The sequence below is a fragment of the Rattus norvegicus genome, chromosome 4, assembly GCF_021556685.1.
Source record: "Rattus norvegicus strain SHRSP/BbbUtx chromosome 4, alternate assembly SHRSP_T2T, whole genome shotgun sequence".
NCBI lineage: Eukaryota > Metazoa > Chordata > Mammalia > Rodentia > Muridae > Rattus > Rattus norvegicus.
In genome coordinates this window covers 165307980-165452158 of record NC_141537.1, presented here as the reverse complement: position 1 = coordinate 165452158, position 144179 = coordinate 165307980, and the positions used below count along the sequence as shown (strand labels likewise).

At 37.4% G+C, this 144179-nt stretch overlaps 2 protein-coding genes and 1 pseudogene across 4 annotated transcripts; all 3 read left to right on the top strand.

The window, feature by feature from the left end:
- The first annotated feature begins 32698 nt into the window (after window positions 1-32698).
- Window positions 32699-51508, top strand: Klra5-ps3 (killer cell lectin-like receptor, subfamily A, member 5, pseudogene 3; annotated as a pseudogene).
- Window positions 51509-80051: 28543 nt separating this feature from the next.
- Window positions 80052-101098, top strand: Klra4 (killer cell lectin-like receptor, subfamily A, member 4). Of its 2 annotated transcripts, XM_087659592.1 has the most exons (8): window positions 80052-80224; window positions 81930-82093; window positions 83693-83782; window positions 85385-85606; window positions 87221-87363; window positions 92396-92499; window positions 100094-100249; window positions 100885-101098. In XM_087659592.1, exons 1-7 carry the CDS (start codon window positions 80139-80141, stop codon window positions 100245-100247), a joined length of 963 nt encoding a protein of 320 aa, XP_087515718.1. In that variant the 5' UTR covers window positions 80052-80138; the 3' UTR covers window positions 100248-100249; window positions 100885-101098. The 2 variants fall into 2 exon arrangements, 1 of the variants encoding a protein (XP_087515718.1); XR_015686204.1 differs by lacking the exons at window positions 92396-92499; window positions 100094-100249; window positions 100885-101098 and adding an exon at window positions 89267-89436 and having other exon boundaries at window positions 80057-80224; window positions 87221-88426.
- Window positions 101099-118260: 17162 nt separating this feature from the next.
- Klrh1 (killer cell lectin-like receptor subfamily H, member 1) lies at window positions 118261-132010 on the top strand. Of its 2 annotated transcripts, NM_139187.2 has the most exon segments (7): window positions 118261-118321; window positions 120518-120614; window positions 120912-120995; window positions 125810-125917; window positions 126497-126648; window positions 130394-130500; window positions 131803-132010. In NM_139187.2, coding segments are annotated over 7 exon segments (696 nt in total). In that variant the 5' UTR covers window positions 118261-118318; the 3' UTR covers window positions 131948-132010.
- Window positions 132011-144179: the final 12169 nt, after the last annotated feature.

The following is a 144179-nucleotide window of genomic DNA, read 5'->3' as shown; positions in this document are numbered from 1 at the left end:
CATTTCACTTATGACTAAAGATGTTGAATATTTCCTTAGGTGTTTCTCAGTCATTCGGCATTCCTCAGCTGTGAATTCTTTGTTTAGCTCTGAACTCCATTTTTTAATAGAGTTATTTGTCTCCTTGCGGTCTAACTTCTTGAGTTCTTTGTATATTTTGGATATAAACCCTCTATCTGTTGTAGGATTGGTAAAGATCTTTTCCCAATCTGTTGGTTGTCATTTTGTCCTAACCACAGTGTCCTTTGCCTTACAGAAGCTTTGCATTTTTATGATCCCATTTGTCAATTCTTGATCTTAGAGCATAAGCCATTGGTGTTTTGTTCAGGAAATTTTCTCAAGTGCCCATGTGTTCGAGAGGCTTCCCCACTTTTTCTTCTATTAGTTTGACTGTATCTGGTTTGATGCAGAGGTCCTTGATCAACTTGGACTTAAGCTTTGTACAGGGTAATAAGCATGGATCGATCTGCATTCTTCTACATGTTGACCTCCAGTTGAACCAGCACCATTTGCTGAAAATGCTATCTTTTTTCCATTGGATGGTTTTGGCTCCTTTGTCAAAAATCAAGTGACCATAGGTATGTGGATTCATTCTGGGTCTTCAATTCTATTCCACTGGTCTATCGGTCTATCTCTGTACTAATACCATGCACTTTTTATCACTATTGCTCTGTAATATTGCTTGAGTTCAGGAATAGTGATTCCCCCAGAAGTCCTTTTATTGTTGAAGATAGTTTTAGCTATCCTGGGTTTTTTGTTATTCCAGATGAATTTGCAAATTATTCTCTCTAACTCTTTGAAAAATTGGGTTGCTATTGGTATTTTGATGGGGATTGCATTGAATCTGTAGATCTCTTTTGTTTAAATGGCCATTTTTACTATATTAATCCTGCCGATCCATGAGCATGGGAGATGTTTCCATCTTCTGAGGTCTTCTTCAATTTCTTTCTTCAGAGTCTTGAAGTTCTTATTGTACAGATCTTTTACTTGCTTTATTAAAGTCACAGTGAGGTATTTTATATTATTTGGGACTATTATGAAGGGTGTTGTTCCCCTAATTTCTTTCTTGACTTGTTTCTCTTTTGTGTACAGTAAGGCTACTGATTTATATGAGTTAATTTTATACCCAGCCTCTTTGCTGAAGTTGTTTATCAGCTTTAGTAGTTCTCTGGTGGAACTTTTGGGATCACTAAAATATACTATCATATCATCTGCAAATAGTGATATTTTGACTTCTTCTTTTCCAATCTGTATCCACTTGATCTCCTTTTGTTGTCTGATTGCTCTGGCTAGAACTTCAAGAACTATATTGAATAAGTAGGGAGAGAGTGGGCAACCTTTTCTAGTCCCTGATTTTAGTGGGATTGCTTCCAGTTTCTCTCCATTTAGTTTAATGGTAGTGACTGGTTTGCTATATGTGGCTTTTACTATGTTTAGGTATGGGCCATGAATTCCTATTCTTTCCAGGACTTTTATCATGAAGGGGTGTTGAATTTTGTCAAATGCTTTCTCAGCATCTAATGAAATGATCATGTGGTTTTGTTCTTTCAGTTTGTTTATTTAATGGATCACGTTAATGGTTTTCCATATATTAAACCATCTCTGGATGCCTGGGATGAAACCTACTTGATCATGGTGGCTGATTGTTTTGATGTGCTCTTGGATTCGGTTTCTCAGAATTTTATTGAATATTTTTCCATCGATATTCCTAGGGGAAGCTGGTCTGAAATTCTCTTTCTTTGTTGTGTCTTTGTGTGGTTTATGTATAAGTGTAATTGTGGCTTCATAGAAGGAATTCGGTAGTGCTCCACCTGTTTATATTTTGTGGAATAGTTTGTATAGAATTGTTATGAGGTCTTCTATGAGGGTCTGATAGAATTCTGCACTAAACCTGTCTGTACCTGGGCTCTTTTTGGTTGGGAGACCTTTAATTACTGCTTCTATTTTGTTAGGAGTTATGGAGTTGTTTAAATGGTTTATCTGTTACTGATTAATTTTTGGTACCTGGTATCTGTCTAGGAAATTGTCCATTTCCTGCAGGTTTTCAAGTTTTGTTGAATATAGGCTTTTGTAGTAGGATCTGATGACTTTTTGAATTTCCTCTGATTCCATAGTTATGTCTCCCTTTTCATTTCATATTTTGATAATTTTTTACATACTTTCTGTGTCCTCTCATTAGTCTGACTTAGGGTTTATCTATCTTGTTCATTTTCTAGAAGAACCAACTTTTGGTTCTGTTGATTCTTTCTATACTCCTTTGTGTTTCTACTTGATTGATTTCAGCTCTGAGTTTGAATATTTCCTGCCTTCTAGTCCTCCTCGTTGTATTTGCTTCTTTTTGTTCTAGAACTTTTAGGTGTGCTGTCAAGCTGCTGACATATGCTCTCTGCTGTTTATTTTTGCAGGCACTCAGAGCTATGAGTTTTCATCTTAGCACAGTTTTTATTGTGTTTCATAAGTTTGAGTGTGTTGTACATTCATTTTCATTAAATTCTAAGAAGTCTTTATTTTCTTTCTTTATTTCTTCCTTGACCAGGTTATCATTGAGTAGAGCATTGTTCAACTTCCATATATATGTGGACGTTCTTCTCTTATTGTTATTGGAGACCAGCTTTAGTCCATGGTGGTCTGATAGGATGGATGGGATTATTTCTATATTTCTGTATCTGTTGAGGCCTGTTTTATGACAAATTATATGGTCAGTTTTGGAGAAAGTACCATGAGGTGCGGAGAAGAATGTATATCCTTTTGATTTAGGATAGAAAATTTTATAAATATCTGTTAAGTCCATTTGGTTCATGACTTCTCTTAGTCTGTCTATGTCTCTGTTTAATTTCTGTTTCCATGACTTGTCCAATGATGAGAGCGGGGTGTTGAAATCTCCTACTATTATTGTGTGAGGCACAATGTGTGTTTTGACCTTTAGTAAGGTTTCTTTTATGTGTGTAGGTGCCCTTGTATTTGGAGCATAGATATTTAGGATTGAGAGTTCATCTTGGTGTATTTTTCCTTTGATGAATATGAAATGTTCTTTCTTATATTTTTTGATGACTTTTAGTTTAAAATTGATTTTATTCGATATTAGAATGGCTACTCCAGTTTTCTTCTTCTGACCACTTGCGTGGGAAGTTGCTTTCCAGACTTTCACTATGAGGTACTGTCTGTGTTTGTCTCTGAGGTGTGTTTTATGTAGGCAACAGAATGCAGGGTCCTCATTGCCTATCCAGTTTCTTTATCTATGTCTATTTTGGGGGGAGTTGAGGCCATTGATGTTTAGAGATATTAAGGAATAGTGATTATTGCTTCCTGTTTATTCATATTTGGATGTGAGGTTATGTTTGTGTGCTTTTCTTCTCTTTGTTTTGTTGCCAAGATGATTAGTTTCTTGCTTTTTCTAGGGTGTAGCTTGCCTCCTTATGTTGGGCTTTACAATTTATTATCCTTTGTAGCACTGGATTTGTAGAAAGATATTGTGTAAATTTGGTTTTTTCATGGAATATCTTCGTTTCTCCATCTATGTTATTTGACAGTTTTGCAGTATATAGTAACCTGGGCTGGCATTTGTGTTCTCTTAGGGTCTGTAAGACATCTGTCCAGGATCTTCTGGCTTTCATAGTCTCTGTTGAGAAGTCTGGTGTGATTCTGATAGGTCTGCCTTTATACGTTACTTGACATTTTTCCCTTACTGTTTTAATGTTCTTTCTTTATTTTGTGCATTTGGTGTTTTGACTATTATGTGATGGGAGGAGTTTCTTTTCTTGTCCAATCTATTTGGAGTGCTGTAGGCTTCTTGTATGTTTATGGGCGTCTCTTTCTTTAGGTTAGGGATGTTTTCTTCTATGATTTTGTTGAAGATATTTACTGGTCCTTTGAGCTGGGAGTCTTCACTCTCTTCTATACCTATTATCCTTAGGTTTGATCTTCTCATTAAATCCTGGATTTCCTGTATGTTTTGGACCAGTAGCTTTTTCCGTTTTACATTATCTTTGACAGTTTTTTCGATGATTTCTTGGAATCTTCTGCTCCTGAGATTCTCTCTTCTATCTCTTTTATTCTGTTGGTAATGCTTGTATCTACGGCTCCTTGTCTCTTCCTTTAGTTTTCTATATCCAGGGTTGTTTCCATGTATTGCTTCTATTTCCATTTTTAATTCCTTCAACTGTTTGATTGTGTTTTCCTGGAATTCTTTGACAGATTTTTGTGATTCCTCTCTGTAGGCTTCTACTTATCTATTTATGTTTTCCTGCCTTTCACTAAGGGAGTTCTTCATGTCTTTCTTGAAGTCCTCCAGCATCATGATCAAATATGATTTTAAATCTAGATCTTGCTTTTCTGGTGTGTTTGGATATTCAGTGTCTGCTTTGGTGGGAGAAATGGGCTCCGATGATTCCATGTAGTCTTGGTTTCTGTTGCTTGGGTTCCTGTGCTTGCCTCTTGCCATCAGATTGTCTCTGGTGTTACTTTGTTCTGCTATTTCTGACAGTGGCTAGATCATCCTATAGGCCTGTATGTCAGGGTGCTGTAGACCTGTTTTCCTGTTTTCTTTCAGCCAGTTATGGGAACAGAGTGTTGTGCTTTAGGGCGTGTAGTCTTCCTGTCTACTGGTCTTCCTTCAGCTGTTCCTGTGGGCCTGTGTCCTGAGTCATCCAGGCAGATCGCTTGGAGCAGAAAAGTTAGTCTTTCGTGTGGTCGCGTGGCTGAAGTTGCTCATGGGGGGCTGCTTTTGAGCTCTCTGTGAGGGTGGCAACAAGGAGTGCCTGCGCTGCCTTTTCTGGGAGCCCCTGTGCACCACGGTCCCAGATGGCATTAAGTGTTTTCCTCTGGAGTCAGAAATGTGGGCAGAGTGTAGTCTCTTCTGGCTTCCCAGGCATGTTTGCCCTCTGAAGGTTTATCTCTCCCTCCCACAGGATTTGGGTGCAGAGAACTGTTGTCCAGGTCCCTTCAGGTCCAGGCGGTGTCTGGAGCATGGGGGACCCTCCAGTTTGTGAGAATTTTATTTAATATTTTTACATAGATATTTAAAAGTGAAACTACTCTAAAGTTCTTTTTGTTTGTTGGGTCTTTGTTTCATTTGATTATCAGTATCAATGTAGCTTCATAGAATGAATTAGAAGTGTTCTTTTTGTTTATACTTTGTGGAATAACTTGAGGAGTTTTGATATTACCTCTTCTTTGAATGTCTAGTAGAATTCTCCATTATCACCTTCTTTCCCTGAGCTTTCTTTTTTATTTTTTTTTGTTTTTATTTTTTATTTTTATTTTTTGATTGGGAGTGTTTTAAAGTCTGATTCTATTTTCTGGCTAGTTTGGGGACTGTTGAGATAGTTTAAGTGATCTTGATTTAACTTTGGTGTATGATATCTGTGGAAGTCAGTGTTAAGAAAAATGTGTATAACATACCCAAGGAAAAGAGTGGTTCAGAAGGTATCTAACTGCTAGTAATGAACACAGGTCAAAACTTTGTGTTCTGAATACAAAGAGTTCATACATTCTTTCTGCTTCATCTGCTGTTTTTCTCTGAGTTCTGTGGGTGGTAGGAGGGGAGGGAATTAGTCAAAATATCCCTATAGACTCAAACATATTTTCTCTTCCCCTCAAGATTTTGACAGTTCTGTAGCTTCATACTGTACACTTACTACTGCAAAGAAAATCTTCCCTGGCCAATGTTGACAGCATAAATATGAATATCAACACAAATTTGGCAGCCTGTTCATTTGGCCTTGTAACTATAGAAGGTTCCTTTTAGGGCTTATGACTTCACTAAATCTGCATGTTTGATTGAGATTACAATACCAAACATAATTTTATCTTTTGCTTTTTAAAAAGATTTATTTATTTATGAGTGCATTGTCACTTTCTTCAGACCTACCAGAAGAGGGCCTCGAATCTTGTTACAGATGGTTTGCACCCACTATTTGGAATCTGGGAATTGAACTGAGGACCACCGGAAGGGCAGTTACTGCTCTTATCCTCTGAGCCATCTCACCAGCACAACTAACACATTTTCCCCTGTTATAAAACCTCAACTCTAAAAAGAGGGCAGCTAGGTAGTATTTAGGGTTCTGTGCCCTCTAGTAGAAATGATATCTTTTCTCTCCCAGTAGGCTGCAAGGCACCTTGGAATCTTTTTTAAGCCAAACTAGGAAAAATATTTCTGATTGGTTTGAGACTGATTTCTCTATGTGGTAATGTTAAAGTCTGTAGTATTTCTAGCAAGAGGTTCTTACTATGTAGTTATGGTGGGAAAGTCAGGGTAATGGCAATATACCTTTGCTGTTGTGTAAACCTCTGTGATCTTTCTGACCAGTAATTCCTCTGGTGATAACCCACCTTACACACTGTTTTTATATAATTGCTCATGTTTTTGTGGTTCTATCTCTTTTTCAATGTTATATTTTAATTTTTCAGCTAATATACCTTTTGAAGAATATATTTTGATCAGATTTCCCCACCCCTAACACCTCCCAGAATCTCCACATCTTCCTATCCACTTAACATCCTCATTTTTCTCTATCTCTCCCGAGAAAGAGAAAATCCAATAAACAACAGCTATAAATAAAATCATAGAGAAATATACTTAAAATTCTCAAATTTACACAAAACCCTAATCCACTAAAGTATCACGGTGTCTGTATTGTCTTTCTAACCTATTAACTTAGTAAGAAGTGAGTGTATATACAAAATTTTATGCATCCTTTCATTTTTTTAAATCACTCTTCATCCTTCAAGCACTCTGGTCCCCCATAGTAAAGTTGGATGCACAATAGTTTCTAGTCCTCCTAATTCCCTCCTCTATTTTTTATCCCATTATATATTTTGCCTCCTGCTTAATGATGTATTTAAATACATTAAAGATTGAAATTTCTTCTCTATATTTATGTATTTCTCTGAAAATAAAATTGGTAGTAACATATATTTTAAATCACCTTTTATATCACTTAAAATCACTTTAATATTCATTGCATTTTGTTCTTTTCAGATAAAGATTTATTTACCCAGGCCTGTGTTGTGGTCCTGATCTTGTGTCTCCTTCTCAAAGGTGCGGGAACACAGGAAGATTTGACTCTGTCCTGTTCTCTTTGTCCATGAAGATATCAACCATTCTATTTTATATGCTTTAGATCATCATCCTAGTGTGTAAAGATTTATGCTTCATGAATAATGATTCTGCTGCCTTTAGCTCCTGATGTCACTTTCTTAGGGGTAATCACTGAGTTCCCTTAAGAGGTAGCAGACAGTATCTGAGGCATGGTAAAGTAGTAGCTTTCTCGGGAATCTTTCAGTGCCTGGGAACATGGGAAGTCTCAGTCCATTCTGTTTCAATGTGGCCCTGCCAGTGAGGATAGCTAGGGTACAAATCTGCAGAAAAACATCTTCCTCTCTGACCTCCTTCCACACTCTCAACCAAGTTGTTGAAGAACTGGCCAGGGAACAGATATGCTTACAAGATATATTCACATGTTTAAATCATAAAAATTAGAATTATTGTTACCAATTGTGTTCTTTAAAAGAAGGGTAATTTCACATAGGATTGCTTTGTCCCCCTTGCCTCTGTCTTCTAAGGAATAAGCTGGCTGCTGTTTCCACCATGACAGTCCAATGAGTTAATGAATTTGCTTATAACCTGCAGCATCAAACAGAGGCAGAGATGGGACTACCATTTCTATTAATGTGCTAGCAGGGGAGAGAATGCCTGCATTCAGATTAAGAGATCTTTGTGGGCCATGACTATACAAAAGAAGTGTTCCCTGATGTTGGTGTGCTTCTTATGACAAGACATGAGGCTCCAGTAGGGATTCTAGTGGTCAGGAAGTTTTTGCTGTCACTACAAGTATTTTCTAAGGTGAGAAAATATAGAAACTGTCCCCCTGCTCACAATGTCAGGTTGTAACAAAACATTGGAGCAACTTTGAGTCTAAACCCTCCTTGTGTAGAGATATAGGTGAGGATCATTTGGGAGGTTAGAGCTCATGATGCAGACTATGCATGTCAAGTGTATATTCAGTATCTTCTGATCCTCTTCCTCTTTGTCTATGTTCAACATAATCCTTTATTGGTTGTACCCATATTAACACCTCATGTCTGGCTAATGTGTATACTCAGTCCTATTGTACCTTACATGTTCTGGATATAATCCAGAGACCGCTTATTTCATTTCTTTTCCTTTAGTGTTACTATAATGAATTCAAATACTCTATTACTATCTGGCTTCAATCCAGGGCTCAGATGTGATATCTTTGGTAGAAGGTTTATCCCTGTCATATCTCAGCCAATGGAGTTTGGTGGATTTCATTTCCTCTTTCATCTTTTTTACCCAATTTCTTACGATGCCTGCTTACTTGCAACTTTTCCTCAAAACATGAGACCTTATTTTGTTTGCTGCATATATTCATTTTTTCTTGTTTTTCAAATGAATTCAATCCAGAAACCATCATGGTTAATCGCCTTTGTGATAATGAAGATAAATTTTACTTGATGAAAAATGACAGACAGTGTTGAGTAAATAGGGAGTTGTGAATTGTGATCTATAGATCATTCCTTATATTTTTTACATTCATATATCTTTGTGTGTTTGCACATGTGTTTTTATGTCACTGCACACGTGTAGTTAGTGGACAGCTGATGGATTCAGTTCTCTCCTGTTATGGTGTAGTATAAGAGTTCCAAATTCAGGTTGTCAGTTTTGTTGACAGTGTCTTCTATCCAGTGAACAATGTTTTTGGGCCACAACATTTAATTTTGAATTGAGAGACATTGAAAAGAACTTACTGATAAACTTAAGACTAATTGTATACTCTGTACTGTTTAGTACATTAATTTGTTTTTAAAATCATGGCCCACACCAATATAAGCTGCAAATTTAAATTACTACTCATTATATGTTTTGGTTTAGAGTGATTTTGCGGCAATAAAATCATCAGAGACTAGTGGAGGTTGTGCTGCTCTCAACTTTATAGGTTTACATTGTGCTGATGGCAGTAGAACACTGTTGTTGTAAAAATAAAAAAGTTACAGTGTCTTGTACCCGCTAGGTCCGCACCTTGGTGCCCCAAGATATCTGCTAGATATCTTGGCAGAAACATATCTCAGCTGCACACTTTCCTATACTCAAACCCTCAATTAAAAGAACACACAACACAATAATCTTTGGCCCAATTGGTAAGATATAATTGCCCACTTAAACATACAAAGCCTGGTACCATCCATCCCTTAGGAACATTGATAACAACCTGTAAATACACATAGCAGAATCTTAATGTCACCTACCATGGCTTCTCCCCTCTCTCTGTCTGTCTCTTCCTTTCTCCTCCTCTTCCTTCAAGCTTCTCTCCCGCCCATCCTTCCTTCTCATTCAATGATAGGCCTCCTTCTATCTTGTGCCTGCCTCACCTGTGACATCTTCCTACAGAACCTCGTCCTATGTCTGCGTCAAAAGAATGGACTGATTTCCTGAATCAGTGTATAATGCAAAGTAAAAATCTAAATTAACTTTTTTGTTGGATTCTTGTGGTGACTGTGACTGCCTAACTACATGACTTAATCAGCTGTACAGAGTAATGAGTTAGAAAGTGAAAAATGTTCTGAAATCTGATTTAACAGAGCAGAAGATATCTTCCTACCTCCTAAACATTGCAGGTTGTGACAGGAGAATGGACACCCATTGTTCCAAGCACCAAGAAATCACTGTTTCTTTCTTCAGTGAAACACAGCACCTGGATAATAGCAAACATACTTTATCATCCTGAGATGGGACACTAGGATATGCCATTTTGATATACTATTGCTTTGACATCACTAGTTAAAACTAGAATGCTGTAACGGGGCTCTGTTTATTCATTTGTTGGTTGCTTAGGGTTCATTTTTTCTCTCATGTAGAAGAATTTGTTTTTAAAACTAATTTAAATTTATTTAAAATATAGTTTTGTATTTGGTGACTAGGTGCTAGGCCAATTCAAGAAATTCATACAAACATCTATATGTCATACATATTATCCCCTCTCATTTGTTGATAATTTGAAACTACATAGATAAAGTGATATTTTCTGAGACCAGCTTGTTGACATTGCTTAGCCTTTAAATCTTACAGGTACATGAGTTTCCATGCAGCCTAATTTACACAGTAAGTTTGAAGTCGCTAGAGACTACAACATGAGACTCTGTCTCATAAAGCACAAGAATAATAGTAATGTCAAGAGAAATAATAAACTGTCCACAAATATTTTCTTCAATATCTGTAAATTAGCTTCTGTCTCATGATTTCTACTGGGTTTGAGTTCCTGTCCTGACTTCCTTCATTGAGTCTGTTAAATGGAAGTGTTTGTAAAACAATCCCTTTAAGTTTCAGGTGGCTTCACAAATCCCTACACCTTTCACTCTTGCCATTATTATCATTATTGGTTTTTACTAACTCAATCTTTTTTCATAGATCATTTGGGGTTTTCTTTATTACAAAGTACTTTTTTATTACACAACTATTTCATAATACTTGTGTCATTCACATGTGAATACATGATGTGTCTATCAGTTTTGACAATCACGAATAAAATTCTCGTGCCAATTTGTGTGTCAATCCTGTGTGAACATATATTTAATACTTCTTTAGTCAACATCTATAACTCTCATATCACAGTCCCTGTATAAAATGCAGTTTTATTTCACAATGACGTTCTAGCAAGTTCTGAATATTTTATATCACCTTATATTCTCTATAGTATGGGTCAATTCCCTTTGATTCTCATTTTTGCCAATATTTGATATTATTGATGTTTTAATCTTTTCAGATTATAACTAATCAAGGAATTTTCATTTCTCTAAGAACTAATATTATAGACCATTTTTCAAGTACTTATTCATCACTCCCATAGGAAGACCCAGCAATCTGAACTCTTCTGACTCCCAAGATCTCTGAGACAATGAGTCACCAACCAGGCAGTATACAAGAACTGATATATGGCCCCTGACACAGAGACAGCATAAGACTGCCTGATCTTGCCTGAATGAGAGAAGATGCACAAAATCCTCAAGAGATTTGTTGCCTAGGGAGAGGGGAAGTTTTGTCGAGTAGGGGTAGACAGGTGGAGCCTTCTGCTTGGAGACTAGGGGTTGAGAGGTATGGAATGAGAAACATCCATAGGGCATACCAGGAGGAGTATAAAGACTGGACTCTAAAAGCAAGTTTAAGGAATAATAATAATAATAATAATAATAACAACAACAACAATAATAATAATAAACCCAAATGACTCCTGTTTCAAAGAGACAAGAATACACGATCATAGTAGCTTTTATGTATCCATTCACACATCTGTCTTCATTTGCTTACTGCTCCAATTAGATCTATCCCAGCATTCATGCAGAGCATAGATGGAAAACTATTATCAATTGAGTCTGCTGTGGTTACTGACAAGGACTCAAAAGAAAACAATGATGATGTGCATTTATCAATAGACAATAGGTTCCAAGTAGTGGCTAATAACCCATTAAACTTTTCCATGCACAAGACTAAGTGTTGACAGAATTAAACTTGTGCAGTCTCAGTACTGACAGGTGAAGAGAGATACCATTTGATGGTTGGTAATGACTATTCAGAAGCAACAAGACATCAAAACATTTACCACAGCCAGACATTGGTCAAAAACATCCCACAGGTCCCAAACCAACATGGAATATTGCTTTGGCTTTTTGTTCTCACCAGATCAATGTTATAAGAGCCTATTACTGAACACCTTGGTGACTGCACATGGAGAAATCAATTTGGAACACACCTAGAAGCTTTCTTCTGCTGACTAATGTACAGAGAGACAGAAGGTAGCATATAGTGTAATGAGGGAGAAATCTCACAACATTCTTTGGCAAGTATGAACAATGAGGTCTAGAATGGCAGCCTCCCAGTCAAGATGGCTTTTGGGAAAGGTGTGTGTGTGTGTGTGTGTGTGTGTGTGTGTGTGTGTGTGTGTGTGATTTAATAAACTTAATGCAATTTAGGTATTTCTATCTGTTATTTTGGCTAAAATTTTCCTTTAGTTATCTGTGATTTTTCTTAAATTGGTAGTTTGCTATTTTTTAAATGCATTTTAGTTTCTTATGGGTATTTTAATTAAAATCATACACTTTGTGAAAGAAAGAAAAACAGTGTTTATTTGCTTACTATGTAGACCTTACATTTTGTTTTTTCTTTTTGCTTTTGTGAGATCAGGAGTCCCTAGTCCAACCTAGTTTCAAAACTCACACTGCAGATGAGGAGGGGTTTGACTTGATGATACCCCTTCAATGACTTTCTGAATTCCAAGATTACAGGTATGCATGCAAGTTCCAACTAGAGGTCAGATGTGTAGCATTTAGTTCTGGTTCGGACTTGACCATTGCCATTACTTGAACCAGAGGACCTATGCTCACACACAGACGATTCTCATAACATGTTTCACACTAACTTTCCTTGAGGAGAGAGAGAGAGAGGAAGAATTTCCAAGAACACTTATAAGAATGATGAGCCTTGAAGAAATCTTTTGTAGACTGTACTCCAATAATACGTAACATCAGGGTTTAGATACAACTCTTGAGCAATAGTTACCTATGTGTTGCCAGTGGTACAGCTTTTCTGGACTGCTCATTCAGCTTAAATGTACTTATTTATAACCATTTGTTTGTTGTGGTTTTGGAGACAAGGACTCACTACTTAGAAATGGTTTGCTTATTATTTGCTATGCAGAGAATTGTGAATGCATGGGTCATTTGGATCCAGAAGCTTATGGTTGAGTTTTGGAAGCCAGACACTACTGCAAAGCAATGACTGACTTAACTGCCTTTGGGGTTTACTTACAAATAATTTTCCTAGCTCATGCATTTTCATTACTCAATTAATAATGTGTGCACCATACTTTTTATGAAATAACAGCCACAATCAAGAACTCTGAATTTCTAAAATCTGAAGAGTAATTTTCAACTTCACGTGGACAAATCAAAAAAAACCCCATAGGGTACAGGATATCTAAAATTATCCTGTACAATAAATGAACATCTGGAGGTATCACCTGCCTGCCTTCAAGCTGTACGGTAGAGCAATAAAAATGAAAACTGCATAGTATTGGTATAGAAACAGATAGACTGATCAATGGAATGGAATCAAAGACAAAGGAGTAATCCCATAAACATACATATACTTGATTTTTTTGACAAAGAAGCAAAACCATACAATGAAAATGGGAGAGAATCTTCAACAGATTCTGCTGGGTTAACTGGATGTCCGCATGTAGAAGAAGGCAAATATATCCATGTTTATCACACTGAAAAAAACTCAAACTTAAGTGGATCATCATAAAACCAGACAAACAAATTTTAAAAGAAGAAAAAGTTGAGAATAGCCTTGAATTCACTGGTATAATAGAAAACATGCTGAAGAGAACACCCATAGCTCAGGCCCTAAGATCATCAACTAATAAATGGAACCTCATGAAACAGAGTTGTCAGGCAAAGGACACTGTCAATATCACAAATCAATGGCTTACATGTAGGGTAAAAACTTGACCAACCCAACATCTGTCAGAGGGCTAATGTCTAAAATATATAAACAAATAGAGAAGTTAGACATACATAATCCAAATAACCCAGTAAAATTGGAGTACAGAGATAAACAAAGAATTCTAAACAAGAATCTCAAATGACTGAAAAACATTTAAAGAAATGAACAACGGGTTTAGTCATCTGGAAAATGACTTTTTACACACATCAGAATGTGTAAGATCAAAAAGTACAGTGTGACCACATGCTGTCAAAGATATAGAGCATGAGGAACATTGTTCCATTGCTGGTGGGAATGCAGATCTGTAAAACCAGACTTCTAATCAATTGAGTAATTTCTCAAGAAACTGGGAAAAGTTCTATTATAAGATCAAGCTATACCACTTACAGGCCTATACTTAAAAGATGTTCCACCACATCACATACACATCTGCTCAACTATGTTCATAACAGCTTTATTCATGATAGCCAAAAATGTGAAACAACCTAGATACTCCACAGCTTAAGAATGGATGAAGAGGGCCCTAGACACCACAAGAACCTGAAGGGACTGACCAGATAAACAGTTCTCTGCAGCCAAATCCCGTGGGAGGGAGAGATAAACCTTCAGAGAGGCAGACACGCCTGGGAAGCCAGAAGAGACTACATTCTGCCCACATTTCTGACTCCAGAGGAAAACACCAAAAGCCATCTGGGACCCTGGTGCACGTGGGCTCCCGAAAAGGGCGGCGCAGGTCTTCCTGGTTGCTGCCCTCGCTGAGAGCTCATAAGCAACACCCCATGACCAAAGTTGAGCCTCGGGACCGCAGGTAAGACCAATGTTTCTGTGCTAAGCAACCTACCCGGTGAACTCAGGACACAGGCACACAAGAACAGCTGAAGACCAGTACATAGGAAAAACTAAACGTATGAAAACAGAACACTCTGTTCCCATAACTGGCTGAAAGAAAACAGGAAAAGAGGTCTGCAGCACTCCTGACACACAGGCTTATAGGACAGTCTAGCCACAGTCAGAAATAGCAGAACAAAGTAACACCAGAGATAATCTGATGACAAGAGGCAAGCAACAGAAACCAAGACTACATGGCCTCATCGGGGCCGAATTCTCCCACAAAAGCAAACACTAAATATCCAAACACACCAGAAAAGCAAGATCTAGATTCAAAATCATATTTGATCATGATGCTGGAGGACTTCAAGAAAGACATGAAGAACTCCCTTAGAGAATGCAGGAAAACATAAATAAACAAGTAGAAGCCTGTAGAGAGGAATCACAAAAATCCCTCAAAGAATTCCAGGAAAACACAATCAAACAGTTGCAGGATTTAAAAATGGAAATAGAAGCAATAAAGAAAGAAAACAGGGAAAAAAGCCTGGATATAGAAAACCAAAGGAAGAGACAAGGAGCCGTAGATGCAAGCATCACCAACAGAATACAAGAGATAGAAGAGAGAATCTCAGGAGAAGAAAATTCCAAGAAATCATTAACACAACTATCAAAGATAATGGAAAGCAGAAAAAGCTACTGGTCCAAAACATACAGGAAATCCAGGACACAATGAGAAGATCAAACCTAAGGATAATAGGTATAGAAGAGAGTGAAGACTCCCAGCTCAAAGGACCAAGAAATATCTTCAACAAAATCATAGAAGAAAAGTTTCCTAACCTAAAGAAAGAGATGCCCATAAGCATACAAGAAGCCTACAGTACGCCAAATAGATTGGACAAGAAAAGAAACTCCTCCCATCACATAATAGTCAAAACACCAAATTCACAAAATAAAGAAAGAATATTAAAAGCAGTAAGGGAAAAAGGTCAAGTAACATATAAAGGCAGACCTATTAGAATCACACCAGACTTTTCACCAGACACTGTGAAAGCCAGAAGATCCTGGACAGATGTCATACAGACCCTAAGAGAACACAAATGCCAGCCCAGGTTACTGTATCCTGCAAAACTGTCAATTAACATAGATAGAGAGACGAAGATATTCCATGAAAAAACCAAATTTACACAATATCTTTCTACAAATCCAGCGCTACAAAGGATAATAAATGGTAAAGCCCAACATATGGAGGCAAGCTACACCCTAGAAAAAGCAAGAAACTAATCGTCTTGGCAACAAAACAAAGAGAAGAAAAGCACACAAACATAACCTAACATCCAAATGTGAATATAACAAGAAGCAATAATCACTATTCCTTAATATCTCTCAACATCAATGGTCTCAACTCCACAATAAAAAGACATAGATTAACAAACTGGATAGGCAATGAGGACCCTGCATTCTGCTGCCTACAGGAAACACACCTCAGAGACAAAGACAGACACTACCTCAGAGTGAAAGGCTGGAAAACAACTTTCCAAGCAAATGGTCGGAAGAAGCAAGCTGGAGTAGCCATAGTAATATCGAATAAAATAAATTTTCAACTAAAAGTCATCAAAAAAGAAAAGGAAGGACACTTCATATTCATCAAAGGAAAAATCCACCAAGATGAACTCTCAATCCTAAATATCTATGCCCCAAATACAAGGGCACCTAGATAGGTAAAAGAAACCTTACTAAAGCTCAAAATGCACCTTGTAACTCACACAATAATAGTAGGAGATTTCAACACCCCATACTCATCATTGGACAGGTCATGGAAACAGAAATTAAACAGAGACGTAGACAGACTAAGAGAAGGCATGAATCAAATGGACTTAACAGATATTTATAGAACATTCTATCCTAAAGCAAAAGGATATATTCTACTCAGCTCCTCATGGTACTTTCTCCAAAATTGACCATATAATTGGTCAAAAAATGGGCCTCAACAGGTATAGAAAGATAGAAATAATCCCATGCATCCTATCAGACCACCATGGCCTAAAGCTGGTCTTCAATGAAATAAGGGAAGAATGCCCACATATACGTGGAAGTTGAAAAATGCTCTACTCAACGATAACCTGGTCAAGGAAGAAATAAAGAAAGAAATTAAAGACTTCTTACTGCAGAATTCTTTCAGACCTTCATAGAAGACCTCATACCAATACTATCCAAACTATTCCAAAAATTGAAACAGATAGAGCACTACCGAATTCCTTCTACGAAGCCACAATTACTCTTATACCTAAACCACACAAAGACCCAACAAAGAAAGAGAACTTCAGACCAATTTCCCTTATGAATATCGATGCAAAAATACTCAATAAAATTCTGGCAAACCGAATCCAAGAGTACATCAAAACAATCATCCACCATGATCAAGTAGGCTTCATCCCAGTCATGAAAGGATGATTTAATACATGGAAAATCATCAACGTGATCCATTATATTAACAAACTGAAAAAACAAAACCACATGATCATTAAATTAGATGCTGAGAAAGCATTTGACAAAATTCAACACATTCATGATAAAAGTCCTGGAAAGAATAGGAATTCAAGGCACATACTTAAACATAGAAAAAGCCGTATACAGGAAACCAGTTGCTAACATTAAACTAAATGGAGAGAAACTTGAAGCACTCCCACTAAAATCAGGGACTAGACAAGGCTGCCCACTCTCTCCCTACTGATTCAATATAGTTCTTGAAGTTCTAGCCAGTGCAATCAGACAACAAAAGGAGATCAAGCGGATACAGATTGGAAAAGAAGAGGTCAAAATATCACTATTTACAGATGATATGATAGTATATTTAAGTGATCCCAAAAGTTCCACCAGAGAACTACTAAAGCTGATAAACAACTTCAGCAAAGTGGCTGGGTATAAAATTAACTCAAATATATCTGTAGCCTTCCTCTACACAAAAGAGAAACAAGTTGAGAAAGAAATTAGGGAAATGACACCCTTCATAATAGACCCAAATAATATAAAGTACCTTGGTGTGACTTTAAAAAACAAGTAAAAGATCTGTACAATAAGAACTTCAAGACTCTGAAGAAAGAAATTGAAGAAGACTTCAGAAGATGGAAACACCTTTCATGCTCATGGATTGGCAGAATTAATAGAGTAACTAAAGCTATCCTCAACAATGAAAGGACTTCAGGGGGAATCACTATCCCTGAACTCAACCAGTATTACAGAGCAATAGTGATAAAAACTGCATGGTATTGGTACAGAGACAGACAGATAGACCAATGGAATAGAATTGAAGACCCAGAAATGAACCCACACACATATGGTCACTTGATTTTTGACAAAGGAGCCAAAACCATCCAATGGAAAAAAGATAGCATTTTCAGCAAATGGTGCTGGTTCAACTGGAGGTCAACATGTAGAAGAATGCAGATCGATCCATGCTTATCACCCTGTACAAAGCTTAAGTCCAAGTGGATCAAGGACCTCCACATCAAAGCAGACACACTCAAACTAATAGAAGAAAAACTAGGGAAGCATCTGGAACACATGGGCACTGGAAAAAATTTCCTGAACAAAACACCAATGGCTTACGCTCTAAGATCAAGAATTGACAAATGGGATCTCATAAAACTGCAAAGCTTCTGTAAGGCAAAGGACACTGTGGTTAGGACAAAACGGCAACCAACAGATTAGGAAAAGATCTTTACCAATCCTACAACAGATAGAGGCCTTATATCCAAAATATACAAAGAACTCAAGAAGTTAGACGGAAGGGAAACAAATAACCCTATTATAAAATGGGGCTCATAGCTAAGCAAAGAATTCACAGCTGAGGAATGCCGAATGGCGGAGAAACACCTAAAGAAATGTTCAACATCTTTAGTCATAAGGGAAATGCAAATCAAAACAACCCTGAGATTTCACCTCACACCAGTGAGAATGGCTAAGATCAAAAACTCAGGGGACAACAGATGCTGGCGAGGATGTGGAGAAAGAGGAACACTCCTCCATTGTTGGTGGGATTGCAGACTGGTACAACCATTCTGGAAATCAGTCTGGAGGATCCTCAGAAAATTGGACATTGAACTGCCTGAGGATCCAGCTATACCTCTCTTGGGCATATACCCAAAAGATGACCCAACATATAAAAAAGACACGTGCTCCACTATGTTCATTGCAGCCTTATTTATAATAGCCAGAAGCTGGAAAGAACCCAGATGCCCTTCAACAGAGGAATGGATACAGCAAATGTGGTACATCTACACAATGGAATATTACTCAGCTAACAAAAACAACGACTTTATGAAATTCGTAGGCAAATGGCTGGAACTGGAAAATATCATCCTGAGTGAGCTAACCCAAACACAGAAAGACATACATGGTATGCACTCACTGATAAGTGGCTATTAGCCCAAATGCTTGAATTACCCTAAATGCCTAGAACAAATGAAACTCAAGACAGATGATCAAAATGTGAATGGTTCACTCCTTCTTTAAAAGGGGAACAAGAATACCCTTGGCAGGGAAGAGAGAGGCAAAGATTAAAACAGAGACTGAAGGAAAACCCATTCAGAGCCTGCCCCACATGAGGCCCATACATGTACAGCCACCCAATTAGACAAGATTGATGAAGCAAAGAAGTGCAGACCGACAGGAGCCGGATGTAGATCGCTCCTGAGAGACACAGCCAGAATACAGCAAATACAGAGGCGAATACCAGCAGCAAACCACTGAACTGAGAATAGGACCCCCGTTGAAGGAATCAGAGAAAGAACTGGAAGAGCTTGAAGGGGCTCGAGACCCCATATGTACAACAATGCCAAGCAACCAGAGCTTCCAGGGACTAAGCCACTACCTAAAGACTATACATGGACTGACCCTGGACTCTGACCTCATAGGTAGCAATGAATATCCTAGTAAGAGCACCAGTGGAAGGGGAAGCCCTGGGTCCTGCTAAGACTGAACCCCCAGTGAACTAGACTGTTGGGGGGAGGGGGACAATGGGGGGAGGGTGGGGAGGGGAACACCGATAAGAAAGGGGAGGGGGGAGGGGGATGTTTGCCCGGAAACTGGGAAAGGGAATAACACTCGAAATGTATATAAGAAATACTCAAGTTAATAATAAAAAAAAAAAGGCCACTTGACCAAAAGAGATCTATAGATTCAATGCACTCCCCATCAAAATACCAATCAAATTCTTCAAAGAGTTAGACAGAACAATTTGCAAATTCATCTGGAATAACAAAAAACCCAGGATAGCGAAAACTATTCTCAATAATAAAAGGACTTCAGGGGGAATCACTATCCCTGAACTCAAGCAGTATTACCGAGCAATAGGGTTAAAAACTGCACGGTATTGGTACAGATTCAGAAATATAGACCAATGGAATAGAATTGAAGACACAGAAATGAACCCACACACCTATGGTCACTTGATTTTTGACAAAGGAGCCAAAACCATCCAAGGGAAAAAAATAGCATTTTCAGCAAATGGTGCTGGTTCAACTGGAGGTCAACATGTAGAAGAATGCAGATCAATCCATGCTTATCACCCTCTACAAAGCTTAAGTCCAAGTGGATCAAGCACCTCCACATACAACCAGATACAATCAAACTAATAGAAGAAAAAGTGGGGAAGCCTCTCGAACTCATGGGCACTGGAAAAAATTTCCTGAACAAAACGCCAATGGCTTATGCTCTACGATCAAGAATTGACAAATAGGATCTCACAAAACTGTAAAGCTTCTGTAAGGCAAAGACATTGTGGTTAGGACAAAATGGCAACCAACGGATTGGGAAAAGATCTTTACCGATCCTACAACAGGTCGAAGGCTTATATGCAAAATATACAAAGAACTCAAGAAGTTAGACGGAAGGGAAACAAATAACCCTATTACAAAATGGGGTTCAGATCTAAACAAAGAATTCACAGCTGAGGAATGCCAAATGGCTGAGAAACACCTAAAGAAATGTTCAACATCTTTAGTCATAAGGGAAATACAAATCAAAACAACCCTGAGATTTCACCTCACACCAGTGACAATGGCTAAGATCAAAAACTCAGGTGACAGCAAATGCTGGTGAGGATGCGGAGAAAGAGGAACACTCCTCCATTGTTGGTGGTATTACAGACTGGTACAACCATTCTGGAAATCAGTCTGGAGGTTGCTCAGAAAGTTGGACATTGAATTACCTGAGGACCCAGCTATACCTCTCTTGGGCATATACCCAAAAGATGCCCCAGCATATAACAAAGACACGTGCTTCACTATGTTCATAGCAGTCTTATTTATAATAGCCAGAAACTGGAAAGAACCGAGATGCCCTTCAACATAGGAATGGATACAGAAAATGTGGTACATCTACACAATGGAATATTACACACCTATCAAAAACAAAAACTTTATGAAATTCATAGGCAAATGGATGGAACTGGAAAATATCATCCTGAGTGAGGTAACCCAATCACAGAAAAACACATATGGTATGCACTCATTGATAAGTGGGTTTTAGTCCAAATGCTTGAATTACCCTAGATGCACACAACACACGAAACTCAAGACGGATGATCAAAATGTGAATGCTTCACTCCTTCTTTAAAAGTGGAACAAGAATACCCTTGGCAGGGAATAGAGAGGCAAAGATTGAAACAAAGACAGAAGGAACACCTATTCAGAGCCTGCCCCACATGTGGCCCATACATATACAGCCACCCAATTAGACAAGAAGAATGAAGCAAAGAAGTGGAGGCTGACAGGAGCCGGATGTAGATCTCTCCTGAGAGACACAGCCAGAATACAGTAAATACAGAGGCGTATGCCAGCAGCAAACCACTGAACTGAGAACAGGACCCCCATTGAAGGAATCAGAGAAAGGACTGGAAGAGCTTGAAGTGGCTCGAGACCCCATATGAACAACAATGCCAAGCAACCAGAGCTTCCAGGGACTAAGCCACTACCCAAACACTATACACGGACTGACCCTGGACTCTGACCTCATAGGTAGCAATGAATAGACTAGTAAGAGCACCAGTTGAAGGGAAAGCCCTTGGTCCTGCCAAGACTGAACCCCCAGTGAATGTGATTGTTGTGGGTAGGGCGGTAATGGGGGGAGAATGGGGAGGGAAACACCCATAAAGAAGGGGAGTGGGAGGGGATAGGGGCATGTTGGCCTGGAAACCAAGAAAGGGAATAACATTCGAAATGTAAATACAAAATACTCAGGTTAATAAATAAAATAAAATAAAATAAAATAAATGACAGTCTTAAAAATTAATGAAGAAAATGTGGTGCATCTACACAATGGAATGCTATTCAGCTATCAAAAAACAAAGACATCATGAACTTTGCAGTATATTATTGAAACTAGAAATTAACATCCCTAGTGAGGTAACTCAGATCCAGTAAACCACAAATGGTATGTATGTACTCAGTTATAAGTGTACATTAGCCATAAAGTACAGGAAATACATTCTATATTCCACAGATTCAGAAAAACTAAATCACAAGGAGAATAAAATATTCATTAGAAGTGGATAAATGGAGAAAACTAGATGTGAGAGTGAGTGAGGAGGCTAATGGGGATGGGGCTCTGGTGTGGTGAAGGATTATAGAAAGGTACTGAGAAAGAAGAAGGAACTCAGTTGGGAGCATCTCTGGGAATGGCCTGAGACCTGGTATAGGGGAATCATTTGGGTCTTTATGGAGATGATCCTAGTTTAGACACCTATCACCTGGAGATATAAAGACAGAAGTGGCAACATCTAGTACATAGTTGGCATCCAGTGGAGGGAAATGGACATTAGCCTACACACAACATCTTTAACTGAACATTTGCCCAGACTATGAGATTCACTTGAATAAATATGGCAAGAGATTGTAGGAATGGCCAACTGGACCAACTTGATATCCATTCCTTGGGAAAGAGCCAAAATCTGACATGATTAATGATATTCTCTGATGTTTTAGACTAGGGCCTAGCATAACTGCCTCCTGAAAATCTTCATCCATCAGTTGATGGAAACAGGTCTAGTGTCTCCACAGTCAAATATTAGGAAAGGCTCAGGAAGTATTGTGAAAGAGTCGGCGATAGGATAGAGGGAGCCTGAGGCTCAAGTATGCCACAAGAACACCTACATAGTCAACTAAACTGTATGCATGGAGTCTCATAGATACTGAACTACCAACCAAAAATAATGTAAGGGCTGGAACTATGACCACAACACACTTTTAGAGATATATGGCCTAGTGTTCATTTGGATCCACTAAGAATTGGAGTAGAAACTGTTGCTATTCTGTGGCTAATATTTGACTCACCTTCCCCAGTAAGGAATGCCTTGTCTAGCCCTAGAGGCAGAGGATGCACATGCTATAATTGGAGGTGCCACAGGCAGATTCTTAACCATGAAGCATTTCCCCTTCTTTGTGGAAAAGTGTGTTAATAGAGAAGGGGTATGTTAGTGCGGGAGTGTGAGGAGTGGAGAGAGGGGTGAATAAATAAATTATTTAAAAAAGAAAGTCATCAAAATTGGAGATGGAGGGAGTTATCCTGGGAAAAAAAGGAATGTGGAGAGAGAGAGGGAAACATGTTGTGGTATTGGGTGGTAGAAAGGTCTGAAACATGGAAGGCAAGGAGACATAATGGAAACAGGCAACCTCAAGAGGTAGGAGGTTGGGGGGGATCCTACAGAACATACCAGAGACCTGGGAGGTGAGAGACTCTCAAGACTCAAAGGTGGGAACTTTTATGAAATGCCCTACAATGGGGAGAGGGAACTCGTAGAGCTCACCTCCAGCAGAAAGAAGGGCATCAAGTGAGGGAAGGGGTTGCAATCCCTCAGTCAAACTTGGTCCCATAATTCTTCCTGTTTGAAAGAAATGTGGGTATGGAAATGGAGAGAAGTCTGAGGAAAAGGATGTCCAGCGACAATCCCAAAGTTGGATCCAACTCAAGGGGAGGCCCCAAGACCTGTCAATATTACTGAGACTATGGAGTACTCACAAAATAGACCTATCATGAATGCCCTCTGAAAGACCCATCAAGCCCCTGAAAGAGTCAGATGCAGATATTTGCACCCAAATAATTAGCAGAAGATTCTGACCCTGTGGTTGAATTAGGGAAAAGGTAGGAGAAGCTGAGAAGGAGGGTGACCATATAGGAGGACCAGCAGTCTCAATAAACCTGGGTCTCGAAGATCTCTCAGACACTGGTCCACCAACCAGGCAGCATAAACCAGCTTATATGAGGCACCCAACACATATTCAGCTGAGGATGGCCAGGTCTCGTTTCAGACACAGAAGATGCACCTAACCTTCAAGAGACTGGAACACACAGGGAGTTTCAAGTTGTGCTGGGGTACAGGGCTGGGGGTTATAGAAATCATTTTGGAGACAGGAGGGTGAGGAGGAGGTATGGAATGGGAACATTCAGAGGGTGGACTGTGAAAAGAATAAAATCTGGGGTGTAGAAAAACAATTAAATAAAAATTTTAAATTCAAAAACCATAAAATGGAAGAGAAAAGAAAGAGAAGAAAGAAAAAGAGCTAAACTTGAGCCATGAAGCAAGCCTGAAAGAGTTTCTCCGTAATTTCTGCTATGAGCCTTCAGATATATGCTTGTTCTATATTCCTTTAACATCTAGTAGTAACATGTGAAATGAATTAAACCATTCCCTTCAAAGTGCATTTGGTTCAGTATTCAGGATGACACAGAGACTGGGGATAAGAGAAATGTATCCAAGAATCAATGGGTATGACCTTAGCTAGGACTCACTACATTGGGGATAACTAAATAAGACTATGAGTGCCATAGCGTACTGACTGATTTTGTGTGTCACCTTGACACAAGCTGGAATTATTACAAAGGAAGGAGCTTCAGTTGAGGGAATACGTCCATGAGATCCATCTGTAAGGTATTGTCTCAAGTAGTGATCAAGGGGGGAGGGCCCAGCCCACTGTGGGTGGTGCCATCCCTGGGCTTGTTGTCTTCCGTTCTATAAGAAAGCAAGCGGAGCAAGCCAGGGGAAGCAAGCCAGTAAGTAACATCCCTCCATGGCCTCTGAATCAGCTCCTGCTTCCTGACCAGCTTGAGTTCCAGTCCTGACTTCCTTTGGTGATGAACAGCGATGTGGAAGTGTAAGCTGAATAAACCCTTTCCTCCCCAGCTTGCTTCTTGGTCATGATGTTTGTGCAGGAGAAGTGAATGCTGACAGGAGTGTGATAGCTCTATCCTGAGAAGTTCTGCCAGAGCATGACAAATACAAATGCGAATGCTTGCAGCTTTTGAACTGAGAATAGGGTCCCTATTGGAGGAGTTAGAGAAAGGATTGAAGGAGCTGAAGGGTATTGCAACTCCATAAAAACAACAATACCAACCAACCAGAGCTCCCAGGACTAAATCACCATGCAACGAGTACCATGGACAGACCCATGGCTCCTGCTACATGTGTAACATAGGATGGCTTTGATCGGCACCAATGGGAAGAGAAGGCCTTGGTTCAGACAATGCTGGACCCTCGCTCCCAGAGTGGGGCAACATCAGGGCAAGGAGGTAGGAAGAGAGTATTTGAGTGAGGGAACACCCTCATAGAAGAAGGAGGGGGTAGGAATAGGGGATCTCCTGAGTTTCATGGGAAACCATGAAAGGTTTTGAAATGTTTATAAAAATTAGCCAATAAAAAAATAAACCCTAAGACACATAGTAACCCTAAACTAGCATATTTAAATACTTATTAGTTCTGCACATGCTACACAGTTAACAACAGCTGAATACCAATGGAGAGTGGAACACCCACTTATTTGCTTGGTACATCTGGCTGCTGTCTTGACTGCAGGAGCTGAAAATCCAGTGGCTTTTTTCAGTCCACAAACCTGAGTCCCTCAGTAGTCCCAGTGTGTCATGAAATCCTTTAGAATTTTGGAGAGAACAGCTATTTCTTAGTCCAAGATCAAGAATCATCTTCCTCATTTACTCTCAGTGCTTGAGCCCATCTAGGACTACGTGGGTAGACAGAGAAAGTAGAATGTTAAAATACTTGTCTGGAAATGCTGGCTCTAACATCAGCTGATTCTAATGTGTGGTGACTTGAAATGAAACAGACCATAAAAAAAGTCCTTAGACCGAAAGAAAAGCAATGAGATATTAAATGTAGATTCTGGGAGTCAAAAGTGGTTTCTATGGAAGACTAACCATTATCACTATTGCTACTCCATATTGTTGTTAGGATAATGAATGATAGTTGAGGTTATTTGGAATTTTCCTGTTACACTCCTATATAATTACTTAAAAGGAAAGAGAGTTGTTTCTTACAATGGGCTAAGCAATAAGCTGAACCACAAATAGTTTTGCCTGTTTTAATAGTGACATCCCTAGGCTTTTTGGATAATAATTCTCATCAAAATAAGAAAAGTAACTACACAATCAAAAGGAAATGAATTATACAAAAGGCGAATATGGTAGATCACTATGTAAATGCAGATCAAACAAGTTAGAAGGAGTTTCAGAGCTGTGTCACATAAATAGTAATTCTGGGCCATCCTGAACTGTATGAGACCACACGCAATGAAAAAGGAACAAACTTAAAAGAATGAATGGTTTAAAAAGGATGAATTGAGCCTGCAGACTCCACAGAGGATGCAGAAGAACTAGATTAGAGTGTCTACTGTGATGTATGACACAATGAAAAAACAGGGACTGAAGAGCAAATTTCTTATGGATTGTTACCTAACTCTCTTCTCTAAGAGTGAATTGTATACCTCGGGTTTGACGAGCCCAGAAAAATATAATAAACCCTGTATGAGTCCTTTTATCATGCTTAGTACAATTAAGAATCATTTTCCTCATATACTCTTAGTGCTTGAGCCCATCTAGGACTATATGGGTAGGCACAGAATGCAAAGTGTTAATATAACCGTCATTTTAGTGCACAGGTTGTATCCAAAACCCATGAAGAAGAGAGCTGGACTCTTAGAAATGCAGAGAATCCTGAGAGCTCAGGGGAGAACACCACATCTACCCAAATTTCTGATTCAAGAGTAACCCTGCCTACTGACTTCTTTGCCCTATAAGCACAGGGATCTAGGAGCAGTCAGAGGCAGAACCCTTCTGTTTCCTGCCTTCACTGATTTCTGAAAGCCAGTGGCCAGGACCACCTGTACAACTGAGAGAGCAGAGGTAAGAAAACTTCTTCTGCTAAAAGTGGCACACGTGGTGGCTTCAGGTCACACAAAACCAGGAGCAGCTCTCTGTTTTCAGATCTGGCTGGGAAAAACAGGTCTCCAGGAGTGTTGACACACAGGCTTGCAGGAGGGTCAAGCCACTGTCAGAGATAGCAAGACAAGCTTAACACCAGAGACAACCTGATGAAAAGAGGCAAGCACAGGAGCTCAAGCAACAGATACCAAGACTACTTGGCATCATCAGAGCCCAGTTTTCCCACCAAAGCAAATACGGAATAGGCAAACATTCTGGAAAAAGCAAGATTAGGATCTAAAAATTACATCTCATGATGATTATAGGGGACTTTAAGAAGGACATAAATAACCCCCTTAAAGAAATATAGGAAAATACAGGTAAATAAGCAGAAGCCCTTAAAGAGACAACACAAAAATCTCTTAAATAATTGCTGGAAAACACAACCAAACAGGTGAAGGAATTCAACAAAACCATTTAGGATTTAAAAATGTAAACAGAAGCTATAAGAAAATCATGGAGAGAGACAGCCCTAGAGAGAGAAAACATAGAAAAAAGGCCAAAAGTCATAGATGCAAGCATCTCTACCAGAAAAAAAAAAAGAGATAGAAGAGAGAATCTCAGGGGCTGAAGATACCTCAGAAAACATCCAAACAACCATCAAAGATAATGTAAAATTCCTGAAGGTTTTAACACAAAACATCCAGGAAATCTAGGATGCAATGAGAAGAACAAACCTGAGGATAATAGGTATAGAAGAGAGCGAAGACTCCCAACTGAAATATCTTCAACAAAATTATAAAAGAAAATTTCCCTAACCTAAAGAAAGAGATGCCCATAAACACATAAGAAGCCGACAGAACTCCAAATAGATAGGACAAGAAAAGAAATTAATTCCATCACATAATAGTCAAAATACCAAATGCACAAAATAAAGGAAGAATATTAAAAGCATTAAGGGAAAAAGTCAAGTAACATATAAAGGCAGACCTATCAGAATTACAGCAGACATCTTACCAGAGACTATGAAATCCAGAACATCGTGGGCAGATATCATACAGACACTAAGAGAACAGAAATGCCAGCATGGGTTACTATATCCAACAAAAATCTCAATTAACATAGAGGGAGAAACCAGGATACTCCATGAAAAAAAAATTACACAATATCTTTCTACAGATCCTGCCCTACAAAGGATAAGAGATGGAAAACTCCAACATAAGGAGGAAAAACACACACAAGAAAACACAATAACATAATTTCCTTACAACGAAACCAAAAGAAGAGAGATATACAAACATAATTCCACCTCTAACAATAAAAATAACAGGAAACAATAATCACCATTACTTAATATTGCTTAACATCAATGGACTCAATTTCCCAATGAAAAGACATAGACCAACAGACTGGATACATAAAGAGGACACAGGATTTTGCTGCATTAAAGAAACACAACTCAGAGACAAAGGCAGACACTACCTCAGAGTAAAAGACTGGAAAACAAATTCCCAAGCAAATGGCCTGAAAACACAAGCCAGAGTAGCCATTCTAATATCGAAGAAAATCAACTTTCAACCAAAAGTTATCAAAAATGATAAGGAAGAACACTTCATATTTATCAAAGGAAAATTCCACCAAGATGCACTCTCAGTCCTATATATCTGTGCTCCAAATGCAAGGACACCTACTTTTATAAAAATGATCTTCTCATTAGATGCTGAGAAAGCATTTGACAAAATTCAACACCCCTTCATGTCTTAGAAAGATCGGGAATCCAAGGACCATACTTAAACATAGTAAAAGCAATATACAGCAAACAAGTAAAGAACAATAAATTAAATGGAGAAAAATTTGAAGCAATTCCTCTAAAATCAGGAACTAGACAAGGCTACCCACTCTCTCCCTACTTATTCAATAGGACCTGAAGTCCTAGCCAGAACTATCACACAAGAAAAGGAGGTCAAAAGTATATAAATTGGAAAGGAGGAAGTAAAATACCACTATTTGCAAATAATATGATAGTAAACGTAAGTGACCCCAAAAGTTCCACCAGACAACTCCTAAGCCTTATAAACAATGTCAGCAAAATGGCTGAGAATACAATTATCTCAGAGAAATCAGTAGCCTTCCTCTACACAAAAGGATAAACAGGCTGAGAAAGAAATTAGGGAAATGACATCCTTCACAATAGTCACAAGTAACATAAAATATTTCAGCGTGACTCTAACCAAGCAAGTGAAACATCTGAAGGACAAGAACCTCAAGTATCAGAAACAAATTGAAGATCTCAAAAGATAGAAAGACCTCCCATGTTCATGGATTAGCAGTATTAATTTAGTAAAAATGGTCATTTTGCCAAAAGCATACTACAGATACAATGCAATCCCCCATCAAATTTCTAACTCAATTCTTCATAGAGGTACAAAAAGAAATATGAAAATTCTTTCAGGATAAGCAAAACCCAGAATAGTACACACTACTTTCAACAACAAAAAACTTCTGGGGGAATGACCATCCATGAACTCAAGCAGTATTACAGATCAATAGTGATAAAACCTGTATGGTATTGGTACTGAGACAGGCAGATATATCCGGGGAATAGAATTGAAGTTGCACAAATAAACCCACACACCTATAGTCACTTGATCTTTGACAAAGGAGCTAAAACCATCCAACGGAAACAAAGATACCATTTTCAACAAATGGTGCTGGTTCAACTGGAGGTCAGCAAGTAGAAGAATGCAAATTGAATCATTCTTATCACTCTATATACAAAGGTCCAAGTGGATCAAGGACCTCCACATAAAACCAGATCCTTTCAAACTAACAGAAGAAATTGTAGGGAAGAGTTGGAAGATATGGACACAGGGGAAATTTTCCTGAATAGAACACCAATGGCTTATGCTCTAAGACCAAAAATCAACAAATGGGACCTCATAAAACTGCATAGATTGTATAAGGTAAAGGATACAGTCTTTAGGACAAAATAGCAACCAACAGATTTGCAAAAGATCTTTTCTAATCCTACATCTGAGAAAGGGTAATATCAAATATATACAAAGAACTCAAGAAATTAGACTCCAGATAGCCAAATAATCCTATTAAAATGGAGTACAGAGCAAAACAAAGAATTCTCAGTTGAAGGATATCGAATAGCTGAGAAGTACCAAAAGAAATGTTCAACATCCTTTGTCCTCAGGAAAATATATATCAAACCAACCCTGAGATTCCACCTCATGCCAGTCAGAATGGCTAAGATCAAAAACTCAGGTGACAACAGGTTCTGGTGAGAATGTAGAGAAAGAGGAACACTCCTCCATTGGTGGTGGGATTGCAAACTGGTACAACCACTCTGGAAATCAGTCTGGAGTTTCCTCAGAAAATTGGATATTGTACTACCTGCAGACCCAGCTATAACTCTCCTGGGCTTATACCCAAATGTTGCTCCAACATACAATATACAAGGTTGTTCATAGCAGTCTTATTTTTAACTGCCAGAGAACCAAGATGCCTGAAAAAGTGGAATGGATGCAGAAAATGTTGTACATCTATACAATAGAGTTCCACACAGCTATAAAAAACAATGACTTCATGAAATTCATAGGCAAATGAGTTGAACTAGAAAATATCATCCTGAGTGAGGTAACCAAATCACAAAAAACCACACATGGTATGTACTCACTGGTAAGTAGATATTAGCCCAAAATCTTTAGTTATCCAAGATACAATCCACAGACCACATGAATTTCAGAATGGAGGAAGACTAAAGTGTGGATGCTTCAGTCCTTTGTAAAAGGGGAACAAAAGTATTCATAGGAGTGGATATGGAGACAAAGTTTCGAGCAGCATCTAAGGGAATTTCAACTCAGAACCTACACACAGACACACACACACACACACACACACAAAAAAAAAAAAACTAGATAATAACAATGAATCCAAGAAATACATGCTTACAGGAGCCTGATATAGCTGTTTCCTGAGAAGTGCAGCCAGAGCATTTCAAATACAGAGGCAAATTCTAGCAGCAAACCATTGAACTGAGAACGGAGTTTCCATTGGAGGAATTAGAGGAAGGATTGAAGGATCTGAAGGAGGTTAAGGGGCTCACAACCCCACAAGAACAGATATACCAACCAGATATCCCAGGGACTAAACCTCTACTCAGAGACTACACATGGACAAATTCATGGCTCCAGCTTCATATACAGCAGAGGATGGCCTTATTGGACACCAATGGTAAGAGAAGCCCTTGGTTCTACCAAGACTGGAAGCCCCCAGTGCAAGAGGAATATCAGGTGGGGGACAGGAAGAGGGTGTTTTGGGAGGGGAACACCCTTATGGAAGAATGGGAGGGGAATGGGATAGGCAGCTTATTGCCACGAAACCGGAAAGGGAATAACATTTAAATATATGTAAAATATTTTCAATAATTTTTTTAAATGCACAGGGTAGACACAATCACAGGATAGCTCAAAATAGAGCTGTTTGGGGTTTTCTTAAGACCTGTGAAGTTTTCCACATTTCATGGTGGTAACAGATACACCTTGAAATATAGTACTATGTAGGACACTGGACAGGATAAGCCAGTTCTCCCAGTGAAGGAAGTGATCAGCCTATCCTTTCCTCAGGCTGGTTCATACTTCAGGTATCACTCACCTATCCTGGGACAGGAAGAGCATCTTGCAGCTGTAAATTGGTGACACTAAGGTCTGAGGGTCTGAATAAAAGTTTGAATGTAGGATTGTGATTGTGTCTGTTTCAACATAAAGAAGTAGGCAGTTGTGGTTTCACAACTGAAGGCTTTTAAACAAAGCATTCATGAAGGAAACACACACACACAAAACTCTATGTGTGTGTGTATTGTTGTTATTTGTTTTTACAAAAAAGTTTAGAAGACAAAACTACAGGAAACAAGATGATGCCAAAAATTACTTGTTGAGAGGAGCCTGATATGGATGTTTCATGAGAGGGCTTGTCTGTAATGATACAGATGAGAATGCTTGCAGCTAATCATCAAATTGAGCATTGGGAGCCCAGTGGAGAGGCTAGAGAAAGGACTGAAGGAGTTGAAGGGGTTTGTAACCTCATAGGAAAAACAACAATGTCAACCACCTCAGATCATCCAGGGAATAAACCACCAACCAAGAATACCCAGGGCTTTAGCTGCATATGTAGCAGCGAATGGCATTTTCTGGCATCAATAGGAGGAGAAGTCCTTGGTATTGTGAAGGCACATTTCCCCAGAGTAGTGAAATGCCAGTGTATTGAGGTAAGTTCGTGGAAAGGTAGAACAGCATCCACATAGAAGGGGAAGGGTTGGGGGAACCTGGAAAGGGGATAACATTTGAAATGAAAATACATAAAATAGCCTATAAGAATTAAAATTTAAAATGATGTGATAAACCATAAGGAGATTTTTTTGTTTTCTTATTTAGTCAAGTCAATAAAAATTCTGAAAACTTTAAAACTAACAAGCCAGGGTCTCCTAAAAGACTGTTTTCTAGAGAAACAGAATCCTACAAAAATGAAGCTAATGCATTAGAAATAATATTTTCAATCTCAAGGAAAGTGTTTTAATTGTTATAAATATCTCCAACATCTAATGTAACAGGCACCAACAGTTGTCCATCAGAAGATCAATTCTCCAAATGGAAATAAAGTTGCACATGAAGGAAGCGGGGATGAGAGGATTAGGGGGTGTGGGAATAATTACACCCTATTGTCAGTTCCTGAAAATGTCAAAGAATCATTTATTAATGAAAAGACAGAATTATCACCTTTTTTTTCTTCTCTAATTTTTTTTAGTTGTTCTATTCATACTCTCATAGCTCTGTCCCAAGAGGAGATTGTTCTCTTCTTCGACGTAGTAGTAATCAGAAACATAAGTTTCAGATTCCAAATACCTTAAAAACAGAAAAATATTTAGTATTATATAGAGCAAAATCAAGCTTACATGGAAAAAGAAATAGTTTAACTATAGCCCTTTCATGGATGGGGATTTATATAGCTCAAGTCCAGAAAAGCTGTGTTTCTCTACCAGTTCTCAAAAACATCCATCCATCTTCACTCCTCTTTATCTTCAGTTATCTTTCTTGGTGGACCCTATGCTCTAGTTTGTTATCTTGTACTTGCATTGTACCCATGACACCAATGCCTTCTCAAGAATGCACTTTTGTTCCTATAGATGTGAGTGAGGACACATACCTGTCATACAATTAATAATAGTCTGAGATCAGACTATTCACATTACAAGGATAAAGCTGAAATAAGTTAAGAATTTTGGAAAACGTCACACATGTAGGATTTCTTCCGTGGGTGTATTTTAGGTAGAAATCTACAATTTTGAGGGCTCTTTTCAGTCTGTTTGTATAATTTCAGTCTGCCGTGCATAATTTCGCCATGTTTCGCTGCTATACAATATTGTATTAGTATTGAGATGTGCTTTTTAATGGTGTTGAATGTCTTGCTTTGTTTTGTTGATTTAAGGGAGTTCAGTCCCCTGGCAGGTCACTGTGGTAGCTCTTGTAATCCTCTGTTCCCTTTCAGCTGGTAGCTGTTGCAATGTTCCTGACAAACAGTGAGTAATTGAGAGACATCTTATTTGAACTTCTACCTAAAACATAGCTTTGGAAAGGGATGATACAGTTATATACTATGTCCATTTTGTATCCTATAATCAAGAGATAAATAAGAATCTATGGACTTTAATAACTTTTCCTTACCCTCTGCAGTGTTCTGTCCTTATTCATGCTAATCTGTTAGCTCTGGGGCTCTTACGAGTTGACCTGCTCTTTCTCTCTCATGGTCATGCTCCTTTTGAGGACTTGGTGGTAGTTTACATTCTGAGCTCAGGGGACTGTTAATATTACATAAATGTATTGTAAGATACAGTTTTGCAAAGAACTTATGGCATTCTTTTCCTTTTTCTTTAATACATATTGAGGTCATGGTTAAGTAAAAAGACTTCATCAGTACAGAGATATTAAGTTTAAAATTTATTGCATTCCTTCACATTTACAGAAAAAATAACTTCCAGGCTGTGCTAAAACATAAGTTTGTATGTTGATATTATGGATTCCATATGCACTTATAACAGTTGTCCAATTTCCTAAAGTTTTTTTTTTAGTTCAAATTTTCATGTTGGGTTAATAATTAGTACAATATTTTACTTAGATATTTATTTATGACTAATTTAGTTTTCCAGTATGCTCACGAAAAACATGGACTGCATGAAACTCTAAGCGACAAGTATAACTGCACAACCATGCAAAATGACATCGATTTAAAGGAAGAAATGCTAAGAAATAAGTCTATAAATTGTAGTCAAGGCAATGATCTTCTACAATCTCTAAACAGAGAACAGAAAAGATGGTACAGTGATACTAAGACTGTTATACCTTCCTCTCAGCACACAGGTATGTAGCAGGGGAGGACCATGAATACAGAAGTGCATTATCATCTATTATTTCTTTCATGGAAGCTTTCAGGTCTAACCTTCAGCTTAAGATGCTGGTGATGCCTTTGTTAATCATTTGAGGGTTCCTTATTTCATGTAGGGACTGGCAACTCAGAAATCCCTGATTGAGTTAGCAGAATCTTATAGTTTCTAGAAGTCAGTGTATCTTTGACACTTCTACTGCCAGCTGGGCATGGAATTACCAGTCATCAACATAATCATGAGAACAGATTATCAACATCAAAATCTCCCTTGTAAGTTTCTCATTTCACTCAAGATAAGAGAATTTAACAACAACATGGCACAATGCTAAGTTCACAGTACTGTGTGGACCAGTGTGGACACAATACATTACAGCAGATCTAGAATTCCATCAGCAGTTTAAATTCCTCTGAATAGAAAGTTTTTATTTCCTGCCCTCTATCTCCTGGTATTCAGCCTCTGTTTCATAGAACTGGACTGATTTAGAAACCTAATCTGAATAGAATCATAAAGCATGGTCCTAGACCTGGTGTGTTTCTCTTTATTCACCATCTTCAAGTTCATCCATGTTTGTCACATAGATCAGCATCTGTCTCTTGGGTTTCATGTGAGACTATCATTGTGTAGTCCAGGTTGACTTGGAACTCAAAGTGTATCCAAGGTTGGCCTGGAAGTCTTTACTTAGTCGAGGATGACCCCAAACTGATAGTTATCTTCCTGTCTCTCTCTTTGGAGTACTCAGGTTATAGGCATAAGTTATCATGCTCAGCCAATGAATTTTCCTTTAAAGGATAAATAGTATTCTTTTCTCTACTGATTGACACATGATTGACATAGGAAATGTTTCTATGTCTCTAGTGTCATCAATGTGCAAGGGTATCTGGGAATTATAGAATCTCATTTTATGAGACCTGCGAGATTTTACCCCACCCCCTTTCTTTATCTCTTTCAACTCAACCTCAATCAAAACTGTTCTGATAACACAATACCAAAATAATAAATAATAACAATATAACCTTACTTTCACAGGCAAAAATGTTGAAATATACTGGTTCTGCTATGGTTTAAAATTTTATTATTTTATCCTGGACAAAAAAAGCATGGAATGGACATAAACAGACCTGCCAGGATTCCAACTTATCCCTTCTGAAGATCAATGATGAGCACGAACTGGTACTCTAGACACTGGCCCCTTCATTCTGTTCGATTTTGTCTCTACTCCTGAATAATGAGACACTAAATCCATATTTTTTCACGTGTATGTGATTTTCCTGTAATATGGACACAACTGTGGGACAAGGGTTTATTAGGGGGAGACTCATTACTACAGATACCCTTGTGTCTTTTAGTTTACTCCCTTTCTCAGGAGCCTACAAGAGAGTCCCTCAGAAAGCATGCCTTTTCCTGATTAAGTTTAAACCTTTGGTACAGCTCATCCTCTGACTGAGAGTTATTTTTCTCCATAGAGTTCTAAATTAACTCCCTCTGTCTAATGTTTGCTCTTTGGAACTGGAAGGGAGACGTCCAGAGATGAGAAAGCAGATGCCAAAAGGGAAAGTAACTGACCCCTGTTCCTGTCTGTAATATGAGATGATATGAAAAATGTGTAATTAAGTGGTTGACCAGTTAATTCCATTGTGATTTTCACTGAAACTGTCCCTACCTTTATTGCAGACTATTCTTATGTTTTGTAATTCCAATATCTGACATTTCCTGCTTTAATTATTACTAATGACATCTCATTGAAGACTGTATCTTTATGGAGAAATGATTGCAGATTCACCTTGAAAACATTGTTATTTATGACACAATATGATATTTATATAACAATTTTATACATGTTCAAATAACAACATAAAAGAATGTTTAATTACAAATAATAAAGTTAGTATTCATTTGATATATTAAATAGCACCAGTTTTTTAAATTTTTATTATTTTTGGTGTAGTAATAATAGTGTAGCAGCAGCAGCAGCAGGAGCAATAGCATTTTACCCCCTAGTTATTCCAAATTCTGGTACATCGAGACTTCATGTGGGGCAGCTCGCTGTAAAAGGTATCATGATTCCTGATCGAGATAGGTCAAATTCTCAGAGACCCGAAAATGAACAGCAGGCAAATTTCCAGCCTCCCAGATCAAGGTGTCACTAGCTGTACCCCCCTGCCACTGACCCCTCTAGAGAGGCTAGAGAAAAACCACTTACATAGGACAATGCCCCAAACCCCTACAGCACTGGTGAGGATGTGATCATAGGTTACATAGGCTCAAGGCAGATCACAGAGGACAATGCCCCAAATTCCTCCTCCACAGGTAAGGACTTGACCACAGGTCACGGAGTCTCAAACACTGACCCATCCAAAAACTGTATTTAAGAACCATGTTAAAGATTAAAAGTGTGCAGGAATTATTCAATTGTCTGAGAATTTCTGGCATCAGGGTTGTAACACCACTGCTTGAGGAAGAGATCTGTTCTCCAAAAAACTCCACCAGAAGCCCTCCTGCATCTCTCTCCAGCTGGTCTGTCTCCTGCTGGCTCAGCCTGGCCTGACCAACCAAATTGTCAGCAGAAGAGAGGAGAAATACTGGCAGAAGGGATAGCAAAAGCTGTTTCCCCTCCCTTCCTGAGTTCTCTCCCCCTGAACCCATGCACATAACTGCACAAGTAATCTCCATGGGGAGCCCCAGGCGTCCATAGTCCCCCAACTCCATGAGGCTAGGTTTGTCCACTTCCACTGATGAGTTGTTTCAAAAGTTTTGTCAGTTTCTTGATGTTGATATTGGTCCCCTGGGTTTTTCTCCTGGCCACAGGAGGCAGTCTCTCTAGCCTATGTAGTGAAGGACATAGCTAAGGACACCCCTATTGATTATTGTGTGCCTCTCCTAACACTGGTCACCACATATTCCAGGAGATGTTCCCTACCAACCTCTTCAGCAGTTGCAGAATTCCATTAATTCTTATGACCATCAGGCCATCCATCCCTGTACCCTTCCCCACATCTGAATCTGAAACCTGCTTCCCTCATGAGTCCCTCTACTACTCATTTCTCTCTCTCTCTCTCTCTCTCTCTCTCTCTCTCTCTCTCTCTCTCTCTCTCTCTCTCTCTCTCTCTCTCTCTCTCCATTTGCTTTTCATAACCATGCCATTACCCCTTCCAAGTGAGACTCAAGAATTCTTGCTTGTTTCCCTTTTTTCTGTCCAAAATACTTGAGTCTGTGGAGTATAGCATCAACATCCTCTATTTTATGATTAATCTCCACTTAAAACTGAAAACATACCATGAATGTCTTTATGGGACTTGGACACCTCACTCAGGATGATATTCTCAAGTTCCATCCATTTGCCTGCAAAATGGATGTCTTTGCATTTCATAGCTGAATACTATTCCACTGTGCAGATGTACCACAGATCTTGTTAATTCTTCAATTGAAGGACATATAGGAAGTTTCCAGTTCTGGATATTATGAATAAATGGCTATGGATATTATTAAGCAAGTATCTTTGTGGAATTAAGGAGCACTTTTTGGATATATGTCCAGGAATGGTATAGCTTGCTCTTGTATTAGAACTATTACCACTTATCTGATAAACCATGTAGTTTATTTCTAAAGACATTGTACATGTTTCCACTCCCACCAGCAATGGAGGAGTGTTGCTCTTACTCCATAACCTTCTTAGCATGTGCTATCACTTGAATTTTAATATTAACCATTCGTATTGGTGTAAGGTGAGTTCTCAGAGTTGTTCTGATTTGCATTTCTCTGGTTGCTAAAGACTTTGAACATACATTTATGTGCTTCATGACCAGTCAAGATTCCTACATAAAGAATTTTCTATTTAGCTCAGGCATAAATGAAACACTAGAAGAAATTGAGAGATCAGTCCAAAAAATGTTAAATCTAAAAAAAATTATAATTAAACCATTGTGAATTCTAGTCCAGTCATGGTTACTTAGTTAGACGTGTTCTAAGACACGTACTCACACAGCATGCCATGATACTAATATCTCAGGATACTATTTTATTTTTATTGAAGTTTTTATTTTAAATAACTTACAGAACTGACATAATTTTGATTTAAATGTACTATTGAAGGAATTCCTTTCCAAAATGAACATAGTGGGACAAATGGGTGAGAGAACAGGACAGCAGAGAATGATACTGGAATGCTGGGAAATTTTCTTGCTTGTTCTTGCATCAAATTCAGAAAATTCATCATACGGTATGTTGTATCATTTACAGAAGTTCCTTCAGCTCCAGGTTCTTTCTGACAATTACTGGATTGGATTTTCATATAATAAAGCAAAAGAGTAATGGTCATGGATGTATAATAACCAATCTGAAATGTGAGTTTCTAAACTCTTAAGACTAACACTGGTGTGGGTACTGGGAGGCTTGTATGCAAAGGCTTTTCTCTCACTTCACATGTCTTTCCTCATTTTCTATGAGCTCATAGTTAACAACAAGTTGCATAAGGCAGTCTCTGAGGAAGGGTTACAGAGGGAAGTTGTATGTTCATGGAACTAACCAAAAGTGACTAAAAACTGCATACATCTCAGGACTGTTTCTTGAACTATAATAACGGGATTAGAAAGTCAATAACTTAAAATGGTGTGGAGTGACCAAATGATCATGACAGATACATTGAGCAGGAGTTATTCATGTGACTTTTTTTGTTTTCAGCTTATATAATTTTTGGCTGTATATGAATATAAGTACATGTTTGTATATACATACATATGTAGGCCTGCAATCAATTTAAAGTGTTTTGAAAATGCCAATGTGTCCCTTTATTTATAATCTGCTAGAAAATTCTTCCATGATTATCTCTATTAATAATATGCATTTTTATTTAATATCATATTTTCATCAAATAATATATGAACATATCAAACCCTACCCCCTTAAAAACTCAAATATGCATCATACTAACTCATGTCTTCAAGTTAACGGTCTATAGGTGCCTGGTTGTATGCAATCCAGTGGAACAAGGAAGCCCACCGATGGCTAAACTCTCAATAAAAATGTATCTCTCTCTTTTCCTGCAGCTGTCACCTAAGAATAGTGATTTCTTAAAAAGAAATAAATTTCCAAAAATTTCATCTTGTTCATCTTGTTCACCTGAATTTCACAGCACTTTTCCCCTTGTCTGGTTCTTAAATTTTTTCTATGTCCTCTTCTCTGCTATCCCCTGAAATTTGCTGGTAGTATGGAGGCAAAGCAGTTGATGCAGATGTCTCCTTTAGGGCTCAGCACATATATACTTCTATGCACTGTGATAAATTCTGCCACTCTGCATGGACTATAGCCCGCTATGTGAAGAAGTTTCTCTGCCTTAGAGAAGCATTTCAACTTTATGAGTTCCCATTTGTTAATTGTTCATCTTACAGCATGAGTCATTTGGCTGACCCCCAGTTGACCCAGCACCATTTGATGAAAATGCTGCCTTTTCCACTGGATGGTTTTAACTTCTTTGCTAAAATTGAAATGGCTGTAGTGATAGAGAGGGGAGGCTGGGATGGGTAAGTAGGTGGAGGAGCAGCCTCATTTGTTGGTGTCAAAGTGTGAAGTATTTTCAGCAATAGGACCTTTCCATGTGGTTATGGTGGATAACCAAGGGGAGGAGCAATAACCTGTATTGTGTAGGAGACCCTTGTCATCTCCCAGACCAGTAAGTAATTCCTCTTGGAATTACTTTGCCTTGCACTTGGGTTCCTTTTTAAAAACTCAGATCTTTTGAATGGGTTCTCTCCCCACAGAATGCTCCTTGTTGTTCCCCACCTTACTCCCCACCCAAAGTCATACTCTTTCTTTCTCCCCAAAACAACAACAAGAAAAAAGGGGGAAATAAAATTAATCAAGCAACTGAAATACACAAAAATCCCAATAAGACTAAAATATTGCCCTTCGCTAAAACAAATAAGCAAACAAACACACAAATATCACCCCTACCAAGGAGTAATGGAGTTTGTTTTGTATTGATCATCTATGAATTTACTATCTAGTGGGTTTTTATAAGAACTTTTAAATATCCTTAGTTTTGGTTAATTCATTCTTTACTCTCATATGCCCTTACTTTTCAGTCCTCGTTCACCTTGGTCCTTGCATCATCAGAATCAACCTACTGCCTTCAAATCAGATATAATATAATATAATATAATATAATATAATATAATATAATATAATATAAAAATAAATTGAATTTTTTATATAATATAAAAATATATTTTTATATAATATAAAATAAATTGAATTTTTATTATTTTGTTGATATTTTGAGATAAGAAATCATCTCAAGGTTCACAAAGTCCGTGAACTTGTGATCTTCATAGCTCCATCTGCCAGGTATTGGGAATACAGGCAGGCATGCCTGACCTGTCTTTTATCTCTTGAAAGACATCAGTTATACTTATTTTACATGTGCTAGAGATAATCCTAGTGTCTCTTGTCTGGTGGGTTTAATGTTCTGTTTCTGTTGTTTTCTGTTCATAATCTAATTTTCTTTGCGGCATTCATCGGGTTTCTTCTTCAATAGATTCAGAAATAGTCTAAGGCATGACAGTCACATTGATAATTTTCTTAGTACTCTCTCATTTTGTCCCTGAGAATATGCCAGGTCTGTCTCACTTCAATTCTAAATTCAGCCCTGTCAGTGTGGACAGCTAGGGTCTAAACTTTTGGAAAATATCTTCCTCTCTTTACTCAAAAGACATTCTGAACCAGGCTGTCAGAGAAGTGGCAGGAGGAGAGACAGCTTTATAAGATGAATTGATATGTTCTAATGACAGATATTATTAGTACTATTATTTATTTTGGTTTGTCCATATGAAGTATCATTTCATATAGTCTAGTCCTAGTCTTCCTGGCTGCATCTCACAAACACTCAGATTTCTGATATTTGATGTTATGATTGGCCATAGAGGTTATAAATTTCTTTATAGCCTCTAGCATCATATAGAATCAGAGATGAGCAGGAGGTAACATTTAGAGTGAGGTACCAGAAGGAGAAAAGAGGCCTGTATTCAGTTGAATAGAGCTTTTTTGACCTTGACTATGCTAAAAAAAATACTGGTCCTCAGTGATGACATATTTACTAGGCCCAGACCTGAAGTTTGTGTAAGGGAGTCCAATAGTCAGAATGTTCCTGCAGCCACCACCAGCATTTTCTCCTGTGGGAAGACACAGAACCTTGCTCATCTGTCACAATGACATCTTCTAATGACCACAGTAAGCAGCTGTGAATTTAAATTGAGTTTCTTGTATACAGGTCTAGGAGTTCATCACGATCAAAGTAAAGATAAGAGCTCATGATGCAGTGTATGTGCTTCATCTGTGTCTGTGATTATCTAGTGATTTTGGATCCTTTTCCTTTTTACCAATATTCAATACACATCCTTCTTTGATTGTACCCAAATGAAATCTCAAGGCTGCCTAATGTGTATTCTCACTTCTACTGTCTGTTATTTATGATCACCTTGGTTTCATTTATCTTCATTTTCTTTTCCTATAGTAAGTCTAAATACTCGGTTTCTCCCTTGATTAAATCCAAGCTTAAAGAAAGGTGATCATTTGTTAACAATTTATCTCTTGGCTATTTTTCCCTAAGAAGTTTGGCAAGTGTTTTTCCCTGATATTGTTTGAAATGGATTATTTTCTTAGGATAGACTCGTTCACATTCACTGTATTTTCCCAACATGCCTTGAACTTCTGAGCTTCATGGAGTCATTATTTAGTATTTAAATGACCATTTCACATAGATCCTCTATTCTTCTTTCCCTGCCATGCTTTGCTGATCCTCTGAAGTGTCAGCTCTGCTGAAGCCTATGCCTCTATAGGGATCTGCTTCTTGACTGCGCATCAAGTGGGATTTTAATTATTAGTTCATATTTGATTAGGACCCTTTTCTTCAACCTTGTCTAACCTTGGTTAAAATCCTAATTCTGCCACACAAATGATGAGGTTAGTGACTTGCCTCACCTTTCACAGTGTTATAACCGAGTTATATATTTTATTCTATATGTTAAAGCATGTTTTCCTAAGAATGTAGTTGTGTCATTTAGTACATCATCCTGCTGAGAGTGCAGTTGTGCTGCTGCAGGGAAGTCAGTGAATCACTATGCTTCAGTGAACTCTCATTGACTGTGGGGGAAGGGAACAAGAACCACAACTGCAGTCACAAACCCTCTTCTGTGACTGTATTCCAACTCTCCCTTTTCCTCTTAAAAATGATGTATATGTGACCCCGTCCTTCCTACGTGCCAGGTAATGTATTTCTTCTTTTCATCAGAAAAGAGTATCAGAGGAATTCAACTTTAATATAAAATTATCCCTTAGAAACATGAAAAATTCAGTTACCTTGACCATGAAAAATTAACAGTGCAGAGTATATGATTACTTGAGTTGTGATCAAAAGACCATTTTATTTTTTATTTTTATTCTTTGCGGGGTCTAAAGTCTAAACTGAGGTTGTCAGGTTGGGTGAACAATGTTACCGGCCCAAAAACTTTTTTGTGAGTTCAGAGAAATTAACAGTTTTACTGCTGTACTTTTGATCAAGTCCATATTCTGTACATTTTGAATAATAAACCTTGTTTTCAAAAACCTTCTTCTAAATCAATATACTTCAAACTTTAATAACCGCCCAATCTATTTTTTTTTTTTGTTTTATAGTGATTTATCTGTAGTGGAATCATTATCTAAGATAATGTGCATTTTTCAGTTTCACAGATATAGATAATGATGACTGAGGCAAAGCCCACTCCTGCATCTGTGCAAAAAGAGTACATCTATTCCTTGATTTGGTGTGAGAAGTGAAGGAAAGATAAAAGGGGAACACTTTGTTATCTTTGTTGGATTCCTGTAATGATTTGGGACTACTTCGTGACCAAATGTTTTAACCACAGGTCTTAGGCCACCATGCAAATAGGGTGATGAACTTAAAAGGGAAGAAGTACTCTTCTAAAATCTGGCTTGAAAAGGTAAAGGCCATTTTTATTCCTGGTATACAAAGCACCTTTGAAGTTCATTGTTTGGGTGCACATATCTGCATCCAACTCTTTCAGTTGCTTGTTGGGTCTTTTCAAGAGCATCATGATAATTCCTTTTATTTGAACGCCCCATAGCCTTGGTAGTGGTGTCAGGTCTGGGACCTCCCCTTGAGCTGAATCTCACTTAGGGCCTGTTGGTGGACCTTCTTTTCCTCAGGCTCTTCTCCATTTCCATCCCTACAGTTCTTTCAGACAGGGTCAGAGCTTTGACTGTGGGATAGCAAACCCATCCTTCACTTGATGCCATCTTTCTGCTGGAGGTTGGTTCTACAAGTTCCCTCTGCCCATCCTATGGCCCACCTTTTTGTGTCCTGAGACTCTCTCACTTCCCAGGACTGATATATTCTAGAGAGTTCTCATAACATCCTTCCTCCAGAGGGTGCCAGTTTCCAATTTTCTGCTGGTCCCTTTTCTCCCACCCAATACCAGATCACGTTCCCCTCTCCTCCCAACCCTATCCCCTTTGGATCCTCTGTTTCTCCCTCCCTCTCAGCATTGTTGTTGTTTTCTTCCCCGACCCAAGTGGAACTGTGTCATTCCCACTTGGGCCCTTCAGCATATTGACATTTTTGAGTTCTGTGGACTATATCTTGGGTATTTATTTTTTGGCTAATATCTACTTATTAGTGAGAACATACCATGCATGTCCTTTGTGTCTGAGTTACCTCACTCAGGATGATATTTTCTAGTTCCATTCATTTACTGCAAATCTCAGGATATCCTTTTTCTTAATAGCTGAGTAGTGTTCATATTTTCTGTATCCATTCTTCTGTCCTGGGATACAAATAAGGCTGCTATGAACATAGTAGAACATGCGCCTTGTGGCATAGTGGGGCATCTTTTGGGTATAATCTAAAGAGTAGTATTTCTGGGTCTTCGTGTATGTCTATTTTCAAATTTTTGTGATATATGCAAATTGATTTTCAGAGTAGTTGTACTAATTTGCATTCCCACCAGCAATGGAGGAGGGTTCCTCTTTCTCGACATCCTCACCAACATATATTGTCCACTGAGGTTTTGATCTCATTCATTCTGACTGGTGTAAGGTGGAATCTCAGGGTCATTTGGAATTGCATTTCTCTGATCACTAGGGTCTTTGAATATTTCTTTAAGTACTTCTCAGCCATTCTAGATTCACTTGCTGTGAATTCTCAGTATAGTTCTACATTCTAATTTTTGATTGGGTTGTTTTGTTTTTAGGTGATTACTCAGGGTTGTTTTGATTTGTATTTCCCTTATGACTGTCACTAAAAATGGGCACCATTGGGGATGCCAAGAGAGGCATGCTGATAGGAGCTTGATATAGTGTTCTCTTGAGATGCTCTTCCCTACCTTGACAAATACAGAGGCAGTTGCTCAAAATGAACCATTGTCCTGAGAACCTGTTCCCCAGTGGAGGAGTTAAAGAAAGGACTGAAACAGCTGAGGGGATTTACAACCCCATAGAAAGAACAACAATATTAACTAACCAGGCACCCCAGAGCTCCCAGGGTATAACTACCAATTAAAGAAAATACATGGATCGACCCATGGCTTCAGCTGCAAATGTAGCAGAGGATAGCCTTGACAGGCATCAATGGGAGGAGAGGTCCTTGGTCCTGTGAAGGCTCGATGCCCTAGTGTAGGAGAATGCCAGGGCAGTGTGGCTCGAGGGATTGGTAAAGTGGGTGGGGGAGCACCCTTATCGAAGTAGGGTGTGTGGGTTTCCAGAGGGTAAACAAGAAGGGGGATAATATTCGAAATGTAAATAAAGAAAATACCCAATAAAAGAAAAATGGAAAAAATAAAAAAGGAAATTAAAAAAAATGAAGTTTCAGCCCATGTAGTTTGAATGGGTTTCATTCTCTTTCTTCCCTTCTTTGACAGAGACTCCCTAACCCTGACTAAGCTCAAACTCTTTATGTATTAAAGGTTTTCCTTCAAGCTTAAATCTTCATACCTTCATCTCCAAAATACTGGAACTACAATTATTTCCCAGTAGGCCTTGCAGGATTTAATGTTAAGAATCTCAGTTTTGAGGGTTGGGGATTTAGCTCAGTGGTAGAGTGCTTGCCTAGCAAGCGCAAGGCCCTGGGTTCAGTCCCCAGCTCCAAAAGAAAAGAAAAGAAAAAAAAAAGAATTTCAGTTTTGAGTGAGATTTCTTCTTAGGGGAAACACGAGCTTCAGTGCTGCCTTGACCATGGAAGTTTGTCCGAATTCCTGCTAACATTTCAGCCTGAATAGATCTCTGATTTCTGTTGGTTTATACAAGAGGATCTTAATGAATAATTATTTTTTTATTAACTTGAGTGTTTCTTATTTACATTTCGAATGTTATTCTCTTTCCCGGTTTCAGGGCAAACATCCCCCTAATCCCCCCTCCCCTCCTTTATGGGTGTTCCCCTCCCCACCCTCCCGCCATTGCCGCCCTCCCGCCAGCAATCACGTTCACTGGGGGTTCAGTCTTAGCAGGACCAAGAACTTCCCCTTCCAATGGTGATCTTACTAGGATATTCATTGCTACCTAGGAGGTCAGAGTCCAGGGTCAGTCCATGTATAGTCTTTAGGTAGTGGCGTAGTCCCTGGAAACTCTAGTTGCTTGGCATTGTTGTTCATAAGGGGTCACGAGCCCCTTCAAGCTCTTCCAGTTCTTTCTCTGATTCCTTCAACGGGGGTCCTATTCTCAGTTCAGTGGTTTGCTGCTGGCATTTGCCTCTGTATTTGCTGTATTCTGGCTGTGACTATTAGGAGAGATCTACATCCGGCTCCTGTCAGCCTGCACTTCTTTGCTTCATCCATCTTGTCTAATTGGGTGGCTGTATATGTATGGGCCACATGTGGGGCAGGCTCTGAATGGGTGTTCCTTCTGTCTCTGTTTTAATCTTTGCCTCTCTATTCCCTGCCAAGGATATTCTTGTTCCTCCTTTTAAAGAAGGAGTGAAGCATTCACATTTTGATCATCCGTCTTGAGTTTCATGTGTTCTAGGCATCTAGGGTAATTCAAGCATTTGGGCTAATAGCCACTTTTAATGATTAATTATTAAACAACTACTTTCCCCCATCTTTATTAAATTGGGTGTTTCTTATTTACATTTCAAATGTTATTCCCTTTCCCAGTTTCCAGGCCAACATCCCCATAACCCCTCTCTCTCCCTTCTATATGGGTGTTCCCCTCCCATACCTCCGGCAATTACCATCCTCCCCACAACAATCCCGTTCACTGGGGGTCCAGCCATGGCAGGACAAAGTCTTCTGCTTCCACTGGTGCCTCTACTAAGCTATTCATTGTTACCTATTAATTTGGAGCCCAAGGTCAATCCATGTACAGTCTTTGGGTAGTGGCTTAGGCCCTGGAATCTCTGATTGGATTGTATTGTTGTTCATATGGGATCTGAAGCTCTTTCAGCTCTTTGAGTCCTTTCTGATTCCTTCAACGGGGGTCCCGTTATCAGTTCAGTGGTTTGCTGCTGGCATTCGCCTACGTATTTGGCATATTCTGGCTGTGGGTCTCAGGAGAGATCTACATCCAGTTCCTGTCAGTCTGCACTTCTTTGCTCCATCCATTTTATCTAGGTTGGTGGCTGTATATGTATGGTCCAAATGTGGGGCAGGCTCTGAATGGGCGTTCCTTCAGCCTCTATCCTAAACTTTGCCTCCCTATTCCCTCCCAAGGTTATTCTTGTTCCCCTTTTAAAGAAGGAGTGAGCATTCACAGTTTGGTCATCCTTCTTGAGTTTAATGTGGACCATGCATCTTGGGTAATTTGAGCATTGAGCATATGGGCTAATAGCCATTTATCAATAAGTGCATTCTATGTGTGTTTTTCAGTGATTGGATTACCTCACTCAGGATGATATTTTCCAGTTCCATTAATTTGCCTATGAATTTCATGAACTATTATTTTTGATAGCTGAGTAGTAATCCATTGTGTAGATCTACCACATTTTCTGTATCCATTCTTCTGTTGAAGAGAATCTGGGATCTTTCCAACTTCTGGATATTATTAATAAGGCTGCTATGAACATCATGTAGCATGTGTCTTTGTTGTATGTTGGAGCATCATTTGGGTATATGCCAAAAGTGATATAGCTGGGTCATCAGGTAGTACAATGTCCAATTTTCTGAGGAAACTGCAGACTGATTTCCAGAATGGTTGTTGTACCAGTCTGCAATCCCACCAACAATGGAGGAGTGTTCCTCTTTCTCCACATTCTCAACAGCATCTGCTGTCACCGGAGTTTTTGATCTTAGCCATTCTGCCTCGTGTGAGGTAGGTTCTCAGGGTTGTATTGATTTGCATTTATCTTATAACCAAAGCTGTTGAACATTTCTTTAGGTTCTTCTCAGACGTTACTTATTCCTAAGCTGTGAATTCTTTGCCTAGCTCTGAACCCCGTTTTTAACTAGGGTTATTTGTCTCCCTACAGTCTAACTTCACGAGTTCTTTGTATATTTTGGATATAAGCCCTCGATCAGTTGTAGGATTGATAAAGATCATTTCCCAATCTGTTGATTGACGTTTTTCTTAATCAGAGTGTCCTTTCCTTACAGACACTTTGCAGTTTTATGAGTTCCCATTTGTTGATTCTGATCATAGAGCATAAGCCATTGATGTTTTGTTCAGGAAATTTTCTCCATTACCCATGTGTTCGAGATTCTTCCCCACTTTTTCTTCTATTAGTTTGAGTGTATCTGGTTTGATGTGGAAATCCTTGATCCACTTGGACTTAAGCTTTGTACAGGGTGATAAGAAAGGATCAATCTAACTTCTTCTACATGCAGATGTCCAGTTGAACTAGCACCATTTGCTGAAAATGCTATCTTTTTTCCATTGGATGGTTTTGGCTCCTTTGTCAAAAATCAAGTGACCACAGGTATATGGGTTCATTTCTGGGTCATCAATTCTCTTGCACTGGTCGATCTGCCTGTCTCTGTACCAATTCTATACAGTTCTTATCACTATTGCTCTGTAATACTGCTTGTGGTCAGGGATAGTGATTCCCTCATAAGTCCTTTTACTGTTGAGGATAGTTTTAGCTATCCTGGGGTTTTTGATATTATAGATGAATTTGCAAATTGTTTTATCTAACTCTACGTAGAATTGGATTGGAATTTTCATGGGGATTGCATTGAATTTGTATATCGCTTTTGGTAAAATGGCCGTTTTTCCTAAACTAATCCTGCCAATCCATGAGCATGGGAGATCTTTCCATCTTCTGACATCTTCTTCAATTTATTTCTTCAAAAGTTCTTATCATACAGATCTTTCACTTAATTGGTTAAAGTCACACTGAGATATTTTATATTATTTGGGACTATAATGAAGGGTATCATTTCCTTAATTTCTTTCTCAGTTTGTTTATTTTTTGTGTGTGTGTAGAGGAGGGCTACTGACTTATTTGAGTTAATTTTAAACCCAGCCACTTTCCTGAAAGTGTTTTTCAGGTTTAGTAGTTCTCTGGTGGAACTTTTGGGATCACTTAAATATCCTATCACATCATCTGCAAATAGCGATATTTTGACTTTTTCCTTTCCAATCTGTATCCCTTTGATCTCCTTTTCTTTTCTGATTGCTCTGGCTCGGACTTTTAGTACTATGTGGAAAGAGTAGGACATGACAGGGCAGCCTTGTCTAGTCTCCGATTTTAGTGGAATTGTTTCAAGATTCCATTTAGTTTAACTTTAGCTACTGTTTTGCTGTATATGGCTTTTACTATGTTTAGGTATGGAGATTGAATTCCTGTTCTTTCCAGTACTTTTATCATGAAGGGGTGTTGTATTTTGTCAAATGCTTTCTCAGCATCTAATGAATTATCATGTGGTTTTTATCTTTGAATTTGTGTATATAGTAGATTACGTTAATGGTTTTTCATGTATTAAACCATCCCTGCATCCCTGGAATGAAGCCTACTTGATCATGACGGATAATTGTTTTGATGGGCTTTTGGATTCGGTTTTCAAGAATTTTATTGAATATTTTAGCATCAATATTCATAAGGGAAATTGGTCTCTTTCTTTTTTGGGTCTTTGTGTGGTTTAGGTATAAGAGTAATTGTGACTTCATAGTAGGAATTCGGTAGCACTCCGTCTGTTTCAATTTTGTGGAATAGTTTGAATAGTATTGGTATGAGGTCTTCTATGATGGTCTGATAGAATTCTGCACTGAACCCATCTGGACCTGGGCTCTTTTTGTTTGGGAGACTTGTAATGACTGCTTCTATTTTTTTAGGAGTTATGGGGTTGTTTAAGTGGTTTATCTGTTCCTGATTTAACTTTGGGACCTGGTATCTGTCTAGGAAATTGTCCATTTCCTGCAGATTTTCAAGTTTTGTTGAATATAGGCTTTTGTAGTAGGATCTGAGGATTTTTTTTAATTTCCTCTGATTCTGTAGTTATGTCTCCCTTTTCATTTCTGATTTTGTTAATTTGTACAAATACTCTGTGTCCTCTCATTAGTCTGGCTAAGGGTTTGTCTATCTTGTTGATTTTCTCAAAGAACCAGCTTTTGGTTCTGTTGATTCTTTGTATGGTCCTTTTTGTTTCTACTTGATTTCAGCTCTGAATTTAGTTAGTCCTTGTCGTCTACTCCTCCTGTGTATTTGCTTCTTTTTTTTCTAGAGCTTTAAGGTGTGCTGTCATGCTGCTGATAAATGCTCTCTCCTATTTCTTTCTGTAGGCACTCAGAGCTATGACCCTCTTAGCACACCTTTCTTGTATCCTTTAAGTTTGGGTATGTTATACCTTCATTTTCATTATATTCAATGAAGTCTTTAATTTCTTTCTTTATGTTTTCCTTGACCAGGTTATCATGGATTAGAACATTGTTCAACTTTCTTGTATATGTGAGCGTTCTCTCCTTACTATTATTGAAGGCCGGCGTTACCCCATCGTGGTCTGATAGGACACATGGGATTATATCTATTTTTCTGTATCTGTTGAGGCCTGTTTTATAACCAATTACGTGGTCAATTTTGGAGAAAGTATCATAAGGTTGTGAGAAGAAGGTATATTCTTTTGTTTTAGGATAGAATGTTATATAAATATCTTCTAAGTCCATTTTGTTCATAACTTCTGTTATTCTGTCTATGTCTCTGTTTAATTTCTGTTTCCTTGATCTGTCCATTGATGAGAGTGGGGTGTTGAAATCTCCTACTATTATTGTGTGAGGTACAATGTGTGCTTTGAGCTTTAGTAATGTTTCTTTTATTTATGTAGGTGCCCTTGTATTTGGAGCATAGATATTTAGACTTGAGAGTTAATCATGGTGGATTTTTCCTTTGATGAATATGAAATGTCCTTCCTTGTCTTATTTGATGACTTTTGGTTGAAAATCGATTTTATTCAATATTAGAATGTACACAGGCTCTCTTCTTCAGACCATTTGATTAGAAAGTGATTTACCAACCCTTTACTCTGAGGTAGTGTCTGTCTTTGTCGCTGAGGTGTGTTTCCTGAAGGCAGCAAAATGCTGTGTACTCACTATTTATCCAGTTTTTTAATCTGTGTTTTTTTATTTGGGAATTGAGTCCATAGAAATTGAGAAATATTAAGGAATAGTGATTGTTTCAAGCTACACCCTAGAAAAAGAAAGAAACTTATCTTTTTGCAACAAAACAAAGAGAAGAGAAGCACACAAACATAATCTCACCACCAAATACTAAGATGACAGGAAGCAACAAACAATTATTTTTGAATTTTTGTGTTGCTACGTAGCCCACGCTTTCCCAGAACTCACAGCCCTTCTGTTTTGGTGGTAATTTGCTCTGTGTTCTAACTTATTTTATTTAGCTGCATTTTTTTTTGCAAACAGAGGCATAGTTGTGGTCTCATATACTATCTTCAGAAATCAAAATTGTGTCACATACGGGCAGTTCACCACGTTTGCAAGAAGTCTCAGCTTCACTAATTGTGATGTGGGCAGGAAGAAAGAAAAACTATCCAAGACATCAGACACAAGCCTTCATATGTGACTCTATGTCAAATCTCTTTCACTTTAAACATAAGTATATAAGATCTTGTTCTTTATGCCAAACACATCCGTTTTACTATTATCCTAGCATTATAATAAACAAAATATAAATGTGAAAGCAAGTTTAGGATAAAATAATTCTTTGGAAATATTGAAAATCCATTTTACCTGCTGACCAAAAACTTGTGGGTGTGATATAGAATAGAAAATTTTGTGTGATCAAAAGACCATTTCCTTTTATGAGCATAGAGAAAAGACATTTCGGTGGTAAACTTATGATTAATAGTTCTATATTCTATATGTTTTGGCAAATAGAATTTTAAAATCATGACTTATTTCAGGGCACGTTCAAAATTAAACATTTGACAATTGTTTTGTTGTTTAGTATCTTGAACATAAAGAAATACAATCTAAAGGATGGATGATGTATGTTCTTATCTAAAAGAAGACTAGAAAATACTATGTGCACAAACCTCTCCCCATGTATTTGTGAGAAGAGACTGGATAAGTTCCCTGATTGAATCTCCAACAAGAGTTAAAGGTAAAAGTGGAATGTGCTGATCCTCATTTGCTTCTTCTAATAATGTTTTACTGCTATCAAACAAGTGTTTTGTTCACAGGACTTAGTCTGTTGTGCAAACAGAGAGATGAGCTGGAAGAGTTTGGGAATGTTCTCTGGAATCTGATATGGCAGAGCAGAGGCTTCTTCCTTCCTGATGAAGATAGGACACATCTCCTCTGGTGCATGGACATGGCTTGCTTCAAAGCCTCCAGGACTCTGTTCTTTCTGATTTCTTAAACTCTTATGGAACTAAAAAAAATCTCAATAAGCAACCTGAGTATTTCATTATGATTAGAATAAATCCTCTTAATTGAAATTGGGCCAGGTGAATCAAGAGTTAAGGGTCACCTTCAGCTACACACTGAATTTGAGGCCAGTTCATATTACATGACACCCTGTTTAAAAACAAAACATAAAACCAATATCGAAAAAAATAAAAAGCTCAAAACCCTCCCCCAAACAAAAAAAAAAAAAAAACAAAAAACTGAAAAGATTCTTGGCATAATTGTTTAAGGAACCTCCATGTGATTTGATGTGTGAGGGGTGAGAGGGTGGTTTGAGAAGGGAAGGAGAGGAGAGAATGGAGGAAAGATCTCTGTGACAGGCTTCTGGGAGGGGAGGAGATGCTGATATTGGAATGTTTAAAGTGAGTAAATTAATTAATTTTTACAAAGTACAATTAAAAATCATATACAGTTGTAGGTTTTTGGTTTCTTATTTGTTAGTTGATACTAATTTGTTTTGATTTGATTTTTCTTTCATGCGGAAGTTTTTCTTGTTGTCAGAAACATTTCTTTTGATCATAAAATATGACTTCATGTCTGGTGAACAATTGCATGCACAGTTCAAGGAACTGCTGAATATCTTTTTTCCAAGGCATCAGTCGTCCCACCCACCCACTTTAATCCATCTCTGATGAGTTGTGGCCCTGTAGATATTATGATAATAATTGAAGTTGGTGAGATGTAGAGGCTTACACTGTGACCTTGACAATTAGGAAGCTATGACATGATTGCTGAAAAATAAATAAAGGGAGAGCCTACATCATAGAACCAAACAAACCAAACAAAATATGCGTGTTCCTCAATATTTTCCAGGGACAACACTTTGTATTATACAAGCACACACAAATGACTAATTTCAGAATTCATAACAGTAATTTGTTCTATTCTAGGATGTTTGTACCTATCCACAGACTGGATAAATGTCACTCTGGGTATTGCCTCCATGTTCATGATCTTGTTCATTTAGTAATGGTATCATTTTAATGTTCCATTGTCTTAAATATTTATTATGTTTTCTGGTGTTTCATTTTTGTTGGTTATTTTCGTTTGTTTGGTTGGTTATTTGGATGGATTTTTTTATTTTTTATTAGATATATTTCTTTACTTACATTTCAAATGTTATTCTCCTTCTCAGTTTCCTGTCCATAAGCCCCCATTCCCTCCCCTCGCCCTCCCCCATGCAGGTATTCCCCCATACATCCCCCTTATTACACCTCGCCCCCATATTCCCCTGCACTGGGGGTCCAACCGTGGCAGGACCAAGGGCTTTCCCTTCCACTGGTGCCCCAACAAAGCTATTCTCTGCTACATATGCAATCAGAGCCCTGGGTCATTCCATGTATAGTCTTTTAGTAGTGGTTTAGTCCTTGGAAGATCTGGTTGGTTGGCATTGTTGTTTTTATGGGGTTGCAAGCTCCTTCAATTCTTTCAATACTTCCTCTAATTTTACACACGGGGGTCCTATTCTCTATCCGGTGGTTTGCTGCTACCATTGACCTCTGTGTTGGGCATGCTCTGGATATGTCTCTCAGGAGAAATTATATCTGGTTCCTTTCAGCATGAATTTTTTAGCTTCATCAATCTTATCTCGTTTTGTTGGCTGTATATATATGGGCCACATGTGGGGCAGGCTCTTAATGGCTTGAGATGCTGCTCTAAACTTTGCTTCCATATCCCCTCTTATGGATATTTTTTTACCCTTTTAAGGAGTGGGAGCATCTGCAGTTTGGTCATCCTTCTACTTGAGCTTCCTGTGATCTGTGGATTGCATCTTGGATAATTCGAGGTTTTTGGCTAATATCCAATGAGTGCCTACCATATGTGTTTTTCTGTGATTGAGTTACCTCACTCAGGATGATATTTCTAGTTCATTCCATTTGCCAATGATTTTCATGAACTCATTGTTTTTGATACCTGAGTAGTAATCCATTGTGTAGATGTACCACATTTTCTGTATCCATTCCTCTGTTGAAGGGCATCTAGGTTCTTTCCAGCTTCTGACTATTATAAAGAAAGTTGCTATGAACATAATGGAACATGTGTCTTTGTTGTATGTTGGAGCATCATTTGGGTATATACCCAAAAGTGGTATAGCTTGGTCCTCATGTAGTGCAATGTCCAATTTTCTGAGGAACCTCCAGACCGATTTCCAGAGTGATTGTACCAGTTTGCAATCCCAGCAACAATGGAGGAGTGTTCCTCTTTCTCCACATTCTCAACAGCATCTGCTGTCGCTGGAGGAGTTTTTAATCTTAGCCATTCTGATTGGTATAAGGTGGAATCTCAGGGTTGTTTTGATTTGCATTTCCCTTATGACTAAGGTTATTGAACACTTCTTTAGGTGTTTTTTGGCCATTCAATAATCCTCTGCTGAGATTGTTTTGTTTAGTTCTGTACCCCATTTTAATAGTGTTATTTGGCTCTCTGGGGACTACCTTCTTGAGTTCTTTTTAAATTTTGGATATTAGCCTTTTCCCAGATGTTGATTAATATCTTCTCCAAATCTCGAGGTTGCCATTTTGTCCTATTGACAGTGTCCTTTGCCTTACATAAGTTTTTGGTGTCAGAGGTGCCCTTTGTCAATTGTCAATCTTAGAGCCTAAGCCATTGGTCTTCTGTTGAGAAGTCTGGTGCAATTCTGATAAGTCTGCTTTTATATGTTCCTTGACCATTTCCCCTTACTTCTTTTAATATTCCTTCTTTGTTTTGTGCACTTGGTGTTTTGACTATTATGGGACAAGAGGAATTTCTTTTCTGGTTCTATATATTTGTAGTTCTGTAGGTTTCTTGTATGTTTATGGGTATCTATTTCTTTAGGTTAGGGATTTTTTTCTATGATTTTGTTGAAGATATTTACTGGTCCTTTAAGACTGTCTTCACTCTCTTCTCTACCTATTATCCTTAGGTTTGATTTCTCATTCTGTCCTGGATCTCCTGTATGTTTTGGGCTAGGAGGTTTTTCCATTTTACATTATCTTTGACAGTTGTGTCTATCTTTTCTATGGTATCTTCTCCTCCTGACATTTGCTGTTCTATCTCTTGTATTCTGTTGGTGATGCTCACATCTATGACTCCTGATCTCTTCTCTAGGTTTTCTATCTCCAGGGTTGTTTCCCTTTGTGCTTTCTTTATTGTTTCTATTTCCGTTTTTAACTCCTGTAGGTTTTGTGCCTGTTTGTTTCTTTTTTCAGTAGTTCTTTAAGGGATTTTTGTGTTTCCCTTTAACGACTTCTACTTGTTTACTTGTGTTTCCTATATTTCCTAAGGGAGTTAATTATGACCTTATTAAAGTACTCCATCATCATGATAAAATGAGATTTTAAATCTAGATCTTGCTTTTCCAGTGTGTTTGGATTTCTGGTGTTTGCTTTGGTGGAAGAACTGGGCCCTGATGATGCCAAGTAGTCTTGGTTTCTGTTTCTTTGTCTCCTGCACTTGCCTCTCACCATTAGGTTGCCTCTGGTGTTAGCTTGTCTGTTTCTGATGGTGCCTTGACTCTCCTGTGGGCCTGTGTGTCAGCACTCCTGTAGACCTGCTTTCCTGTTTTCTTTCAGTCAGTTATGGGAGTAGAATACTCTGCTCTCAGGCATGTAGTCATTCCTGGTGTTGGCTTTCCACTCTCCGTGAACAGGGGGCACAGGTGGCACAAAGCATTTTCCTCTTGAGTAGGCAATGTGGGCAGAGAGTAGTTTCCTCTGGTTTCACAGGAGTGTCCACACTTCTGAGGGTCTGGCCCCTGCCCCACTTGATTTGGGTGCAGGGAGCTGTTTGACCAGTTCAGTTCAGATCCGGGCATAGATCTAGACTGCAGGGCTCCTGAAGGTTGACTGTTCCTTTATTCCTGTGTCCAGATGCACAATGCAGTTTCCTCTTGTGTAAGGGATGTGGGCAAAGGTAGGCATAAATGGCAGTCTGTCCTGTCCTACAGTCTCAGGATTGCCCACACTTCTTGGTGTTCAGTTCTCTCTCCCACGTGATTTGGGAGCAATGAGCTGTGGGCCAGGATCAGAGATGTTCAGGCCACAGACAGAAACCAGAAATGCCTGGTCTGAGAGGATTTCTGCCTTCGTGTGTCCTGAGTCCACCAGGCAGGTCACCAGGAGCAGAAAAGTTTTCCTTACCTCTGCTCTCAGACATGTAGTCTCTACTGGTAGCTGGCTTTCAGCTCTTCATTAGGGAAGCAACCAGAAGAACATCTTTTCAAGTCCTATTCTGCAGACTAGTTTTATGTCAACTTGACAGAAATCATCAGAGAGAATAGAATCTCAATTGAGAAAGTGCCTCATTAGGATATAGTTGTAAGCAAGCCTATAGGGAATTTTCTTAATTAGTAACTGACATAAGAGTGTCTATCTAATTGAGAGTATCACCCTTCCGATTGTAGTGTTATGTATGCTAAAAAAGTAGGCCAAACCTTTTCAGGGAGTGAGAAGGTAAGTTGCATTCTGCTTCAAATGTGCCTTCAAGTTCATGCTCAATGTGATTCTTACCATGAGTTTCTTTTATGATGGACAATGATTTAGAAATTTAAGCAAAATAATTTTTCCTACCAAAATTGCCTTGGTCATGGTGTTTCATCACAGCAATAGAAACCATCAAACTAATACTGAGCTATTTTGTTACCTTCCAAAGTTCATTTCTACACCTTGCATCTGTCCCCAGGTCTCTTAGTATGGGTTTTACTGCTGCTAACAGACACAATGACCAAGGTCACACTATAAGGACAACTTTTAGTTGTGACAGGCTTACAGATTAGATGTTCAGTCAATTATCATCAAGGCAGAAGATGAAAAGATCCAGGCAGGTATGGTATAGGAGGCACTGAAAGCTCTGCATCTTCATCTGAAGGCCACTAATTGAATTCTGTCTTCCAGGGAGCTAGGATGGGAATTTAAAAGTCCATGACCAGGACCTATGCCCCTCTCTGGGCAGTTGTTCCTGAACCAGTGCCATGAGCAGACCTTTGGCACTGTCACTGCACCCACTCCTACAACTCCCAGAGGAAGCCGGACTCCCTAGGGTTCTGAAACACCCAGGATCACAGGAAAGGCCACAACATCTGCCACAATACCCATCCCAAAACCCAGAGTAACTGGGTACCCCAGTATCCAGTGAATCAGGAACTCCTATCCAGGCAGGGACAAACAGGGAAAGGTGATAACATTTCAAATGTAAGTAATGAAAACATTCCATAAAAGAAAAAATAAAAAGAGCTCGTGCTCAGAATTACACACTCCTCTTACAAGGCAACACATCCTACTAGTGCTACTGCTTTGGATTACCATATTCAAACCATCACACAGGGTATGCAGGCATAAATTCTCTTGAAGTATAAATGAGTGTGGTCTCCTGCACAGTGTCATATACTATGTTTGTGATTGGCTCCATATTACTCTGCATTTTTGCCTATTATTGTTGTCATGATGATTTTTTTTCCAATTCAAGCTCTTTTATTAGATCAGTGTTTAATTCTCCTCTTTACAAAGAACTTTTGTGTGGCAAATATTCCACACCTTTTATACATTCACATATGTACATATGCATTTATAAATTTTGATAACTATGAATTCTTTACAATTACAAAAGCTGTCATGTTAGTTTAAGTGCAAGTCACTTTCTCAACACACAGTTTATTTCTTTTTGTTTACTATCATTTGTGAACAGCTGGTGTCTTCTGTGTTCTTTTCTTTCCTATGTTCAACATATAAATATGCTTTTCTGACCATAACCATGAGCATATCTCAGGCTGACTAATGTGCATATTCATTCCTAATGTATGTTCTCTGCTCTGCCTATGCTCTATAAGCCACTTAGTTTCATTTATCTTCCTGGATATTTTTTAACATCCTAATTTTGAAAATTTTAATATTCCATTTCTCCTCTTTCTAAATCTAAAATTCAAAGACTGATTTATTTTGAGAATGTCTGATCCTTTGGAAGTCTCAGTCCCATATAGTTTGGGTGGATTTTATTCTCTTTCTCTCATCCTATAACAGTGTATCATTAACCCAGACCAAGCTCTACCTCCCGAGAGTATTGGTATAAGTTCTTCTATGAATATTTCATAGAACTCTGCACTAAACCCATTTGGTCCTGGATGTTTTTTGGTTGGGAGACTTTTAATAACTGCTTCTATTTCTTTAGGAGTTATGGGACTATTTAGGTGGTTTATCTGACCCAGATTTAATTTTGGTACCTGGTATTTGTCTAGAAAATTGTCCATTTCCTCCAGATTTTCAAGTTTTCTTTTGTAGTAGGGACTGATGATTTTTTGAATTTCCTTGGATTCTGATGTTATATCTTCCTTTTCATTTCTGATTTTGTTAATTTGGTTGCACTCTCTGTGCCCTCTTGTTAGTCTGCCTAAGGCTTTATCTATCTTGTTGATTTCTCAAAGAACCAGCTCCTGTTTGTTGATTCTTTGTATAGTTCTTTTTTTTCTGCTTGGTTGGTTTTTGTCCTAAGTTTGACTATATCCTGCCTTCTGCTCCTCTTGGGTGTATTCGCTTCTTTTTGTTCTAGAGTCTTTAGAAGTGTTGCCACGCTGCTAATGTATGCTCTCTCCAATTTTTTTTTTGAAACACTCAGAGATGTTTTCATTGTATCCCATAATTTCACTATGTTGTGCCTCCATATTTATTAAATTTTAAAATTAATTTCTTTCTTTTTTTCTTCCTTGACAAAATTGTCATTGAGTAGAACATTGTTCAGCTTCCATGTATATATGGGCTTTCTGTTGTTTATGTTTTTATTGAAGACAAACTTTAATTTGTGGTGATCTGCTAGGATACATGGGATTATTGTTATCTTCTTATATCTGTTGAGGCCTATTTTGTGACCAATTATATGGTCATTTTTTGAGAAGGTACCATAAAATGCTGAGAAGAAGGTATATTCTTTTGTTTTAGGATGAAATGGTCTGTAAATATCTGTTAAATCCATTTGGTTCATAACTTCTGTTACTTTCTCTGTGTCTCTGTTTAATTTCTGTTTCCAAGATTTGTCCATTGATGGGAGTGGTGGGTTGAAGTCTCCCACTATTATTGTGTGAGGTGCAATGTGCACTTGGAGCTTAGTAGGTTTTCTTTTATGAATGTAGTTGCCCTTGCATTTGGAACATTTATATTCAGGACTAAGAGTTCATCTTGGTGAATTTTTCCTTTGATGGATATAAAGTGTTCTTCCTTATCATTTTTCATAACTTTGGGTTGAAAGTAGTTTTGTTTGATATTAAAATGACTACTGCAAATAGTTCTTGGTACCATTTGCTTAGAAAATTGTTTCCCAGCCTTTTACTCTGAGACAGTGTCTGTCTTTCTCAACGAGGTGTCTTTCCTGTTTGCAGCAAAATGCTGGGTTCACGTCCATATCCAGTCTGTTAGTCTATGTATTTTTATTGGGGAATTAATTTCACGGATGTTAAACTATATTAAGGAATAGTGATTGTTTTTTCCTGTTATTTTTATTGTTAGAGATCAAATTATGTTTGTGTGTCTCTCTTCTTCGGATTTTGTTGCAAGGAGATTACTTTCTTGCTTCTTTTAGGGTGTAGTTTCCCTCCTTGTGTTGGAGTTTTCCATTTATTTTCCTTTGTATGGCTGGATTTGTAGAAAGATATTGACTAATTTGGTTTTGTTATTGAATGCCTTGGTTTCTTCATCTATGTTAATTGAGAGTTTTGCTGGATTTAGTAGCCTGGGCTGGAATTTGTGTTCTCTTACGGTCTGTTTGACATCTTCCCAGGATCTTCAGGCACTCATGGTCTCTGGTGAGCAATCTAGCATAATTCTGATAGGCCTGCCTTTATATGTTACTTCTTCCCTTACTGATTTTAATATTCTTTCTTTGTTTTGTGTGTTTCATATTTTGTCTATTATGTGATGAGAGGAATTTCTTTCTGGTCCAATCTATTTGGAGTTCTGTAGGCTTCTTATTCATTTATGGGCATCTCTTTCTTTAGGTTAGGGAAGTTTTCTTCTATAATTTTGTTGAAGATATTTAATGGTCTTTTAAGTTCGGAGTCTTCAATGTCTTCTATACCTATTATCCTTAGGTTTGATCTGATCATTGCGTCCTGAATTTTCTGGATGTTTTGTGTTAGTAGCATTTTGCATTTTACATTGTCTTTGATGGTTATGTTGATGTTTTCTGTGGTATGTTCTGCCACTGAGGTTCTCTTTTCTATCTTCTGAATTACATTGGTGATGCTTGCATCCATTACTCCTGGTCTCTTTACTAGGTTTTCTATCTCCAGATTTGTCTCCCTTTGTGATTCCATTATTGTTTTAATTTCAATTTTTTAAACCCTTAATGGTTTCATTCAATACCTTCACCTGTTTTTTGTGGTTTTCCTATAATTCTTTAAGGGATTTTTGTGTTTCCTATTTTAGAGTTTTACTTGTTTACCTGTTTTGTCCTGTATTTCTTTAAGGTAGTTATTTATGTCCTTCTTTCATCATCAGGAAATGTGGTTTTAAATCAGAATCTTGCTTTTCCTGTGTGTTTGGATATCCAGTATTTGCTTTCCTGGGCAAACTGGCTCTGATGATGCCAAGTAGTCTTGGTTTCTTTAGGTTAGGTTCCTGTGCTTGCCTCTTGCCATCAGATTGTCTCTGGTGTTAGCTTGTCTTGCTATCTCTGACTGTGGCTATACCCTCCTGTAAGCCTGTGTGTCAGTACTCCTGTAGACCTGTTTTCTGTCAGCAGGATCTGGGAACAGAGAGCTGTTCCTTGGTTTGTTTGTCCTGAAGCCTCCAGTCAGGTTGCTTGGAGTAGAAGAGTTCATCTTACCTCTGCTCTCAGGTATGTCAGTGCTCTAAGTCACTGACTTTCATCTCTGGGCTCAGGTAGAAACCAGAATTGTCCTGTCACCTCTGGAAGATCAGCCAGTGCTCTTAACCACTGAGCCATCTCTCCAGCCCTCTACACCTCTTCTTAAAGACAACCTCTTCTGTCAGGGACTGAAGCATTTGGATATATGCATATTAACAGAGCTGTGTCCTGGAACCAACCCCCTCAGGTACTAAAGGATTCTTTTCTAACATTCGTTCCAGTTTCCTGGCAACCACACTGGAGTTCTCTAGCTCACTCAAGTCCAAGGACCCAGTCAGCACACTACTGGGATAGTCTGGGATCTGGTGGACTCCCTGATAATGCTGACCATTCCAGCCACCACAACCACAGGACCCTTGGGGGACTTGGCAGCTTGGACAGTATGCTGGTTTGAATGTGCTTGGCCCATGGGAAATGGCAGTATTAGGTGTGGCCTTGTTGGAGGAAGTGTGTCACTGTGGGGGCGGGGCTTTGAGGGCTGCTAGTGCTCAAACTCTGCTCAGTGTGAATGAGAGCTGCCTCCTGGCTTTGGATCAAGATGTAGAACTCTTGGTTTCTTCAGCACCATATCTGCCTGGATGCTGCCATGCCTCCCACCATGATGATAATGGACTGAACCTCTCAAACTGTAAGCCAGCCCCAGTTAAATGTTTGCCTTTATAAGAGTTGCCTTGGTCATGGTTTTCTTCACAGCAATAAAACCCTAACTAAGATAGGCAGTGTCAAAAAAAAAGTGTCCTGTCCCTGACTGCTCCCAGATTCCTGTATCCAGAAGGCACTAGACAGGTTTCACTTGGGTCAGTAATGTGAGCAGAAGTGTAGGTCTCCCCTGAGCTCTCAGAATTATCTGCACTTCTGAGAGTCCAGCTTTCTCCCCCATGGGATTTGTTTACAGAGAAATATGGGACTGGTTCAGTTCTGGGTGCAGGCTAAAACTGGACTGTTTCCTATTTTTTTAACTGGGCTCTTTCATTTTGTAAAGTCTACTTTCTTGAGTTTGCTATATATTTTGAATATTAGACTTCTATTTGATATAGGGACAATAAAGGTATTTCCTGAATCCACAAGTTGCTATTTTGTACTATTGTCCTTTTCCTCATTAAACTTTTAGGTTTCGTGAGATTCCATTTGTTGATCTAGGAGACTGAGCCATTGTTTTTCTCTTGAGGAAATTTCCCCCTGTGCCAATGCATTAGGGGCTCTTTTCCACTTTTTCTTATATTATATTTAGTGTGTCTGGTTTTATGTTAAGGTCCTTGATCCACTTGGACTTGAACTTTGTACAAAGATCATTTTTCATTCCTCTACATACAATCCACCAGTTAGTTTAGCATCATTTTTAGAAGATAATTTATTTTTTCTACTGTATGTTTTTGTCTTCTTTGTCAAAAATCAAGTGTACATAGGTGTGTGGGCTCATTTCTGGGTCTTCAATTCTACTTCATTGATCAAACTGTCCATCTCTCTACCAACATCATGCAGATTTTTATCACTATTACTGTGTAGTACAGTTTGTCGTTAGAGATGGCGATTTCCCTGTAAATTTCTTTATTGTTGAGAATTGTTTGCAATATCCTATTTTCTGCTTTATCATTTGCTCGTTTGTATTATTGTTCTTTTTCGTTTGTTTGTTTTTCCACATGAAATTGACAATTCCTCTTTCCATGTGGTGGAATCTTGATACAGATTGCATTGAATCCCTGGATTGCTTTTGTTAAGATGTGCAGTTTCACTTACCTAATTCTACTTATCCATGATTATGGGAGATCTTTCCATTTTCTGAAGTCTTCTTCACTTTCTGTCTTTAGGGATTTGAAATACTTGTCATACAAATATGTCACTTTTCTGGTTAGAGTTATACCAAGATACTTTAGATTATTTGTGATTATTTTGAAGGGTGTTGTTTCCCTAATTTCTTTCTCAGCCCAATCATCATTTGTGTAGAGGAAGACTTCTGATTTGATTTAATTTTATATCTAGCCACTTTGCTGAAGTTGTTTATCAGCTGTAGGAATTCTCTGGTAGAATTTTTGGGGTTGCTTATGCATACCATCATATTATCTGCAAATAGTGATACCTTGACTTCTTCCTTTCCTTTTCTATCCATTTCATCTCTGTTGTCTAATTGCTCTAGCTAGAACTCCAAGGACTATATTGAATAGATAGCCTTGTTTTGTTCCTGATTTTAGTGGGATTTCTTCAGTTTCTCTCCATTTGTTTTGATGTTTGCTATTTGTTTGATGTATATTACTATTACTATGTTTAGGTACATGCAATGAATTCCTGATTTCTCCAAGAATTTTAACATGAAGACATGTTGTGTTTTTTCTAAGACTTTTTCAACATCTATTGTGATTATCATGTGATTTTTTTCTTTGAGTTTCTTTATATGTTGGTGGATTTTCGTATATATAACCAATCCTGCATCATTGGGATGAAGCCTACTTGATGTTAGTAAATAATATTTTTTATGTGTTGTTGGATTCAGTTTTTGAGAATTTTATTGAGTATTTTTTATAAATATTCATAACCAAAATTCATCTGAAGTTCTCTTTTTTGTTTGGTGTTTGTGTGGTTTGGGTATCAGCATAACTGTAGATTTATAGAATGAATCAGGTAGTGTTTCTTTTATTTCTATAATGTGAAATAGTTTGAGGATTATTGGTATTAGCTTTTCCTTGATTGCATGGTAGAAATCTACACTAAAACCATCTGACCTTGGTCGTTTTTTCCTTTAGGAAGTTTTTAATATGTGTTTCTATTTCCTTGGAGATTTCGAGACTGCTTAGATAGTTTATCTGATCTTGATTTAACTTTAATACTTGTTATCTGTGGAGCTCAGCTGTAAGGAAAATATGGATAAGGCAGTATTTGAGCAAATGTTAGACAAGGAAGAATGGTCAAAAAAGTAACTGCTAGTGGTGGACACAGTTCTGTACTGTGTGTTCTAGCATGCAGAGGGCTCTGACATTCTGTCTTCTTTCTCTTCTGTGATTTTCTTAAAGTCTTGTGGGTCGTCTTGAGGGGAGAGTGTTTATCAAGTTCTCATAGGACCAAATACATTTTCTTTTCTCTTCAGCACTTTGATAAGCTCAACAACTCTGTACTGACACTGTCCACTGCAGAGAGAAACTTTTCTTGCCAAGGTCGACAGCAGCTCAGGTCTAAGGCATAAACATTAATATCAACACTACAATTTGGCCAGCTAATCACTTAGTAAAGTAACTGTAGGTTCCATTTAGGGCTTATGACCTTCCCAGGTATGAGTGTTTGAGTCATGTTATAATACCAAGCATTATTTTCCCCATATGGTAAAAGCTTCAAATCTAAAGGAAAGCAGCTAGTTATCCTATAACAATGGTACTGCTGCCACATATTGCCTAGTACGTCAGCATTGTAGCATTCAGTGTTGAGGGCTGGGTAGGACCATTCATAAAGTTTCTCCCTCTGTAGCCTGCAAAGTACCTTCTAATCTTTTGCAAGCCAACACAGGGGAAGCTGTTTTCTGATTGGTTTGAAACTGATTTATCTATATGGTAATATTAAAATGTGCAGTGTTTCAGCAGTATGACCCTACTTATTGTGGATTTATGGTGGGAAACTAAGTAAAGAGGCAATAACCTGTGCTGTGTTGAAGACACCTATGGTGTCCCTGACTAGTTATTTCTCTTGCGATTACCTCTGCCTTGTACATTAATTTTTAATTACTCATATTTTTTTGGTTCTAACTCATTTTCAAAATTATATTTTGATTTTGTAATTATCATATATTTTGATAGATTATATTCTATCCCACCTCCTAACACCTTCTACAGTCTCCATTCCTCCCTACTCCCCTGACTTCATATTCTTCCTTTTCCTTCCCCCAAAAGTGAAACTAGGACAAAAAACAGCCATAAAATATCCAATCAGAGAAAAAATACTTGCAATAAATAAATACACAGAAAACCCCAATCCACTAAAGAATCATAGTGTCTACAAAGATGAACTCACCTATGAACTTACTAAGTAGTACGTCTATACAGTCTTATATACATCCTTTGTTCTGTTCAATTCACCTGTGATACTTTATAAGTCCTATAAGGACTGCTATCCCTCATCCTAAAGACTTATGCCCATTTGATTCTTTGGTCCTCATTCCTTGCTCTATTTTTATATTACATTATTTCTCATCTCTTCTGTTTATTGATTTTTTTAAATATACTAAACACTGACATTTCTCCTATAGCATTTTGTGGTTTTTCTTTAAATAACATTAGTACCAAAATATATTTAAGTTGCCTTTTATATCACTTAAAATCACTTTAATATGTATTGCTTTTTTAAGAAAAACATTCAGTTACTCTGGTTGCCTTGAATTCCTAATCTGTGTACCCTCATCTCTCAGTTATATAAATACAGGCAGGTTTGACTATGTTCTGTACATTTTCTTCTTGAGTATATCAGCCATTAATTTACTTTAGATTGTAATTCTAGTGTAAGAAGCTTTATGCTTTGGACATACTGTTTCTCTAAATTTTGCTCCTGATGTCACTTTCCTTGAAGGAATCACTGAGTTCCCTATTCAGAGGCAGCAGAAAAGATCTGTGGCATGATAGAGTAGTAACTTTCTCAGGAATCTTTCATTCTGTGCCTGGGAACATGTGAAGTCTCATTCAATTCTGTTTAAATGTGTCCCTACCAGTATGAATAGCTAGACTAAAAATCTTCAGAAAACCAACTTTGTCTCTTTCCTCCTATCACACTCTCAAGCAAGTTGTTATATAGGTAGATAGGAAACAGATGGGCTTACAAGATGTATTTATATATTAAAATCATAAAGACTAACATTATTATTACCAAATTGTTTTCTAAAAGGATAATTGTATGTAGGCTTGCTTTGCTCCTCTTGCCTCTTTCTACCAAGCACTAGTCTAGCTGCTGTTCTCCACTATGACAGGATAAAGAGTTAATGAATTTGTTTATAGCCTATAGCACCAAACAGAGGCAGAGATGGACAGGTGGTAACATTTTCATTAATGTGCTAGCAGGGGAAAGAATGCCTGCATTCAGATTAAGAGATCTTGGGCCTTTACTATACAAAAGAACAGTTCCCTGATGTTGGTGTGCTTGCTATGACTAGACCTGAGTTTCCAGTAAGGAAATCTGTTGGTCAGGAAGACATTAGCCTTACTACAAGCATTTTATACAGTGGGAAGATATAGAAACTGTCCCCCTGCTCACAATGACAGCTTGTAATAAAACCTGTGAGCAACTCTGAGTCTAATATGTGCTTCTTGTATAGATATCTAGGTGAGAATCACTTTGGGATGTAGGGTGAGAGCTCATGATGCAGACCATGTGCTTCATGTGTACATTAGTATCTTCTGGCCTTCTTTCCTTTTCCCATGTTCAACATATACCATGTATTGGTCATATACATAATAATACCTCATCTCTGATTAATGTATATACTCAGTCCTACTGTATCTTACATGTTCTATGTTCCAGAAGCCACTTATTTTCATTTATCTTCCTTTACTATTCCTATGGCAAATCCAAATGCTCTATTTCTACCTGACTTAAATCCAGGACTGAGATTGGTAATCTTTGTTGGAAGCTTGATGCCTTTGAAATCTCAGCAATGGAGTTTTGTAGACTTCATTTCCTGTTTCATCTTTTAGAAACAGTTTCTCACCAAGCCTTCCAACTGATTGTTTTGCCCAAGTCATGAGACCTTATTTTGTGTGCTGCATTTATTTATTTTTCTTGTTTTAAAAATGACTTCACTACAAAAAGGATCATAGAAAATCAACTTAAGTGATACTGAAGATTAATTTTATTTGATGATGAAAAGTGAACACTGAGTAATACTTCAGGGGTTGAATAGTGATCAATAGACTATTTTTATTTTATTAGATTTATTTTTGTGTAAATGTTTGCATATATGTTTCTATGTCACAGCAAATATATAGTTAGCCGACAGTTATTGGGTTCACTTTTCTTTTTCTACTGTATGATATCTGAGGTTTAAAATAAGATGGTTAGTTATGCTGACAAGGGTTTCTATTCACTGAACCATGTCACTGGCCTAAGACCTTTTTATTTTGAGTGGAGAAATAAATGAAAAAAAAAAACTTAGTGATAAACTTATCACTAATGATGCATTCTGTATAATTGTTCAACGAACTTTGTTTTTAAATCATTGATTCATCAATATAAGTTTTAAATTTAAAAAACTGGCCATTACATGTTTTGTTTTATAATGTTTTGGTGGCAATAAAGTCATTACAAGCAAGTTGAGGATGTCCGGTTTATAGTTTTAGAGGTATACATGGTGCCAACTGTGGTAGAATCCTTCCCTGTATCTGTAAAGTGAATGGACTGTATCTGTAAAGTAAATTTCCTAGATCAGAGTACAGTGGTAGGAAAAATAAAAATCAAACTTTTTGTCATCTTTGTGGTTTCTTGTGATTATTGTGACCCCTTCCTGACTGAAGTTTTAACTATATAACATTACCAGCTGTGCCAAGAGTTGAGGTGGAAAATGAAATGTTCTGCAATCTGACAACATAGCAGAAGCCATCTTCCTTCCTACTAAACACAGCAGCTTGAGGCCAGAGAATCATTACCTTTTGAGTCTTCAAATGTTCTAGCTCTCTAACCATATGAGTGCTGATGATAACTTTCAAAAAGTCCTAAAAATGTTCTTGCTTATTCTAAGAGTTAAAGGTCAATAGCTCAGGCAATTAATACTTGTAATTAAGCAGGTAATTAAGTAAAATTTTAATTACTAGAAGCTTTTTCCTTTTTTCCAGATGCCTCTGGCTTGTTAGGCTAGGGGTAAGTTTGGAGCAATAAACTTCTATTGAACCAAGAGAAAGGAATAGCGCTCACAGAAGGAAAATCTTTTAAGTAAGCAAATTTGTATAAATTCATATAAATTTATATACAGATTCATGCATGTGCATTTATACGTTCCATTCAAACTAGTTGGTCTAATCTTGCAGGCATTCTCATAATTACATGTTTGCACACATACGCTCATCCATACTTATATGTGCATTTGGAGAAAAAGACCAAATATTAATACAGAAAGAATTCTTTCTGGATAAAAAACAGTTCCAATCTTTATTGCATAGAAAATGAAAAGGCTTCTACACTTTTACTGCTAAATGAATTAAACACACGATTGTAAAGAGAAATCTTTGTCCCTTTTAATAAGACTAAATCTGCCTTGTTATTAAAAAAAAATACCTGTTCTGTTCCATGACATTGAGAAGACTGCTTGCTCCTTCTGCTCTCTCTACAGCTTCCTTTTTCCTCTCTCTCTATATTCTGTATATTGCTTTGTTAGTTTTTTATGTTCCCTTTTAATGTTTAAGTGGTTCCATTCTTCATTTTCCTTCTACTCTTGCTATATCCTCCTGCTCTTATGTCACAATAATGCTCTTACTTTCAATGTCTTTCCTCCCAATGCTATGGTTTTACTTCTAAGTTCTACTTGAGTTTAGTTCTGTCTAAAAAGTTCTCTTGTATCCTGAATTAAAAAAAAATCCTCAGTTCTTTTCAGATCTGACTAAAAGTATTTTGTCTAAAAAATTTTCCTCAGCTCAGTTCTATCTCTTTTCTTTGTCCTCAACACTTACACATTTTTCCTAATACATTATCATAAACTGAAATAGAAGTTTACAGCACATAATGTTTGCATGCATATCCATTAGGGGAAGTAACCTGGATAAACCTTCATGATCTGTCATAGCTCCATAGGTTCATACAGGGTTAATAACTATAACTGAGTACTAGGGAAGTTTTTATAGATAAACTTAGTGAATATTTTTTTTCTTTTCTTTTTTTCGGACCTGGGGACAGAACCCAGGGCCTTGTGCTTGCTAGGCAAGTGCTCTACCACTGAGCTAAGTCCCCAACCCCCTTATGAATATTTTATCTTCCATCTTCACACATATAATAACTTGTAGGGTTTTTATATAACCTTTGGTTTTACTTTTTTGGTTTTACCTTTTGGAATGCTCTGAGTAGTAGAAGCAATTGACTGGTGACCTAGACTGGCAGAGTTTTCATTGTAGTTTTAACTCTCAGAAAGGACCTAGTAGCAGTCTCCCTCAAAAAGAGTTTAATAAATACTGATATAATTTTAGGAGTTCTTATAGGATCATCATTCAGAATTAAGAAGTGATCTATTTGTCATTACAACATTGCTGCAAGACAGTACATCTTTGTAGTTCTGCAGAGATCTGCTCAAGAGAGTGAGGTAATTCCTAGTGATTGTCATATATGTTTAATAATAATAGGAAAAGCATATTAATAATAAGAATCCTTCCTAAAATGATTTTTTCCTGTGTCCTCCCTAAAATAGCAAATCATTGTAGATTATTATAATCTGAGGCATACTGTCTCAGGAAGGTCACCTACTAATTCTTAGCTTGTGCTATATCATATCCTGATAATTGACCTAATAATATAACCTATTCCATAATACATATGCACATTTTCAATTTTCTGTATCATACTACTATGGATGTTTCCACATTATCATCATTGCATTCACGTGTAATTTCTTTTTGTTATAAAATGGTTACTGACTTATGCTTTCTTACATTGCCATTGAGCAAACTAAATTTGACCTTGGAATTTGTAATGCAAAAATGTACCAACTGTGAGTCATAAGAAATATGAGTTTTAAAAATGTGTGTCTCTTCAAGAATCATTATACAGTCTGGTTTTTCTGACAATTTGACAAAAGCAAGTCATCTGAGAAGAGAGAATTTCAATTAAGAAATTCTCATTAAAATCTGGCTGTAGTATAAAGAAGATTTTTCTATCTTCTTTTTTATTGTTTATTTTGCTTATTTATATTCCAAATGTTGTCTACCTTCTCAGTTTGTACTTCACAAACTGCCCAACCCAACCTCCTCCTCTTTGCCTCTATGATGGTGCTCCCCCACCAACATACCCACTCCTGCCTCACCACACTACCATCCCCTAACAATAGGCTATAAAGCCTCCATAGGACCAAAGATCTCGCCTCTTATTGATGCCAGATAAGGACATTCTCTGCTACATATGTAGCTGGAGCCACAGGTCCTTCCATGTGCATTCTTTGGTTGGTAATTTAGATCCTGGGAGCATTGGGTGATTGTGAAAAGATGTTTACCAATCCTATATCAGACAAAGGGCTAATATCCAATATACACAAAGAATTCAAGAAGTTAGAATCCAGAGAACCAAATAACACTATTAAAAATGGGGAACAGAGATATCCAAAGAATTCTCAACTGAGGAATTTCAAACAACAGAGAAGCACCCAAAGATACATTCAACATCCTCAGTCATCAGGAAAATGCAAATCAAAATGGCCCTGAGATTCCACCTACCACCACCTGAGATTACACCTTATACCAATCAGTATGGCTAAGACCAAAAACTTACATGACAGCAGATGCTAGTGAGGATGTGGAAAAAAATAGTACACTCCTCCATTGCTAGTGGTATTGCTAATACAATAACACTCTGGAAATCAATATGGTATTGCCTGAGATAATTGGAAATAATTCTACATGATGATTCAGAGATACCACTCCTAGACGTATACCTAAAAGATGCTCCAAAATATAACAAGGACACATAGTTCTCTATGTATATAGCAGTCTAATTGGTGATAGCCCAAAGCTGGAAACTACCCGTGTTTCCACAAGGTCGTGAACATATAAAACTATTGCTTTGAACTTAATTTTTATTAAATATACTTCTTTATTTACATTTCAAGTGTTATTCCCTTTCCCGGTGTCCTCTCCATAAACCTCCATCCCCTCCTCTTCCCCATAAGGGTGTTTACCCTGACAATCCAAACCCCTTAACTCCCTGCCAACATTTCCCTGCACTGGGGGTCCAACCTTGGTAGGACCAAGGGCTTCTCCTTCCACTGGTGCCCCAACAAGTCTATTATCTCCTACATATGCAGTTGGAGCCCTGGGTCAGTCCATGTATAGACTTTCAGTAGTGGTTTAGTACCTGGAAGCTCTGGTTGGTTAGCATTATTGTTCTTATAGGGTTGTAAGCCCCTTCAGCTCTTTCAATCCTTCCTCTAATTCCCCAAGGGTATCCCATTCTCAGTTTAGTGGTTTGCTGCTAGCATTTTCCTCTGCACCTCTGTATTTCACATGCTCTGGTTGTGTCACTCAGGAGAGGTCTATATCCTTTCAGCATGCTTTTTGCCTTCATCAGTCTTATCTACTTTTCATGGCCATTTGTGAGGCAGGCTCTGAATTACCATACCTACAATCTCTGCTCTAAATTTTGCCTCCATAACCACTCCTATAGATATTTATGTCCCCCCCTTTGAGAAGGATTGAAGCATCGCATTTTGGTTACCCTTCTTGAGCTTACTGTGATCTGTGGATTGCATCTTGGGTAGTTCAAAATTTTGGGCTTACATCCACTTATCAATGAGTGCATACCATGTATGTTTTGCTATGATTGAGTTACCTCACTCAGGATGATATTTTCTAGGTCATTCTATTTGTCTATGAACTTCATGAATGCATTATTTTTTATTGTTGAGTACTACTCCATTGTGTAGATGTACCACATTTTTTAATCCCTTCCTCTGTTGCAGGACATCTGGGGTTTTCCATCTTCTGGCTATTATAAATAAGGCTGCTATGAACATAGTGGAGCATGTGTCTTTGTTGTATGTTGGAGCATACTTTGGGTATATTCCCAGGAGAGATTATATCTGAGTCCTCAGTTAATGGAATGTCCAATTTTCTGAGGAACATCCAGACGGATTTCCAGAGTGGTTATACCAGTTTGCAGTCCCACCAACAATGGAGGAGTGTTCCTCTTCTCCACATCCTTGCCAGGATCTACTCTAACCTGAGTTTTTATCTTAGCCATTCTGACTAGTGTGAGGTGCAATCTCAGGGTTGTTTAGATTTGCATTTCCCTAATAACTAAGGATGTTGAACATTTCTTTAAGTACTTCTCGGCCATTCACTATTCCTCAGCTGAGAAATTTTTGTTTAGCTCTGTATCCCAATTTTATTAAGGTTATTTGGTTCTCTGGTGTCTCGAGGTCTTTGTATATTTTGGATATTAGCATTCTATCAGATGTAGTATTAGTAAAGATATTTTCCCAATCTGTTGCCTGCCATTTTCTCCTAATGACAGTGTCCTTTGCCTTACAGAACATTTGCAGTTTTATGAGGTCCCATTTGTTGATTCTTGATCTTAGATCTTAAGGTGTATTGTTCAGGAAATTTTCCCCATCGCCCATGTGTTCGAGACTCTTCCCCACATTTTTTCAGTTAGCTTGAATGTATATGGTTCAGTGTGAAGGTCCTTGATCCACTTTGACTTAAGCTTTGTACAGGATGATAAGAATGGTTCCATTTGCATTCTTCTATATGCTGACCTCCAGTTGAATCAGCACCATTTCCTGAAAATGCTATCTTTTTTCCATTGAATGGTTTTAGTTCCTTTGTCAAAGACCAAGTGACCAAAAGTGTGTGGATTTATTTCTGAATCTTCAATTGTTTTCCATGGATCTATCTGTCTGTATCTGTATCAATATTGTGCAGTTTTTTTCACTATTGCTCAGTAATATTGCTTGAGGTCAGGGATGGCTATTCCTCCAGAAGTTCTTTTATTATTGAGTATAGTTTTCGCTCTCCTGGGGGTTTTGCTATTCCAAGTGAATTTGCAAATTGCTCTTTCTATCTCTATAAATACTTGAGATGGAATTTTGATGGAGATTGCATTGAATCTGTAGAATTCTCGTGGCAAAATGGCCATTTTTATTATATTAATCCTGCCAATCCGTGAGCATGGGAGATCTTTCCATCTTCTGAGATCTTCAATTTCTTTCTTTAGAGACTCTAAGTTCTTGTCATACAGTTCTTTCACTTGCTTGGTTAAAGTCACACCAAGGTATTTTATATTATTTGGGACTCTTATGAAGGGTGTCGTTTCCCTAATTTCTTTCTCAGCCTGTTTATCCATTGAGTAGAGGATGGCTACTGATTTGTTTGAGTTAATTTTATATTCAGTCACTTTGCTGAAGTTGTTTATCAGGTTTAGTAGTTTTCTGGTGGAACTTTTGGGGTCACGTAAATATACTATCATATCATCTGCACATAGTGATATTTTGACTCCTGCCCTTCTAATTTGTATCCTTTTGACCTCATTTTCTTTCTGATTTTTCTAGCTAGGACTTTGAGTACTATAATGAATAAGTAGGGAGCGAGTGGGCAGTGTGGTCTAGTCCCTGATTTTAGTGGAATTGCTTCAAGTTTCTCTCCATTTAGTTTAATGTTAGCTACTGGTTTGCTGTATGTGGCTTTTACTATAATTTAGGTATGGGTCTTGAATTCCTGATCATCCCAGGACTTTTATCATGAATGGGTGTTGAATTTTGTCAAATGCTTTCTCAGCATCTAATGAAATGATCATGTGGTTTTCATCTTTGAATTTGTTTATATAGTGGATTACATTGATGGATTTCTGTATATTGAACCATCCCTGCATCCCTGTGATGAAGCCTATTTGATCATGATGGATGATCGTTTTGATGTGTTCTTGGATTCAGTTTGCAAGAATTTTATTGAGTGTTTTTGTGTCTGTATTCATAAGGGAAATTGGTCTGAAGTTCTTTCTTTGTTGGGCCTTCATGTGATTTATGCATAAGACTAATTGTGGCTTCATAGAAGGAATTTGGTAGTGCTCTGTCTGTTTCTTTTGTGGAGATAGATATTTGTACCACTGTGACAAGATTTGGTGAAAGCTAAGCATAGAACATGTCACCACCATTCCATTTATTTAAGCTATCAGTATAAAAAGAAAGAGAGGAAAAATTATTTTGTTAGTCACGTGTGCACACAGTCTTTGGAATTCCTGTAAGATAAACAATCTGGCCAATCTATAGACCAAAAGAAAGAAAGAAAGAAAGAAAGAAAGAAAGAAAGAAAGAAAGAAAGAAAGAAAGAAAGAAACACAGAGGAGACACAAAATCACAAACACAAACACACATACACATACAAATATACATATACATATGTCATGGTGAAAGTTCTCTTGCTGTGGAGAGGCACCATGATCATTGTAAATTTTATACAGAAAAACAAGTGAACTGTGTCTATAGCTTTAGATGTTTACTCCATCATCACCCTGGTAGGAAACATTACAGCATCCATCCAGACATAGTGCCGGAGAAGAAACAGAGAATTCTTTATCTGGATCTCGAGAGAGAGAGAGAGAGAGAGAGAGAGAGAGAGAGAGAGAGAGAGACAGACAGACAGACAGACAGACAGACAGACAGAGACATACAGGAACAAGACAGAGATTGAGAGAAACAGAGAGACAGACAGAGACACATACAGAAACAGAGACAGAGACAGTTACTGGGAGGGTGTTTGGCTTTGAACTTCAAAGACCATTTCCAGTGGCACAGTTCATACAACAAAGCCATACTTACTGCAACAAAGAAACACACACCTCCTGATCATTCTCAATTGTTTCACTCCTTCTTGACAAAGCATGCAAATTTTTGAGCTTATGGGGACATTTTTATTCAAACTAGGAATCAAAACTAAGACAACATTTATAAAGATTTATTAGTTTTGCTCATGTTAAACAATTAACAATGGCTGTATCAAACGGGTAAGTTGAAGATTCATTTATTTGTTTGGTCCTTGAGGCTGGTGTCTCAATATATGGCGTAGTTCCATGATGGCTGTCTCTTACTGGGGAAGCTGACAACTTAGTGGTTGCTCAGTCCATATGCCTGGATACATCAGTTGCACCAATGTGGCATCAAACACTTTAAGATTCCTAGAGAGCAGCTAGTTCTTAATCCATGATGGAAGCCTGAAAATGATGATTCTAAAAGCAGCTGATTCTAATTTGTGGTGAATTAAAGTGAATAATAATCACATAAATGTCCAACGACTAAAAATTCACAAAGAACTTAATTTCATGTGGATACTGGGAATGAATCTAAGTCCTCTGGAAGAATAGCCACTGCCTAGTCATCTCTCTAGCCAACATGAGAATATTGTTATTAGGAACATGAATAATAGCAAATATTATTTGAATATCCTACTATTGCACTACATCTTTACTCATAATGTAGGAGAGCAGTTAGAAATAGTTAAGGCGTAAGTTGCACCATATAGCGATTTGATTATTTTAATAACTATAATTCTAGGCTTACTGGATAATGAACTAGGATAAAACTTCTCATTCAAACAAGAATAATATAAAGTCAACAGCACAGGAATGATATGAAGGCTGGACTCAGGTAGCTCACATTGTTATCCCAGACTAACAGGACTAATGGAGGAAGATCACAAGTTCTAGATCTGTTTTAGCTCCAAGCCAATCTTAATTATCACAGCAAGCATCAAAAATGCTTGAAATATTGAGTGCTTTAAGGAGGATGAGGTGAGCCTTCAGATTCCACAGAGGAGGCAGTGGAGTTGGAATAAAGCCTCTGCTCTGCAGTACGAAACAGGGAGAAAACAAAGACTAAAGAAGCAAAGGTTTTATGGATTGTAACCTATCTTCTCCAAGAATGAATTTGAAGAGTCCAGATATCCACACAAAACTCTCTTGTGCATCCCTTTTATCATGCTAACTCCATTCCTGGATGTTCTTTCTCATTTTCTTACTCTTTGTGCTTGGTCCCATCAAGGACTAAGTGTGTAGGCAGAATAGGCACACTATCATAATAGCTGTGAGTATAAATGCAAAAGGTGGAGTCGATAAAAGCACAGGAAATCTCAAAATAGAGTTTTTTGGGGGGTTTTCTTATGTCCTGTAAAGTTTACCATATTTCATAGCTGTGTAAGTTCCTCCTTAAGACAGAAATACATAGAGGTGGAACACTAGCCAGGAGTAGCCACTCCTCCCTGTGAAGCAAGTGATCAGCCCATTCTTTCCTCAGGCTGGTGTCCCTCACCTCAGCCTGGGGCAGAAAGAACAGCCTGCAGCTATACAATGATACCGCTGAGGTCCAAGTGTCTGAATGGAAGGTTTGAATGTGGTATTTGGGTTGTATCTGTCTCACCATAAGAGAATGGCCAGATGTGGTTTTACCACTAAAGGTTTTTACATAAAATTAGCCAAGGAAATGAATGTAAATTCGTGTGTGTGTGTGTGTGTGTGTGTGTGTGTGTGTGTGTGTGTGAGAGAGAGAGAGAGAGAGAGAGAAGTAGTAGTAGTAGTAGTAGTAGTAGTAGTAGTAGTAGTAGTAGTAGTAGTGTGGATTTTGTAAATTTGTTGTTATTATTGTTTTTTATTTACAAAAACTAAATTTAGAAAACTCCCAAAAGCAAAAAAATTCTCCACATTTTTTCATGTCTCTGTTTCATTAGCTGATCGTGTTAATTTTTGTGCTTCCTGTTTTATGGTGCACTTTGGTCAAAGAACCACATTGAGAGTGTCAATCACTTCAGACTGAAGTAACTATATTTTCAATGTTAATTGGGTTCTTTAATAGTTTACATTTTTCTATAAATTCAGAGCTTATTTATTACAGTGCTCAGTGGAAGCTGCTGCTCTTTGACTCTACAGTTCTGGGCATTCTTCTATCTCTGTAAAAAGAAGAATCATCCAATTATTGTTTAGTTTCTGTTAATTGCCATCTTCCTTCATCAACTCTACTGGTAGTCCTTCATCTCCCATTAATGTTATGATCATAGGAATGAACAAACATCTCTGTAGTTCTTGCTCAGTCTTCGCATGATGCTACAGAAGGTAAACAATATGCAGAAAGTACAACGAAGTATGCCTTATGCATGTGGTTAGCCTCTGTGGTAAGGGTAACACCCTTTCAGCAGAGGTAAAATTGCAAAACGTTCTCAGCACCATTATTAGGGGGAAGGAATGTGGTTTTCCTAGAGCAGCAATGGCTCAGTGCACAGATGTGTCGACTTCTCACTTTAGCTCATATACCCTCCCTGTCTTTTACTTTCAAACACCTGAACTCTTGAAAATGATTAGGTAGAAAATCCAGTTATTTTATGTCTTAGAGGAACTTCTGGAGGTTAAAAACTCAAAAAAATCTTTTGAAATCTACACACTTGTGTCTACATTTCCTACTACAGTTACTCAAAACCTAGGAAGTACCTAACACACTCTTGACAACCACATGAAAACACACGCTTGAAAAGTCAAAGTTTTGCTCAGATTTATATGCTAAGGAAAGATTCAACTCTTGAACTGCAAGTAATAATCTTTAATGTTAACTGCAACTTACTATCCATTTGCCAATGTATGAATAAAAAATTTATTTGAAGTAGGGTGTGGTGATTCATTCCTTTAATCCAAGCACTTGGAAGAGTCATGTTATCTCTCCTATTTAGAGGCCAATCTAGTCTATATGGAGAGTTCCAGTCCAGGCAGGGAAAGGGAGTCATTGTCTCACACAAAAGAAAACAAAATGTTATTTGCATATCTTATTAAACCTTTACAGCAATCCTGTAAAAAACAGGCCTTCTGATTAATAGTAGTCAAAGAATTTGTGAATGATGAGACTTACATGAAGTGCCAAGAGCATGGGTTGGTATGTCTACTCATGACACCTCAGCTGCCAGACTCATGCATTGTAGCAAGCTAAAATGCTGACTCTTCTAAGTGTTAATTGTATCCATATTCTGTGTAAGGATTGATGATGTATTTGGAGCATAGTCCAGTGTTAGTGGTTCATTCACAAGTAAGTCAGCTGACTTCTTCAGGGTCTTTCCTGTGGAAAGCTGACATCAAAAGCATCTGGCTCTACTGGGATACTCTGTTTCAACACTGCTGTTTCTCCTTTCCATTTCCCTTGTCCTCTAAGTGTGTGTGGGGGGGTGGCTAGAAATAGAGGGATTTCCCCAGGGGAAGGAAGTAGAGACAAAGGAAACAAGCTGGAGGTATTGTGGAAGCATCCTCACTGAACTTTTCTTATATTTTTGAGATGAGTTAAAATCTGTCAACTGTTTCAAGGGACCTAGGTTGTATGATAATGGCAGACTTTAATGGTGACTAATATATATTTGGGTTAAAGAACCAAAAATAGGACTTTCAAGATGTCTCTGTGGATAAAATCACTGGCCACATAAGTCAGACGACATCCCCAAATTTGATCCATGGAATCCTTCATATAAGAAATGAACTAACTCCCCCAAATTTTGCTCTTAACCCCATGTACACCACATGATTTATATGCACTCAAAGTTTCTGTGAAACACACACACACACACACACACACACACACATGCATGCACACATGCACACACACAATATGTTAGTGCAGTTCCTCTTCTAGTCTCATGCCACCCACCATTTCCCAGTGCTTGGTTAATCACTGTCACTTTATTTGAAGAATGATCCAAACTGTTTTCATCAAAAACAAGCCAGTAAGTTTTAAAAGCTATAATCAAATGATGTACAGTTAATTGAGAGACTTGAGCCTAGTCTGAAAAGTGTTAGGTCACAGCAACAAACTATTGCAGTCTAAGAGTATTTTACCTCCTCTCTATTATGATTATCATTGTGTTGCTATGATTATTATTTGTACTATTGTTGTTATTATTTATCATTATTGTGCTGTTTAAGGTCAGGCCTTGGTCTTTGCACATGCCAATCACAGCCCTATTCCGAACTGTACCTGGTCAGTGACCTGCCTCAAGTCTTCAGCATGGTTAGAATACGAGGTCTCATTGGCAATTTGCTCAACAAGATATATGAATGAAGGGCTGTTGATACAAAAACTAGCTTTCACCGTAAAAGGAATAAATGATAGTATATTCTCAAACCACTTTCAGTGACCATGGCTTTGTGTCCCAATGTGGAAGCAGTTTCCAGTTTCCTGAATTATTGTGCTTTTGCAGAACTGAGAAAATCATAAATCCAGTCAAATTTAGCATATATTGGTGGGTACATCAGAGAGGTGGTTACAGCAAGGAGGGCAAGATTTTCAGGAGGTCATCAGATGACATTTTTAGCCTTCAGGTTGATGGAAGTTACAGGTTTGCTAAGTTTGTAGACGTCATGAAAGTTTTATCTATTACTCAAAGAATGTTAGTTTTGACACAGGTGGGCAAGGAATGTCAACTTGGAGGACTAGGCTAGACCCACAACATTCCAACTCTCCACTATGGTTTAATCAGTAAACCAGTCTTTGCTGAAACAGTTTCTTTCCAGGAATTCTCACCATAAACTCATAGGCAAACTTATACAAGAATTGATTGCTTTATCTCATCTCTAAAAAAATCAGTTTTGAATATTTTCATGTCTAACTGGTAGACTGTAAATGAACTAGGTGTTATGTAATGATCTATATCAAAGTTCCTTAAATCTTCTTGAATCCATGACTTCATGCGTAAAACATCTTTCTAAATATGTTCTAAATATTATGTATTAACATGTATCTCCCATAAAGTTTCTAAACTAAAAACAACAAAAAGTATAACAACTAGAATGTTCAGTAGTTGAGGATTATCTAATTCATGTAATATATATATATATATGTAGATATGTATATATAGATATAGATGTGTGTATGTGTGATTAATAATTATATATGCTTTAGAAATTTGGAGAACAATATAAAATGAAGAAATGCTTATTATTTATTAGAAAATATGGATCAGAAACATGCTCTAGGTTGGTGATGTACAGATGTAAATCCAGCAGTAGGAGAATGAGAACAGAGGACTAAAGTATGAAGTCAGCTGTGCTACAGAGTGAGTTACAACTGCCTCAAACAACAAAGAAACCAACATCAAAGAAACAAAACAAAACCCAACAAAAAACAAAACAAACAAATAAACAAACCAAACCAAAACCAACAAGAAAAACACCAGATCAAAGCAAAACCTAGATTGAGTCTGTAGCTCAGGGGAAGTGTATTTACTGACCATGTTCATTGTCTTAGATTTGATTTTCCCACACCATGAAAAAAAAAAAAACATTAGCAGTAAAACCACTTCATGTGGAATGACATCAATGGTTCATAGTAAATATTATCTATGATTTAAAAGCTAGACAACTATAAAGGAAGACTTTACCAGTGGAAATGTGAGTGCTTCCTAATACATACTTAGCTGCAATTTTCATAAATAAAATCAAGCAGTAACATTTAAAAAATAGTAACATGAGAGAAAATTTCCAACTGCCTATTACAAAACTATAGTTGTGGAACTTCAGTCCTTCTTTTTTCTAGTGGGTTTGCTAAGAACACTGGTTTTGCTCTCTCTGCAGGAGTGTTCATTTTCTGTCTTCAAATATTATTTATGGACATTTGGGCTTTTTGTTTTTGTTTGTTTTTTTGTAGCATCTGGCACAATATGTTGGTGCCTGCCTTTCCTCTCAGAGACAGCATAAATTAAGCTACTTCCTCTTTTCAGTTTGGTAAAGAGGAAGGGCAGAAAATTGTGAGCTGGAGTATCACTTGGAGGAAATTTATTTCTACCTCTCCTCTTGGAGCCTCTTATGTTATACAGACTGGGAAAGGCCAACTTTTCCCCAATTGGGGGATCAATTACTTCTACCAGAATCACCTCTGAGAAGAGACACAGGTAACACCTTCTCTTGTTTTTATATCAAATAATCAAGTACACTCTAGAGAATTTCATATGGTGAGACATAAGAGCAAAATTGATGGGGAAGCCCTGTTGGTTGTGTTAGATCAGGTTAACTCTGGCAGCATCTGAAAACTGTAATCCTGCACTGGTTGTTTTCTTCCAGAGTATGGTGTGACTTGCATTATGTGCTAAAAAGTTAAAGTAGAGGAATCTATGGAATTCATAACTATTTAACAGGGTCACATGTTTATATGTTATCCTTCTGACAGATATCATTATAAGAGACAGGTGAGATGACTCAGTGTTTAAATGTACTTGCTACACAAGCCTGACTGACCACCTAGTTTGATCCCTGAAACCAACATGAAGGTAGAGTGAGAGAACTCACTTTGTAAACTTTTCCTCTGAACACTTGCACATTGACTTGGGCAGCTCCACCCCAAGAGGAATAATAATAATAAATAACAATTTCAAAAGATAATTCTGTAATAGAAGGATTTTTTCTCAAAAAATAAAGTAAAAGGTAAATAATGCCTGAAAATATCATAAACTAAAAAACTAGATAAGAATGCTAGTTCATGTGCAGCTTGTTATTGTTATTATCTGCAGTCTCTCAGCTTACTTATTAATGCAATGGGGTAAGGTCAGTTACAAATACTATTTATTACTACATTGTTATCTATTATCAGATTGTGTTCTTTGTGGTCATTAGCTCATGTATGCTGAATAATGAAAAAATTTATTTTTCTTATACCCACAACTGAGAACATCATGTGCTCATATATTATATGTGACATAATTTTACATGGGATGATTTGAGATTAAAACTTCATATTGTATCCTCTATGCCTCTCTCTCTCTCTCTCTCTCTCTCTCTCTCTCTCTCTCTCTCTCTCTCTCTCTCTCTTGCTCCCATACCCCATCCCTGCAATTGCCCTTTTCTACTTTCCTGGTTGCTGAAGTTACTCCAGGTTACATAACATTCATGGTAACTTTCCACCAAGAGCCTCATAAAAGAGAGAGCATGGGGCATTTGTCTTTCTAGGACTGGATTACCCCACTCAGTAGGATCTTTTGTAGTTGAAACCATTTACCTTGTCCAACCATGGAGAGGTATGTGTAGACTACGACTGAGTGGAGAGGTTGGACATCTCAGCTGTTTGGGGCTTTGACCCAAGAAATATATATAAACCTTAAATCACCTGCAGGATCATTTTTCAAATATTCTTTTGAAAGTAGTGTCTGGGAAACTCTGAGAGAAATGTTTAATTGAAAATACTGCAATAACATCTTCATAGTCATGCGTTTATCAAAATGTATAAATAATTTTAAAGCAAAAGTTTTATTTATTCAGAAAGCTTCGAATCTTTTAGCTGAACAGATTAATTGAAAGTTTATCAGTGGTGCTAATTTTAGTAACATTTTATACGTTGAATATTTTGAACAGACTGTGTCAATATTATGGTGACTTGAGTTCTTTACATATTTCTTAATAATAATTGCTATGACCATTAGAAATATAAACATTTTAAATGGAAATCTGCAAAAAAAATTATCACCTATATTGGAAACCAGGGCCAGTCGATGTTATGATATTTAGATCCTTAAAGGAATTAATCAGACCCTACCCCTTCATATCCCATCATAACACCAGATCTAGGTACCTTCCTAAATGTGGACATTTCAACCTTTTCTTTAGAAATCACTCAAGGCCACATTTTAACAGAGAACATACTTCACATACTTCCAAAATGAGTGAGCAGGAGGTTACTTACTCAACTTTGAGGTTTCATAATTCTTCAGGGTTACAGAACCAAGTGAAGACAAATGAGACTCAAGGGCCCAGAGAAACTGGCCACAGAGGTAAGTGTTTTAAGTGACTAAATTCAACTATTTCTATGCATTGTGCCTTTTTACTTTTGAAAGCAATGGCTATTGATTTCTGTTCAAAACTATAACCTTCCATTTCATCTTGGCTTGTTTTGTACAAGGATGGGAGGGAGATAAGAGAATATTAGTTGGAGAGTAATAATATACAAAATTGTTCTAAAGTAAGTTTAAAAGAAAAATAATCAATTTTAAAAGTAAAAGAAAAAAAGAAAGAAATTATAACCCTAATTCTTCTTCTAGTTGTTAGTGTACAACTAAAAATAAATATCAGATGGTCAGAGTAGAATGATGGGAGTCTATAAGTAAAATGTTATTGTGAATGGTGATGCAAAAAGCTTGACATTATGTCAAACTTGAGAAATCATTATGAGGTATATACTTAGTCTAGTCAAGAAGAATTCTGAAAACTTTAAAATAGCAAACAAGAATCTGAAGAAACACCAAGTGTTCTACAGAATAAAACCTTAAGGAAATGTAAAATGTGCACCAGAAACAATACTCTCATTCTCTGAGAAAGTGTTTTGTCTTTTTTTCTTTTATTGGATTTTCTTATTTACATTTCAAATGTAATTCCCTTTCCCGGTTTCCGGGACATAAGCCCCCTATCTCATAACCTCCATTCTTCTATAAGGGTGTTCCCCTCCCCATCCATCACCCTTTCCTACCCCTGGACATTCCCCTATATATTTCCCATAACTAATGCAACAAAGCAGCAAGATTTGTCCATCAGAAAAGGAAGTTTCTTCCTAAGAAGAAAGTTGCAGAGGAAGAGAAAGGATGAGAGAGAGTAGTGGATATGGGAATGTGTAAACTACACTGTGGTTTCCAAAAATGTCAAAGAATAACTAATTTTGTTAATGAAAATGAGAAAAATATCAATTTTCTCTTCTCTGTTTCTCCTCATTCTGTACGCACTGTCACAGTTGAATTCCAAGCTGAGAACCTTAACTTATTTGATATAGTGCTAATCAGAAGCTTGACTTTCTCAATGTGAACACTTCACATGCATTTTGTATTTGTGTAGAGAAAAAATAGATCTTATGAAAAAACAGAGTTGACTTTTAGGCCCCTGCAAGATGGGGCTGAATGAAAGTCAGATCCAGAACAGCTTCGTTTTTCTAACAGTTCTCAAGATTATTCGTCTCTAGTTCCTTCTTCTCCATCGTAAGTCTCCATCCTTTTTGGTAGAGTGAATGCTCTAGTTTGGGTTATTGTGTTTGGAGTGTGTCTGTGATTCCAGTGCTTTCCTGATGAACTTTTGATTCTGTAGTGAGAGCACATGCTTGTCACCTACTCCTTCTAAGCTGAGTACGTAGGATTCACAATAAAATGCAAAGGGTGAAATAAGTTCAGAATCTTGTGAAACATCACACAAGTAGGACTTCTACTTTGTGTTCATTTTAGACAGAAATATACAAATTTAAATGCATATTTTCAGACAGTTTGTATCAGGGACTTCTGTAAAAACGTTAGAGACAAATATCCCCTTGTTTCCATGCTCCACGAAATTTAACTAGTATTGAGGTGTGTTCTTTTTTTTTTTTAGTGATGATTTTCTTGCTTTTTTAAAAGGGTGTTCAGTCTCCTGGCATCTTATCATGATACCACTTGGAATACTCTGTTCCATTCTCCTTGTAACTGTGGCAGTGTTGGTGACACACAGTGAGTAACTGAGATATATCTTCTTTGACTTTCTATTTAAGGAATAATCTGAGACACGAATCATGCAGTTATCATACTCTATTATTCTGCCTATAATCAGGGAATAAGAAAACATATCTTGACTTTTATTTTTTATCTGGCATAATACAATGTCCTCTTCTTTTAAATACCAAATTTCTTAGGCCTAGGGTAGTTGGGAGCTACTTGGTTCTATGTCATTCTTGGTTATATTCCTTCTCTTTTTTTAATTTTTAATTTTATTTACTTTTTATTGGATATTTTTACATATTTACATTTCAAATGTTATCCCATTTCCTGGTTTTCTATCCATAAACCTCCTATCCTACTCCCCCTCCCCCTTCTTCTATGAGCATGTTCACCATCCATCCATCCACCACTTCCCGCCTCCTTGCCCTGACATTTCCCTACACTGGGGGGCAGGGAGGCAAGCCTTGGCAGGTCCAAGGGTTTCTCCTCCCATTAGTGCCCAACAAGGCCATCCTCTGCTACATATGCAGCTGGAGCCATGCATCTTCCCATTTGTATTTTTTGAATGATGGTTTAGTCCCTGGGAGCTCTGTTTGGTTGGTTCTTATAGCGTTACAAACCCCTTCAGCTCTTTCAATCCTTCCTCTAACTGTTTTCAGTTCAATGGTTGGTTGCAAGCATCTGCCTCTCTATTTGTCATGTTCTGGCAGAGTCTTTCAGGAGATAGCTATATCAGGCTTCTGTTAGCATGTACTTCTTGGCATCAGCAGTATTGTCTGGGTTTGATGGCTGTATGTGTATGGACTGGATCCTGAGGTAGGGCAGTCCCCAGATGGTCTTTCCTTCAGTCTCTGCTCAAAACTTGTCTCCGTGTTTCCTCCTAAGAATTTTTTGTTCCCCCTTTTAAGAAGGACTGACGGGTCTGCACTTTGATCATTCTTCTTCTTGAGCATCATGTGGTCTGTGAATTGTGTCATTGGGTAATCCAAGCTTTCCTCCTAAGGACTTGATAGTTTGCTTTCTGAACTCAGGTAATTGTTAATTTTAAGTAAACATACTGAGCTGAACAGCTGTACAAAAGAAATGATGACCTATACATTTTCCCTCAGTGTATATTGAGGTCATAGTTAAGTAAAAAGACTTCATCTGTACAGCAACATTAAGATTTAAACTTTATTGGATTTCTACATGTATAGAGAGAAAAATCACTTCCAGGCTACACTTAAACATAGTTAAATATGTGGATATTTTAATTTCCATATACTCCAATAAGAATTGTGCCATTTCTTATTAGTTTTTAGTTCAAATTTTCATGGTGCATTAAGTATTTGCTGAACACTTTAATTAGGCATTTATGCTGTAACCATCAAGTAGTTGAAAGTTACTTACACCGTAATTTTATTCACTTACTTTACAATCAACTTACCTATACAGAAAAATATCAGATTATGTATTTCTATAGTGAGTTAATTGTAGTGCTAATTTACAAATGTTTAAGTACAAAGTAAAGTAATGACATGTGTTGGCTGTCAACATGAAGCCTTTTCTCCAATCTTAATTTCAATATGTACATCTTATGAGCATTTTTGATGTTATGTCTACTACTAATTTTAGTTTTTCAGTATAGTCAAGAAAAACATGAACTGCAGGAAGCTCTAAACAAACTCCACCATAACTACAGCACCATGCAAAATGAAAGCTATTTAAATGAAGAAATGCTGGGAAATAAGTCTTCGGAGTGTGATGCCTATAAAAGTGTCCTGGACTCCCTCAACAGACAACAGAACACATGCCTGCGGTTAACCAATATTGTTTTAGATTGCTTACAGCACAAAGGTATGGATGGAAATTTTGAATCAAGAATTGCATGATTTTCTATTGTTTTTATCTCCAGAAGATTTGAAGTCAGCTATCAGCTTATAATACTGGTGATGTGTGAGTTAATGGTCTGGGGTTTCTTCAACTTGTGTAGGGCCCTGGAACCCTGCGCATCCTCCTTGGATTAGGGACAATCTTATATTTGCTAGAACTCAGTGACCTTTCTGACTCCTACTGCTCTCAGAAGATGGAATCAGAAGTCATCACCTGTGAGATCTCAGGGCCTTGTGGCTTATTGAAAATTTGGAATCTCCATCTTTGTTATTGACAGAACATGGAAGTTGTAGTAAGAATGCATTTACCAAATATTTACATTAAAATGGACTTAGGACATTTCCATGGATACTGTCAGAAAAAGTAGTGTGTGTGTGTGTGTGTGTGTGTGTGTGTGTGTGTGTGTGTTGCTGTGTTTCTGTGTTAGTAGTGGATAACAATCCTGGGATTCAAGGACTAATAATGATTTAATCCTCATGATGAGGAGGTTGAGGGAGAAGGATTATAACTATCAGGATGATGTGGACAGCACAGCAATTTCAAAGCCAGCCTGAGTTACACAATGATACTTCTCCACAGGAAAACAAAGGGTGGAGGTAAAATTGGTAAATAGAGCATACCCATCCCCAGCACCTCACTAAACAAAGTAGTCATACAGAGGTGTTTTTGCTACACTAACTACACACATTTTAATGTATTCAGCTTGACACATTTAGGCACGTGTCAATACCATTAAAGGCATCACCACAATCAGGAGACTATTAATGTCAAAGCTTCCCTCCTATCTCTCTCGTTTCTCTTAAGGTAAAAGCATTTAACACAAACCATGGCACAATGTTAAGTGCAGAGCAGTGTGTGGACCACTGTGTGCACAATGCATTACTGCAGATCTAGAATTCTGTCATCAGTTTAACTGCCTCTGAGTAGTGAGTGCTCATTGCCTGCCCTCCAGTACCTTGTATCTCAAGCCTCTGTTTCACGGAGTTGGGCTGTTTTCAAAACCTTATATACATAGAATATGTAATTGCATAAAGTATGATCATAGGCCTTGTGTGTTTCACATTGTACACAGTTCTCAAATTCATCCATATTGGTCACATATGTCAGTATCTGAGATTTGGGTTTGTTGTGAGACATGATAACATTCTGTAGCCCAGGATGACTTAGAACTCACTGTATACCCAAAGCTGGCATGGAATTTACACATAGCCTAGGCTGGCCTCAAACTGATGGTGACCCTCCTGCCTCTCTCTTTGAAGTACTCCAGTTATAAGCCTAAGTCTTCATTCCCAGCTGATTCATTTCCCTTTAAAGGATAAATAGTATTCTTTAGTGTGAATGTGCTACATTTTCTCTACTGATTCATCCATGATTGGCGCTTAAATATTTTTATGTCTCTACTGTTATTAACAACATTGCATAGGTAATGGATGTGCAGGAGTCTCTGCGCATTATAGAATCTCAGTTTCTGAGACCTGTGAGATTTTATGGTTTTAAACACAAGCTTCCTAAGTACATTGTTCTGATAACAGAATACTGGAAAACACAAAGTTTAACCATTCATCTTCTCTGTTGCAGGCAGACAAGTGAATGTACACTTGTTCTGCTGTGGCATAAAATGTTATTATTTCATCATGGACAAGAAACAATGGAAGGAATGTGAACAGGCCTGCCAGGGTTGCAAATTATCTCTTCTGACGATAGATGATGAAGATGAACTGGTAACACCACCTCTTGCATACCGACTTACTCACTTAGAATCTGTCGTTAGGCCTTGGATAGTGAGATACTGTATCCAGCTATTTTAATTAATATGTGTATTTTATTATCATGCTTTCATAGATTACTTATGTTTGTGTGAAGTCTATTCTCACCATTTTCCATGTCTGCATTCTTTATTTTTTCCTTTTTGTTTATTGGATATTTTATTTATTTACATTTCAAAAGTTATCCCCTTTCCAGGTTTCTCCTCTGGAAATCCTCTATCCCATCCTCCCTTATCCTGCTTTTATAAAGGTGCTCTGCCACCCACCCACCCACTCCCTCCTCCCTGCCCTGGCATTCTCCTACACTGGGACATCAAGCCTTCACAGTACCAAGGACCTCTTCTCCCATTGCATAAAAATATTTTTTTTCTTTTCTTTTTATTTTTTAATCATTAATTATTCCATTCTTTTACATCTCAAATGATATCCCACTTCCCGGTTACCCCCTCCACCAATGCTCCATTCCCCATATGCCCTTTCCCCTCCTCTTTACCTGTCAGGAAGTTCTCCCCCATTCACCCACACTTCCCAGTCCCACCACTCCAGCATCCCCCTATGCTGGGGAATCAAGCCTCCCGAGGACCTTATCAGGCAAGGCCATCCTCTGCTACATATTTATCTGGAGCAATGGATCCTTACAGGTACACTCCTTAGCTGGTGGTCTAGACTCTGAAAGAATTGGGTGGTCAGGACGGCCTGTTGTTTTTCAATGTGGTTGCAATCCTCCTCCCTTCTTCCAGTCTTCTTGCCAGCTCCACCACCAGGTTCCCTGTGCTCAGTCTGATGGTTGGCTCTGACTTTTACATGTGTATATGATTTTCTTGTAATGTGAAGCAAACGGCAGTAAGAGTGTCTCACGTGACTCCCTCCAGTTCTCCACTTAGGGCCAGGACCCTCTTCGGAACCAGGAAGTGACCCTGCCTGAGGAATCAGATAACAACCGGGGCAGTAGTTGAACTCTGTGCCCATCTGCCAAATGGAGCGGATATAAGAATCACGAAAACTAAAGGTTTTACCAGTTAGTCTCCTGGTGATTTTCACTGAAACGCTCTGTAAATTTTACTGAATTGTATTTTCATGTTTTGTAAAAATTTATATTCATCTAAGGAAACAAGTATTTAAAAGAAAACAAAGTTTCCAAGACACTGACATTTTCTGTTTAAATTATCAGTAATGAATCTCTTAAAATGTGAAGACTATTTTTTTCTAGAGAAATTATTGCAGAATAGCATTGAAACCTTTCTTATTTATAACATGGTACAATTTTTATCCATCAATTTAATATATTTAAACAACAACATAAAATGATATTAATGTTTGATAACTGTAATTTTCCATTTGATACAGTAAACATTATTATTATTGTTGTTGTTGGTATTATTATTATTATTATTATTATTATTATTATATTACCTATTCACTTCAAATTCCACTCAACACCCCCCTCCTGGTCAGTCCTTCCCACTATTCCTCCCTGATCCCCTCTCTCCTTCCCCACTGAGCAGGTGGGGACTCCCCTGAATCTCTCTCCACACTGACACAACAAGTTTTCTTGAGGTTAGGTGTATCCTTGCTCATTGAGGCCAGACAACTTAGCCCAGATAGAAGAATATATCTCATATACAAGCAAAAACTTTTGGGATAGACCCTGCTAACTTCATGTGAAACCCACATGAAAACTAAGCTGTATATCTGCTATATATGTAAGGAGAGGCCTAAGTTCAGGCTGTGTGTGTTCTTTGATTTGTAGTTCAGTTTCTGAAAGCCCCAATGTTGAAGTTTAGTTAATTCTATTGGTCTTCCTGTGCCATTCCTATTATATTAGGCACCACAATCCTTTCTTCTATTCTTTCATAAGAGTTCCCAAGCTCCATCCAGTGTTTGGCTGTGGGTGTCTGTGCCTGTCTGAGTTAGGAGCATAGAACTTCTCAGAGGACAGCCATGCTAGACTCCTGACTGCAAGCATAACAGAGCATCATCAATAGTGTCAGAGATTAGTGCTTGGCCATTGGATGAATCTCAAGTTGGGTAAGTTGTGGCTAACTGTTCACCCAGTCTCTGCCTTATCCACAATCCCTGCATTTCTTGTAGACAGGAAAAGTTTGGGATTGAAAGTTTTGAGGGAGTGATAGTAGCCCTATAGCTTCACCAGGTCCCCTGTCTGACCACAGGAGATAATTTCCCCAGGCTTCATATGACCGAATGCTGTGAGTCACAGTGAAGGATACACCCATTGATTATTTGAAACCTCCCCTATATCAAGTCTGTGTCTCTTCCAGGAGATACCACCTATCACTCAACCAGTTGCCCTTTTCCACTCATTCTCACAGACATCTGGCCATCCCCCCTGCCCTTCCCTATACCTGACCCCAGATCCCATACTCCCCTCACGATCCCCTCACTTACCCAGTTCCCTCCCTCTATTTGCCTGCCAAGACCATTCCATTCCCTCTTCCAAGTGAGACTCAAGCATTCTTGCATGTGCCATCCTTCCTGTCCTGTCCTATCCTGCACTGTACTGGGTATGTAGAGTGTATCATGGACATCCTGTATTTTATGGCTACTTTCAACTAATAAGTGAGTAGATACCATGTGTCCTTTTGGAAGTGGTTTACCCTACTCAGGATGATATTCTCAAGATCCATTCATCTACCTGCAAAATTCATGTCTTTGTTTTACATAGCTGAATACTATTCTATTGTGTAGACATTACACATTTTCTTTATCCATTCTTCATTTGAGGGACATCTACCTAGATTGTTTTCAGTTTCTTGCTATTATGAATAAAACTGCTATGAGCAGGTGTCTTTGTGGGATGTTGTTGCAACCTTTGTGTTACATACCCAGGATTGGTATAGCTGGGTCCTGAGGTAGAACTATTCCCAATTTTCTGAGAAACTGACAAATAGATTTCCAAAGTGATTGTACAAGTTGTACTCTCACTAACAATGAAGGTATGCTCCCTTGCAACACATCCTCACTAGAATGTACTATCACTTGAGCTTTGATCTTAGTCATTCTGACTGGTAGAAGATGGGATCTCAGAGTTGTTTTGATTTGCATTTTCCTATTGACCAAGGACTTTGTATATTTCACTAAGTGCTTCTAGGCTATTCAGTATTCTTGTGCTGTGAATTCTCTGTTTAGCTAAGCCTTAGAAGATATAATAGAAGAAATTGATACATCAGTCAAGTTTTAAATTTAACAAATTCCTTACACAAACCATTCAGAATATTTGGGATACCATGAAAAGACCTATCCTAATAATAATAGGAATAGAAGAAGGTGAAGAGTCCCAGCTCCAAGCTCATAAAATATTTTCAACAAAATCATAGAAGAAAACTTTCCAACCCAAAATATAAATGTAGCTTATAGAACTCAAATTAGACTGAATCAGAAAAGAAAGTCCTCCTGCCATGTAATAATAAAAATACAAAATATACAGAGCAAAAAAAAGATATTAAAAGCAGCAAGGGAAAATGGCAGGTAGCAGACAATAGCAGACCTGTCAGAATTACACCCATTTCTCAACAAAGACTCTAAACATTAGAAGTGCCTGGATAGATACACTAAAACCTATAAAATAGCACCAATGCCAACTTAGACTACAATACTCAGCAAAACTCTCAACCACTGTAGATGAAGAAGAGATTTCAAGACAGATCCAAATTCAAAGACTATCAGCAAATCCATCCTTATATACAATACTAGAAGGAAAACTTCCTCAAGGAGGATAATTACATCAAAAAAAATAGGAAAAAAGTAATTCCATACCAGCCCAAACAAGGACACTACACACACACACACACACACAAACACACACACACACACACACACACACACACACACACACAATATAATTAAATTTAAACCCACCCATATTTTAAGATATAATCTGTCACTTAATAAGGTTTCATGCCTCTCAAATGTCACATATAAGACACCCTAAACACTTCCCAATATCTCCCATCTTCTCAGTTATGACACTTCTGGATGTGAAGTAGGAAAAATTCCTGTCTGGAGCATAGAGCTTAATGCAGAGCCTTCCACATGGCACTTTTCATCCTTACAACTTTAATTTGAAAACAGAGCATTATTTCCCATATACTTCTGTGGTATTCCAGAATGCACATTTGAATAATTTAATAGAGCTTCAGAAAATGTTTCCTGTTCCCCTTGCTCTATATCTTTGCCTGCATGTGCTATCGGTAGAATTTTTAAATGTAGGCAATCCTACTGGGGTAAGATACGATCTCCAAGCTGTTCTGATTTGCATTTTCCTGGTAGCTAAAGTCTTTGAACATTTATTAATGTGCTTGTTGGACATTCAAGATTCCTCTATTGAGAATTTTCTTTTTAGCTCAAGCTAAAGAAATATTGCAATAGAAAAATTGATACATCAGTCAAAAAATGCTAAATCTAATAAATTCCTGCCTTAAACAGAAGATTGTGGGTTCATAAACAGGCTTGGTTATATACTGAGACTTGGTCTAAGAAACAGTCACAAATCATATCATGAACATAGTTGTACCTGAAGGTTTTATTTTTTTTTGTTTGTTTTTGTTTTTTTGTTTTTTTTTTTTTTTTTTGGAGCTGGGGACCGAACCCAGGGCCTTGTGCTTGCTAGGCAAGCGCTCTACCACTGAGCTAAATCCCCAACCCCGAAGGTTTTATTTTTAATAACTTACTAAACTGAGGTCATTTTAGATATAAACTTGCTACTAATAGGGAAGTCACATTAGTAAATGAACACAGTAGGACTAAACTGTGGGGGACAGGATAGCAAAGAATGACACAAGAATTCTGGTAATGGTTGGGGATTTACCTCAGTGGTAGAGCGCTTGCCTAGCAAGCGCAAGGCCCTGGGTTCGGTCCCCAGCTCCGAAAAAAAGAAAAGAAATGAAAAATAATTCTGGTAACTTTTCCTGTATATTTTCTCATCTAACAGAAAGAAATTTCATCATAAGGTCTGTTGTTTCCTTTACAGAAGTTCCTTCAGCTCCAGGTTACTCCAGACAGTTACTGGATTGGATTGTCTTATGATAATAAAAAACATGATTCGGCATGGATTGACAATAATCCATCTAAATTGTGAGTTTATAAAACCATCAGACTGTAACACTGTGTTGGGATTGGGAGGAGTCTGTGCAAAGGCTTTTCTCTGGTTTCACTTGGCTTTCCTCGTTTTCTGTGGAGATCATAGGTGAGGACAAGTAGTATAAAGCACTACCTGAGAAAGTGTTACAGATGCAAAATATCTGGTCTAGGAGCTGATGAAAAGTGGCTTAATACTACATACATCACAGGATTTGTGTTCTAGAGTGCCCAGTGCACTAGAAAGTCAACCACTTTAGATGGTATGGAGTCACTAAATCTTCATGACAAGAAAATTTAGAGTGTGTTTTGTGTTGGTCAACTACAAGCTAATTAAGTAGTGGGGTTTTCATAAGGCCTTTCATAAAACCTTAGCTTTGGTTAATCCATCCTTTATTTACTCCTGGCCCTTATTTTCCAGTAGTCATCCACCTTTGTCCTAGAATCCTCAGAATCTCTCTTCTACCTTTATACCATGTATTTATCAGTTTTTCTGATTGTTAATATTTTTGGAAATACAAATTATAAAAAATCACCTCATAATTCTGTTTTACTTTAATAACTTTCCTAGGTATTTATAAATTATGCTGCTTTCTATATAATTTAAAATAAATTTAATTTTTATTATTTTGTTGATATTTTGAGATAGGGGTCCATTTCACCCAGGCTGTTCTTGAACTCATGATCCTCACACCTCTATCTCTTAGGTGTTGAAACTGGAGGCAGCTATATCTGGCCTATATATTATATCTTAAAAGATGTCCATCATACTCAACTTACAAGTATTAGTTGGTAATCCTATTGTCTGTACTTTTATGTACTCTTTCTGTTGTCTTTTGCTCATGATGTCATTTTCTTTGTGGCATTCATTGGGTTTCTTCCTCAACAGCTACAGAAACTATCTGAGGCATGGTACCCATAGTAATAATTTTCTCAGGAATTTTTCATGCAATACCTGGATATACGGAAGATCTGAATTATTCTATTCGAATTGTGGTCTTGTCAGTGTGTACAGCCAGGTTTCAAGACTTCAGGAAAATATCTTCCTTTCTGTCCTTTAAGGACATTCTTAAGCTGTCTATCACAGAAGTGGCCAAGGACAGACAGCCTTACAAGATGTATTAACAGTCTCTAATCATAGAGATTATTAGTACTGTTATTAATTTTGGTTTGTCTCTGTAAAATATTATTTCACACAGACTAGGTCTAGTCTTCCTGGATCTATCTCCCAAACACTGAGATTTCTGATATTTACCACAGAGTTAATGAATCTTTTATAGCCTACAACAGCGTACCTAGACAGAGAGGGGCTGGTGGTAATATATAGAATGAGGTATTAGTAACTGAGAGAATGTATGCATCCAGGTTAAGAGATCTTAGAAGACCTTGACTATACTGCAGAATAGTTCTCTGGTGATGATGTGCTTGCAAGGGCCATATTCAGCATACATCCTTAATGATTGTACACATAAGGATATCTCAGGGAGGCCAAATGTATGTATCCACCTAATTCCTAATGTATCTCACCTTGCCTGTCCCTTATCTGTGAGACATGTGGTTTCATTTATCTTTCTTTTCTTGTCCTATAATAACTTTAAACATGTTGTTTCTCCATGGACTAGATACAATTTTAAAGAAAGTTTATTGTTTATTAAAACTTCCATTTGTAATTTTAGCCCCCATAGAATTTGGTATATTTCATTCTCTGTCTGGTATTCTTTGACATAAATTCTTATTATGCTAGCCTGATTCAAAGTCACTGTATTTTTCCAACGTGCCTTGAACTCCCGGTCTTCAGGGATTCATTATTTAGTATTTAAATGACCATTTCATGTAGATCCTCTATTCTTCTTTCCCTGACTCTTAGGAGAAAGACTGGCAGCCAGGCTCTGCTGATCCTTTGAAGTGTCAGCTCCGCTGAAGCCCATTTGTATAGGAACTGCTTTTTGACTGTTCATGAGTGTATTGAGTAAGGCTTTAATTATTAGTTCATATTTGATTAGGACCTCCCTCTATATCCTATTCTGACTAGGGTTACAGTCCTCCTAATTCAGCCTTCCAAATGGTGAAGTTAGAGGCCTTGTCTTTGCTAGTGTTTTATTTTTTGTTTTAAATTACATTTTCCCAAGAAATGTAATGCAGCTGTGGCACTTAACACACCCTCCTGCAGGGATTGCAGTTGTGCTGCATGGAAGGAAGTCAGTGAATCACCATATTTCAGTGAAGTCCCATTGTCTCTGCTGACGGGGAAGCAAGAACCACAACAGCAGTCACAAACCCTCTTCTTTGACTATATTACAATCTTTACTTTTCTCCTTAAAATGAAGGCATATGAGGTCTTGTCCTTTGTGTCACATAACTTATTCCTTCTTTTATCTATCTTTCTTGCAAAGATTATCAGAGGAAACTAACTTCAATATAAAATCATCCCATGGAAATATTGAAAATTAAATTAACTTCCAAATGAAAAATTAAGTGTGGACTCTATGAGGAGTTAAGTTTTGATTGAAAGGCAAGTTTTACTTTACACTTTTAGTTTATTTATTTTTGTTTCAAGTATGCACATGTGCACATGCATTTCATAGCATAAGTGTAACTAGAGGGCAATTAGGAAGTTATTTCTCTCCTACTTTGTGGGGTCTGAAATCTGAACTCAGGTTGTCAGGTTGGATGATCCATGTTACTGGTCCAAGACCTGTTTTATGTAGGATGATGTCATTATGCATCAAGGCAGGTCCAGGATAAGATGAAGCCTATCATTGGATGAGAAGGAAGGGTAGAAGGGGGAAAAGTCTAGGAAGGAGAAGGGAGGAAGAAGCGAGAGAGAATTCAAGATGGAAACAACATAGCAGAATGATCCAGATCCAGGTAGACTAGGTCAATTTCATCTCATCTTGGTGGGCGGTTCAAACCTTTATTAAATGGGAACGAATTTATTGTGTAGATGTATTGTGGACTGAGTATTTAACATATAAATATAATTGCTAAATTACAAGATTCTGGAACTTTGATTTTCCCATGGATCTGCACAGAGTGAGAGCAATCATGGGAACCAGTTCTGTCCCTGTTTTAGTCTTACCACCACAGTTCTATGTGTTTAAGAAAATCAAAATTTTTATTGATACACTTAGGATTAAGTCCACATTCTATACACTTTGGTCAATAAACATTGTTTTTAAAACCAGAGCCTAAATCAATATAAGATTCAAACTTAAATAACTGTCTATTATATATTTTGTTTTATAGTGATTTTTAAAATTATTTCATTTATTTACATTCTAGTCATTGCCTCTTCTTCCAGTCCCTTTCCCACAGTTCCTCATCCCATTACCCTTCCCCCTTGACTCTGAGAGGGCCCCCCAATAGCCTCCCCTCTCCCTGGGGCCTCAAGTGTCTAGAGGATTAGGTACATCTTCTCTCTCTGAGGCCAAACCAATCATTCCTCTGCTATATATATGCCAGGAGCCTCTGGCTAACCCATGTATGCATCTTGGTTGGTGGCTTAGTCTCTGGGAGCTCAATGGGGTCCAGGTTAGTTGAGACTGCTGGTCTTCCTATGGGGTCACACATCCCTTCAGCTTCTTCAATCCTTCACCTAATTCAACTATAAGGGTGACTGACTTCAGCCCAATGGTTGGGTGTAAGCATCTGTGTCTGTCTCAGTCAGCTGCTGGTAGAGTCTCTCAAAGGACAGCTATGCTAGGCTCCTGTCTGTAAGCACACCATATCATCAGTATTAGTGTCAGGCCTTGGAGCCTCCCCGTGAGGTGGGTTCCTAGTTGGGCCAGTCACTAGACCACCTTTCCTTTAGTCTTTTCTTCATTTTTGTCTATGCAGTTCTTTTTAGACAGGAAAAATTCTGGGAATGAAATTTAACTGTGGGTTAGTAACCCTGTCCCTCCACTAGAGGCCCTATCTATCTACTGGAGATGGACTGTTTGAGTTGCCTTTCCCCATTGTTGGATATTTTGGCTAAGGTCACCCCATTGAGTCCTGAGAAACTCTTACTCCCAGGTCTCTAGTACTTTCTAGAGGGAAACCCCCAACACTCAACCCCCAAGAATGCATCACTACATAAGACAGAGGAAGTGTATCTTTCACTTTCACAGATATAATGATGTGGTAAAGTCTGCTCATGTGTCTGTGAAAAGTAGATAAATATCCTGATTAGGTGTGACAAATAAAGGTAAAATAAAACCGAACTGTTTTGTCATTTTGTTCATTTCCTGTGATAATATGTGACTCCTTAGTGACCACTGATAACAATGTTTTAACCACAGATCTCAGTACACTGTACAAATATGGTGACAAGCTGAAAAAAGAAGAAATATTCTTATGAAATCTGCCTTAACACAGCAAAAGATAACTTGCTTCCTGGTACCCAGAGCACCTTTATCTGTACAATGGATGCTTTTGTTCCAAACCCTGTGGAAATGACACAGAAGCAAATACATAATACCAATAAACAGTACATACTTCATCATCACTAGTACCAACCACTTCAATACTCCATAACTCTGATAGCACAATTAACTAGAATGTCATTGTGGGATTTTATTTGTTGATCAGTTTTTTGATGTTTACTTTTTGTACATAAGGGAATTTATACTTTTAGAATGCATTTAATGACTGTAAAATCATTTAGAGTTGACTATGAGTTGCCTGAGTAGTTCAAGTAACTCATTCAAACTTCCATAAGGTATACATGTCCTCATTCACTCTCTATCTCTCTTGGATCTATTTGATGAAGAAAGTTGAAATCTCATAGATATAGTTACGTTCACTGCAGCCAGCTGCTTAAGATAGCTTAAGGTTTACAATTTTATAGGTACATGACTTTCGGGGCAGCCTAGGCTTCACAGTACATTTGAAGTCATTGTGCTACCAAATGAGATTGTATCTTATGAAGTTTAAGAATAATAATGATAATAATACTAAGCTGTTGAAAAATACTTTCTAAGGTGAAGCAGTTTCTTTTATTGTATCATAATTAACCTTTAAAATTTCAGTATGGATCTAGTAATATGTTTATTTCATAATACATTCATAATTATCAGGTTTTGGATCATGTCTGTTGATATTTTTACATATACAAGATAATGAAGTGCTTTGGCTCACTGTTTAAAAAAACTAAAATTTCAAGTCTTGATGTTGGAGTCTTCATGTAATTCACTCAGTGTAAGTGTTGAAAAGTGTGAGTTTTAATAAATATGTACATCTTTTCAAGCACCATTCTGCAAAATATTTTGATGTCAACTTTACAAAAGCATTGATATCTGAGAGGAGGAAATCTCAATTGAGAAAGTGCCTCAATAAGAGCAGGCCTGTAGGGCATTTTCTTGATTAGTAACTGATGTGGGAAACTGCAGACTATTGTGGGTATCACCCCCGAGATAGTGGTGTTGGATATGCTAAGAATGTATGCCAATAAAATTTTAGGGAGCAACACAGTAAGCTGCACTCTCCATCACATGTGCCTTCAAGCTCATGCCCAGTTTGGTTCTTACCCTGAATTTCTTTAATGATAGACATTGATATGGAAATTTGAACAAAACAAATAATTTCCTTGCGCAAATTGCTCTGCTCATGGTGTTTCCTCACAGCAGTAGATACCATCAAACTAAAACAGGACAATTATGTTACCCTCCAAAGTTCTTTCCTGCCCATGGCCCCACATGTGGCCCGTGGCAAGCAGATATGTGCTCTCTTGTACTATAAATGAGTATGGTTTAGGGCAGAGTATCATATACTGTGCACAGATTTGTGGCTGACTCTGTATATCTCTGCACCTTGTAGTCACTATAATTTTTTAGCTAATTCCAGTTGTTTTCTTAGATTGGCATTTTATTCTTTTAGTGCACTTTTGTACTGCATTCTACAATCTTTCTAAATTCACATGTGAATGTATATGTTTCTAAATTTGACAGTTATGAAACTTTGACAATTGCAAAACCTGTTATGTCAACTTAAGTGTGAGTAACTTTGTGAACATACATTTTTTTTCTTTTAGTTATCTTTTGTTAACATCTGGTATATGCTGGGTTGTTCCTTTTGCTCATGTTTGACATATGCATGTGGCTTTCTGACTGTATTCATGAGCATATCTTACTGCTGACTAATACACATATTCATTCTCAATGAATGTTATCTGTTATGTCTATGCTACATAAGACGCTAGGTTAGTTTCATTTATTTTGCGTGGTCTTGGGGGATTGTTTTTATTATTGTTGTTGTTGTTGTTTTACTTTCCTAAATTTGGTACATTTGAATATTCCATTTCTTCTCATCTTAAATCCAAGATTCAAAGACATTGACATATTTTGCTAGAGAATGATCCTTTGAAGTCTAGTCCCATATAGCTTGGGTAGATTTCATTCTCTTTCTCTATCTTTGACAGACTCTTATTAATCCAAACCAGCCTCAAATTCCCTATATGTTGAAAGTTAGCCTTAAAATGTGATCCTCCTATTTTCATTCCCACAAAACAGGACTAGAAGTACCATTATGCCTGGCTTGATTTATTGTTAACAGGATCTTCATTTTGACTGTGTTAGCTTCCTCTGTTAGGGAAAAAAAACTGGCTATCTGAGGTTCATTGCAATTCCTGCTAACATCTCAGCCCAAAGTGTAAACTGATTTCTGTTGGTTTATACATGAGGATAATTAATTATTATCAAATAGTTACTTTTTTACTTCTTGTTTTGCAACATACCCCAGGCTGTCGTACAAATCATAATCCTTCTGTGTTGGTGGCAGTTTGCTCTGTGTTCTTATTTATTTTTTGATTTATTTTATTTGACTGCATTTCTTAACAGAAAGGTAGTTGTGGCCTCTATTATAACATTCTGCAGAAGTCAGAGTAGTGTTGCATACAGACAATTCAGCAGATTACCATGTTTCCATGAACCCATTATCTATGATGTAGGAAAGAGAAAAGGGACACAGTCTAAAGCATTAGTTACAGGCCCTCATCTGTGACTATCTCCCCTTTCTTCTTAAAACACAAACATATAAGATGTTGTTCTGTGTGTCACACACATCTATTTTACTATTACCAAAGAATTTTTATTGACAAAATATAAATGTGAAAGCAGGTTTAGCTAAAATAGTTCTTTGGAAATATTGAAAGACTGATTTACCTGCTGACCAAATAATTTTTTTTATTAACTTGAGTATTTCTTATATACATTTCGAGTGTTATTCCCTTTCCCGGTTTCCGGGCAAACATCCCCCTCCCCTCCCCTTCTTTATGGGTGTTCCCCTCCCCATCCTCCCCCCCATTACCGCCCTCCTCCCAACAATCTAGTTCACTGGGGGTTCAGTCTTAGCAGGACCCAGGGCTTCCCCTTCCACTGGTGCTCTTACTAGGATATTCATTGCTACCTTGAGTGTGAAATCAGATGGAAACTTTTTGTGTGATCCTGAGACCATTTCTTTTCAATGAGCTTAAAGTAAACAAAAGATTTTCATGGTGAGCTTATGATTAATAATTCTATATTCTGTATACTTTGGCCAATATAATTTTTTAAATCATGATTTGTTTTCATTGAATGTTCAAAATTAATCAGTTATCCTTTATTTTTTTCTTCAGTGCCTTGAACATAAAGAAATACTATGTAAAGGATGAAAACTTTGTGTTCTTGTCTAAAACAAGACTAGGCAATAGTAAACGTGAAAGTGTCTACCCCTGTATTTGTGAGAAGAGACTGGATAAATCCTCTAATTGCTTCTCTAACAAGAGTTAAAGGTAAAAGTGAAATGTGCTCCTGTGAGCATGCACTTCTTGGCATCAGCAATAATGTCTGTGTTTGGTGGCTGTATTTATATGGGCTGGATCCCCAGCTATCTCCTGAGAGGCTCTGCCAGAGCATGACAAAAACAGAGGCAAATGCTAGGAGCAAACCATTGAACTGAGAATGGAGTTCCCATTGAAGGAGTTAGAGAAAGGACTGAAGGAGCTGAAGGGGCTCGCAATCCTATAAGAACAATAATACCAACCTACCAGAGCTCCCAGGGACTAAACCACTACCCAAAGAGTAGACATGGACAGACTCATGGCTGCAGCTGCATGTACAGCAGAGGATGGCCTTGTTGGGCACCTATGAGAGGAGAAGTCCTTGGTCCTGTCAAGGCTGAACCCCCAGTGTATGGGAATGTCAGGGCAGGGAGGCAGGAAGGGGTGGGTAGTTTGGAAGGGGGAAAATCCTCATAGAAGAAGGGAGAGGAGGATGGGGTAGAGGGCTTAAGGATGGGAAACTGGGAAAGGGAATAACATTTGAACTGTAAATAAAAAAATCCAATAAAAAACAGTGAAATGTACTGATTCTCATTTGTTTCCTGTAATAATTTGTGACTGCTTACATACAAGTGTTTTGTTCACAGGTCTTAGTCTGTTGTGCATACAAAGAGATGATCTAGAAAAGGCTGAAAGTGTTCTCTGGAATCTGATGTGACAGAGCGAAGGCTTCTTTCTTCCTGTTAGAGACAGGATACATCTCCTCTGGTGCATGGACACACTTTTCCTCAAAGACTTCAGGACTCTGCTTTTTGTGCTTTGTAAAACTCTTATAAACTAAATAAAGAACCCCAACAAACAGCTTGAGTATTTCATTATGATTAGAATATACCTTCTTAATCGAAAGCACAATTAAGAGATAAAATGTAGTTGCAAGTTTTCGTTTCTCATTTGTTAGTCAATAGCTTTTGTTTGGTCTGCTTCTTTTTTTCACGTAGAAGTTTTTCTTGTTGCTATAAACCATTCTTTTGGCCAGAAATTATAATTTCAAGTTTGGTGAACAGTTGCAGGATAGTTCAAGGAACTGCTGAATATCTTTTATCAAGGTATCAGTGTCCTATTCACCTGCTTTAATCCATCTATGATGAGATAAGGCCTTAGAGAAATGGTGGTAATAATTGAAGTTGGTGAGATGTAGAGGCTTACACTTGTGACCTTGGCAATTAGGAGTCACAGACGTGATCGTCGAAAAATGAATACAGTGAGAGCCTACATCATATAACCAAAGAAACCAAACAAAATCAAGACATGCATGTTCCTCAATATTTTACAGGGACAACACTTTATATTATACAACTGTACCCAAATGATCAAACTCAGGACAGTTAGTATTGCTATAGTAACTAGTTCTACTCTAGGATCTTTGTACCTAACAACTGACTAGATAATGTCACTCTAGGTGTACTGGCTGCTTTTCTGTGTCATCTTGACACAAGCTGAAGATATCACAGAGAAAGGAGCCTCAGTTGAGGAAATACGTCCATGAGATCCAGCTCTAAGGCATTGTCTCAATTATTGATCAAGACGGGAGAGCCCAGCCCATTGTTGGTGGTGCCATCCCTGGGCTGGTTGTCTTGGGTTCTGTAAGAGAGGATGCTGAGCAAGCCAGGGGAAACAAACCAGTAAAAAACATCCCTTCATGGCCTCTGCATCAGCTCCTGCTTCCTGATCTGCTTCAGTTCTAGTCCTGACTTCGTTTGGTGATGAACTAAATAAACCCTTTCCTCCACAACCTGCTTCTTGGTCATGATGGTTGTGCAGGAATTGGAACCCTAACTAAGAAACTAGGTATTTCCTCCACGTTCAGGTTCTCATGCATTCATGTTCATTGATGGTATTATTTTAGTGTCCTTTTGTCTTGAATCTTTTTTTATGTTTTCTGGTCATTTGCTTTTGGTGTTGGTTGATTCTTGTTTGTTCTTAGTGCTACCCTAGCTTTCCTAGAACTAATTCTCTCTCTCTCTCTCTCTCTCTCTCTCTCTCTCTCTCTCTCTCTCTCTCTCTCTCTCTCTCTCTCTCTCCCCTCAGACTGATTTTGAACTCAGAGATTAATTTGTGTCTCCCCCCTGAGTGCTAAGATTAAAGACATGCTTATGGTTTTGTTTATTTACCTTGATATTTTTAAATCAACTTCTGGAGTGAAACTCTCTATATAAACTATATATCCAATTCACATCATGACAAATATTGGGGCGCGCGCACACACACACACACACACACACACACACACACACACACACACACACATACACACACTCACTCACACAGGCCTTGGCTCTTACTATCTAGACAAGGCTGCGCTGAAACTCGTAGAGATTTGTCTTTGCCTCCCAAGTGCTGAGATTAAAAACATGTAGAACCATACTCTGCTGATAAACTTGGGCATTAATAAATAATTATACTTCCTATCCTCCATCATATCCAAACAGAACATTTCCAGCTCCTCTCAAAGTCTTTTCTTGCCCTGGCTGTGATCTCTTACACTATAAATTAATTCTATTTCCATTACAGCTTTGTATCTCCCTTCTTTTTGCTCAGCATTTTTTAAACATTGACCTAAAACTATTTAGAAAATAATATTTTAGTAATTCTTTGGTAAATTGATACCATGTATATCAATCCTGTTGACTTCCCTTCATCTAATTGCATCCACTTCACTCCTAGCTCCCTACCCACTCAACTTTCTCTTCTATCTTCTGCTTATCCAAGGCATCAGTTGTCCTATCCACCCAGTTTACTCCATCTAAGATAAGTTGAGGTCTTATAAAAACTCATCGAGTTGTGTTGTCAGCTACTTTTAGGTGTGAGACATGTCCTTGAGTTGGTTCATTGAAAATGTAAACAAGTTTTAAAAACTTTTGGCCAAATTAAACAAAGTAAACTGAGAAAATCCACGTTAATAAAATCAGAGATGAGAAGAGAGACATTACAACAGGCATCAAGGAAACTTAGAGACTCCCAAAGATATTCATTAAAAATCTTTAGTTCACCCAGGCGACAACCTGCTGCCCTTAAACTTGGAGAAAAGAGGGAGACTCGCTTCCAAATAAGTGCCTTTTGTGAATTGAAAGAATGTTTAAAATTGGATATCTTCTAATGGAATTTTTCCTTTAATGAATATGAAATGACCATTCCTGCTGCTTCTCAGAAGTTTCTATATGAAGTTTATTTTGTCAGATTAGTTCTTCAGAAAGGTAGCAGTTTGAAGTTTATTTTGGCAGAATGGATACAATGGTTTGCTTCTTAATTCTGTTTGCTTGGAGTATCTTTTTCCATCTTTTCCTCCTAAGTTCTTTTAAGGATTATTTTTCTAATGTTTGTTAAAATTCAATGGCCAAGACAATTTATAGAAGCAAGTGTTTATTTTAGGTTTAGGGTGCCAGAGAGTTACAGTCCATGATGGCCAAGATGGACATTGAAGAATAAATGAGAGCTCACATGTCAAATCACAAACAGGAATCAGAGCAATCTAACTCCAAATGTAGTGAAGACTTCAAACTTTGAAGCCAGCCTCCAGTGACATTCTTCCTCCAGTAAGACCACAACTCCTAATCTTCCTTAAAAAGCCACTGTCTGAGGACCAAGAAGTTTTCAAATGCCTGAAACTCATGGTATACATTTGTTTCAAACCACCACAGGAGTGTACTTAGTGTTGAGCTGAAATTTTGGAAGCTTATCAAAGTGAATTTTGGGGGGCTTATCAAAGATAGGCAGAGAAAGGAGATGCATTCCATCTGACTATCACAAAAAAATCAGGAAAAACAAACAAACAAACAAAACAAAAAGAGTGAAGGCTTCAGTTTAATATAGAGCTCAAGATATATGCATAAATAAGAAATACTGTTCATAGTGTAGTTTCAATTATCATCTGTCAGTCTCTTCTGCAGGATGGTATGACAAATTTTTATTGGATATTTTATGTATTTACATTTCAAATGTTGTCCCCTCTCCTGGTTCCCCCCTTTTTATCCCTCCTTCCCCTTCTTCTATGAGGATATTCCCCCTCCCACCTACCTACTCCCACCTCACCACCCTTACATTCCATTACACTAGGGAAATAAGCCTACAAAGGATCAAGGACTTCTATTGATGCCAGACAATGTCTGCATCATATGCAGTTGAAGCCGTGGGTCCCTCCATGTGTACTCTTTGGTTCATGGTTTAGTACCTGGGAGCTGGAGTAAGAAGGTCATTCTGGTTGGTTTATATTGTTGTTCTCCTTATGGGGTTGCAAGCTTCTTCAGTTCCTTCAGTCCTTTCTAACTCCTGGGTCCCCGGGCTCAGTCCAAGGGTTAACTGCAAGCATCCTCATCTGTATCACTAAGACTCTACCAGAGCCTCTCAGAAGACAGCTATATCAGGCTCCTGTCAGCAAGCACTTCTTCGCATCAGCAGTAATGACTGGGTTTGTTGGCTACATATGGGATGGATCCCCAGGTGGGACAGTCTCTGGGTGGAATTTCCTTTAGTCAGTGCTCCGCAGAGGAATGGTTACAGAAAATGTGGTACATTTATACAATGGACTTCCTGAAACTCTTAGGCAAATGTTGGAACTAGAAAATATCATCCTGAGTGAGGTAACCCAGTCACAAAAGAACACGGATGGTGTGCACTTAAAATCTCAGAATGCCCAAGATACAATTCACATACCATATGAGACTCCAGAAGAAAGAAAGACCAAAATATGGATGCTTCAGTCCTTATTAGAAGGGGGAACAAAATTCTCATGGGAAGAAATACAGGGTCTGACATTTTAAAAACGTGTTTCAATAGCCAAAGAACAGAATAGAAAGATATGAGTATTGTCTCTCACCATAATATCTTCACACCTACCAGAATGGAAATACTGCATTCTCCAAACCATTTGGGGTGTGTGTCAATGAATAATGTGAATTACACATAATGAGAAGATGAAAAGGGGCAGGTATAAATCTACCCTTCCCTCTTTTAGAAATTATATTTTTTTGTTCAGTGTTTTGTCCAACTTAATTTGTTTTTATTCTGGTTTAAGGATTACAATGTTGACTAAAGTATTTACTATACTCTAAAACAGCCTTTTCTGTCTCTTGAAAAGCCAGGAAGTTAATAAAACTCACAATTATCAAAAACTTCATGAAATTTCCAAGATGCACAAGGACCATCCACAAATTTATTTAATCAGTAGTAATTGCTCGGAGAGACTAATCTCCTACAAATTGAGCTGCCTGTAAGTTATGTATAGAGAGTTCTATGATCATATTTTAGCAATCCATCATTAATGCTAGGATAAAGTTTCTGGTTATGCAGCTGTCTTTAAGATATCTTCTTTACTATAACTGACTCCTTACTCATATTCCTGTAAGTTACCCCAATAAGCTCACTGGAATACTTTTTTTAGCCAATAACCATTGCTCTATCTGGAGCAAAAAGAAGTTTTGTTCATGTGTCCCAATGAAAAGTCAAACAACATATAATAACCTTGGTAAGAGTTTGTTTTTTAATGAAGCATGCAGATAAACTATTCTGTTTTTTTTAAATATTTAAATTTTTACTTTGGAAACAAAACCATTCATGAAAATCAAGTTATTCTTTCTCCGTTACAACAGTGTTCCTGACTCAGTTTTCATTTCTAATTATCTACAAAATAACGTCCATTTGTTTCTGCATAATTGTTTATTACTATTTGCAAAACATTCTACTTGGTACCGAAGTAACAATAACTCTTTCCTTAGAGGCTTAAAATTCAAGGAACAAAATTGTTTGGAAATGGTAAGCCTGTAATATAGTTCAATTGGTAAAGCACTTGTCTGAGATTCATGAAAACTAAAACAAAATGAATATATAAGTAGTTGGGTCATGATTAAGGTTCATGGAGAACTGAAAAAGAGGGAGTTAACTCTACTAAAATATAGGACATTGCCATGGATGATTCATAAAGAAATCAATTTGATTAGGATTAGAGAAACAATGTATATTTGGTCATATGCACAAAACAGAACGAAATTTTATTTAGCTTTAGTATCATACAAAGGCACAACTTACATGACCTACTTGAAGAAGGATTTGGGCATTTCTGGAGGAACTGAGGATAGGAAGAAACAGCATTGTATTCAGCTGTAATGAGAAGTTACTGTCTTAGGGAGCAGCCGTATGACTGAATTCTATGGAAAGATTAAATGACATACAAAAAACAAATAACTGTAAGGTGTCTACAGAGTCCAAACTATGTTTTTAATCTCTTGATTCAGGTCCCAGACAAACATCACTCCTTTGTTCCCACATGAAGCTATCACAGCCTAAGGAATACCAGATTGACACACCAAAGATACCATCTTTCCAACTCTCTGTGTTTTTTTCCACACAACTCCTTTGCCTTTCTTTAAACTGATACTTGCTACCAAAAATGGAATAGAGAAGAGGAATATTACAGAACTACTACAGTATAAGTTCTCTCCCTCTCCCTCTCCCTCTCCCTCTCCCTCTCCCTCTCCCTCTCCCTCTCCCTCTCCCTCTCCCTCTCCCTCTCCCTCTCCCTCCCTCCCTCTCTCTCTCTCTCTCTCTCTCTCCCCCCCCTCTCTCTTTCTCTCGTGTGTGTGTGTGTGTGTGTGTTTGTTTGAATCTCATATAATCATTAGCCTAAGGTAGTAACAAATGTTAGCCACAGCAATACAAAGGACATTTATTTTTTGTCTTTCCTACCAGTTACTGCTCTAGCTTCCTGATTGCCCTCATAGTCTCTGATACCACCTCTCCAGTGAAAACCTAAGATAAAGTGTGCTGAAGGCTTTCTGGATACCTCACATCTTTCTATCTTTTAGCTGTCTTGTTTGAACTATGGCAGACATGGTATAACTTCAATGCTCTCATGGGATAAGGACTAAAGATTAGGGAAGTTTAGAGAACCAGTGGTCTCAAAACACTTTCAAGCAACTAGACAAACTCCTTTTTTCTTAATGTATGTGAAAATACATGCTGAAGTACTACATACAGTTTACATACATACTTACAGTTTATAAAATTTTCAGTGGACTTATTACATAGAAAAATTTAACAATGCATGCTGGTTCTAAATGAAGGGATGTCCTATAAGGCAAGACAAATGTATGTCCATCATAATAATTCTATATTTATTATCTCGGTAGCTACAAAATTTGGTTTTAAAACTTGGCAGTGCAGTATACAGAGAAATTTTCACACTGCAAAAATAAGATTTTTAAAAAATAGCCCACAAAGGCAGCAATCAGAAAGTCAGTATTTGCTATTTATCATTGAAGAATTAATAGTACTCTCAGGTCATCAAAGCTGCAGACCTCTGGCCTCATCCTTACATGTCTGCTTTTATATACACTGACCTGTTAGTTTTACATTTTTTCTACCCACAGAAGAAGGAGAATATTTTTGATGGGACAGCACCTTAAAATTATGTCCCTTTGAATGCAAAGTGTTTTCCATGTATCAACAACATATAGCATTGCTTAAACCTGAAGACAATAAAGGGCAAAGAATATTATTGCAAGTTTTAGTTAAGAAGGCCCCTCAGAGAAATTATTAGGGTGGAGAAGAAAATCTATGGAAGAACAGCTTTTATTAGGCACTTTATTTGACACTGCTTTTGCCACCCATGGATGTCTCCTATACTAACAGCCAGCCAACTGGTAGACATTCTGAAAGGTACAGTCCTGCCTTTTATGGCCATGGGAAGTTTCAAAACACCTTGTATATGAAAAGACTTACTTATAATTATTTTTACTAACATAGTTATAGACATTAATTAAAATATTTAAGAAAATAAAAAATGTACTTTCATTGAATGAAACTTAGAAGTTTGATTTAGGGTAAACTGGAATCACATCTACTTTAGTGTTTGATAAAATGTTAAAATTCACCACAGTGCCCATTTATTGCTAAATAATTGGTGGAAGTTGGACTTACATCCAAATATGTGAGTGTACATGCATGATACATGTTTATAAGAAAGTTTTTGCTTTGCTTTGTGTTTTTGGTTTTTTGAGACAGGATTTTGCTATACAGCCCAGGTTGGCCTAAAACTCTTGATCTTCTGCCACTCTCTCCTGAGTGCAGAAATTTGGTCACGGGCCGCCACAGGTAGTATGAAAACTAACCTTTCCAGTGACAACTTTCCTTGTCACTCAACCACTATGCAATGTTCCATCTCCATAAATGTGTGACCTACATAAAAGTTGTTGTTTTTTAAAGAAATACTTTTATTTTTATTATCATTTATCTATTTGGACTATTATCCAATATCCACTGACTTTAATTACTCCTGTTCCAGATATGGTGCTACCTGCCAATAATTCTAAGACATAGATGAGTCTTCTTATTGATATTTACAGCAAGGCATTCTTCAACCTAACTAAAAATCCCCAAGAACAGAAATTACACCTGAACAAAGATCTTTGCAGGGTACACTATGGGTCTGTGTGATGACATCAGAAGGCACAGTTAGGGAATATGCACTCTAGCCCGGCTAGGGAAGATCTACATCTAGCCCAGCTCATGTCTCTGGGCTACTCTCAGAGCACTCTGGCCATTGGTTAGAGTCAGAATCCTGTGCTCCATAGATCCATATGCTTCAGGGCAGTTTGTTTTATATGGGGAAAAGAAGTAGATGAGGCCAAAGGAGAAAGAGATGAGTGTGAAGAAAGAGGAAGAGAGAGAAAAAGAGGAAGAGGACAAGAGAGAGAAAATAAGAAAAGCTGAAAACCTTACATACCACTCTTTGATCAAGACGTTTAATGATACATTCACTTACAGATATCCTTAATAAACTGGAAAGTCACTGAGTACCTCAAGAGTGCTTCAGGAATCCAGATAGAATAGATGACTTCATGATCACCATGTGACACAGTTTGTAACTTTGTTTGAAATGGCTTTTCAAATTTTTAAATTCAAATAAGAAGTATGTCTTTTGAAGCATTGATATCTGTACTATTTGTCATGGTTAGGTTAAATTTGTTCAAGAGATCAATAGATTTTATGAGTTTTGTACAGTGGCCACCAGAGGGTGTAGTCAAAAATCCACATTAAACTCAAACCTCAGAAATTTGGAAGCAAGTATCTTGGTGAGAAATAATAAATATAGTCCCAGGTGCGTATAAACTTGCCAAAATATATTGGAACTTTAAATAAGTATGGTTCTCCATGAAACACATTTTCGAATATAACATGTATGACAAAATGCTCACACTTTGCGCCTAATGTCTGTTTTATTGCTAAATAGCAGATAAAGCCTGTGCCCAACTATACAGGTTGAATATTTGATAGACTCAATCACAGCATTTATGCCCATAATCCCTGCACTTGGGAAACTGAGGCAGGAGGATTAATATGAGTTTGAGACACACTTGCGCTACAGAATGAGATTCTATCTCAAAAATCCAAAATCAAGTCAGGTGTAATATAACACATTTTTTTTATCCTTGTATTTCGGAGGCAGAGACATACAGATTCTTAAGTTTGAAGCCAGCCTATTCTACAAAGCAAGTTTCAAGGACACACAGAAAAACCCTGTGCTGAAAAACAAGCAACCAAGCAATCAAAGAAATAAACAAAAGCCAACCTCAAAACAACAATAATAGCAATAACAACAGTAGTGAAAGAAAAATAAAACATTTAAAACCCAGCCAACTAAACTAGCATAAAATATTTGATAAGCTTACATAATTGATAAGGATAAAAATTTAAAATAAGTAGTAAATGCTTTAAGAAATGCTTCTGATACAATGCTAATTAAGACAAAAGGTTACAAAGCAATGTGAGACTCTTACGTTCTGATAGGAAAACAAGAACATAAAGAAAAAAAACAAAAAAACAATCCAGCCCTCCCTCAGATTGTTTGGACCATGAGTCGATTGGCTTGACTCAATTTTCAGAGTATGAGATGTGAAGAACACCATGAAGGCTAATACCTGAAATGCTGACAATGTTTAAAAAAAAATCAGCCTTTTTGTTTTAGTAAATCAGATAATCTGATTGCTAACTCACATAATACAGAATATAAAGTAAAGCACTTGTGAGAAAAGATTTTAAAAATACTGAAGAATCCCTGAATACTGAAGAGTTAGAATACTCAACTCTAAAACCTAGGCACTAAATATTTTAAATTAGTTAATTAATTTTATGTGTAGAGATATTTTGTCATCATAAGTGTTTGTGTATTCCATGTGCTCACTGACTGTAGAGGCCATAACAGGGTGTCAGACCCCTAAAACTGGAGCTATGATCTGTCATGTGGGTGCTGGTAACCCAGCCCAGGTCCTCTGAAATAGTAGCCAGTGCTCATAACTGCTGTGGTTAATTGGATGTGGATGACTCTAAAGACTCAGGTATTTGACTGCTTGGTCCCTAGGGGCTGGAACTGTTTGGGAAGAATTAGGTGTGGCTTTGTTGAAGGAAGTAGATCAGTGGAGGTGGACTTTAAGCTTTCAAAAGCCCACACTATATCCAATTAGCTTTTTTTGTCTCGTGCTAGTGGATCAGATGTAAGTTCTCAGTTATTTCTTTAGCCCGATGCCTGCTGCCATGCACCCTGCCATGCATATCATAAACTCTAACCCTCAGAAAGCATGAATTCTCAATTTAAATGCTCTCTTTTCTATTTTCCTCTGGTCATGGTATCATGTCATAGCAACAACAGAAAAAAGAAAAAAAGAAAGAAAGAAAACTGTGAAGCTGTCCCTCCACCCCTCTTCAAAAAAAATCACTGTATTTTCAATAATCAGACACTTTAGTGCAATATCACATTCTTTCATGAATTTCATAGTGAACATTTGTGGGAATCTACACACAAGAATACAAAATTGAATCATTTCAAGGATTTTATGCAAGATGTGAATAAATAGTATGCATATATTATATACCACTTCTCAAATTATAAACCTTTACTAGTGTATAGTTGAAAAGAAAGAAAGAGACATTATCATAAGGGTCATCTTGACCCTTGTGTCAAAAGTTCCTGGGTGTGTAGTCTACAACAGCATAAGTTCCTGAGTCTGTGGCTTCCTGTGTGGTTTAGTACAAACGTCTTAAGTCCTCCAGACACTTCCTTTTTTCTGTTGGGCTAGCCTCTCATAAAATATGTGCTTTGTTTTTATATCTTATTTTTATATAATCATTGTGTACAATGTTCTAAAATGTCCCTTCAATTCTTGTCATGGTAGCAGATGGCGTGGACTAGCCGTAAATGGTCCAGAAACTGTCAATTATTTAACAGTATATCATATTTCCCCTATTGAATATACTTTGAGAAAGCAGCTTCCCAATTGTTGCTGGGTTTCATTCTAAGCTTTGCGTATCTCTATAGTCATTATGAACCCAAATAAGACAGAGTGTAGGCAATTAGTCAGCCAGTTAGACCAGCACCATTTGTTGAGGAGGCGTTCATTTTCCCATTGTGTAGTTTTTGCCTCTTTGTCAAAAATCAAGTGTTCATAGGTGTGTGGATTTATTTCTGGGTCTTCAATTCTATTCCATTCATCAACCTGTCTATTTCTATAACAATACCATTTAGTTTTTGTGGTTTTTTTAATCATTATTGCTCTGTAATTCAGCTTGAGGTCAGGGATGGGGATTCCTCTAGAAGTTCTTTAGTTGTTCAGGCCTGTTTTGGCTAACCTAGATTTTTGTTTTGTTTTGTTTTTCTATAGGAAGTTGAGACTTGCTTTTATATGGTCTGTAAAAACTTGTGGTGGAATTTCAATTGGAATTGCATTGAATCTGTAGATTGCTTTTGGTAAGATGGTCATTTTCACTATGTTAATTCTACCAATCCATGAGCATGGGAGATTTTTCCATCTTCTAAGGTATTTTCAATTTCTTTCTATGTTGTGTTTGCAGACAGGAGCCTAACATAGCTGTCTTCTTCAGAGGTTCTACCCAGAAGCTGACTGAGATAGATAAAGATACCCTCAGCAAATATTAGTCAGAGATTGGGAACCTTAATGGAAGAGTTAGGGAAAGGATCGAAAGCTCTGAAAGAGATGGCCATCCCACAAGAAGACCAACAGTGTCAACTAAACTGAACCTCTGGGACCTCCCAAAGACTGAGCTGTCAACCATAGAGCACACATTGGCTGGTCTCAGCCTCCCCACTGCTCACCCCCAACACATATGTAGCAGAGGACTGCCTTGTCCTGCCTCAGTGGGAATAGACATGCCTAATCCTGCAGAGACCTGATGTTCGAGGGTTGGGACAATATCGAGGGGGAATACCTTCTCAGAGGTGAATAGGTGGAGAGATGGGAAGAGGAACTCTTTGAGAGTCAACAGGTATGGCAGCATTTGGGATGTTAATTAATTAATTAATTAATTAGTTAATTAATAAAAATAGCCAGTTTCCCTATGGCAATTGGAGTCCAGGCATCAACATCAAATCTTTAGGCCAATGGTTCTCAAAATTCCTAATGCTGTACCTTCCAACAATAATGTGGTAACTCCCAACAATAAAATTACAGAATTGCTACTTCATTACTTTAATTTTACTACTGCTATGAATATCAAAATAATATCCAATATGCAATATATCCAATTTGTGACCCTTAAAGAGGTCATAACCCACGGGTTGAGAACCACTGCTTCAGGCTGAACCATCTTGCCCTTCTTGAAGGAATGGAATTTCTATAAAACACCTGGATTTAGTAGAGTCTTGACATTGTCAAAAGAACAGAGTGGATAATTCTTAGAATCCTTCCAGAAATTCACCCAGCAGACAATGAGACCCTGCCCTGAAGAATGTGTCAATTACAGGAAAGGGTTTGCAAGCTCTCAAACAACAGTTATCTGATAAGTTGTGAATCACAGAAGAGCATAGATTAAAAACGAAACTACATAATGAATAGCATTGCTATTAGATAGATGCCAAAACCAACTCAGGATAAGTGGGTATTTTGTTTATAGGAAACTTACCACTCTTGATAGGTGTTGGCCACTATCTGTGAAATTGTTGGTGCTACCACACTAAAGACTACATCATGATATAGAGGAGTTTGACAGCAGGGTATAATTGTCTCATTTCTTTCTTTTTTTTTATTAACTTGAGTATTTCTTATATACATTTCGAGTGTTATTCCCTTTCCCGGTTTCCGGGCAAACATCCCCCTCCCCCCTCCCCTTCCTTATGGGTGTTCCCCTCCCAACCCTCCCCCCATTGCCGCACTCCCCCCATAGACTAGTTCACTGGGGGTTCAGTCTTAGCAGGACCCAGGGCTTCCCCTTCCACTGGTGCTCTCATTTCTTTTTAAAAGTACCCTTACTTTCCTTTAAAAATTAATACTGTACATTATTCCAAATACTAAAATACTATTAGTTCAATATACAATCACTTGTAAATGATTGTTTAAATAATTCACACACCTTTTTGAATCAAATCTTCACGTTTAGTATGTATTACACATTTATTTCATCTCTGAATCCAGATCAGACACATCCCAAGTACCCAGTGAAGAATGAGTCACAGAAGACACCCTATTGGACAGATAGCTCTACATATGGCTTAATTCAGTTTATACCTGGATTTTATTTATTCATATTATAGTCTAGGTGAAGGGTTCTATAGACTTCTTACAAAGGGCTATACTTTTCTTCTTTGCTCCCATATTTCAGCACATATGCTATCTCTATAACTCTACCTTTATGACTATAGTTTACGTTCAGTCATATATAATTTTTTAGATGGGTATTTCTATGTAGCTCTGACTGTCCTGAAAATTAGTGTGGAGACCAAACTGCCTCTGCCTCCCTAGTGCTAGCATTAAAGGCATGTAACAAAACACCAGCTCAAAATAATACCTTTATTATGGTTAATTTTTGCAAATTTTATATATAAGCACAGTTTCCTTATTGTTAAAGCCATTAGTCTATTCTTATTCCGATTTGATTGCAGAGTCCCTAACAGCCTCCTTATTCAGAATTGCTAAACCTTTTCATAATGTAGGGAAGAGAAATACCAACTACAGAAACTATGAATCTTCCGGTTTAGAGATCTGTACACTTAGATCCTGTCTAGGCTACTCCTCAGAGGAGTAACACTCACCATCCCTGGTCAACCCCAATCCTCAGGAAAAACTTGAACTGTGACAAAATGAGTTCATGGTGTGAATGAAGGAGGGAATGAAAAAAGTTCCTTTTAAAAGAGATTCACTTATTTTTATTTCATGAATATCAATACTTTTTCAGCATGTCGTTATGTGTACCACCTGTGTGCCTCCTCTCCTCAGAGGCAAGAAAACAGTGCTGGACACCTGGAGCTGTAGTTACAGATAGTTAATTCACCATGTAAGTTCCAGGAACCACAAATGCACTTAAAAAACTCTAGGCCTTCCTTAGTTCCTTTCACGCTGTTCTGTTATGTTTCTTTTATTCCCATTGTCAAAAGAGTACTACTATCTGAGAACAATGTCTGGACCTGAGTAGAAACTTGACTTTCTGAACAACTAGACTATTACAAGATGACTGGTTAGCAACTGTTTTCTGGCAAAAAAAAAAAAAAAAAAAAAAAAAAAAACGAGTACATCAATTTCTCCTCCTTTCAAACCCAGTCCAATGGGCCAATGGGCCTATTAATTCTGGGCAAGAAAATACTCCTTAGAAAATTCAGGAGACTTTAGAATAGATCAGAGCCTATTAAGTATGTAAGGTGGCATAGATTTGCAGGTTTATGTTTTAAAAAGACAAAAATAAGACATGGAGTTGGGCAAGTGATGGGGTATAGGCTGGGAGGAAATGGAGGGATAAATTAGGAGTTAATATCATCATAATGCACCACATATGTATATAAAACTTTGTTTTAAATCTTCAAGTATCTGTAAAATAATTTAATCCAAATTTATCATTTTGTTAGAACAACCTAAACCCAAAAGTATCTAAATTCTGCTAAAATTATATCACTGTAACTGTAGATGTATATCCATATGTACATATTTATATGACATAAAAGAGAGACATGATGATGATGACTATGACTATGACAATGATGATGATGAAGGAAGTACTATTATGTCCATTTAAGGTTTAGACAGAACCATATCATAAGCATGTAGCTTTTAAACATTAAAAATGTGGGAGAAATTACCTATTCATTGTTTTGGTAATGTATTTTCTTCATTTTGAAAAAAAATTGGATCTTAGGATTTTATCTTTTAGTCTAATAAATTCGTACTGGTGAATTTCAGAATTTAAAGTTTGCAAATGTCAGAAAATGTTGGATAACAACTGTACTAGTTACTTTTCTCGTGACTGTGACAAAAGATCTGAGGGAGCAACTTCAGCGAGTATGATTTATCCTGGCTCAGTTTAGGATATATCCTGGCTCCCAGATTGAGGAGGTAAAAAGGGAAGACCTGATGACAGAAGAGAAAGGTGGCTGGTTACATTGCACACACACAGTCGGGAACCATGAAGATGAAAACTGGGACTCAGCTCTCTTTTTCCTTTTCATTCAGTGCAGAATCTCAAATGAGGGAATAGTGATGCCCACACTCCCGGTGGGTCTTCACTCTGTTGTTGAACTTCCCTGGAAACAAACTCAGGGAGTTTGGAGATTTGTCTAATACATCAGAAGTCACAAGGAGCTGGGTACCGAAGTCTTATTCTTCTGGGGATTTTACTGAGGTGAGCATGGAAACTCTTCTGCCCAGGATCATGTGAGTCATGCGTGTGAAAACTGACCCCTCACTTCCTTGGGCCGACGGAGAAATAAACAACCACTTTCCATCATCATGGTTTGACGCAGTTTCCAGTTGAAGGCTATTCTGTGTAGCCAACCACATTTGTTACCACAAGTACCCCTGTAGTTTTTGTTTGCTGGGGGCCAGGAAGGCACAGCTAATTATCTTTGCTGGTATTAATTTAAAAGTCAGCTTTATGGGCAGTTCAGCGTCCCAAATTACTGTTCTGGTTCATGTTGAACTAAAATGCTTGAGAATTGCCTGAGTCTTAACATCTGGAAGTTTTAAGCTGCCTCTTTGAGAAATGCTTGGGCTGAGTCTTACTCTTATAGCTAGTATTTGCCTTGGCTCTGCCAATCACACTAGAGATTCACATTGGTTTAGCTGTCATTATTCCATGTTCTGGTTACAAAATCTATCATACGTCTCTACATCTTCATTATTTTGTCATTCACCTTCTATTTATTTATCTATGCATAGGTTTCATCTGGAAGATGACATAGCAACCTTTACCATTATGGCCTCCAATTTCATTTGCACTTTTAAAATTGATTGGGCTAGTTGGATGTATAACAGTTAAATACAACTGTCTTTAAAGGAAGAAAGTTAATGTAAAGGAAAGTTTAGTAATGGAAGCATTCTAAGAGACACTGAAATACACTCATATTTGGGGTATAAGTGTTGTGTGAATGTGTGTGTGAGTGTGTGACTGCGTGAATGTGTCTCTGTGCGTGAGTGTGTGTGCCTGTGTGTGTTTCTATGTGTTTTGAGGACAGGAAATTGTTTTAGAGTACATGTGTTTATAATCAATATATACTCTGACAATAGTATTGTGTTCTCACTTACAGTAAATATTACTAGTCAAATGCTCAGCTCCATAATTTCTAAGATGTCTTAGAATACATTTATTTTAATTTAATAAAACTGGTAGTTTATTATTACAACAGCAGGAAATAAAATATAATTTCTCTCATTTGCTGTTTGCCATACATTTTAAGGTGTTCATATGTAATTTACGTGCATATAATTTACACATATAATTTATTTATCATGTCCAATAGTCTATGTATCTGATGATTTGATAATACTAAAAATTATAAATGTAAGAGTAGGTAATTTTAAAAACACAGGGGCAATGCATTGCTGCAATTGTTTACATGATAAATTTAAAGCCAATTTTCTATTTGCTGTTAGGGGGCTGGAGAAGTGATAAGATGGCTTGGTGTTTTTTGCAGAAGCTACGTCTGGTTCTTAGGAACCAAGTCAAATGGCTCAAAACCTTTCATAACCCCAGCTCAAGGGTCACTGTTCTCGTCTGGCCTCCCTGGGTAGGTATATGCATGTAGCATACATTCTCACGGACATGCACATGCACACATACATGCTAATGCACAGACACAGACACATGCAAATACAGAAATAATTCTAATAAAAAGTATGCTGTTAAATGTCCATTTGTTCAATGGCCCAGACTGGTCGATAGCGCCTGAGCTGGGCATCATTCAACAATCCCTCTGAGCTCAGAGCACGGCTCATGAGGGTGTCTCATGACCTGTACCTGGCGTTAAGATAGCCTGCCTGCAGAGTTCTACAATGCTTGCATATTGTTATTACTTATGTTGAAAAATGACTACTAGAAAGAATACCTCAATCCTTATATAGGGGAGAAAAAAAACAAATTAAGTCAAAAGTGAGTCTACCTTCAAAAAAGCTAGAAATTTCTAAAGCATTTTATCTGAGTTAGTTAGTATTCCCTGCTGGCCCAGTATTGTCTGCATTGCTATTTATTATAATTAGTTAGATCGTCTGGACTTGCTCAGGGTGGTTGAAATTACTGGCTAGAACGTATACACTCTGATGTTTCTGCTTTTACTTCAATGAAAAGCTGCTGAAGATTTTTTCAATTCTATAAAAATGCAGAAATTAATTCAGACAGAATATATAATAAGCACATACTTCTCTTTTTACTTTTGATCATTTATAAAACTTAGCTAGCATTAGTTGGCATATTCACTAAATTCTGAGATTATACCTTCCTCATATTCATTAACATCTAGGGTTCAGGAAACAAATGTTTCCTGAAACAGGTTTTGTTTCTTACTCTTAATTGAAAACAAATTGGAAAATGTAATCCTGATTTCAGTGAAACTTTTGATATAGGAATGCAGAATGACACCATAGTCTGTCCTCTACTATTGTTACCAGAGGCATTAATACCTATCAATAGGCCCCTCCCAATGTCACTGTGCAGGTAAAAGGCTAGCAGAGCTAGCTCATTATAGGTCTCAGCTACCTTCCAGACCACCCCTGCGCTCCAGCTGATGAAAAGCAAAAATAGAGCCAGGAAACATCAGAGATGGTGAGTGTGGGATGGGGACTGTGCTCTCTCAGGCTGTCTGAAACAAAGGGATAAAGTGGAATGCATTGGAAATTAGGGATAATGTTTGGACGTCTCTAAATTGTTGCCAGAGAGAACTGAACTGAGCCTGCACACATATCCAGTGTTAACTTCATCTCAGAGGTGAGGATAATATTGGATTGAAATGAGCACATATTTAAAATTATACACCATGTAATGTGACAATAATTTTTAAGTTGTCAGATATTTTGGAAAATACTTATTACTTTTGTAGAAATTCTAAATAGACATTATCTCCTTTGCTATGAATCTAATTTCCTCAAACTCCAGAAGAATCATAAGGCTAGCTAGTAATGGGTTTTTAATAATTTAGGAATCATGCTTTCTCATAAATATTAACATTATTTAGTCCTCAGAATTACCAGAAGTTTTGGTTTGGGGAAAAGATTCTTTGTTCGCTTAAATCACTAAATATCGCACATTTCACCAATAATTTATTTTGCATTTATTCAAATGGTATTCTAAATATGACTTTTATGATATGTATTAAAATACAAATGTGACTGGTCTGCCTTCTCTAGCCTCAGTAGAAGAAGATGAACCTAATCTTACTGCTCCTTGATGTGCCAAGGCTGGTTGATATCCATATGAAGCCTCTCTTATTCTGGGGAAAAGAGGTGGAGGGGTAGATGGAGCAGGTAGTTGAGAAGGAGGGGCTTGGAGGAGAAGAAGCTGCAAAGGAAAGTAAATGAACAAGCAATGAAAAATATGAATGTAACAAGCATTGAAATAACTTCTTATGAGATTAAGAATTTTTCATTGTTTTTCTTGCCCCAGATCTGGGCATCAAACCTAGCTTTCGAACACTAAGCAAGTTCTCTACAACCAAGCAAAATTCCAGCACCTATTTTTTGTAACCTATAATCTTGTTAAGGTAAAAATCTGTGTCTTGGTTGATCTTATTGCTTTGGTAGATAAATTAATTAGAGTTAACAAGATTGGGACATCCCTGTTTATCTTAATTGATTTTGTTTTCTGAAAGCGTTGTTGCTCTGCCTATAGAGCTCTGGGGTTTCAAGCACACACGTCTGGCGCTGATAACCTGATTTTAGCATGGTCCATCGCTATTTTCTTTGAATGTCTGCTCCTGTCTTGGAAGAAAGAATATATTTTGTTCTTCTTCGTAGTAGTAATTAACTCCGAAGAAATGGTTTTCTATTGATTCAGACTCTTCCCATGATTTCTGGGGAAGCTAGCTTTTTCTATACATTTTTGGACTTGCTTAGATGAGTTAAACTCATTGTGGAATTTATGTATATCCACACAAACTAACGAATGACGATTATTGGATGATTGATTTGGGGAATATGATTTACAATCCTTGCAGCTTAGTTTTTCCATCTATACAACAAAGCAAGGTATGTCATCACTGTGTTTATTTTGAGAACTACAGTAGGAGCTATTCTCTTGACTGCTTTGCCTTGACTGGCATAATTTCTTACTTTCTCATATTGTATAATGGGGAAAATGTAGTCCACTGACTACAAAACTAACACTCTCAGAAAATGAAAGGCTGTTTTGGCTTAATGGAATACTAAAGTTTATATAAGCATGCCTTTGCTAAAAATGACTATACAAAGCCTACTATTTTTGCCATTGGGGTTAATGCAGGTATTAAGTGACCAGATATGATTTTTCAAAAAATATATGAATCTAAGTATCTAGAGATAATTAATGTACATCAACTTCTAAATTTTAGCAACCAGTATAATTATTTTAAAATTGTCTAATAGCTCAAGATAATATTTGTAACAACTGTCACAGAACATTACTTATTGTGTTGAATTTCTGGTGTAAAGTGTCACAGACAAAACTTGTAAAAATAATTTATTTTCCTGGAAAAATTCACTTTTTCCTGATCCTTCTTCTTACATAGCACTCTGTATTACTTTATGGTAGTATTCCCACTACTAGTTGAAATAATTATACCATTGTGAAGGAAAGATGAATATTAGTATATGAAATTCAACACAATTAGATAATAGTCTGTGATAGTTATTATATATGTTATCTAAAGCTATTAGATGATTTTTAAATAATTCTGTTGGTTTATAGAATTTAAAAATAAGTATATATTAATTACAGACACCTAGATTCATATACTTGTAAAGTTGTTTGCTGCTCTCCTTCTTGTAGCAGCTATCAGAAATGAATGAGGGAAGACTGACATATGCAGAGCTGAAATAATCCCTGAAGAGTAAGGACAAACCCCAGCCAACTCAGAAAAAGAGAGGTAACATTTTTCTACCTGACTCTGTTTGTGTGTGTGTGAGTGTGTGTGTGTGTGTGTGTGTGTGTGTGTGTGTGTGTGTAGAACACATAATATCAAATACTAAAAAGATGAACTCATATTAGTCATGTCCATATACATTAGATGTTACATGTCTGTCTCTCTTATTGAAAAAGATATTTATGGGTGAATAACCAACAAGAGGAGATCAAATCACAAACCTCATTGAAAAACATCCATCCTGCTCTAATTACAAGGTTTTCTTATTTGTTATGTATTCTGACTATTGATTTCATGCAGAATATCCATGGCGCATAAGTGTTGTGATCCTGGGAACAGTATGTCTTTGTCTTCTGATATCAAGCATAGTCTTTGGATATCTGTGTGAGTATGATATATAAATATTTTATGGGAACAATGAGATAAGAAACAGCACTATAACTGCTAAACCAGTGTAGACAGTTAATTCTGTAGACATCCTAGCAGTTACGGGTATTGGTGATACTGATAATAGTGATAAAGATATTAGTAGCATCTTATATTACTGGTTTTATGATATGTAAATGAGTATACTGTTATAATTACACAGAAATATAATGAGTAAGTATGATTCAGGTTGATACACATACATATTCACACATACATACACACCAATACACACACACACACACACACACACACACACAGACAAACACATGTATATGAAATTTATATAGTCTCAACATGTAAAATTTCAGTGAGCTTCTTAGATTAGGTAGATTGTTCTTTCTTATGTGCTTATAACTTGGGCATTTTTAGATTGACTTTCAGCCACTGATGAGACACACAAGAGACTGGAGAGATGGCTCTGTGGTGAAGAGCATTTGTTCTTGCAGTTTTTGCAGTGATTAAGAACACAGCTCTAGCAAGACCTGGGTTAGTTCATAGTACCCACATGGTGACTCACAACCATCTATAACTCTGGTTTCAGGAAGATTTAACTTCAGGTATACACGGGCACTGGATGAACATGGTGTACATACATATACTCAGGCAAAACACTCACACACATAAAACAAAATAAATTAAATTTTAAAAATCATACAAATATCTAACAAAACACTCCATTAAGCAGGATGTATGCTGTAGGGAAAGTGAGAAAGCCATTTAATAAAACATGATATGCATATGCACTTCAAGTTCTTAGCTTCCTGAAGAACCACTGGAACCACAAGGGAGAGTAAACCTGACCACTTTGTTCCATGAGCACAACACCATTTACCAACTGTGATACATATCTAATCACTTAGTTTAGTTGCTTATTTCATTAATTTTTTTGTTTAAGACAGGATCCTTTCTGGTGGCCCTGTATGGCTTAGAACTCACTGAGATCCACTTGCCCTCCTGTCCCCCTGTGCTAGGATTAAAAGCTTGGCTTTCACACCTGGATAAAGTTGTATTTTACCTCCACATGCTCCTTCCTGCCTTTGTCTCCTAATGCTGAGATTACAGAGCTACAGCAATACATATGCCTCTAACATATTAGAAAATTTGTACTCTATAATTTCTTTCAGTATATTTTTCTTGTTTGTTTAAGTACATTTTGCTTTAAATTATTTGTTTTATTCATTTAATGAAAATTTAGTTTATGTATAAAACCAATATCACAGAAATTTAATGGAAAAAAGGAGCTTTGTATGAATTTACTGGATATACATGTGTGTGGTGGTGTGTAGAAAAAGTTTATCAGTTTTTAAAATGAAATGAGTGCAACTATAAGGGCATGAAGAGATGTTATGTGAGTGGCTCATAACAAACATCACAATGTTAAGAACGCTTCCTGGTGAAGAGAGTAATAAATAAATAAGAATTAAGGCACTGATAGATTAGACCCACCTAAGTTCCGTGAGCAGCATGAAAAAAGGAAAATATTTAGAGACTTGTGGATTGTTCTAGGGTAGTGAAAGAGCAAGCTAGACATACATTAGGGCATGCAAATTGCTTATTAAGGTTTGTTTGTACCAGGACAAGGAACTTTAGGGTTCCTCTGGACGTCAAATGAAATAAAAATAACCATCCGATGGTTATAAGTGATGAGGAACATGACTCAAGTTACATGGGCTGATAATGCCTTGGGAAAGTGCAGGCTCAGTAGACAGGAAATGAGTGGGCATATGAAGGAGATTCTTTCAGGAGACAAATTAACTGATCATGATTAGCCATGTTAGCATCATGATAGAAGTCATGGTCCTACAGGGAAAAACAGGAAGAATGGGTGACCTATAGGGCAATTGGAGTGAACTTGTTCAAGTGAGGAAGGGACAAGATGGAATCAGCAATCCAATTTCATGTCAGGCTCAGGCTCGTGTATCTTTACAGGTAAAGTTGTCTTAAATGCTAGAAAAAATATGAGAACGCTAAGGTTATACATATATATGTGTGTGTGTGTTTATATTTATATGTAAATATATATAATTCAGAGGCATATGGCACATCAGGGAATATACCCACAAAGCTTAGGTTTGAGTTATTTCTTTATAGGAAGCTGTTGTCAAGAGGTTCACAGCATCAGAATACACATGAGATTAAGATAAATATCTAGATTAGAAATATTAATTGCATTGAATTGTGTTCCATTAATAAGAAAATGCATGAAACCATGGTAAAAGGAGATGGAAGGCAGATCATGAAAATAATTTTCAAAACCAAGGGGAATGACTGGATGTTAGAAGACCAGAGGGCAGGATGAAGAGCCTTAGTAAAAATGAACACAAAATGAAAATCAATGGTAGGAACCATAAAAATTTGACTAGTAGATAGTTGGAAATGCAGCTATCTAGTATCAGGCAGCGCAAGCTAGCAGAAGTAATCCGACAGTCTACACAGATGGGACTTTGATCAGGAGGAACAGCACTAATGCTTGTTGCTGGTATAGATACGGTAGAACCACATTGTAAACCAAACCAGATTGCAATGGGCAAAATGTGTTAAGGTTAGAAATCAGTGAGCATGGAAATTTTTATTATTTTAGCTATGGTTAAGCAAGTGCTGAAAGTATGTTGATTTATATGGTCTATTGAATAGATTTGGAAAACGGAATATTTGCACTACTCAAGAAACAAGCTACAGGAATATGTAACAATGTGGATGAATATTATAATGATAATATAAATTAAAATAACAAAGTAAGAGGAATTTTAAGAAATGTATGCAAGTGAGTGCAGTCTCAGGAGGCAAGAGAGAGCCTTGGAGAAGACAAAGCAGAGACTCAGTCAGTTCTGAGATAATCTGTTTTGAGTACTGGGAACCAAAATTGGGTCGTCTACAAGAGTAATACAAATCCTTAATGACTGAGCTACCTCAAAATCACCAAGATTATGATTTCTAACAGAGATTTTTGGTTTTCTTTGCACATTAGAAATAGCTGCATGACTTCATTTCTATTCTTTGATTCCATTTTACATTTTATGTAAAGTCAGATCCATTAAACTACACATGTAACCATTAAATGGACTAATAAACTATAGAGGATGAAATTAGTATATAGACTATTTTTAGTAGAAGTTTGTTTTATTAATGTTATAAATACTTTAAACGAAGCATGTTGCAAGTTATAAATAGTGGTAGTTTAACTGTATTATATTCTAGCACTTTAAAATCTGTTATATTTTTCTTGCTATATTTTAACCCCATCTACTATTTATAATCACAATTAAATAATTGTAGCAAAGTGGTCAGTTATCACCATTTGTGTTTCTTTTTTTATATTCCAAAAATTTATTTCATTTTATTAAAGATTTATTTATGTGTTTTATGTCTATGAGTGTTTCATCTTCCTGTATACACACGGATCTCACAGGACTACAGTACTGATGGTTCAAATGGTTGTGAGCCACCACATGGGTGCTGGGAATTGAACTCAGGACCTGTTAGAGGAGCCAGCACTCTGGAGCTGCCTTTAACCTCTGAGACATATATCACATTTAAAATGACTAATAAAATAAAAGGCCATTGCTCATATGCAATTTAATTTCCAAAAAAGAATGATTTATCTTTGTCTTGGTTTTGAGACTAGGTCTTTTATGTAGCTCTGGCTGACCTGGAACTAGCTATCAAAACCAGGATGACTTCAAACGAACAGCAATCCTACTGCAGCTGTCTCATAAGTGCTGGGATCACAGGCACCATTATCAGCTAAAAAAATATTTCAAGTAGCATACCAGTATATGTTTGGTCTTTACTTTTTACTTTTTTTTAAATTTGGTAAATTGTGAGGTATTTAATGAGAATCCATAGTGTAATAATAGATGAGGTAATTTACCACCCACGTAATTTACCACCCACCAGATCAGAAATCCACGTGGATGCGAAATGCGACAGCGCTTGTACTTCTGTGCATATGTGGAAAAAGACATACTCTGCCTTTCCAGTAAAATTCTGGGAAAAGACAAATTCAAACACTTACTTTTGTTTGTTTTTATTTGACTCAAAATAACTAGTAACATAAAAACATTTTAAAAAGTATCTCTAGTTCCTCACTAACTCTAGTTGTTTTTTTGATAACACTTGGTTACTTTATTTCCAACATGTGACTACACAATCCATCATAAAAATGTTATTTTTAAAAGTTTGCAGCAGGCTTTCAATAAAATTCATGACATGGCATTTTAATTGTAAATATTTCCTCCCATGCTTAAATTTATGAAAATTCATAACCATAAGTAGGCTGCTCATCAGCACACACACACAGGTAGGACATAGGCTCTGCTCCATCACCGAGTGAAAGATGATCGTCTGTGTGACATCCGGTGGAGAGACAGCATCGGACATCTAACTCACTTTAATCCATACATGATATCAGTTGAAGAGGAACCCGAACAGGCAACCAGAGCCTGTGACAGCGACGTGGGTGTACACCGTCGGGGAAACACTGACAAAAACAGTCCGTTTGCTCCTATGATGTCCACTGACACCCATGTCCCACTCTTGCGGGTATGATTTTCGTGTTTAGAGTACGTACTTTCTATATGGAATGGCCCCTGGAAATTTGCCAGGGGTGTCAGCCAGTCTTCGGAGGAGCAACACCAGTTTCTAGAGTGCTCTCAAGAGTGGTCCCAACACCCTGTTTCATCTCAAGTCATTTTCATTTCCATTACAGTGGAGAGGCCTCCCACCTACAGATTGCCAATTGTGTTTCTAATCTCATAGTATGGACTTAGTTTTTCAGGGCACATCAAAGTTCAAAATTCAATGTGAGAAAGATGCAAATAAAAATGCTGTCTCCTCAAAGGAAGTAGTAGATCCTTCAGCTTTACCACCTACAACAGGTATGCATTGGAACTAGAACTGAAAGACGGCACACTGTTAATGGCATTTACATTTCTGCCCCCTTTCAAATTGTGACCTTAAAACTTTTAGTTGAACTTTGGCAGGATTTGAGTTTTGTTTACTTTTCATTGAATCCATCTTTTTCTGTTACAGTTAATGTTATCTTTCACTGAAGAAATTGCTATTGGTTGTCACCTTGGTTTTATTGATCATTTTCTACTGTTCTATACTGGGCGTGTATACTGTAGCTGTATTTACCTAACATAGAGCCCTTCAGCTCACATTACTACATTACTGTCACCTAAATTACTCCTTTTGATGGGTCTCCTCTTGCAGATAGAAATGCATAATGCTGGTGTCTTTCTCCTTGAGAAGTTAAGATTTATTAAAACCATAACAAAATCCTCACATCTGTCCGAGACCATTTCTGTATCCACAATACTCTTTCCTTAAAACTTGGCAGAAGAGGTATTCTAGGCAAAAGCAATTACTCTGTGGAGTTGAATACAGAGCAAACAATGAAATATGTTTCATATTCAATGTCTTGAAATGAGGATAATGGTTGCTTTTATTTTAAGGAAAAGGCTGCTACAAATGTCAAGGAAGATGGTTTTGCTGTGGAGAAAAGTGTTACTACTTTTCAGAAGAGGAAAAGACATGGGATGAAAGTGAGGCATCCTGCAGGCTCCTGGGTTCTCATCTTGCTAAGATTGACAATAGAGAGGAGCAGGTGTGTATCACATGAGTGTTTGAAAAGAAGTAGGCTCAGCTGTGCTGTGCTATGATAATCATCTTTGTTCCTCTGCCTTTCTTTGCTGCTTAACAGAATCACTTGCATATGTTGTTGGTACAGACTTACCTTAAGAGAGACACGTACAGATTTTTTTAAAAATACCCACAAGAATATTTTTATGTCACAAGAAATAGCCCTGGTGTTGGCATCAAGGGGTAATGCTCAGCCATTTTATTTGTTTTGCCCATTCACAGTTTAGCTAGAGCAGATTATTTATCATTAATGAAAAGCAACTCAGAAAAGCTTGCTTTGATGATATAGGTGTTCCCATAAAAAGGTAACTAATTTTTAGTTCTATTCATTTGCCATCAGTACTGGAAAACATGTACTTCTAGGGTAGAACATGTCTCTGTCATTGAACATAGGAAAAATAGGATTTAAAATAAAGACAAAAAATAAAAAATAGAATCATTCCCCGGAAAAAAAATTTTATTTTACTCATAACTTAGGATGAAAAGACTTTTTTTTCTTTGCATACATTTGCAACACTTGTTATTAGCTCCAATGTTTAGAAAAGAAAGGGTCACTCTAGTTGATTCTGTACATTTATTTCCAACTATTCAAGTTAGGCACTACATTTCAACGTTATGTTTACTTTTAGAAATGTTTCTACTCGTATCCTGTGGAGGATACATAGAACACCATGCTCATTAACATAACTAATCAATTGGATTTATTTTTAGCAATTATTGCTATAATATTGAGTGGTGTGCCATAGCAACTACAGTCATTTATACCTTTTCTTTTTTCTTTAGTTAATATATTCATTTACTTTACATCCTAATTACAGCTTCCTCTCCCTCCTTCCCTCCCAATTCCTCTCTCTTTCTCCTCTCCCACCCCTCTCAGAGAAAGGGAGGCCTCCCATGGATATTAAACTGCCTATCAAATTGCAGTAGGACTATGTCCATCTTTTCTTATTGAGTTAGACAAGGCAGCCCACTTAGGGCAAAGTGACCCAAAGGTAGACAACAGAGTCAGAGATAGCCCCTGCTCCTGCTGTTAGATGTTCCACATGAAGACCAAGCTTCACATCTGTTACATACATGTATAAGGCCTAGGCCTGAAACATGCATGTTTTCTGGCTAGTTGTTCCCTCTCTGCGAGGCTTATGGACCCAGGTTAGTTGATTCTTTATAGTATCCTTGATCTCTCTGGCTTCTTCAATCCTTCCTCCCCTTCTTCAGTAAAAGTCCCTGATTTTCACGTAATGTTTGACTGTGGATCTCTTGCATCTGTTTCCATTAGCTGCTGGGTGAAGCCTCTCAGAGGACAGTTATGTTAGGCTCCTGTCTGCAAGTATAGCAGAACATTATTAATAATGTCAAGGGTTTGCTATCTCTCATGGCATGGGGTTCAAGTCAGACCATTCATTGGCAGCAAATTTCATGTACCTGGACTTAGAGGTGGATGTGAGCCATTATATGCATGAGCTTGGAATCAAACTTGGATCCTCTGCAAATAGCAGCAAGGACTCTTAACCACTTAGCCATCTCTCTAGTTCCTGTATATAATTCTTATTTTCCTTTCTTATTGTGGGTTTTAGAGGAAAACTTGTAGACTACACATTGCCCGAAGAACTTGCGGTATGGTTCTCTCAGGAATCTTATGAAGGCAAGCAGGATTGTTGATAGCTAGGGAGGAGGAAACAGTCCATATGAGACAGAAACAACAATATTGGGACTTGTTGAAAGAAGGTAGTCTTGACTGTGAAGAGAAAGGAGATGGCTATGCCTTTACACAAGTCTTAGCTTTCTGGAAAGGAACCAAAAGGCACTGGAGCAGTCTGGCAGGAAGAAAACACATACTACCTCATGATCATATAGTGGTAAGGTCCAAGAAAAGGAAGATATTACAGAATGGCCTAGGAAGGAGGAAAGAGTGGGTCCTACTCAGCAGCACCACTGTCATCAAAGTCCCAGGGAAAAGAGATGGGGTGCTAGGCAGCCTAGAGAGGAGGAAATATCTTACACAATTGATGTGAAGTCTACATCTACTTTTTATTCCTAGAAGATGTATGTAGATGAGTAAATTTATGAATATATAACTTATGTGGTTTTAGAGATATAAAATGTATACTTTAATATGTTTCTACTATTTCCATGCATTTTTATGTATTCAAATTTTCTCTTGTAAACATTAATTATACATCAGCATAACGAAAACTGTGTGGACTCTCTCTCTCTCTCTGTTTGTATGTGTATGTTTGTGTACATGAACAAAAGAGAGATGAGAGAGAAAGAGAGAGAGGAATATATAAAAGTATATTACTTTTAGCAAAATTCATTGCTATATATTGTCATGTATAAGAAAAATTTGAAGTGAACAATATATATCATTTAGAGAAAGGAATACAAATGATTATGACATTGAAACTCATCATTTCAGTATAGAAAATCTTCAGCGAGGTAGTATGATCTACACAAAGGAAAATGCAAGTTAATATGCTGATTACAAATGTAAACTGGTTTAAAATTGCTATAGTTTTCATGTTTCACACTAAAAAACTATATATGACACAAATACAATTTATTTGTTCTTTATCTGTTGCATGTAATTTTAAAATATCCATGCCATCGTCTTCCCAGGGCTGTGCTCTTGGCTTGGCTCCAATAACAAACTGCAGCTGCTCTCACTCAGGATCTGAGATCATCCCCTCAACCTCTCTTGGCTAGTTCCACCAAGCCACCGACTACCCTGGCTGCCCCCTTTTTCTTCTGCTCACCTTATCACTGTGGTTGGAAAACACTAGAAAGTTTTAATATTTTAAAACTAGCCAGAAAACACAATTGCTGGAGGCATAGAATCTATTGCCCTAAACTTACTGGCAATCCTGCATCAGAATTCTACTGGGTCGTAGAGTCTGCCATTGGTTCTAGCTGTCCCCAGGCCTTACATGGCATTCATGCCTCTCCCTCCAAAGTTTAGACAAAAAGCCTCTCTCCTCTGCATCCATGCCTCTTCTTCCTGGGACTTGGAAACCCCACCTCTTTCCTTCTCCCAACAATTAGCTTCTGCTGTCTTTATTGACACAATCAAGAACAAATTAGGAAAACAATACCTCTGCCAACATTTATCTAGTCATCGTAATTTGCTTTTACACCAATATTCTCAAACTTATCTTCTGTGCAATACTTTTTTATGTCTTCTCTTTGTCTACCATAACTATAGAAGTACAATTATTTCATAATAGGGTATATAAAAAATTTAAATAATTTCCCAATACTCTTCAATGTGATATCAATAACTTTAGTAAGTATATTCCTCTGATCATAACAACCAAGAAATTTCTCTTGTCACTATTTCTATCTCACCTGAGTTAATACATTGGAAAACATAACATTACAACTTTAACTTGACTGTCTTATTTGCCATGGGCATGTCTTGTTTACTGACCTATATATGCTTGCAACATGTCAAGAATATTTTCTTGAGTGTCTTCCCCATTTTTCATATTGAACAAATTTCTTTGTTCTGACTTACAATATTTCTTTATTGTCCTTTAAATTACTACGAGGATCTCCAAATCAACTTTTGGAGACTTTTATTAACAGTTTGTAAAGTGTCTTTTGATATTTAGAAATTCTAAATTTAATGTAGCTGGACTTTGAGCCTGATGTATATTGTCTCAGATGATATTAGCAAGATTACTAGGAATACTAAAATTCTAATTTTCTCACAGAACTTTATTCAGTCACGATTGAACTATAGCTATTGGGTTGGATTACGTAAAAAAGGAGGTCAATTCCTGTGGGTACATCAGGAGGATGAAAAAATTTCTTCGGATTTGTAAGTTATTATTTCATATACTTAATTAATAGTTGATTTACATCTAATAGCCTCAGGGAAGAAGGTTGTGACTTTGATCATACCTTTACTTCACTACTATAAATAGAATCTTATGCAATATTACAGCTAAATTTAAAGGAATTGTACATGTCATGTTTATTTCCTCAGATGAAGGAATGAGCTGAAAGCTATACCCAAGATATGGAAGTATATGGCTAGGGCTGAGTCCAAAGCATTTATTTATCTATTCTAACTATCTCTAGACCCAGGCTTGAAAGCCTCTAGCCTCTGTATAATCTAATATTCCAAGCTGAGTAATTCAATTGAGCATCTATTGGCTTCTGAATAAATTACTGTGCCTGGCCTCATACTGACTTTGGCTTTGGCTATATGTTCCAACCTTTTGGTTCCTTCTTATTCTCTAGCTTGATCTGTATTCACCTGTGTTTCTCTTCAACCTGTCTATATAAAACTGCTATACATACACACCCCGCCCCCTGTCTCTCTGCTCTTAAGCAGCCTGTCTTTGCTGTGCTCCTCTCATGTGAGTTGGCCATATCTTATCTCTGACTTATTCTATCATATCTTTGGCATGATAGACTCTCTGACTCATCACTTTGTCTGCCCCTCAAGTAGACAAATTTTAAAGCAGTACTACTTTTTTACACACCAAGTTTACCTTCATTGTTTTGGATTAATGTCTGTGATAAGGGTGTGTCTGTATTCCAGCCAGAGAGATTAAAGTTGTGCCATTGCAGTTGAATCACACAGACCTTGAAGGTCTTTGGATGTGGTCCCTTGCCAGAACAGCCACATTGTTAGAATAAAATTCCTTTACAGTGAACAAAGAAGACTTTCTTTCCATGCACCTTTATATTTTTCTATTTGTTATGTTATTATCGTTTGTAAATGCAAATGTGAGCTTCACCTGTCTGTGCACCTTGTAAATGCCTGATTGTACTAAGAGTCCAGAAGAGGGCATTGAATTCTCTAAAACTGAAGTTACAGATCACCATGGGAAACCATGTAGGTGTTGGCAATTGAAACAGGTCCTCTGGAAGAACAGTAATTGCTCTTAACTTCTGAGCCATCTCTAATGTTTCTGTTAAGGAAAAGGATAGAAAATCCCCATTCTAGGCCTTATTATCTAGCAGCTATCATCAGAAGGTGGTAGTATCCATGGAAATAAACAAATATTTATGTTTTTAGATTGTGAAAATAAAACTTATGCCTAATGAGTAGTATTCCTAAAATAACCTGTCTTTTCCTTTTTTTCTTTTTCCTTTCTTTCTTTTGACACAGGGATTTTCACATGACAACCCATTTAGCAGATGCAGCATGTGGATATATCAAGCCAAAGCTTCTCAACAATGCTCAATGTAGTAGACTTTTCCCCTATATTTGTAAAAAGAATTTTACCTGCCTGTTGACATCAGAGAATTGGTAAAATCACACTTTTACTATTTTTATTCCTTAGTGGCTATTAGCAAAATAAAATTCATCCAAGTCAGTAAACTCTACATGATTTCTGAAGCCTTATTCTCCTGAAGCAAGGGCAAAGCATGGGTTTTTAGATAGTAAATGAAACAAATTCAAGAAGTACATTTTGAAATGGCAAGAATCAGTAAATGGAAAAACATGAAACACTTACTTTCTTTTGTTGAAAGACCTTGTATCTATTTCTTATAATCATCTAGGAAAGTCTAATTCAATTTTTGAGCATTATATTTACATTGTTTACAATACAAAAAAAGCAGAATTGAACTGTAAAAACACTTATTTTTGCCTGCCTTGTTTCCTTCCTCTTGTCAAACTCAAACAACTAAATTTTAGATAGCATTCCTGGGCTTTTATATGGATATACATCTACTTGTAAAGCAAATGTTACATATGAATAAAGTATAGTCCAGGTTTTTTTTTCAGTATATAGTTACAGATATCTTGAAACTCATATAGAACAAGGTAACTTGAAATTGGTGGCAGTCGCCTCACCCCAGACCCTTCAGTGGTGGGATTACAGGTATATGACCTCAGTCTCAGTTTTGCTATTCAGTATTTAAGCATTGCAGATTGTTTCTCAACAGATGTAAGGGAGATATTGATATTTTGTAAGCATCTGTAAACATTGTGCTACTAAGAGGTGTGTCAAATGCACCATTCTTATTGCAATGGATAGTTAGGCTTTTTCTAGATTTTATAATTGCATAAGACCAAGACTGAGTGAAACTTCAAACAGTTTTGGGTAGCATGGGGAATGTCTCCATGATAAAATTCTGCCAGTATAATTTCTGTGTCAATATTTTATGTTTTAGTAGATATTTAATGAACATCATTCACATTGGTCATGCCTTTAACATTCTCCAAACGAAAAATTTCATCAATACTGTTACTCGCATTTTAAACATCAATGTATTGTCAATGCATTTTATTTGGTTAAGAAAATATTTTCCCAAAAGAGCTATTTTTTATTATTTAAATGAATAATTTCTTATTAATATGTGGTGCTAAGCATGACTTGTGGCATTTGTTTAAGAAGTTTCTGCATGTCTGTATGAATTCAGGCTTGATCAAAAAGACTTGCGATTTAAAATTTTTCAACAATTTTAAGTTCAAATGAAATTTATAAAACAACACATTAATTGTACATCGATAGGGGCAATGAGTAGTTTGATACATGTATATAATGTTTAACAGTCAACTAAGTATAACTACCATTTGCCATTTCTTTTTTTCCATTATATTTTCATTTACATTACACTCCAATCATAGGCCCCCTTTTCACACAGTCTCGCCATTGCAAACTTCTTCCCTCATTACTCACTCCTTTTCTCAGAGTTAAGGTCCAGCCCTGGTATGCTTTATACCTGGTGCTTCAGTCTCTGTGAGTCCCCACGGTCCTGGGATAGTTGACTGTAGGTTCTTTTGTGTTGCCCTTGACCCCTCTGTCTTATTCAATTCTTTACCCCTCTTCTATAAGACTTCCTGAGCTCTGCCTGATGTTTAGCTATGAGTCTCTGCATCTGTTTCATTAATTGCTGGATGAGGCTTCTCAGGAGACAATTTTGCTAAGATTCTGTCTACAAGCTTTGCAGTATATCATTAGTGTCAGAGATTGGATCTTTCCCTTGGGAAGGTCACTGATAAGTCTTTACCTTAGTCTCTGTTATATCTTTACTCCCACAAACCTTGTAGGAAGAACAAATTTTGCTTGAAGTACTTGTGAGTGGGTTGATGTTTTCCTCCTCCTTCCACCGAAAGTCATGTCTGGCTACAGGAGGTGGCCACTTCATTCGCTATCTCCCCAGCTGGTAGGTATCTCAGGTAATGTTGCACCCATAGACTCTTCATAGCCTTCCCCTATCAAAGGTCTCTATCTGGTCCCAGAGATGCCCCCCATTCTCACTCTCCTATCCTCCTACCTCCATACCTGATTGTCAACCCCATACCACTCTTCACTCCATCTCCTACTCAGTTCATTCTCTTTATGCACCTCTAATAACTATTTCATTTCCCATTTTTGTAGGCATAATGTTTTTATATACTATGTAAAGTTAACCCTTGTGTTATTCAAATGCTGATTTCTCTGCGTTAATATTGTTTCAATCAGACATGGCATTGTAATACTTATACCAAGAATCTCCCCTGTCTTAAGTTTGTGTCAGCAGTTCTTATCATTTACTTTCTACGTTGTCAATAAATGCTGATCACTCTGGACAGAACAGAGAATAAAGCAGGACATCATACAGCCAGACAAGGGAGAGGGGAGAAAGGGAGATTCAGATCAATGAAGAGGATGGATGATCTAGAGAGAAATCAAAAAACACACCTGAAGGCCAAAGAGCCAGATCAATAACAATACGCAAGTATCATGGGTTAGGGCTGGAAGGTAATCAAATTAGCATTGAAAGTAAAGATAGATAATTTAACTGTTCAGCAATATAGGTAACTTTTAAATAAACCTTGGGTTTCTTTGTGTAATTACTGAGGACTGAGACAAGATAAAGAAATACAGCAACAGATTAAATTGCTGCTACTGCGTCTATATTAAAGAAAATTCATTTACACCTTCTGAGTAAGATTCCCATATCTTCCTTTGGGCCCTAATTAATACTCAGTTTCTTTGAGTCTATGGGTTGTAGAATGGTTATTTTGCACTTTTTGGCTCATGTCCAATTATAAGTGAGTCCATGCCATATATGTCCTTCTGTGTCTGCCTTACCTCATTCAGGATGACATTCTCAATTTCCCTCCATGTGCCTGCAAATTTCATTATATATTTGTTTCCAATAGCTGAATAGTATTCCATTGTGTAGGTGTGTCACTTTTCTTTATTCATTCTTCAGTTGAGGGACATCTGAGTTGTCTCTGGTCTCTGGCTATTACATATAAAGTTGCCATGAACATATGAAATAAGTGTCCTTGTATATGATGGAGAGTCTTTTGGGTAAATGAGCAAGAGAGGTATAGCTGGGTCCTGGGATAGAACCATTCCCAAGTTTCAGAGAAAACACTGAACTCGTTTCAAGAGTAGTTGTACAAGTTTTCACTCTCAATGGAGGAGTATCCCCTTGCTCCATATCCTTGCCAGCATGTGCTGTCAAATTAATTTTTAATCTTAGCCATTCTGATGAGTGTAAGAATCTCAGAGTTGTCTTGATTTGCATTTCCCTGATGACTAAGGGCTCTGAACATTTCTTTACATGTTTCTTAGCCATTCTAGATTTCTTTGTTGAGAATTCTCTGTTTAGCTCTTTGCCCCATTTTTAATTGAATTACTTGGTTTGTTGATGTCTAATTTCTTGATTTTATTATATATTTTGAGTATTATTTCTCTGTCAGATGTTAGGATTAATGAAGATCTTTTCCCATTCTATAGGCTGCTGTTTTGTTCTATTGCTGCTGTCCTTAGCCTTTCAAAAGCTTTTCAGTTTCATGAGGTCCCATTTGCTAACTGTAGATAATACCTGAACTATTGGTGTTCTATTCGGCAAATTATCTCTTGTACCAATGATTTCAAGCTTTAATAGTTTTAAGGTTTCTCTTTTATTAGATTTAGTGTGTTCAGTTTTATGTTGAGATCTTTGATCAACTTCTACTTGACTTTTGTCCAGGGTGATAGATAAGGGTCTATTTGCCTTCTTCTACATGCAAACAGCCAAATAGACCAGTACTATTTGTTGAAGACCCTTTTATTTTTCCATTGTATTGTTTTGGATTCTTTGTCAAATATAAAGTATTCATAGGCATATGGGTTTATTTCTGGGAATTTTGTTCTATTTCGTTTACCAACCTGTCTGCTTTTATTCCAATACCATGCAGTGTTCATTGCTATTGATCTGTAGTATGACTTGAAATCATGGCTGGTGAAACCTCAGAAGTGCTTTTACTGTATAAGATTGTATTAACTATCATAGGGTTTTTGTTTAGGTATATGAAGTTGAGAATAAGTCTTTCAAAGTTTGTAAAGAATTGTGTTGGAATTTCTTTGGAGATTGCATTGAATCTGTGGATTGCTTCTGGTAAGGTGGCCATTTTTGCTATGTTGATTCATGAGCAGGGAAAATCTTTCCTTTCTCTGATATCTTCCTCAATATCTTTCTTCAGAGGCTTTAAGTTCTTTGCCATGCAGATCTTTCACTTCTTTTGTTAGAATTATTCCAAGATATTTTCTATTATTTGTGGCTATTGTAAAGGCTGTTGTTTCACTATTTTTTCCTCAGCCCTTTATAATTTATGTAAAAGAGGAATACTGATTTTTGAGTTGATTTTGTATCCACCCACTCTGCTGAAGGTATTTATCAGTTGCAGGAGTTCTCTGGCAGAATTTTAGGGTCACTTATGTATACTGTCATATCATCTGCAAGTAGCTATACATTGACTCTTTCATTTCCTATTTGTATCCTCTTGATTTCCTTTATTTGTCTATTGCGCTAGCTAGAAATTCAAGTAGTATATTGAATGGATAAGGAGAGAGTGGGCAGCCTTGTCTTACCCTGATTTTAGTGAGATTGCTTTAAATTTCTCTCTATTTATTTTAATGCTTCGTATTAGCTTACTATATATTGCTTTATTATGTTTAAATATGCCTCTAGATCCTTGATCTCTCTAAGACTTATACTATGGATAGGTGGTATATTTTGTCAAAGGCTTTTCAGCATCTAGTGAGATGGTTGTGTGATTTTTCTTTCATTTTTATATGATAGGTTATGTTGGTGGATTTTCATATATTGAATTAACCCTGGATTCCTGGCATGAAACCATTTGATCATTTTGGATGATGATTTTGATGTGTTCTTGGATTTGCTTTGTGAATATTTTATTGAGTATATTTCATCAATGTTCATAGGAAAATTGTTCTGAGGATCTTTGTTTTTAGTCTTTGTGTGATTTAGGTATCAGGTGATGGTGCCTTCATAGAATGAGTTCAGAAAAATAGTTTCAAACTATTTTGTTGAATAGTTTAAGGAGTATTGGTGTTAGCTCTTCTTGAATGTGTGGTAAAATTTTGCTAGTTTGAGAATTCTTTAATTTTGTTTTGAAGACACTTAGTGCTATTATCTTCCCTCTTAGAACTGCTTTTATTTTGTCCCATAAGTTCAGGTATGCTGTACCTTCATTTTCATTGAATTCTACAAAGTATTTCATCTCTTTATTTCTTTCCTATTATCATTGAGTAGAAAATTCTTCTGTTTCCATGAAATTGTAAGTGTTCCATTGTTTCTCTTCTCGTTGAAATCCAGCTTTGTTCCATGGTGCTCTGATAAGATAAAAGTTTATTTTGATTTTCTTGTATCTGCTGAGGCTTGTTTGCAATCTATATAGTCAATTTTGAAAAAGGTTATATAAAGTGCTGAGAAGAAGGTATATCCTTTTATGTTTTGGTGAACATAAAAGAATTCTGTAGATATGTTAGGTCTGTTTGATTCATAATCTCCATATGTTTATTACTTTTCTGTTTAGTTTCTGCCACAAAGGCCTGTCCATTTGTGAGACTGGGGTATTGAAGTCTCCCACTATTAATATCTCAGTTCAATATGTGATGTAGTCTTTAGTAATGTTTGTTTCAGGAAGGTGGGTGCCTTGGGTTTTGGGCATAGATATTCAGAATTGATATGTCATTTTGGTTTTCCTTTAATAAGTTTAAAATGTTCTTCCCCATTTCTTTTTATTAATATTAGTTGAAATTCTATTTTATTCAATACTTGAATGGCTGTGGAAGTTTGCTTCTTAGGTATATTCCCTAGAAAAACTATTTTCCAACCCTACACTCTGAGGTCTATCTTTATTGCTGATGTGTGCTTCTTGTATGCAGCAGAATGATGGAACTTGTTTTTACGTGAATTCTCTTAGTCTGTGTCTTTCTATTGAGGAATTGAATTCATTGGTGTTGAGAGATAATAGTTAGCAATGATTGCTAACTCCAGCTATTTTGATGTTGGTTGTGGTGTGTGTGTGTGTGTGTGCGTGTGTGTGTGTGTGTGTGTGTGTGTGTGTGTGTTTCCCTTATTTCATTTTCACTGGTGTGGAATTATTTAATTTTGTATTTTTTTGTGTATAGTTAACTTCCTTGGGTTGGAGTTTGCCCTTCAAGTTTTTCTGTAGGACCAGATTTGTAGATAAATATTGTTTAAATTTGTTTTTTTTTTCATGGAATGTCTTATTTTCTCCATCCATGGTGATTGACAGTTTTGCTGTAGTAGTCTAGGTTGGCATCTGTGGTCTCTTAGAAGATGTAAGACAGCTGTCCGGGCCCTTCTACCTGTTACAGTCTCTGTTGAGAAGTGAGATATAATTCTGATATATCTTGTTTTGTATGTTTCTTGGCTTTTCCCTTGCAGCTTTTAATATTCTTTCACTGTTCTGTAAAATTTGTGTTTTGATTATTATGTGGTGGGAGCATTTTCGTTTGATTTACTCTGATCTAATTAATATCCTACAAGCTTCTTTTATGTTTAAAGGTATCTCTTTAGGTTCAGGAAATTTTCTTCTTTGAATTTTTAAAAATAATATTTTCTGCTCCTTGTGGCTGGAACTCTTCACCTTCTTCTATTCCTACTATTCTTGGGTTGGGTCTTTGCATAGTAATCCAGATTTTCTTAATGTTCATGTCAGGATTTTTTTGAGAGTTAACATTTTCTTTGATGTATTTATTTCTTCAATCATATATTCTACTCCTGAGTGTCTTGCTTCCTTGTCTTTTATTATGTTAGTGATGCTTGTATCTCTTTTTCCTATTCCTTTTCCTGTTTTTCCAGTTTCAAGATTATATCTGATTGTGTTTTATTTATTCTTCCCAATTCCATTCTTAGGTATTAAACAATTTTTATTTATTTCCTTCACTTGCTTAATTGCATTTTTCTGTATTTCCTTAAGGCATTTTTTTACTTTGCTCTTTAAAGGCCTCTACCTGTTTGACTATTTTTTTCATGTATTTTGAGTTGTTTCTTTATTTCCCCTTTAAAAGCATCTGTCATCTTTATAAGGTTGGATTAAGGTACTTTTCTTGTTCTTCATTTGTGTTAGAATATCCATGACCTGCTACAGTGGGATAGCTTTGCTTTTTAGGTTCCATGTTGCCCTGGCTCTTATTATTTGCCGCCGCCTTCCTCCTCCTCCTCCTCCTCCTCTTCCTCCTCCTCCTCCTCCTCCTCCTCCTCTTCCTCCTCCTCCTCCTCCTCCTCCTCCTCCTCTTCCTCCTCCTCCTCCTCCTCCTCCTCCTCCTCCTCCTCCTCCTCCTCCTCCTCCTCCTCCTCCTCCTCCTCTCTTCTTCTTCTTCTTCTTCTTCTTCTTCTTCTTCTTCTTCTTCTTTTGCATTCTTATGAGGGTCTTTAGCCACCTGGTTGTTCTTCATGTAACAAGTATTTGGAATGCAGGCCTGATCTGCATCTTCCCTTACAGCAGAACGTCTTAGATAGACTTGGACTGGTTGTTCTTAGTGGACCAGGCCTGGAGTTTCCTTCCTTAGTAAGCTTTGTTTTTCCTCATTTGGCAAGCCTCAATGTTTCTTTTTCAGCAGGCCTGACAATTTTGAGTGTACGAAAACAGACTCAACATAGCTCACCTTCTAGAGTTGTACTAGTTAATAAAGGCCACTATTAGTTGATTTGAATCCATGGTATTAGAATTTAGGGCAAAATTTACTTATTGCATTATGGGTTTGTATTGAATAATGGGATAAGCATGTAAGTGTGAAAGATATACAGTAGCCTTCCAAAAGAACATGCTCTCTTTGAAAGAATATTCTAAGCCATGAGTAAGCACACTCACCAGAATCATGAGAGTCAAGAAGGTCAAATTCTCCCAGAAGAATGTTTCTTAAGCCAAGCCTTTCAAGATACCAGACAGAGTTTCAAACACATTACATTTCCTCCTGTTTTATTATTTGTAACCTATGAAATCATTAATTACTAGGAAGATATTTTAAGAGACAGAAGGACAAAGAAACAAGATAGAAAAAGATAGGAGACAAACTCAGTATGGCTGTAGGACTTGCCTCCTCCTTGGCTATCTCAGCAAACATTAGAGCTCCATCTGGTGACCATCAGTTCAGTCTGATGTTGTTAATCCAGCTTGGGTTAATAATACTTTCCAAATGGTGTGGTAAGCTAAGATATTACAACAACTAAGTATACTATCGAGACACCACCCAGACATGAAGGGACCCGATCAACAGTTCTCTGCACCCAAATCCCGTGGGAGGGAGAGCTAAACCTTCAGAGCGGCACACATTCCTGGGAAACCAGAAGAGACTACACTCTGCCCACATTTCTGACTCCAGAGGAAAACACCTAATGCCATCTGGGACCAGGTGCACTGGGGCCCCTGGAAAAGGTAGCGCAGGCCCTCCTCATTGCCGCCCTCACAGAGAGCTCAAAAGCAGCCCCCCCCCCACGTGCAACTTGAGCCGAGGGACCACAGGTAAGACCAACATTTCTGCTCCAAGTGACCTGCATGGTGGACTCAGGACACAGGCCCACAGGAACAGCTGAAGACCAAGTAGACAGGGAAGACTACATACCAGAAAGCAGAACACTCTGTTCCCATAACTGGCTGAAAGAAAACAGGAAAACAGGTCAATAGCACTCCTGACACACAGGCCTATTGGACGGTCAAGCCACTGTCAGAAATAGCAGAACAAGGTAACACCAGAGACAATCTGATGAGAGGCAAGCACAGGAACAAAGCAACAGAAACAAAGACTACATGAAATCAATGGAGCCCAATCCTCCCAACAAAGATAACACAGAATATCCAAACACACCAGAATAGCAAGATCTAGATTAAAAATCATATTTCATCATGATGCAGGAGGACTTCAAGAAAGACATGAAGAACTCCCTTAGAGAAACACAGGAAAACATAAATAAATAAGTAGAAGCCTATAGAGAGGAATCACAAAAATCCGTGAAAGAATTCCAAAAAAACACATTCAAACAGGTGAAGGAATTAAAAATGGAAATAGAAGCAATGAAGAAAGAACACAGAGAAACAACCCTTGATATATAAAATCAAAGGAAGAGACAAGGAGGCATAAATACAAGCATCACCAACAGAATACAAGAGATAGAAGAGAGAATCTCAGGAGCAGAAGATTCCACAGAAATCATCAACAAAACTGTCAAAGAAAATGTAAAACAGAAAAAGCTACTGGTCCAAAACATACAGGAAATCCAGGTCACAAAGAAAAGTTCAAACCTAAGGATAATAGGTATAGAAGAGAGTGAAGACTCCCAGCTCAAAGGACCAGTAAATATCTTCAACAAAATCATAGAAGAAACTTCCCTAACCTAAAGAAAGAGATACCCATAGGCATACAAGAAGCCTACAGAACTCCAAATAGATTGGACCAGAAAAGAAACACCTCCCGTCACATAATAGTCAAAACACCAAACGCACAAAAGAAAGAAAGAATATTAAAAGCAGTAAGGGGAAAAGGTCAAGTAACATATAAAGGCAGACCTATCAGAATCACACCAGACTTCTCACAAGAGACTATGAAAGCCAGAAGATCCTGAACAGATGTCATACAGACCCTAAGAGAACACATATGCCAGCCCAGGTTACTGTATCCTGCAAACCTCTCAATTAACATAGATGAGACACCAAGATATTCCATGACAAAACCAAATTTACACAATATCTTTCTACAAATCCAGCACTAAGAAGAATAATAAATGGTAAAGCCCAACATAAGGAGGCAAGCTACACAAAAAAGCAAGAAACTAATCATCTTGGCAACAAAACAAAGAGAAGAAAGGCACACAAACATAATCTCACATCCAAATATGAATATAACAGGAAGCAATAATCACTATTACTTAATATCTCTCAACATCAATGGTCTCAACTCCCCATTAAAAAGACATAGAATAACAAACTGGATATGCAATGAGGACCCTGCATTCTGCTGCCTACAGGAAACAAACCTCAGAGAAAATGACAGACACTACCTCAGAGTGAAAGGCTGGAAAACAAATTTCCAAGAAAATGGTCGGAAGAAGTAAGCTGGAGTAGCCATCCCAATATGGAATAAAATTGATTTTCATCTAAAAGTCATCAAAAAAGATAAGGAAGGACACTTCATATTCATCAAAGGAAAAATCCACCAAAATGAACTCTCAATCTTAAATATATATGCTCCAAATACAAGGGCACCTACATAGTTAAAAGAAACACACATTGCACGAAACACAATAATAGTTAGAGATTTCAACACCCCACTCTCCTCAATGGACAGGTCATAGAAACAGAAATTAAACAGAGACATAGACAGACTAAGAGAAATCATGAAACAAATGAACTAAACAGATATTTATAGAACATTCTATCCTAAAGCCAAAGGATATACCTTGTTCTTACCACCTCATGGTACTTTCTCCATAATTGACCATATAATTGGTCATAAAACAGGCCTCAACAGATACAGAAAGATTAAAAACAATCCCATGTGTCCTATCAGACCACCATGGGCTAAAGCTGGTCTTCAATAACAATAAGGAAAGAACACCCACATATACATGAAAGTTGAGCAATGCTCTTCTCAATGATAACCTGGTCAAGGAAGAAATAAAGAAATTAAAGACTTCTTAGAATTGAATGAAATTGAAGGTACAACGTACTCAAACTTTTGGGACACTGAAAGCTGTGCTAAGAGGAAAACACATAGCTCTGAGTGCCTGCAGAAAGAAACAGGAGAGAGCATATGTAAACAGCTTGACAGCACACCTAAAAACTCTAGAACAAAAAGAAGCAAATACACCCAGGAGGAGTAGAAGCTACAAAATAATCAAACTCAATGAAGTACATACAAAAAGGACCATAGAAGGAATCAACAGAACCAAAAGTTGGTTCTTTAAGAAAATCAACAAGATAGATAAACCCTTAGCCAGACTAAGGAGAGGACACAGAGAGAATGTACAAATTAACAAAATCAGAAATGATAAGGGAAACAAAACTACAGAATCAGAGAAAATTCAAAAAATCAACAGATCCTACTACAAAAGCCTATATTCAACAAAACTTGAAAATCTGCAGGAAATGGCCAATTTCCTAGACAGATGCCAGGTACCAAAATTAAATTAGGAACAGATAAACCATTTAAACAACCCAATATCTCGTAACGAAATAGAAGCAGTCATTAAAGGTCTCCCAAACAAAAGAGCCCAGGTCCATATGGGTTCAGTGCAGAATTCTATCAGACATTCATAGAAGACCTCATACCAACACTATCCAAACTATTCCACAAAATTGAAACTGATGGAGCACTACCGAATTGCTTCTATGAAGCCACAATTACTCTTATACTTAAACCACACAAAGACCCAACAAAGAAAGAGAACTTCAGACGAATCAGACAACAAAAGGAGATCAAAGGGATACAGACTGGAAAAGAAGAAGTTGATATATCACTACTTGCAGATGATATGATAGTATATTTAAGTGATCCCAAAAGTTCCACTAGAGAACTACTAAAGCTTATAAACAACTTGAGCAAAGTGGCTGGGTATAAAATTAACTCAAATAAATCAGTAGCCTTCCTCTACACAAAAGAGAAACAAGCCGAGAAAGAAATAAGGGAAACGACACCCTACATAATAGACCCAAATAATATAAAGTACATCGGTGTGACTTTAACCAAGCAAGTAAAAGATCTGTCTGTCTCTGTACCAATACCATGCATTTTTTATCACTATTGCTCTGTAATACTGCTTGAGTTCAGGGATAGTGATTCCTTCTGAAGTCCTTTTATTGTTGAGGATAGTTTTAGCTATCCTGGGTTTTTTGTTATTCGAGATAAATTTGCAAATTGTTCTGTCTAACTCTTTGAAGAATTGAATTGGAATATGATGGGGATTGCATTGAATCTGTAGATTGCTTTTGGTAAAATGGCCATTTTTACTATATTAATCCTGCCAATCCATGAGCATGGTAGATCTTTCCATCTTCTGAGGTCTTCTTCAATTTCTTTCTTCAGAGTCTTGAAGTTCTTATTGTACAGATCTTTTACTTGCTTGGTTAAAGTCACACCGAGGTACTTTATATTATTTGGGTCACTATAGTATGAAGGGTGCCGTTTCCCTAATTTCTTTCTCGGCTTGTTTCTCTTTTGTGTAGAGGAAGGCTACTGATTTATTTGAGTTAATTTTATACCCAGCCACTTTGCTCAAGTTGTTTATCAA

Bases quoted from the DNA above. Each gene is read 5' to 3' on its own strand.
- Klra4 (XM_087659592.1), top strand. From the start codon at position 80,139: ATGTTATACAGACTGGGAAAGGCCAACTTTTCCCCAATTGGGGGATCA. The intron at 83,783-85,384 runs GTGAGTAACTGA...TACTAATTTTAG, and splicing joins GGCAGTGTTGGTGACACACA to TTTTTCAGTATAGTCAAGAA. The intron at 92,500-100,093 runs GTGAGTTTATAA...TTTTTTCTTCAG, and splicing joins GACAATAATCCATCTAAATT to TGCCTTGAACATAAAGAAAT.
- Klrh1 (XM_087655901.1), top strand. From the start codon at position 120,919: ATGGCGCATAAGTGTTGTGATCCTGGGAACAGTATGTCTTTGTCTTCT. The intron at 120,996-125,798 runs GTGAGTATGATA...CTAATCTCATAG, and splicing joins CATAGTCTTTGGATATCTGT to TATGGACTTAGTTTTTCAGG. The intron at 130,501-131,802 runs GTAAGTTATTAT...CTTTTGACACAG, and splicing joins GAAAAAATTTCTTCGGATTT to GGATTTTCACATGACAACCC.